The sequence below is a fragment of the Thunnus maccoyii genome, chromosome 10, assembly GCF_910596095.1.
Source record: "Thunnus maccoyii chromosome 10, fThuMac1.1, whole genome shotgun sequence".
Lineage (NCBI taxonomy): Eukaryota > Metazoa > Chordata > Actinopteri > Scombriformes > Scombridae > Thunnus > Thunnus maccoyii.
This window is the reverse complement of record NC_056542.1, coordinates 19,156,825-19,267,642: the sequence shown is the minus strand read 5'-3', so window position 1 is coordinate 19,267,642 and position 110,818 is coordinate 19,156,825. Positions and strand designations below refer to the sequence as shown.

At 41.1% G+C, this 110,818-nt stretch overlaps 3 protein-coding genes across 5 annotated transcripts; 1 reads left to right on the top strand and 2 right to left on the bottom strand.

Annotated features, from left to right (window-relative positions):
• Positions 1–2,804: 2,804 nt before the first annotated feature.
• On the bottom strand, positions 2,805–39,778 carry aplp1 (amyloid beta (A4) precursor-like protein 1). 2 transcript variants are annotated; one of them, XM_042423431.1, is made up of 17 exons: positions 39,462–39,778; positions 17,160–17,339; positions 15,990–16,119; positions 13,758–13,870; positions 13,081–13,274; positions 12,646–12,950; positions 10,009–10,136; positions 8,664–8,738; positions 8,344–8,502; positions 6,735–6,863; positions 6,222–6,321; positions 5,923–6,090; positions 5,755–5,775; positions 5,595–5,662; positions 5,343–5,408; positions 5,077–5,220; positions 2,805–3,064 (listed from the first exon to the last, which is right to left on the bottom strand). In XM_042423431.1, exons 1-17 carry the CDS (start codon positions 39,525–39,527, stop codon positions 2,963–2,965), a joined length of 2,148 nt encoding a protein of 715 aa, XP_042279365.1. In that variant the 5' UTR covers positions 39,528–39,778; the 3' UTR covers positions 2,805–2,962. The 2 variants fall into 2 exon arrangements, with proteins under 2 accessions (XP_042279365.1, XP_042279366.1); XM_042423432.1 differs by having other exon boundaries at positions 2,805–3,061.
• A 2,024-nt stretch (positions 39,779–41,802) lies between these two features.
• Positions 41,803–66,489, top strand: zmp:0000001114 (suppressor of tumorigenicity 14 protein homolog). Its single transcript, XM_042423427.1, has 19 exons — positions 41,803–42,076; positions 49,527–49,674; positions 50,321–50,481; positions 51,729–51,799; positions 52,284–52,456; positions 53,174–53,209; positions 53,711–53,939; positions 55,348–55,487; positions 55,646–55,749; positions 56,180–56,289; positions 56,944–57,074; positions 57,534–57,638; positions 58,476–58,583; positions 58,949–59,062; positions 59,593–59,712; positions 60,201–60,381; positions 63,449–63,717; positions 64,286–64,422; positions 64,560–66,489. Exons 1-19 carry the CDS (start codon positions 42,050–42,052, stop codon positions 64,719–64,721), a joined length of 2,526 nt encoding a protein of 841 aa, XP_042279361.1. The 5' UTR covers positions 41,803–42,049; the 3' UTR covers positions 64,722–66,489.
• Positions 66,490–67,003: 514 nt separating this feature from the next.
• On the bottom strand, positions 67,004–101,877 carry kirrel3l (kirre like nephrin family adhesion molecule 3, like). 2 transcript variants are annotated; one of them, XM_042424285.1, is made up of 15 exons: positions 101,222–101,877; positions 80,933–81,088; positions 80,141–80,290; positions 77,889–78,046; positions 75,105–75,255; positions 74,752–74,857; positions 74,266–74,414; positions 74,026–74,153; positions 72,744–72,870; positions 72,450–72,550; positions 71,534–71,732; positions 69,813–69,932; positions 69,580–69,689; positions 69,328–69,417; positions 67,004–69,201 (listed from the first exon to the last, which is right to left on the bottom strand). In XM_042424285.1, exons 1-15 carry the CDS (start codon positions 101,259–101,261, stop codon positions 68,710–68,712), a joined length of 2,277 nt encoding a protein of 758 aa, XP_042280219.1. In that variant the 5' UTR covers positions 101,262–101,877; the 3' UTR covers positions 67,004–68,709. The 2 variants fall into 2 exon arrangements, with proteins under 2 accessions (XP_042280219.1, XP_042280220.1); XM_042424286.1 differs by having other exon boundaries at positions 69,825–69,932.
• Between the last annotated feature and the right edge of the window lie 8,941 nt (positions 101,878–110,818).

Sequence of the window (110,818 nt, the reverse complement as noted above, 5' to 3'; positions counted from 1 at the left end):
TAAAATGTACAAGTGAGGGAGTAATTCAAAAAGCACAGACGCAGCATTTTATGGGTCATTCATTTTTATTACACTATTAATTAGCTTGACCAGTTTTAATTTCTCGGATTGCTTGCAAATACATTTATACGACAGAGAATTTTTTTTTTTTTTGCCAAATTAGAATATCTGTCTGCTTACTAGTGGAGCATGTCTTTGGTTAAAATGAAAATGAAGAACAGCTCTCAATGATGCAATCAACATCCCAAGAATCAATGCAGTAAAATTGAAATCAGACAGAATCAATGTCTTAACATTTTGCAACCTGTACACAAATGGAGTAATTTGGTTGTACTTGTGCTTAGTGCCACTCCTTGTCAATTAAGCAGAGGCCATATGCCTGTCTACATTTCACATTTCTGAACGTATTAAACTTGTCAGTGTTTTCTCATACAAGCTTCTAAAATTACAAGTGAAAAGCATGACCCTTGATCCAACTGATTATTACATACAAATAAAAAATACAGAATAATTACATCCAAAACACAGCATTGTAAAAGGCAATAATGCAGCAATTAAAATCTCAATAACATTGTTTATATTTCATCGGGAGGTAAGGGGACAGACCAACAAAGAAGTCTAGAATTCGACAGGAGGACGTACGTACAAATGTGATTTGAGTAACTACAGTATACACCATTCTAAGTCTGCTAAATGCTGGTAGGAAACCTTCAGTGGTTTGGGAAACACAGGCAAGCTTATTCTCATCTATGGTTTCAGTAGTATCATTACAAGATCAACTGACTTAAACTGTGAACATACAATGTTTTCATTCACTAACGTAGCTGTACAAATTATACAAGGGCTATGACTTCTCTTCACCCGTCATAACGCAACCACAACCTGCGATTTACCTGCCTAATGAGAGGAACAAATGATAAATGCTAAACTGTAACTCAAGATAGTCTTTTTGCTTATTTCAAAGCAAACTTCTCAAAAAAAATACAAGTACATGACTTTTCCTCTGAATGGACAAATGCAGGTTTATAAAGAAAACTACCATCATAAATAAATGATTTGGAACTGATTTTGGTATGGATTTCAGCATACAGTTACAGACTGATGAACAAAAAGCAACATCCTACTACATGACCCTCCTTAACAAGGGTGGACTGGTAGAATGACGTGGTTAAAGGAACCTGGCACACATAGCAGTTAACAATCAGCCAGAAAAAAGGGGCAATCCCTTTTTTACTTACCTATACAGGGTACTATGTTGATCATAAATATGACAAACTACAATGAGTCATTCAGTGAAAAGCTATTTATGAAGAGAGTAACTTAAATACAGCATCTATAGAGTACTAACATTCAATGTTTGTTGAGTCCAGAGATGTCAAACTGGCAGATTTAAAGACATACAGTATGTTTTACTACTATCATGCCAGAGTGTGGTGTTGTTTTTAGGACTTAATACACACACTGACACTTCACATTACTACAGCTGTGGCCTCTCTGCACTCCACCGGACTATATAGAATAACACACCTAAACTTGAAGTTCCTCTGTTCAAATACACACCTGCCAAATGTGACAATGAACAGGCTGCTACAGGAAGTGGCAAGAAGGGCATCAGCCATGTAGTCTGTCTGTTGCATGTGTCAAACCTCACTAACTCCTATTAAGGGCTACTAGGGGAATGATGCGTTACTGAAAAGAAGATGGAATCTCAACGTCTACCTTAAATACATTCAGAAAGAAGTTACTGTGTCGTTGTCTTGTGCTGGTTTTTACAACAGTCCGTTTTCAATCAGCCATGTTAGGAAAATGTTTCTCCTTCTCGTAACAGCACAATGTACTATTTTTATGTATTTATTCCATTACATCAATGCAAATTAATCATAGAAATGTCTACATCTAGTAGTATGTATTTCTTACGTTATTTACAGTGTCCATTTTGAACGGTGACATTTCCAACTTTTCAAAAGCAATGACGGGAACAACACAAATAAATACAGCATCATCATACACCAAGTTGTCATGCTTTCATTAAAATAATGGACTTCTGATTATTCTGTTTTACAGCTCTTTAGGTAGAAGTACAAAATAAACGTATTCACTGACTCAATGAATTAGCTAAACGGAATATTTGGTATATTTTGCCAAATAATTAATCATATTGAGGGCAGAACCTCAGAAGTGAAAAACATGATGTTTTTTTGTACCACCAGCACATATTCTGTAGTGTATTCTAGTGTGGTCTTTTTGGCCTTCTATGTTTTAAATTAAAGCCTAAATGTCTCACACATTCAAAGTAAACACCTCCACACCTTCACTTAATGTTCATGTCTCCATATTCCAAGTACTGTCCAATGTTACAGTAGCTCCTGGAGGTAACGTTAGTTTGACAATCAGCTTGGTAATTGCCCTTTTATAACTGAGTGGGTTTTAAATTGAGAGTTACACCATAATTCAACAAGGCTGTCACTCACACTCATCTACACAGATACATAATATCTAACTGTGGTACAATTTGAACAAAGAGACTACTACTGAAAAATAAATACTATAAAGCATTATGCACCGTTCAACTTCAGTTTCTAGTGAGAAGCAATAGGTCAAGTCATGCCACTGGGATGGTTTTCCTGTCTATGATGTGAATGTTTTCGGGATTATGAAACGCTGTGGCACCACTAATGGAAAGAACAATCCCCAGACTCTAACCCAGAGGAGTTTTAAGATTACGATAGGTGACATAAATTGGTATCATATCTCATTATTCACATTCTGGTAATGATGATAGGTTGTTGTTGGTCATTTACAATGGGTTTGGGATGTATCCCGTACTTATTCAGTTATTTTATATTTGCAACACATCATAAATCCGTCACAGGGAGTGTGGCTGGGAGACCACTGTAAGGAAGAGTAGAGGGACAAAACAAGTGGTTGGACTCGGGCATGACTTGTTGGCAGCCCCAGTGTCTCAGTTCATCTGTTCAAAGAATTTGTAAGTGGGGTTTTCATAGCCGTGGTTTTGCATTTTGTTGAGCTGTCGTTCTTCTGGAGTCAGCATGGGGTCGACCTGCTGCGAGACACACAAGAGCTCAAATTATTACACACTAAAGACATATACACAAGCAAAGACCACACCTTCAACTGAATAGATTATTTATTGAATATGAAACAAATGAGTGGTCACTTAGGGATGGAAAGGTAAAGCATCATGACAGCTGCATTGTGGGGGGCACCTTAGAATATTTGGACTTAATGTAATATGGTGAAAGATTGAAAGTACATAAGTCTGAGTTTAGTTTGAACCAAAGCTCAATGTAGATTGGCAATTTGGTGGAATTGCTTGTTTTAGCAAAAAAAAATACAAGGCGCTTTTCTGAAAGGAGATAAAGGTCTAAATTGCAGGGCTGGAGAGATGGATTGAATTTGCTGGATGTCGAGTTAAACCCAGAGTGCCAGAGGGAACCAAAAAAAGCCAGCAGAAACACTGATTACAGCATACAGGTGAAATGGAGAGAAAGGTTTCTAGAGCATAGATTGTTAATGCAGCAGAAAAAGAGCAAGCTAGAGATACAAGAAAGGGAGTCAACAGTTATGTTATGATGACAGGAAATGTGCGTTCGACACAGGGAGTTGAGATTATTGATGAATGCAAGGTCGTGGAAATAAGTGAGGATTAATCTGTGGAAATTGCTCTTGCTGGATAGGTGAATTGTCTTTTAGGTTTGGAAAGAACCAGGCAAGCTGTTTCCCCTTATTTCCAGTATTCTTCTAACCTAAAGGATCATACCAGTGGTTTTAACATGTTTTAGCACATAGAAATTTAAAATACCTTATATTTTTGCTGACAATTAAGCATACCACATTTAGACTGATATCCATTCCTCCAGGCAGCCACTTGTTTCGATATCTATTTCACAGTTGACAATCAACTTAGAATAAATGGAAACTTTGCTTGAGTTGCTGTAGTACTACTTCCACCACAATGTAACTAAAGAAAGTAAAGTTATAACATTATTGCAGTTGGAAGCAAGAACAATTTTTAAAATTCTCTTTTGTGGTGTGTTCAAGCACACTTTCACATCCAAAATTGCTGTCACCTGTCCAAAAGAACCACACGGTTGTTTTTACAAGTGAAATCCTGAAGGCAAACAAGCAAACATGGGTGGCACCGTGATGAGAATGTGGCTGTGTAGCTTCCTGTCGGTTGATTTTCATATTGTGGTGAGATAAGTGGAAGCCAAAGGCATGGCTCCATGGAGGTAGGAAATGACTCTAAAAACCACTGGTATGCGTAAAGCCCCTTTCACACATGCAGTCTATCCCTGAAGTGTTCAGGAACATTTCCTGCACGTAGTCATGTGTGAATGGGAGCAGGGATCAATATTCAGGGAAATCTGTGCCACCAATTTCCCACCTCAAGACCTAGTAACATTTCAGGGAAAATGCCGGTATGGCTGTGTTGTGAATGAAAGCAGTAACATTGCAGGGACAAAGCATGCAAAGGGTTACATCCATCTGACAAAAGGCACTTTCACACAGAGCGAGCAAACCGATCACAAGATTCCTCTGATGACGTATTTGAATCTACAACTCGTTTATGGTTGCCTCGCCGATGCTTTCGCGGTTGATTTGTCTTGCAAACTTGATGAATCTTAAATATATTACAAGAACATTGGCACTGGACTAAATGAGCTCCTCGCCCGCCATTTTCCTAAAAGTAATAAGAGATGTCTTGCGCCACGTACATGTACGTCTTCTTCTTCTGTTTAGTTTTAAGGCAGTTGGCATACATAAGTGTTGCATTACCGCCATCTGCTGGACTGTCCCTTGCCCCATCTATTCCGGCATTGCCATGGCATGTGTAAAAAGTTGCAAGATGGAATAGTTCCTGAATGTAGCCGCTTGTGTGAATAGTGAAAATCACTAGTGGTGCCTGAAAGATTATCCTAGTAATTTACAGGGAACTATGTATGAAAGAGGCTGTAGGCAACAATGTAATAGATACTTGTTTTTGGTTAAACTATAAAAGACAACTGGTGTGGTCCTTTAAGACTTAAATTGAAGGCCTATCTGGGGTCGTACCTCTACAATGCCATGACTGATAGTGCCGTACGGCTTCCTGCGCACCAGCAACAGGCTAATTACCATCACCATGGCAATCGCCACGGCCACCACCAGCAACCCCACCATGGCGCCACGGTTAAACGTCTCCAAGGCATCAGGTTGCTATGGAAAGAAAGATGTGAAGTGACACTTTAAACAAGGGAGAGATGTAGGGGCCAATCAGTCAATCAAACACACTTAAAATTTTACACAAGGACATCATAACGCTTATATTTAACCCTTACCAGTTCATCTCTCTCGATCTCAGCAGGCTTATAGACTACCTGCTTGAGCTCTGCAGAAGTGTTGATCTAAGAGGAAAGGGAATGTGTAAGAATAAGGGAAATATTGGGACAAGGAAACATTGAGAAGATAACCTATATACACAAAGCACATACAGTATTTCTGTGACTGAGCATACTGTCTACTGAACTTGGGTGGAGTCTTTTTTAAATATGAGCAGCCTTTTAGATTGTCCAAAATGATTATCATCTTACCTTTTCCTCATATTCATAAGTAGGGCCTCTCTCAGATGTGGTATAATCATATTCATCTACTGCAGACACTAAGGATGGAGACAAAAATGCTGTGAGCAGAAAATACACAACACTGCAATTACTGTTAAGAGTGAAATGTGATGCTTTAATACCAGCTCACCTTTCTTATTAGACTGCACTTCTTTAGAGGAGAAAAGAGAGAAAAAAGCAACATTAACTACAGCAGCCAGTAAAAAGTAGTTCATCATTTTACATGCCATTCACACAATTAGGATGGACTTAATGAACATTGAATTTGTGGGTGTAAGAATGATTTGTAGCTATGTACCAATGTGTGGAGGATAAGGCCTATTTTGGAAGGCTCTCTCCTCTTCTTCCTCATCATCCTTCTCCTCCTCGCTCTCAGCAGGCAAAAGCTCCTCAGTAGTGCGGGTCTCAGAGAAGGAAGTGGTCATGAGCTCACTGATGTCTCCTCGTTCTGCCTTGACCAGCTCTTCTAAAGGTGATACATATGAAAAACAAAACAAAGTCACCAAGACTTATATTTGCTCTTAATGTGATTGATATGATGTCTTCAGATTTGAAAACTGATAGAATGATGGGTCACAGTTCAGCAGTCCAGCTTACGGATATCATTGTGAAGCTCCTCTGCTAAGGTAGGATCCTTGTATAGCAGTCCAAGACTCTGGTTCATCCTCTCCTCGATCACATGGAGATGTGTGTACACCTGCAAAAAAACCCCCAAAAAACCCAAAAGAGTTTCTGCTTAGAGCTCTAACAACGAGTTGCTGTGTTGAACTGGTCTTACACAGAGAAGCAGTGGATTGGCTCCTGACATGAATCCACAATGAGAAATAGACTTTTTATGGAGTCATGTGTCTAAAGCTGCTTTTGAAGTCAGCAAAGACCCGCTTTGATCTTAGTTTAATGAAAAGAAGATTGATAGCTGCTTCACCTCTGTGAGCACCTCAGTATTTATTAACTCATTTATATTACATGCTAACTCTTCAGCACATGATGCTTTGTATGTTTTTTTAATGGTAAGCAGAAAGGAGCCTTGCATCTCAAAGGCACAGGCCTTTGAGGGAAAAAATTAAAGCATTTCAGAAGCAAATACCTCACATACATTCAGACACACACCTGGAATTTCATCTGCTCAGCCTTCTGGGGGTCGACAGCCACAATATGCTGGTAATGCCTGAGTGTGTGCCTGCGGTCCTTCTGCTCTGCAGCCATGTATCGCTTCAGAGCCTGCAGCACACGCTCCGGCTGGAAGACAAAGGTGAAGGGAGGACAGTCAGGAAATGCCAGACAGTGAGATAAAGGCACTGTCGGAACCTGTTCATTGCCTATCACAGAGAAAGGATCTAAAGCAGATCTGATCATTATCTCCGCCAGGCCTAAGCCTGGAGGGGATCATGCATTTGGTCGTGTGTGTGTGTGTGTGTCCGTGTATCTGTCCGCAGCTAATCTCGCATATTACTAGACTCATCAGCCTAATATTTTTTGTGCACATTTATGACTGTATGCTCAAGGACCTCTCGTGGTTGCAGTGATTAACAGTTTTTAAAAAAACATTTTACAATGCTATTGCTTATAAGCCTATTCATCTTTTATGCAGTCCATGCCATTTTACGATATGCATTATAACATAGCAAGATATTTTTGGCAATCTGCTAGACTAAAAACAAGGCTTACAGCCGGGACGCACAGAATGCTTGAGCAGTGCGTGTGTGTTGCGGAACTTCTTGCTTTTCACATTTTGGCGCCCATGTTAACAGATTGGAGTAGCCACACAGCCTGCCTGAGACGCGTGTGAGGTACGGTGGCGTGTCATCTAGAGATTTGGGATATCGCCTATTTTTTCCGGGTGACACGCGCGTGGTTCTTAGCAAAAATAGACAGTGAAAATGATCTGTTGATAGTCATATTGAAATCACACCAGCAACATTACACCTGCCACTTTAGTTTCAATGTCTGTATCTGTAGAATATGTCACAGATATGAAAAAATATCTGTGAAGTGTAACTGCTGTGGGCCTGTGCAGTGCAGGGCAGGGAGTCTCTCTGGCAGGGAGCTCCAGCGCAGAAAGTTGGTGACACACGGAGCTTCTTTTTTCAACTCCTGCTTGCTTTCTGTGATATTATTCAAACCAGGACTCCTGCTTGTTGTTTCACCTGCTTCCAGACAGACAGAGATTTGGTGTTCTTATTTTCCTTATTTGTTGTTAGTTTCCCCCGACAGTTAGTTTGGAGATTTATTTTCTGTCTAAACTAACTAAACTAACTAAATATAAATGAAATTTATAATGAAATGATATGAAACATTCTATTATTGATGGTCATTATCAAAGTCAAAGTCTATGTAGAAAGAGCTGGCAGTAGCAGCTGAGTGGACACCACAGGCCTGCGAGTAGCAGCGGTTCAGCAATGCACACACACTGCTCAGGTAGAGGTAGGCTGTGTGGCCCTGTAGTGTGTTGCAGGCCACATTTTCGCCTTTGTTGTGGCTCAAAAACTGAAAAAGTTTGGTCTCATCTTGAGCTGGACCATCTGCTAATTAATTTCATTCCCGATATGTTATGATCCACTAAAGTTAGGCATGATACGAGATGAATGAATCCCTGTTTCTGTTATCTTCACTGCCATCTTCACTATACACACCTGGCAGCAATCTGCACTCTACTGAGTGCACTCTCGTAATTTATGTTGTATTTTATCCCTTGCTCTGTGCTCCATGTTGGACTTACCTGAGGGGGATCAGACTGTACGGCAGTCAGGTAATTCTCCAGGGCCAGGCGACGATTGTTGTTGAGTATGGCCTCTACTCTGACAAGATGAGTCTCCACGAGCCTCTGCCTCTCACCAGCAACCTGCTCCTCCAGCGTCTGCAGCACAGACTGGAAGTGCTATCAGAGGAGTGATGAATGAGTAAAATCAAGGGTAAGTAAAGCAGCAATAGCATATAATCAAATGTTGATTCATTACATATATCCCACATGTCATTATATTTTGAAATGTTTAACAATTAAAGTAAGTACATAGAGTAGAATGACAATTGTCAGTTTACCTCGTTAAGGGCCTGTCGCTCTGACTTTGGCAGATTCTTTGACTGGTTGTCTGCCTCTGCCCATTCCTTCATGATCTAAGAAATGGAAAAATATTAATTTATCTTAAGAAAAGTATCACATACGCTAGCATAGTTTAAAATAGGGTACAGTGGTATAACCTATATAAATAGCACACTGACAGAGGAATGCAGCATTTCATGGATTTGGCTATACGGAACATTCTGTAACAGCTAACCTTTAACAAGGTTCCTGATTAAAGTTGGGGCATAATTTGGTTTTTAAAAAACAATGTTTGGCTTTAAAAAGTTGGACGCTGAGCAGAGTACAGTTATCTGGAGCCTGTGTGGGAGAACAGATTTTGCAACAACATCTTTCATCCTCTTAAAGTAAACCATGTTAGCAAGTATGAATAATTTTTGGCATAAAAAGAATAACCACAATGCATAAATCATTCTTAGCTTGTAGTACTTATTAGTTGTATTCTTTCTGATATGAAAAGCCAGTCGATGAAAAACATTTAACCCATTTTCACCGTGCATCTACAGTATAAGACATGTTGCCCAGCAAGAGAGAGATGGCTTGAGGCTAAAAATAGTGGTATGTGATGCATACCACAGCCAAAACCCAAATCAAAAAGAAAATCTTTGTATCATTGTACAGCAGCTGTTTTGACAATTTGAGCAATAACACACACATGCACACACAAACATTGTCAGATGTACAATGTGATTAACTTCCATCATATGTGAAACTCTGCCTCCACAACCACAGTATTAATCATTTATTAGTAACACTTCACTTTAAGTCACTCTATTTAGCCTTTTCTCAGCAATATGTAACATTTAATTCATTTTGTATTAATTCAAAATGCCTTCACAAGATACGTTATAATTGTTGACAAATATTGTACATAAACACCTAAAATTGTCCCTATATCTGCCTTTAACCATATTATAGTGTGTTACAAACCATTTACTAACTGTTTAATATACTGCTTATAAATACTTAATAGGGGTGTAAAGTGAAATGTTACCTGCATTTCAATCACATTCTATTGAAATTATAAGGGGATTAATATATACTGTACGGTGATACTGTATATACCATCCATACCATACATTTTAGGCCTAACTGCCCAGCCCTAGTTTGACACTTTTTAGGGACATATGTGGCATTTCTTGTCTTATTTTAATCTGCTCCCCTGAATGCAGATAAACCACGTTCAGGCCAGTGCCCCTGTCATTCTGAGAATTAGATTAGGGAATGAGAGCAAGGCTCAACTGTGAGAAGCCCGACCTGCCAGCCAACAAACAATTAGCCTTTTCTTAGCCCTGTGAAATTCACCTCATTGATGCTCTTCATTCTTCGCTCCTCCAGGTCTGTTTTGGCACGCAGAAAGTTGGCATGCTCAGTGTCATCCACTGGCTTCTCAAAATAAACATCAACACCATCTGTGGGGCGAGGTGTAGTCACTGGGTTGGAAAGACAGAAAATAGAAGTTATTACTATCATGCAGGCTGCAGGAGCCACAGAGCAATTATCCTGTAATTAAAAGGACAGTCCCAAGTCAAAATCTGACAAGTGACAAGAAAGTAGCCAAAGAAAGGGAGGGAAATTTTACACTACAGTGGGAAGAACGGGAAGAATCAAACAACTATCGATGGATAACAATGTCTGCTTTGTCTCGGAGAAAATCTGTTTGGTAAAATATGACAATGTCATGATTTTTTACTTTTTATAACTCCAGCACAAGTGCCAAGGAAGGATATATCACATTAAAGATCCTTAGTTAGTCAGTAAATCATGGCCGTGTATGGAAAAAATGAGGAAAATAAATATGACAATGGCCAAAGAGCAAAACCTCCTATCTGAAAAATGCACTTTTTTGAGAAAACTAAAAAAAACTTGTTACATTCTTGCAGAATGCTATTTGTTAAGGATACCCAATACATAATACACTGTTTTTGGACTATATTATTATATTATGTGTTAACAATACCGACTAGGTATTAATGCCTCGCAAAGTGCAGATAGGAGCTTTTGCACTTGGTGCAAGTTGGAAGAGGTTCTACAAAACAATGCTCTAAATTAAGTTAATAATCAAAATTAAATTAAAAAATAAAAATAAGTTTGTTTTCAGGTAAAAAGATGTAGTAAATGTAATAGTTACTACATTGTAGAATACGAGGGTCAGAATTCCTTAAATGGGACATTCCTTAAATTCAGTGTATTTGCTTCCTTGTCCACTGGAAATGAATGTTCAATGATTGTGTAACCCATTCGTGCTGTAGCCTCTCTACACACCCAGGGACTCTGCGTTGTGTTTTTGTTTTGTTGTGTGACTTTTCTGTCACAACGAAGGGCAGGATTATCTTGCAGACAGACTGAATATAAGCAGCCTTCCTTGTTCTCATCATCCAAAGTGAAATCCGCCAATCAGAAAATTCTGCAGATAGGAGGTTTTGCACTGTGGCCATCAATGAGAAAATTAGAAAAAAAGTACATCCTGCTTTGAGATATTGTATCTAGATATGAAATCTAGAGAGGATATGAAAGTAAACAGATTATGTTATTTGCAAGTATGACAACACTTGCTAGAAAATATAAAGGGAGTGAGAAGAGGTTGAGGATTGGTTCAGTGTGATTCATGATATTTTTGTGTAGGAGAAGTTGACATTTGCAGATCATTTGCTTGATCAGGACAAATTGAGCATGTGACAGTATTTATGATAGATTTTAAGTAAACTGGATTAGATGCATGAATTTCTCTTGGTGTTTTGCTACATAGCATTTACTAGTTGTTAAGATTATTATTTTCATGTATAACTTAGATGTGATAAGAAACATTGTACTGGGAGGTTAGTAAAATGGTACGATGGTGTTTACCTCTACTGCTGGACTTACTAATACTTTTGACAACAATAAACCATAACAACACCATAACATACCCAACTCATAACCACCTATCAAGTATCAAGTATTCTTTTAATTATATCTCTGTTACCCACACAGACAGTGAACACCACATTGGTTTACCATCCTGAGTTTGTTCTTATTCAAGTTGTATGGTGGTCAACTGCTCCATTTACCATGCACACGAGCACACATGCACTCTACTATGACCTGGTTGCTGTAGGTGTGGACGTGTGATATGCACCAGATTGCACTGACGCACCCACACACGCACACACAAAAACACACAAACAGGTTTTGACAGTGAATGTAGAAAACACGCTTTCGATTGACAGAGTTAGTGGTCAGTATAGACTAAATAGGGATTGAAATGGAACCAGGTAAAGTGCTAAATACTGCTGGGCACCAATATAGTATACAGTATATACTGTAATGCTGGAGTTGAGAATGTGCACTTACAACTTTTAAAATAAAACTAAAACTCATCTTTTCAAACTTGCGTTTACCTAGTAGCTTTGACTATATTTTAACATCACTCACGCTATTAATCATCATTTATTTACTGTTCATTTTATTTGTTTTTGAATCTCTTTAATTTGTCTCTATTAAGAATAATCTGTGCTGTTCTGTTTTTAATGTTCCTATTTCTGGCATCTTTCTTTATTTTGTTCATCTTTAGTGAAGCACATTGTATTGCATCTTTTTGTATGAAATGTGACACATAAGCTAAGTTTTATTATCTGTAATATTATTTTTCACGAGGAGACGCTTGCATGCACGTCTGTGTAGATGCATAAACCACATGCATGAGATATGCATTCAAAAAACAGACCTAACAGACCTATCTTCCAATTACTGACTGATAAGAGTACAGGAGATGTTCACTGAGCACTACACAGCTCCAGAGTCAGAGAAAGTGGAAGTGACACTGTGAGCAGTTAGTCAGTTCTTTGACTGTGTTGTTAACCGCAGGTACAAAACACTCATTGCTGGTAAAAAAAAAAAAAAAAAAAAAAAAAAGTGCAGAGAGGTCAAACACAAGCATTGGCAGAAAGTATGCACACTCACAGCTGTCTCCCCTCATCAGAGGTACCGAGGTGGTGGGTTTGTTGCTTTTCTCGTAGTAGGAGTCCAGATAGTCTGACATCTGGTAAGGACCTGAGTCAATCGGATACTCATACTCCTCTGGGTCTTTCACAGCTATTGCCACCTCCTCCTCCTCCTCCTCCTCTTCCACCTCCTCCTCATCAACTTCCTCCTCCTCCTCTTCCTCCTCCTCTTCCTCCACCACCTCATCATCTTCTTCTTCCATATCGGCTTCGTCCATGTCTGTGTCGGGAGAAGGGCTCGGAGTGGGGGCTGTCACTTTGACGCTGTTAGAAAGCAAGGCAGTCATTACTCTGATGACTTTTAACATATTAAACACACAACCTCCACTACAGCCTACAACCTACAACAGCTACTGTATATGAGGTCAAGCTGAATTCATTAGTGGTGTCTTACACAGAATTGAGTTTTCCACTGGTCTGGGATGTGAATGTTTGAGGACCAGCGGGGATTTCTCTTTCCTCTGTATCTCCTTTGCCACTGGAGCTCCCTCTGCCTGGGCAACACACATACTCGACACCCCGGAAATGGTCTCCACATGGCAAAAGCATCCCATAGCTGTGGAGCTCCAGACTGTCTGCAGTGCATGCCTGAGGAAAAGAGAGAGAATGATCCAAGTCAAGGGACAACTAGCTACAAAGTAAGTTGTATGATAAGAAATAAATTCTAAATATATCAAGACAAAATTATTTTTGAGAGTTTCTTCTCTTGGAGCAAAGTTGACATGAGGTGATATGAAAGAGTGTACAGCTTGTACACTGCAACCCCTCTGCTCTGTAATAAACACCTCAGGTAGGCGTACAGACAAAGTGTGACGTGATACACTTCTGTGTAGACTTATCTATTCTCAGTCTCCTACTGCTGTTAGCTGTGGCTGGCTGTGCAAAATGTTTTCAATCTGCACTGGAAAGTTCATCGCGAACACGAAGAGTTAAAAATATATGCATCAGTGGAAAGTCTAATGAAATCCCCCTTCTGATTTACATGCAACATGGTTGAACCTATGTTTTCTTAATCCATAGGCCTTCATTGTACAATTTTAAAACAAATCGCCATTTATCTGCCTTTCTCACCTCCTTGGCAATGTTGTGCCAGTACACGTAACTCTCACAGGCATCCATCTGCTCCTGGTGGAGGAAACGGCATCGGTCAGGAACCAGCAGGGCCTCGCTCACATACTCGCCCTCTGTAGCAAGAATGAAGGAAAGGTGAGGTTAGTGTCAGATGATTTTGAGCCGTAGGAGAATTGTAAGAGCGGAACTTGAGATTTAACTAGACCTCAGTGCTGCGTTTGAAAATGGAACATCAAACATGAATGTGCTTTAATGAGGACAGAAAGAGAGCGTGAGAATGAACTCAAGCTGTGATACATAGAATACATGAAACAGAAGTATGATAGTGAACTAGAGTAAAAGAGCTGGGGTGGGATGCATAAGTAGGACTGACAGAAAGCACAAAAAGCAACAACGGCAACCACTCTGAGCAGACAAACTGCAACTATCATGTCAAGGACAGGAAGTAAAAAGTGCTTAAAATGACTGTAAAGCATTTATTACAGAGATCATACATGCAGATAACTTTTGTTTTCTATAGTAAACTATACAGAAATGAAGATATGGTTTTACATTCATTTCATTAAATACATACAGTACATGCTACATATATACTATACAGTATTAACATTACATGCTATTCTCTCTCGCATACAGGTTAATGTACTGGAAGTAGAGTAGAAAGTCCTAAAGCAAATCAAAGTGCTTCATGAATCCAGAGTGACTCACTGCTCCTCACTCATTCATTCATTCACTCACCCATTGTTAGCCTATCTGCCCCTCTAGTGGCTTTTAGCAGGCATGACCTCTCTGAGATACTGTTGAGGTGTGTGTGGTGCTTCGTGTTTAATGAACTGCACATCCTGCTTTTTAAAATCCCTGCTCATCTATGATTCCGATAGTAACACATTTAGAAATTGATGGCACTGGGATGGGTGTAAAGGAGATTCTGGCACTTGAATGCCAAAAATAAAATGTATAGCTGTGTGAGGTATTAAAAGCATAACAGAGAACTGTAATACTCTTGTTAGATTGCACATAAGTTGCATGGGCATGAACAAATCTCTGTATTTTTCTGCTTTGATACAGAATCATGGTTTGTGTCAATCTACAATACAGTATGTTATGTAACTGGTAAGTTTTAATATGATGCATCAAAACACAATGCTACAGCTTTAAGTCCACGTAGGGTTTTAAGGGAATCTCTTACATCTCAATGAGGTATGTTGCTGAATACCATAAAATTCTTATTAAGAATAAACCAAAACAAATATAGTTGTTCATGCAATCTTACATTATTGTTTTGTACCATTTCCATATACAGTAAATATGTGGCCTAGCTGATTCTATCTTACGCAATAAACCAATTAAAGAAATAGTTTGACGTTTTGGGAAATAGGCTTATTGGGCTTTCTTGATGAGCGCTAGATAAGAAGATTACCAAACAAATGAGATATAATGGTTTATCATTTGTTTAATTTCTACAAAAACAGCAATTTGTGCTTTTAACTTGGAGTCTGGAGTCTCAGCCAAGTAAAACCCTGGTAAAACAACAATTGGACAAAGCCAGGCTAGCTGTTTCACTCTGTTTACAGTCATGCTAAGCTAAGTTAACCAGCTACATACAATTTACTGTACAGATGAGAGGGCAGTATTGATCTTCTTATCTAAATTTCAGTGAATAAGTATGAGATATTGTAGTATTTCCCAAATTGTTAATCTATTCATTTAAGCTATTCACCTTTTCAATTTCAACAGTTAATTTAGTTAAAACTGTGCAGGAGGACATTAAGGAGAGATTGGGACATATAGTGAGACAGGAAGTGTTTCTCAAATGTTTCAATATCCTACATGATACATTTGATATAATATCTAACTTTTTTGTTACAAAATAATAAGGGTTTCCTAGTGGGCTAGTTGTCAAAAATGCAACATTGTTGGTTTGTAAAGTATGTGACTGAGGACCTTTATTGCATTTCATCCCCCTCTCTCCCTTCAAATGCTTCTTTTCTGTTTCCAATGTACTATGAAATAAAGGCTAAATACCACCAACATATCTTAATCTTACAAAACAGATAACATGACCTCAAGCACACAGTCATCTAGAAATATAAAGGATGTTCATTTGTTCTTGTATCTTCTTTCCAATTTAACTTCAGGAAGTACTTTCTTCATATGGACACAGAGGGCATCTAAACCTAAACATTCTTGTTATTGCAATTATCTAATGACAGTGAGGTGTGTTGTTCTTACCTAGACAGCGGTAGGGCACGACTATGAAGGGGCGTGTCTGGCAGTGGCCCCAGCCTTTCTTACACCAGTAGGAGATGGTGACAGGACTTTTTGACTCTTCTACATGGGAGATTGGAAGAGCTGGGTACATCTGGTCGCACAGGCACATGCAGAGACGACAGAGACACAGAAACAGATAGATGGATGGACAGAACAGGGGGGAATGACGACAGGAGGAGCAGGGGGAGAGGGGAAAATTTGGTTAGAGAGGAGGTTCAGGGATTGGTTGTTAGGGGTAGAATAAAAGTAGCAGGATAAGGGAAGAAGAGGAGGGAGATCACAGTCAGTGGGGAGAAGACTAACAAAGGAAAGAGTCATGCAACACATTTTCTAACTACTTACAAGAGGCTGTGTAAGGCCTTTGTCTGACACCAAATTAGACATGCCATACTGAAGTTATTTCAATGAACTTTCTTGTCTTTCAATATTCCCAATTTCACATCTGACTACTTTCATTTAAAATCTAGGCCTATCATTTGGAGCACAAACTCATAATGAAGTTTAATAGTGAGAAAAATGTAGCTGGCTCAGAGTCTGAATGCAAACTAAAATGCTTTCTTCACAAATGTCAAGGAAAAAAGGAAGGCTTTTGTGTAAAAGCCAACACAGACGCATAATGTGCCAGCTAATCGCATTACAGTCCATTCAGGATCATGGCTGCTTCTCTCTGTAGCAGCTATGTCTACTTGAACCTCTAGATGGCGCTTGGTTGCCTTTACTCTTGCACTTCACATAGATATTTTTTTTAAGGAGGAGTGTGTATGTGTATCCCTGATTACCTCACAGTAGATGTTAAAGAGTACACATATAAGGTAACAAGAGGAGGAGAAGTGGATGATGGTACAATTGAAATATTGTAATATTCCAACAGACCAACATCACCCCACTATATATAGTTAAATATATAGATTTGATAGGACAGGTGTTAGACAAACCAAATTAGAGAAAAAGAATATGACATTTTACTTGATTTTCCTATTTCATCTGCAGTGTCTTGTTGATTTCAAAACCAGCTCTGGACTACTTTGCCATCATTCTGATTCTGATACTTCTGCTGTTAGTAATATTGATCCAGAATGGTTTCCATTACAGTAGTTCAGGTTATTTCCCTTACAAGCGTCAGGACCCTACCTCCTGACAGTAGGACAGGATTTCGCTGGGCTCTTTGAAGCAGTCCTTGCGGCCCTGAGGATCCGGCTCCCACTGGCCATTCTGTGGGTTCATGTGCAGGAGCTGGCGGCCACAGAACATGGCAATCTGTGGCTCTATCACCTGGGGGCCCGGCCCGTTCACCTCGGTCATGGCCAGAGCCTAGAAGGAATAGGGAGGGGAGGGAGGACAGAGATAGAGAGAAAAAAGAGGTGAGGAAGGGTCGATACAAACACAGTGGCAGATAATATTGTGTTTGAAGCCGATCCAGGGCGGGTAGACCACAGATAATTAATGCACTTACATGCACTCCAGCACTATCCAACATTAGACCAAGGGTGTAAGCCAAGGCGCAAAACTGAGAGTGAGTGAAAGATCAAAACAGATAAGTGAGAATGTAGAGGAAGGAAGAGGAAGCTAATGCACAGGAGAATTGAGTGTACACTGCAAGCTTTAAGAGAATATTGGCAACCTTAAAATTCAGGAAAGATCCATAGAAGTTGAAATAACCCTGAAGTGAATGACAAGAAGAGCCAAGAAAAAGCCTGACTTATTGACTATCCAATGCTCTGTTTCCTATTAGCACTGAGAGATGAGAAAAGAAGGAATGGGTGGATGAAGAGGAAGGAGTAAAGGAAAAAATATAGTATGTAAAAGATTGCCCCCGTCCTTCTTCTCCTACAGCAGCCCTCTAGGATGTTGTTATTGATCGAGGGATATGTTGCCTCTGCCTGGGGGAGGGCCCAGGGGACCCCACATAGAGGAACAAACAGCAGCTAGGGCTGGGAGTCAGGTGTTAATACAAGCTCATTGACCGATGGGCCACTTCACTACATTAACACACAGCACAGAGACAGAGAGAGCCCAGGGAGGAATAAGAGAGGGGAGGGGTTAGGTGGGGAGGAAAAAGCTCTGTAAACAGCACAAACAAGGACTTAATCTACCTCAACAGACAAAACAGATTTTTTTAGGTGATTTGACAGCAGTGAGCATTCAAGAATCATGAGAAAGTATATCAAGTTCCACTGGAGGTCTGAGTCATCTCTGGTGCAAAAACAAACTGTTTACCAGAGACAATAACAACCTCCTGCGGGTCAATGATGTGGATTTTTTTGATGTGCAGCATTTGACAGTAACATTCACAGTAGAGAACATGCCATAATATTTACTGTCCAACCCTGAAACCTCTCAAAAAGGCAATCCGCAACTCCCAAGCCTATGTATAGCTCATATCCTTTTATCTGTGCTGACAGACAGAGAGATAGACCTGCTGACGACAGACAAGACGAGCGACGCTGAGCCAATTAAAAGGAAGTTGCCCAAAGGGAAGAAACTGAGGAGAAAAAAATATGAGAGAGTGACGCCTGATCAAAGGGAAGCCCTGCTTTGGCCGACCGCAGCTCGAGTGTTTGAAGTCCTAATTAAAATTCATATGGAATAAAATAAATATATAAAACCCTTTGAGTAAATGTACAATAAATATAATAAGCCCTGAGCAGTCTGTGCATTTTAATAATGCTAAGAGGAGTTTGTGTTTTTGCATGTCTTAGCAGATTTCTTACAAATTACACATCTACTTTTCATTACTGCTGACCATTTCCCAAAGCATACTATGTTTTTTTAGATTTACAAATGCATTTTTCCTACCTTACAGGCCACCGTTTGTTCAATTCATACCGGTATTTTTTGAATATCAAATAACAGAGGGTTGCAAAGTTACTTGAGACAAGTAAGTAATCCATCCCAGTGAAGTAAACCATTATCATGGTCATGGGCTGTGGACAAAATGCTCAGTTATATACTTTAAAGTCATTATTACGTGATAGTTGTATTCTCTCTGCTTTGAACATAAAGTCATTTTTCAAATGCAAGAAGCTACAACATTGACTTTTTCCTTTTCTTGTTGTGAATAATTTCTCATTGTTTGTCTTCTGGGGTTTCCAACAATATTGCTTTATAAAACAATTCTGTTCTGCTGCTAATTGTAAAGTTTTTGGGTGCCAGCACTTGCTGACATCTTCACTGTGATGGATTGCCCACCTCAAGCAAGACCCTGCAAGTTAATGATCACCCCATAGTGAAATTAATGAATACAATGGCTGCTTAGAAGGTGGAGAAAAAGAATTTAAAAATGTAAAATAACTATAGTATAATTTGGAAAATGGTTTGCAATATTGCATACGTTATTTGCAAGTTCACAAGACAATAAATGTTTTAACATAAACTCTTTTCTCTCTCACTGTTAGATTCTTCTAGAAAATGAAATGACTGGTATTGACAATGCTGAACGGGATCTTTTTATTGGTTTTATTGGCACTGTGTGAAAAGCACAGGAAAACATTGCTGAAGCTGCTGAAACGGCCTGTCTGGTGTAGCTGCTGAGCTAATGTCTAAATAGATATCTCTCTTTGACTCAGGGAAGGTCAGTGCCACAAAGAAAAAGAGGAAAAAAAAACTTCCGGATATTTGAGAAGATAACCTGGCAGCTCCCTCTGGTCCAGCTCTCTCATTTTGCCTGCTCTCCACTACTGCACTTGCTGAAAATCAATGCTGAGCGACTGCAACTGTATCGCCACGTTCCCCCCAATCAATAGCAGTCCATCAGGAGCCCGAGGCCCTGACCTCCAGCACAGCAAGGCCGCACACCCAATCTCCAGCCTGATCTGCGACCAGATTAGATCTTCCTCTTGTGATAACCCCTAATAAGAAATACTGTTTTAAGATGAACACTTCTATTGGGCATCCTGCTAAGCGTGCCATGGAAGCAGAAACTCTCCTGCTTGTTTATGACCCAGTTTGGAGTATATTTACTCCATCTGCATATGCTGGTCCATCTCCACTTCAGACAACCATGGTGACAGCATCATATGAACATCACTCAGGGGCTGACGTCACTCAGACCCACTCTGCTCAGCTGTGTGAATGCCACAAAGTGCCTTTGTAGGTGTTTCATTGTATTCTCACAGCAAAAACAGAAACTGTCATCTGCTTGCGTCAGAACTTTTTTACTCTTACCCAAAATGGTAACATCAAGAATGCTTTTGCTGTATGAAGTGTTAGTTGCTGGATAGAAATTTATTTTGTGGTATTTGACATTTTTATTTACATAGTGCTTCATGTCAAATGGACAGATTGTGGATCTTGTTTTTGTAAAAAATAAACACTGACTTGTACAATTGGTTAATGCAACACAAAGGCTCTGCAACTGACAAGACTGTGCTTGAACTCAGGCATGATGACAGCAGCATTATTTCATTCCAGTGAATGCTGTGGTGTGTTGTAATGGATTCAATTGTATTAGGAACATACATTTTTTCATCCATGTTTAGTCACAAGAAACCGCTTTATAACCTCATTATTACTATAGTACACTAACCATAAAGCTTTTGTAATTAAGCCAGACAATTAATGCTACAATATATGCATATATACCTTTTAATGTACATTTTGCTCAAATGAATTGCATTATATTACCGATCATTTAAGCCCAAGATCACATATTATTGATATTTATGTAAAATCAACCACAATATCCAACCTGAAGCCTAGCCAAATATTTAGTGTGCTGTCGTCTGTGTGTGCATGCCACAGAACAGAGGAGAGGATCTGCCAAGTTGCTAATCTTGTTTAAATAGCAAATAAGTCAGTCAACCAAGTGTAAAGTCTACCTGATAAAGACGGCCCTTTGGAAAAGAAGGGAAGGTCTGCAAAGGTTGTGGATGAGAGACAGTGTCTGCACACTCATCTCTGGTGCATACATCTACTGTTTTTTCTAAGCTTTAGGTCATAGAGACCAAATATATACAGAACAAGTAGTCTCTAAATTATACATTATATATCATACTACTATATATTATACTTTTAAAGTGTTAATTTTACTAAAATGTTACCAAAACAGGTAGTTTGTTTACAAAAATTCTTTGTGTAAAAGCTTTTCTCACTATGCTTTAGGTTCTTTAGTAGACACATTGACAAGATGCAGATTAAATAGTGGCAGACAATACCTCTCTGTTATGAAGGATTAGGATTTCATTCACAGCTAAAAATAGCTTTTGCCTGAGTGAATGAATCATATTCTTGTGTCTTGAGTGAGCTGTTTTTTACATGTTTTACAGTTACAAATCATAGCTCTATTTCCCTGTGGACTGACAAACATGCAGTCAAAGGTTTTCAGTGTCTTGGTGGTATATACAATTTCCATTTTGATGCCAGTTACATTTTAGAGTGTTAAGACTGTTGTAGGTTGAGCACGGCAGTGTAAGCCTCTCTGAACACTACCAGTCTCCATCAGGAGCTGAGGCACACTGATCCAGTTGGCTTCACAACAATGCTTCACAATCTGTCAACAATTATGCTTCTTCTGCAGTAAAGGACAGGCAGTAGAGCTGCTCTTGATGTCTCAGTGAGAAAATACCATAGTGTACTGAAGTGTGTGTGCATCTCTGTACAATGTGTAGAGGGGGAAGGCGGTTCAGGGGTTGATAAAGCAGTGCTGTTCAACCATCCTGAGTCCCACATATCATGTCCTAGTGCTGATGAGGCTGAACAGGCGGACAGCCTAGAAGCCTGACAGCTCCCCACTGCAGAGAATGCTGCATCATTAATAACGACCTAGTGATATAAAGCTGGAGACATCGATTGACTTTCTGCCTTTTCATCAGGTTCTTTGCCTCTGTTTGCTCCCTTGATATTCTATTTTTCTATGCTCTGCTTCTCCGTATCTACTGCATACTGACTGTGTTGCTTCACTTTGTAATCACGTGTACCTCCATATTCTCCATGGCAGAAAGCGTCACAAGGAAACAAAGTGCTCCCACAAAGACGAACACAAACACACTGTGCACTGGACCAGAAGTTGTGGAACAGCTGGTGCAGATATAATAATGGTTAATAATATTTTCACAGATATCCCTCTAGTTGAGGGATTTATGCTGCAGTGTGAAGCTTCCAAAATGTTAGCAGAGAGAAGAATATGATCTTGCAGCATAAATACTTCTGCCACTCAGGGCTGAGTTTGGGGCCAGGGCAGTACATTTACATGTTCCTCCAGCATCATCCACCATGTTCTAATTAAAATTTCAGCACCTGTTCCACCCTTATGTTGCAGGATGACTTCATCCTCCGTAATGATGCAATCTCCTGGCCCTGGCAGGCAAGCCGGAGCAGTAGAGGAGGAGGGGAGGAGTCCACCCATCGTTTGTCACCTTTTACAAGTTGAAGCCAGATCGTACAATGGAGCACCATGCCAAAAATGCATCAGAGGCTTCATGTAGATACACAGTCCTTTAGTGCTGATGTGCTGGGAGCAACATGTCATGTTATGTATATTGCTGCAGTCACACAGGGCCTTTGATATCACTTAAAACATTCTTTATTACCTTGTATTTAATGTGATTGATTCTGGTTTCATTCTGCTTTATCCTTTCATGTTTCTCTGACTTTAATTTATCTACAATTCATTTGTTTCTGTGCTTCCTTTGTAATTTTACATGCTCTAAATCTGAACTACGAGCCCTGTGTATTAGAGATGCACCGATTGCAATTTTCTTGGCTGATTCTGATTCCTCAAACAAATATCAAAATAAAATGTGCACTGTGGTGATGGTTTTTTAAGTGTCTGATTAAGTTAGTTGTTCGAAATGTTTTCAAGGTTGTTCCTCTACGGCTTATTTTGGACTTACAGGTATCACAAATTGCAAGCTTTGTGTCTTCTTCACTCATGCTGAAGAAGAATCACACTGATGACATGTTGTGTGTGTGTGTAGCTGTGACATTACTGTCTGTGCCGCTGTGTGTGCGACATGAACCATCGTGCAGCACAAGTGTGTAAATATGACCAGCAAAAAATGGGATAAATGAGACTGATCGGCCAGTCACAGGTCATGGCCGATCAGCTGAAAAACGTCCGGTTTTGATTGGTGGCCTATTGATTGGTGCATCTCCACTGTGTATGTATTTGTGTTACTACAAGGAAGTGTGTATATGTGTGCATACTTGTTTTATTTTTTAGAGCTAAATCAATTAGTCAATCGACAGAAAATTAATAAGCAACAATTTTGATGACCGATGTTCATTTTTTAGCAGAAATGCCAAACATTTTCTGGTTTCTACTTCTCCAATATCAGGGTTTGATACTTTACTTTGTGTATGTATGATATGAATGAATATGAATATATGATAGTAAACTGAATATCTTCAGATATTGGACTATTGGTCGAATAAAACCAGACATTTGAAGATTTGAAAACTTTGGAATAGAATACACTAGTAACTACATAAATACAGACTCTCTGGTCAGAGATATATTGCAGGGAGCTTGCTTGACACCTAATGATTAACTTGAGACATCAGACCCCTGAAGAGCTAATCCTTACTTAGCAACAGGGATCTGGGATATCCCATCTAACCAAAATACACCATGTAGTGACAGCGTAATAAAACAACTGTACATCACAAGAACATAAACAACGTGTAAAATCCAGAGTTGGTTTCCTCTGTTTGTTCTGATCTGGGTTTTTGCTTTGACAACAGAAATCTAACTGAGCCTTAAACAGACGCCATAGAATAAGTCATCAACTGGAAGGCTGTGAAATTACAGCAGGGGTTTTTTGGCAAAACCTCCCCTACTGGGAGAAGTTGGAGAAAGGAAGCAGTCTTAAAGTATCAAAGCTCCAGGCAGCGACACTTTAATCTTGTATATATGTTTTCAAAACTACAAGTGCTGCTAGAGATTTTTTACGTCAAATCATGTAACTGTAATTGTAATATGAGCTTTGTCATGTCCTGTGTGAAAAGCCTGGCTAGCTATTCCTGATGAGTATAACATTGTGGACTGGCTAATTGCCATCACTAGCGTAGATAACACACCCACGTACAAATTGGCCTCACAGATGAATAACCCATGCCTGTATGAAACACGCACACACGCGCACAAACAAAGGTCTTCCTGAGTACGTCTTTGTGCTCCTCAGCAGCACAGATGGCTGAATAGTGGGTGTCTTCCTGCTCTCGTGAGCCCCTCCTTCAGTTTTTCTCTATTTTCCTCCCTCTCCTCCCCTTCAAGGCTGAGCTCAATCCACCCCAGCCACCCTATCCTTGATATCCCTGTTGTCTCCCTCTCCCTCCCTAATAGCTTTCACACAATGCCTGACAATCGGCTGTTTGGCCTCCCTCCCTAGGCCAGTGCTAAATGGCCAGATAAATGTGGGAGCATTCATCATTGTAATCATGTTAGTTAATTATTCATAGGCTCCATCAGGCCTCTTCCTGGTGTGGCACATAGTTATTAGAGAGAAGTAACATTAGTCAGCCAGACTCTCATGGTGCAGAGGGGACAAAGGGGGATAGAGCAGGTTAGCTCTGCACACTGACACTCATTATTATGATTACTATTATCTCTGACTAATGTCTAATTGAGGCCATTTTCTATTCAGGACACTGATGGACAGAGTAATTTATATTGCTTTGTGTTTTATGTATTGTGTATTAGCTGCAGACTGTAATGCATACACAGATGTAAAACAACTTACTGAATACTAAACTGAACACCTAATGTTAAAACTTAATCGCCAACCGTTATGATAGAGGCTTTGGGTTGCAAAGATGCAAACATCACGGTCTTCTCTAAGTCACGCTTCATCAGTCCAGATTACAGTCGTCCAGCCTCCAGCTCGGCACATGGGGAGCAGATGGCCCCATAATCACCAGGGTTCATCTCGGACTGAAACAGCAGCCAAAACCAGCTCCCGATATTTGATTTAATTTTAAGTATAGCTTAAAATACAGGACATGTCAGCTGGCATCATTGCAAGAGACTCCATAGATTTGTTGGCTGGCAGTGCCAACACAATTCATGGCTGTGGTTATTTAGAGCATGTTTACCCAGAGATGTGCCCAACATCAGAGTGGCAGATCCTTCCACAAGGTTTTAGCTTATAGCTTTGCAAGTAGCACTCTACAGGGTGCTGTAGCTGGGGGATAGGAAGGAATCATAGCTGATTTCTCTCTACTGTAAAGGTCGCTGTCTCCTCCTGGAATCATATGACCTCACTGGATACCAGACTTCCCTGATGTATGATAGCACCATGGGACTCAATTTAAGTTCCATGCCCACAGGACCAGAGACTTCACCTTTCCCAGCTGAGACTCTCTCTCTCTCTCTTCATAATACAATTAATAATGCACACACCTGAATTTGACATCCATATTGTTATGTTTCCTGTGAGCCTTTTTTAACAAACATCCTGCCTTTCAGCAGCATCTGTGGTAAGGCTTGTAAAAAAAAGTCCAATACAATCAACAGAGCAAAACAGGAAACTCCCACAGACTGATTTCATGCGTGGTGTTCCCTGTTTTATGGAAAGGCCGCACTGAGCAATATTTGGAATGAGACAAGTGATTGCGATACTTGTGTTGCGGAAAGTAGGTTGAACACACGCGCATGGCTGCCTCTCTGTTCCACCCACATTCCAACAAATGCTCCTTCTGAGTCACGCACCATAATGACACCACACTGTGCATGTTTTCAAGACGAAAAAACAGAGCATAGTTGGTCATTTTCACAATTCTCTGTATGCCGACGCCTCCTGCCGGGGATGTGGGAGACAAAAAAACAAAAAAAACCCAACAACAGCGTGTAATGATGTTTCATAAATCCAGCCAGAAGAACAGAGAGTCCGGAAAAATTAAATGCTTGCGTGATTCAGTTCTTCAATGCAGCCAAACTGAAATGATTTCGTCCTCTGGTTGCATTGTTGATGAATTTCTGCTGTTACATAACACAGCTGAACCTCCTTCACAGTTAAGCAACACAACATGGGAATGCCAACATGTTAATGCCAAACACTGTGAGCCTGCAGATGTGATTTCAAGCTGAAGAGCTACCTCGGGGGATTGAAGGAATCAAAGGCTTAGCAGAGATTTGAGCGGTGCAGGTCCATCTGAAACATCCTAATGTCAACACAATTGCCACTGAATCAGGGATTTTCTGCAGGCAGATAGAGATTGACACAATGCAAACAAGCTCTCCAAAATGTAGTTATACAGTAAATACATTCAGAGAGCTTGAGTCATATCTGGGAATCAAAGGTTCAAATTTCTATTAGCAAATATTTTCATGCATTAGTCACGCATTGTCACAAATTTGTACAGCTAAAATGTATTGAAAACAATTAATTTTCTCCCACGCAGTTAAAAACCATTTCACAATGAATAAAACAGCAAATTCCAATCATGAATAACTATATATAAATATATCAGAATGTCATTATCATGAGTGTTATGAATTAGCAACCCAAGCTGGATCCTATATCAATGTGATATTGATATTCCACCCTGGAGTCAAATACTGAATTTAGCAGGTTAACAGAGATTTCAGGGTGAGAAGGATGACAATATAAACAGATGGTAACTTTATTTTTTTACAGTTGAGTCAGGTATTTTACTCAAGTGTGTGTGTGTGTGTGTGTGTCTGTGTGTATATTTTGTGCAAGGGGACTCTGGTGCTCTTAAAGCAACAATATAATGCCCCTGAGCATGTTTTAAGTAGATTAAGTGAATCTTAAAGCCTAAATGAGGTCATTTTTATGTTAAAATACTGTAATAATTGATCCACTTAAGGACAGACTGTCTTCCTACGATCTCCTTGACAAACAGCAAGCAACCAGCATGAGCAAGATCTGACACTTCTTTTTGCCTCGTTCTTATCTCCCACTCTGGGCTTTTTCTGCCTCTCAAGCCCCACACTCTGCTTTTGACTTTGCTGTCTTTTGCAGCCAATCTGCACTGAAGTTTTTCTTCCTGGGTATTCTCCTTTGGAACCGTGCGTCATCTCTCTCTCTCTGTCAGTTCCACTTTTACTTTCCTGTCACTTCACGCACTTTCTGAGCATTGCACATAGTTGGTATGTGTATCCTTTAAAGATATGTGTACACTGCAACTTGTGCGTGTTAAAACAAGCACAGGAATCTGCCAATAGAGTGAAAAAATCTTTCATGATCAGTTTTAACAGATTGGAGAGTTTTCTTGAAACTAACATCTTGAAAGACAAATTACTCATTACCAAGATAAAGTTACATGATTAAAATACATTAGTGAAACACATGACACTGCAGTGAAACTGAAATCTGTAAGTGAAATATTATATTATATAAGTTCATATTCTTTTCAGGAAATCATGAGTACTTTGGGACATTAATGTTTTTTACCCATAGGACTTAAGAACACATTAATAGCATAAATACTGCACACAAATGTGCAACTATTAATCTGATAATCTCTCCTCTCTTGTCAATCTTGTACGTGAATTCTATATCTCTCTTTTTTATTTCTGTAATGAATCGTGTCTTTCAAATAGCAGCATATTCAAATAAATAAAGCTGTGATGAACTGAATGTATATAATGGCAGAGCAATAAAACAAGTCCAATGGCAAAGACTCCCAGCAGAAGATGAAATAATATCCTGCATGGGAAGAGAGGCAGCAACAGAGGAGGGGGAGGGGGGAGGGGGTTAGAGTGCATAGGGGAATAGGGGTTAAAACATTCATATATCTCTTTCTCTCTGTCTCATATTTATGCATGTATACAATTCTCATCACATCATGCCAGCTCCCATGGGAGCCTGTCTAGCATCTTATGGAAATGAAGCTTTGAGGTTATAGTATATATATGTTGTGAGAACCTCACAAAGAGAACGTGAGGTAGAGGCAGAGCAGTGTGTGGTTGTGTGTATTTATTAATGTTATTATTATGTGTATTTGTTGAGGTAGGCATGTGACAAGAATGCTGAATGCAATACTTGATGTATTTATTAGTGGCAGCGACTCCAGAGCCATACCACATACTGCACATTATACTCCAATGTTAATGGTGTGTATGTAACATTTAACTCAAATTCACAACATGTTTCTCACATTTGGGGGCATGTGGTATCACCACAGTGGGGACAAACTGGTCTTTAACTCCCAGTGAGAGGTCAAAGTGTACACCTTCACAGATGAAAGAGCCCAGCATGGCTAGTTTGACCCCAACAAACTGCAAAGACATATTGAGGGGATAACCTCTTCTCAGGTCTCTCAGCGAGTGTGTTGCCCTGCACAGCGTCTTTGGCTTATGGTAATGAGGTGCTCTGTCAATGAACAGCAGGGTAAACAGCTAACGCTGGGTCCACTGGGACCGGCTTGCCATCTACACAAAGCAAAGAAATCAAGGTTGAGCTGAGGACTATTCTTATGAAACAGTCTACAGCGTGCCTGATGTCACGCTCCCACGTTTCACGTCACTCGCCATCCTCTTCATCTGTCTCACTTGTTCCAATTGAACCTGTAAACACACATTTTTTTTAGCCCTCTCCTCTACATTCTCCCTCTCAGCATCACTTGGCCACTGAGGGTGGTTGCCATGGTTACACCACCCACAGGAGCCGGCTACCTTCCCTGTTACCGTAGCAACTGGTTCCCTACAGAATTTCAAGCATGTCACTCACTCTCTCTCTCTCTCTCTCTCTCACTCCGGCTTGTTATGAGTCTGCCTTGCTCTCTCTTTCTTTCTTTCTCAAATGAAAGAGTCCCCATATGTTTGGTTTGACTTTCTATCACCGGTAGATCAGTAGCTTAATGCTTGGTTAGCTTTCCTTATTACTGGCTGTTGGTTGTTTACACGCCACTTCAGTTACTTATGCAATCCAAGGCCCTGCTGAGTTGGGTTTCTTGTATCCTTCTGGTATACCAGAGAAACTGCTTTCTTCAATCTCTTACTCTTCAGAGAGAGCTAAAATATAATAAATAATTATATAATAGTTCCCATAAAAAGTTGTTGAATAATAATTTAATCTGAATATATATGATATAACATCAATTGCAACAGGAATTATTATTATTATTAGCCATTATTATAGACATTATATTCTAAAATAATAATTATGTACACAATATAATTATAATATAATAATTAATTAGTCAATTGCAAAATTGATAACCCACCTTTTTCTTATATCATTGACACTTTTATATGTTTTAGTTTTTTTTGTGTTATGTTTTTTTTCACTTTAATTTATTACATTTATTATAAGTAATTTATCATGCAAAATGGCCAAAATATTCAGGTTTTAGGTCTCAAATGTGAGAATTTGCTGCTTTTCGTCTATTTCATATCACTGTAAATCTTTGGATTGTATAAATCAAAATATTTTAAATCAATACCTTTTGCATTGGGAAATTGTGATGGGGATTTTCTGTATTTTATTTCATTTTTAACAATTCATAAATTAAATGAAAACAAATCAATTTATCATTGAAGAAAATGATTAGGTACAGACACAAATCTAAAGTAATATCTTATCATATTAACAATATAGTTAATATTGACTACTATTACTATCATTATTAGTGATAATAATACTATTAGTAGTAGTATAGTATTTATTTTTGATGATCCCATTCTTGCTCACTAGTTGCCAATGTGGTGAGTCAGTAGCTGACTTAATGATTGCTCACATGTTTCTCTGCTTCAGAGCCACACACCCAGCATGTTACAATACAACTGAATATCTTCTCATTTTGTTCAAATCAACTTGGCCAACTCTTTGTCCTTCCAACACTCCCTTTGCTCTGCTCACAACTTCTATAACTAATAATCTGATTATTATAGAATCAGTCAATCAAGACTGTATCTGATGTACCTTCCCCCAAGTTAACTAGCAAGGTGGTGCGACTGCTGTTCTGTCCACTGTTAGTAACACAACACAAGCACTGGACAATTCCAGTAGCAGCAGAGAGCACACTGACAAGAAAATAATACTGATAACTGAGATCATGTCAAGCTGACATGTCCTGTCTTGCTTTAGCCCTCTCAGTGTTATTTTAAACTGGGCCACTCTGGTAAGATAATGCGTGCTGTGTAGTCTGCCGGTCTGTGCTGCAGAATCACTCAGTAGATTAAATATTAGTGTTATCTCATTTCCTCAGGCCATAAAGTCTCCGTGGACTGTCCAACTCAAGAGAAAATGGCTTAAGCATTGAGATAATCAGTACAAAAGACCCCTTACTGTGCCCTCGTACCTCCATTTGTGCTTTGTACTTTTATTACATTCTTCTTCAAACCACAGCTAGACTAGTTCGAAGTATCCAATTTGTCAGCCGAGTCTGGGTGAGTATTAGCTGTTAACTGGCACAGTTTGGCCTTGGTGAGTGTGATGATGACCCAGAGCTGAGAAAAGAATGAAAAACTATCTGTCTCTCCCCATTGCTGGCTGAATCTTATTGTTGATGATTAACAGTAACCACAGCAGCACCTGAGTCTTGTTATCATCTATAGCATCTATAGTTATCATCAAGCTGCACCACCATCTGTGTATACTCTGTAAAATTTGGGCAGAGTCAACTGTAGGCAGCTTTTGTGGAATCTATGTTGAATTCTGAGTATTGAGTCGAATGTTGTGGGAACATTGTGTCTCAAGGGAAAGGAGGGTATGTTTGAGACTCCTTTGGTGGAAATGTACCCTCCTCTACAGGAAATTCCACCCTAAACAGCACATTAAACATTGGTAAATAAACAACTGCTGGCAAGTATTTGGCTCCCATATTTGGGAAAAAATACCAAACTTCACTAACAGATATGCTTTTTCTCTTTGAGTGATCATAAATTCATTCACTGATATGCTTAAATTTCCGTTGCCGTACAGTTTATTTAAGTTCAAATTCAGGTCTTGACTAAATATCCACTATCAAATATAAAGCTGACTTTACTGCTGCCACGTCCGTGTCACCTATCTGGTGATTTTCAGAAAATCACTCATTCCTCAGCTGATGACATAGATTCAGAGAAAATGGGTTTAACGAAAAGACAGATTACAAAACAAGCCTTGCAAAAAAAAAAAAAACTCACCACAGACAAGAGGTGTGGAAATTTCCCGATCCTAAGATGCATCGCGATGTGGACATGGATGATTCTGAATTGATTCATAGATGTCAGAAGTTGATTTTTTATAAAGATTTTCTGTGAACATGATGTTGACAGAACGACAAAGGTGGAACTCAGCTGCAAGGGCAGTGCAGCACCCGGACAGTCTACAGCGCACACACGCTAGACTTATCTTGCAGTTCATCTTCAAAAAAGTGGCTGCAAGCATTTTTTGATTTAATGACTAAATAATTACCTTTATAAGATGAACACTCAGAGAGTAACGTTAGTTGAGCGGAGCAGGGAACTCCAGCAGTAACAATCATGACTGGCTGACCAACACACACTGCAGCATTAAACAACTGAAACCAATTCTGTGTTGAGCTGACAAAGAATGGGGTAACCAAAAGATGCAAATAAAGACAGGCAGATTCAAATATCAAGAATGAAAGGAAAACAGCAGGAGTAGCAAAGAGAAGAAAAAATAATAAAACAAAGGGTGAGTTTGGAGCATGAATTATTCAAGGACAATCAAAGTATACATGAGGAAAGTGAAAAGATGTCACTGGCCACTGAAAGCTGCTGAGGCAGATGGAAGGAGCAGTGTCTAAGAGAGTGGGTATGAGAGGGGCAAGGAGTGCCTCTGGGATATGGCGGGGAGAATAGAGGAGGCTAGGGCAGAGACAGACGAAAGGGAGGGAGGGTTGAGAATGGATGAGCGGGGCAGAGGCAGGGAGGAGACAGGCGTGGGGATTTTCTTTTGTGTACGAAGCTGGGGAGTGGACCTGGAGGGCGGGGAAGGGGGTGGAAGGGTACATAAAAACCAGGTAGCATGAAGAGAGAGGGCTGATGTCGGAGCATTGAAAGGGTGCGTGACAAGTGCTAAAGCCTCACCAACAAGCAAGAGCCCGGACCTTCAATAATTGATGCAGCTTCTGCAGCGTGCCGTCTTTATAAAGCAGCGAGTGCGTGGTGCATGTGTGTGTGTGAGTCTGTGTACTAAGTTGTCTGTGAGTGGAGTGTGTGACCTAATTGTGCTGAGAAAACTGTGATTCCTACCCATCAGTACCACTGCACCTTTGGATTAATATGTTAGAAATGAGCTTTTAGTCTTTCTGAAGAAGCTGCGCAAAAATGATGGCGGAGCAGAAATGACCTGCCAAAAAGTACATCCATTTCCCTCTGTAACCGCTTCCACAATGCTCTTCTGCAGAATGTTCATACTGGCCTGATAAGTCTCAGTGGACCCAACAACCCCACACTCTCTCAAACCCTGCAGCTGGGGCCGTTAAGGAAATTAGATTTGCAGTTCTGCTTTCATACAACTCAGCGGACCACTCTGGCCACGGGCTTTTTCTTGCCTGTGTCCCTCCTCCCCGTTCCTTGTCTCGTTTCAAGGCCACCTGTGAATACATGTACATGACAGAGATGGATCTTTCTGCTCTCCCAGCTGCTCGGGCTGAGTAGCAATAAGGCTGGACTCCTCCATTAGCATGCACTCCACCCTGCAGCCCACATAACATTCTACATGCTCTGCATCACTCAGACTCTCTCTCTTCCTTCAACCCTCATGCTCTCCGTTTCTCAAATCATCCACTGTGCCAGGGCAATCCCCCGCCCCCACCCCCCTCCTCTCTCCAACCAGCCCTCAATCTCTTTCACTGTGCTCTAGCTTTTTCTCCCCCCCTCCCAGACACGACAGGACAAGTGTTATCACCACACTGCAGATGTTTTCGAGGGGGCTCCTCTGAAACCTCCCAGTGGCTGTGGCAGGACTAAACATCTCGCTTCGCCCTGGCGTTCAACTTTTTTTTAGGCTTACTGAGGCAGTAATGTTGGGTGTAAAGACCTTGCACTGCAGTGATATCTCTGCCTTGCAAGACTCCTGAGAGGGGTCAGAGCTGGATGCGATCAAGAAGGCTATACTAGTATCTCCATCCCTCCGGGTGACGCTGGACAAACCTATGACACACACACAAACACCGAAGACACTTGCATGCATTCAAACCACACAGTCCCATCTAGCTTTTACAGACACAGGTGCAAGGATTAATAACTGACCTACAAATTTTCAAAGCTAGGAAGGCTTGCCCCATCAATGAGTAGATGATGAAAAGTAAAGTAATCTTTGAGAAACTGAAAGTGGCTTTAATCTAATCTTCTTCCTTGATTATGTGTAACCTAGAAACAGCCATGCAGACTGAGAAAGTTGAAGAAATTAACTCATCAAATGCAGCAATCAGATCAGTTTATGCATGACAGGTTATAGAGACAACATAAAGTGATGAGCCTTGCAAGCAAACATTATTAAACTCTGAATTGGGAATTACTCCCCTTTCCAACTGGGACCCATAATTTGAAATATTTCAAAAAGGCCAGGAGACAAGATTAAGTAATCTAAACTAGGATTTGGCAGAGTTTCCTTAAATCTATCGGGAAGATGCTGTGTAAATGTGCAATTAATGTCAACTAATTTTCTGCCGAATAGCTGGATGAAGTCTACGCTTGGAGACACAAACACAAATGTATACTTTCTTTAGTTCCACCCCAGACTCGACTAGACGACAACAGAAATGAAAACCCCCAATAACCCTTCCGAACCAGATGAAACAAGGCACTGTTTCAGTGTTGTCGATTGCAAGCATGGCCAAAGGGTTCATTAATGGCATTCATTAATTTGTCACCTCTGGTAACAGCTAAACTGCTACGACACATTTACAGCGCTCCTTTCCTCCAGTATGGTGTTGCTCTCATTTCACAATGACTCTGCAGGATTTAATCAAGGTACTGTGTGTGCCGCACTTCAAAAACTTGGAAAGGAAGCCAGATACACAGAGAACAGGGGGAGAAAACATGTGATACAATAAAATGGTACATTTTATGCCCACTGGCACACGGATATAGTAGAGAATAGCGAGCACACGGGAATCCATTAGTGGAACCCGATTATCTCTTGGCTCTAAAATTAATTAAGTGAGTGTAGGGCAGAGTGTGCATGTATGTGTGTGTGTAAGAGAGAGAGGGAAAGAGAGAGGGAGAGAGAGATCTGGTCGTCCTTATCTTTTTTCCTTCTTTTTTTTAACAAATCCTCTTGTGTTACTGCATTGAATGGCAGATGGGGGTGGGAGGTGCATGAATCTGTGTGGCTGTATTCCAGCACAAAGCCTGAAATTGCTGCTTGTGGTGATGTGGTGGTAGAGGGGGTAGGGGTGGGTGGTGGGTGAGGGGTGGTGGCAGACTACACTTTAACTTTGTGACTCACTCATTTTTATTTAATCTGCAGCCATTCTACAATGTACTTCCTCTCCCTCTACTCTTCACTTCCCCTCATAAAAATCCCTGTTTTCTCCCTCTTTCCTCCCTTTATGTTTTAATGCTTTCCCAGGCTCCCTTTATTTCCTGAAACCTGTAGATAGGTTTGTTTCTGGGTTTTGGGTCTGCCACTACTGTTCCTCTGAGGTTCATACTGCAGTCATTTATCTTGATAAATACAGGCCTTGTTGACTAAAGCTGAGCATACCTGTAGTCCCTACGGTGATCATTAAAATGTTGTCTTTAAATCACATTTTCCTGTGTAAGGGTTTTGTTGTAGCAGAAACTGAGCTCACTGGATGCAGTCTGGCTTTGTGCTTGTTGATGAGCAGTGGCATACTGGTCATCGGGCATACAGGGACAAATCCCGGTGGGCTGGTGGACCGTCAAAACATCTATAAAGTTTTTAACTCACTGTGTGCCACTGTGTGTGAGAGCGTGCTGCGTGTGTGTTCCGGGACTGGCCAATCACAACCAACTAGCTCTAAACAAGTGAAATATTGTACATATGTGATCAACCCTCACTGACACCAGCACCACCACCACCACCACTATCACCACAATGGACTGATCCCAGCACATAAGTCCAGGGCTGAATTTCTTTCCCAGTACACCCCTGTTGAAGAGTGAGTATGAACAACACATTTGTAACTAGAAAATTCTGCAATTTCTAAAGAAATTGCGTGTGGGACCTGCAAACCGCCAGACGCAGCCACTGCCACTGCTGTTATTGCTACTGTTGCTGCAAATTTCTGCTTCAGCAGTTAACATTCAAATTTTGTTAGCGCCACCTACAGGTGAAATTGTATCAAATACCACACACTTGTTCAACATCCCTATCTGTATAATTTTGCTGAATTTGGTCACCATGGAATGTTGAATTTAAGAGCTATTTAAGTTAATAAGTAGTATAGTGGTATTTCACTAATGGCCACAAGGTGGAGCTATTGGCACCATGTCTCACTAGATCACGCACATTGACATGGAGAACTTGTGTACCAAGTTTAATTTCACTGAAGACAGCAGAACTGTAGAAATATCATGTTATAATATTACAGTAGCGCCCCCTGTGGGTAGAATTGTATCAAATTTTACATAATGGTGCACTGCCATTATATGTACAAGATTCTCAAATTTGGTGTCGATCTGAATCAGCATTGAAGCGTTATGGTTCGTTAAATGCATCCGGCCACGCCTTCAAAAGTTTGGTAACCAATTACAGACAAACGGTAAGTGATACCAAAAAATGAAGATAAAAGCTCTGTTCAGGATCATCTAAATATGGTATGTGCCAAGTTTGGTGAAGATTGGAAGAAAAATGTGCCAAAAGAAGCAAAAAATGTGTTTGTGAAAAAATTCAAAATGGCGGAAAGATTTTCAGGCGCAAATGGGCGTGGCCTATATCAGTCTACTTGGTACCATCCAAGGAATACACTGTGCCAAAATTGTTTGGATAGGCCTCATAGTTCATGAGTTATAAACCAAAACATAAAAACATAAAACACGTAATAACTGACCACATGGTGGTATAGGTCCCATTTTAAAATATGTTAAGCATTTCCACATAGGCCACCTGTCAGTCAAGTTTGAATACTTTAGCACTTTTAGTTTTTGAGATATGAGCTTTCAAACATTGCTCCCATTGACCTTCCATTACAAATTTTAATTTTATATAATTTTATATAAAATCAACAGAATATGCTAGAGATGAGAAAAGTAATAGCATACATCTCCTTATGGGGATGTACAATTTGACATTGAAATGAAGTTGATAAATCGTGTAGGACTAGTTAGACACCGAAAAACGGCGAAATAAATATATAATAATAATAATAAAGAGTGAAGATAACAGCGAAGATAACATAATTGTGTTTTGCTTTGCAGCTCCCACACAATTATAAGGAGGACAGTTGGGTAATACAACAATATGTCAACTGTAACAACTGTCTTTCTAGCTGTTGAGTTGACACGACTTGTCGATTAATCAATTAGTCAGTCGAAAGAAAAATCATTGGCATCTATTTTGACTATTAATCAATCTTTAAATGATTTTTCAAAAATGCCAAATATTCTCTGGTTGCAGCTTCTCCAATATGAGAGTTTGCTGCTTTTCTACATATTATATCATTGTAAACTGAATGTCTTAAGGTTTTAGACTGCTGTTCAGACAAAACAAGGCAATTTGAAGACGTCACATTAGGCTTTACAAAATTATGATTGTGATAAATTGTGAATGTTCTAACATTTTGTAGTTCAAACAATGGATACAGCAATCACATGAATGGAGAAAATATTCAGCAAAATGGTTAATAAAAACAAACTATAATCAGCCCTCCTTTGGTTGTATTGGACCATTGTAAGCAATGCTGCAAATGAATGATCAAGATTGTTTTATGGCAATATTTGATTTATATATATTAGTATAATTTGTGATAAAACCCCTTGATTTGTCAGGTTTTATTTCCTGGATAGAAATTTCTAGAAAATGTATTATATCATGATAGAGGTGGGCAATGTAGATTACATTATTTTCGCACAGAATATCTATCTATCTATCTAGAGAGAGAGAGAGAGAGAGAGAGAGAGAGAGAGAGAGAGAGAGAGAGAGAGAGAGAGATTGCTAATAGATAAAATAACCAGGAATGTCTGTTTTTGGCTAATTCAGCCAGTTCTAGGCGTCAAATCCAAGTAAATAATCAAATATCTGTAAAAATCATATCAATATCTAATACTGCCATAAATCAGTCCTGCTCATCGATGTGCAACATTGACCTACTATGTTCAAAGATGTTGAAGGGACAGCTACCATGGTATAAATGATATAAATGGTATGGCAAAATCTGACAAATTCAGCTGACAAATGTATACTGTCCCACAGTATATATGTACCATCATATCCCCCATCCTTATATCATGACCTGTATCACAATGACATATGTGATTTACTAAATGTTAACCATATCACTCACTGGTATTAAGAATGGGACTTCAAAGAGCACATCTAACCCACATAATGACTACTGACGACAAATTCAATTCAATGTTGGTTTCTTATATTTTTCATTACTGTCAGACTACTATACACGTTTACAGGCTGCCCAAGGTGGCTGATTTTGTCATCTTTTCATGTGTGACCTTTCATGTCAGGATGAGCACAGCTCAGCATGTCAATTAGCTAAATGCTTTGGATCCCGTGACAGATACTAGAAGTGCTATTACAGCTGACATACCTGGGAAGCCATTACTGAACTTGACATATATGACAGCTTGGCCACAAAGTGTTTGTCCAATCATAGTAACAACACACCATGATGTTGAATGTTTATTTCAGCAGGAACATTTTTAAAAGAACATGTATTTAGGCTTTACTATTCCTTTACTAATTTACTAATTAACACTGTCTGGAAATTTAATTTGCGAGTGTGATGATTAGACTTTATCCAGATGCACTAACAGATTAAAATATTACACTATAAAAGAGAGATCAAAACAAATTTGCCCAATTCACACATTTCAACTGAATTGCAGTTGAGTAAATTAAGGGAAGCTGACAGTTTTATTAGGACTAATACCACAGTGTAATCCAGCCAGCCAACCCTCTCACAGTGTCATAATCTTCAGCGTAAACCTTCATGGGCAGGTCTCCTTGTATGAAGCTAAAGTCTGCTCCTCAGCATAGCAGTAATCCCACTAAGGCTCTTACAGAAGTGAAATTATTTAAGAATGAAAGGAGAGGCTTTATGACTATTACAGACTCAGTGTGGAAGATGGCTAATAAATAAACATCTCACAAATCCTCTTAGGTAACTTGGGGAGACTCTGAACCAGCCAGCAATCTTTTTATTTTTTTCTATCAAACAGCGTTCAAGATTGGCTTCATTCACTCATCATTTCCAGGTGAAAAAAGAGGATTGACCTGAACCTCAGCTCCAGCTGGGACATCATGACTCATCCTTCTCCCCTCCTCCTCCCCCCCACCTTCACAGGCACCTCCAATACCACCCAGCTCCCGCACACGAGGGCAAACCTGAATGCACGTTTCAGTTCTATTACAGGGGGAGATGATGGGTGACTAAATCATTATTGAGAAATAAAGGTCGAGCCCATCAAACTGTGGGCCTGCTGTAATTTGTGATGATACAGGAGGGAGGTGGGAGCAGCTGGTGGCCCCATTGATCTGTAGTTCTGTACAAGAGACTTTCACTATCTCTTTGCTACGCATTGATGGAGACAGATGCCAATAGGATGACCCCAGATCTCTCATTACTATAATGTATCACACACACCGACTGTATGTCCAATGATACATCAAAGTCACCTCCCCCCCTCCCGGATGTGTCAGGCAGATTTAACAGTTTATTCACATGCATGTTGAAATTCATCAAGATGTTCCACTGAAAACCTGACAACGCTTCATGCGCCACACTGCCTTTACTTACTGCTCCTCGCTGTAAGATTCAACTGGGAGTTTTTTAATCTATTCAGAGTTCTTTCATGAAGACCAAATGTAACACAGAACAGTAATTGAATATGCATGAGTCCATCCTGCTCAAGAGCTGCACCACTCCTCTGAAGGATGGATTGGAGCTGATTTCTTTCTCTGACAAGGCCAGATGGGATGGAAGGAGATGGGATTTGATCTCCATCCTTCCACTCAGCAAAAGGCCTATATAACATTTTTTTTCCATGTCAGATACAGGCCCAGGCTTGACGCAGCCAACCACATATACTGCAAACCACCTATGTATGAAGCCAGTTATATTTATGTCCAGAGTGTGGACTTCCATTCATGTCTTATTACAGCATTTGCATTTCAAATCCTTTCACCATCACTGCATTTTTTGTGGACGTTGTGTGCCATTACTCTTGTTGACATAGGACGGTGCTCAGGGACGCATTTACAAATTAAACCTGCCCTAGATAAGGGTGCGTGTCAGCAATATGAAGATACGAGCAACTGCATGCGTGGCATGTATGTATAATGTCGACATTAAGAAAAATACAGCATTTAATCCAGCAAAACATACAAATTTTCAATGCGCCATCATATATGATTCAGATTGTCTTGTTCTTACCTCGACGTTCTCCCAAACGCAGTAGGACAATACAGCCATCAATATAGGTATTGCGGAATGTCCCATTTTCTCTCCTTCTTTTGTGTCTTTTTTTGACCAAGTTGCTATTGTAAAATAACTAACTCCAACATAAGCTGTCTGGTTACATCAGCTGAAGTGATGGACACTGCGTTTCGTCGGCGCCTTCCTGCGATATCTCCTGCGTCTGCGTCTTGTTCGCTCTTTCCAACGGACTCTCCAATGGCAGCCTGGGCTTTTATGTGGATGAAGTCTGACAGAACCAAGCCCTGTTTCTGCGGGTGTTTATCACGGGCTTTACTCATGGTGTCCTCACCTTGGCTTAGTAAAGAGAGACATCTGGTGGTGATGGGTTGGAAATACGACACGACAGGGCTCGCCCGCTGATTTTCATGCGTCAGTTTAAAGGGAGAATCCACCCCAAAAATAGAATTCACATTATTTATTCAGTTTTAACTTGGACATGTAAAGAGGCTGCTGAACAGTGAGCAGACTGACTGTATGATGGACAGTTTCTGACTCACAGCATTCAGATTACACATTTGGATGTAATATCTCAAATATTGAATCGCCATTGAATCACTCACAAATTCAGAGTATCACTTATGACATTATCAGTTAAAATCATTCTAAGTGTTTGTAAACTGGCGCATCCAAACCATTGGAATAGCAAAGTGGTTCCTAACCTGGGGGTCAATCCCCCACCATAAATCTAAAAGGGGACTTGGATTCTCTCTTCATGTAATCCCAGACTGACTTGTGATGTTGAGATCAGGGCTCTGTGAGGGCCAAACCATCTGTTGTAGGACTCCTTGTTCTTCTTGTTGCTGAAGATCGTTCTTTATGATTCTGGCTGTATTTTTGGGGTCTTTGTCATGCTTAAGAATGAATTTGGGACTGATCAGATCATCCCTTGTGGTATTGCATTATGGATAAAATCCCTCTTTGGTTTACCTGAGCAAAACACAAGTCCACACTAAGGCCATTGCCTGATGAGGAGATTATTTTATAAGCAGTAGATGAACTTTCTCTGTGCTTCTTTAAAAAGGTTTAGAACCACTGGAAAAGCAGATGAACTAATATACACATAGAGTGAATGATTTTTTTAAAAGCTCTTGTTCTCCTCCTCTTCCTCAAATACTGTCCCTCAATAAATACTACCTTAATAAAAATAGAGAAGCTCCCTGAATATAAAATAGAGAGGTGTTGACTCAACTCAAATTTTTAGTCTGTACTTTGGTATTGTTGTTACAGTAGGTTATATATAATGTGCAGTATAGAGACTAAACTAAACAAAATCACTGTGTAGCCTACATTTTATACTTAGAGCCTGGGGTTTGCAGTTCTTGCAAACCGTAGGCTATAATTTATATGGTTTCTAAACAATGAAGTCCACACAAATTAGGTCAATAATGACAAAAGACTTCATGAGAGGCTACAGCTAGCGCATTTTTTCTCCATTTAACTTGTTTGTTCACATTTCAAACTACATTTCACATGATAATATAAAGCTAGTTTTTCAGCATGTTTGGAAGCAACATCCACAAATAGTCAGCAGGGGGAACACATGGTATGAAAATGAAGAAATAAACTTCCTCATTAGTGCATGCTTGCAGTTAAACCCCAAACGGAAAGACAGAGGGGAAAGGCTTAGTGTGGAGAAAGGTAAATCAACAGTGGCAACAGCATTGGGACAACACAATGAAATGCAGACATTTACACTCAGCCAAAACAGAGTATGTTAAGAGGTAGGGGAACAAAGGAAAGAGGAAGAAATGATAAGCAGGCTGAGAATTGGGCAAAGCAACTTTAGGAGTATACAGCTTTCATCATAGGAAAACATCCAACTGGTCTTTGCGATCAACGCCATGAGACTGAGATGTTTGATCATATAACATACAGTAAATTTACGCATGAAGGACAAGAATTGATAACACAATTACGGAAAATAAGGCGGGTAGAGGAAAAGTATGTATAAAAGTATGTTAAAGCGTAGAGACAGCTTGAAGGGAGGAAATGGTTATTTAGTTTTTTGAGGACGATAGGACTGGAAAGAGCTAAACATAAAATGAATGGACACAGGGAGAATAAAATCTGACGGTGGCAATAATGTAACATCATGGATGGCAACTGCCGTAAAACCTCACAGAGGAAGAAGAATAACAACCCTGAGAAGGAGGAGTTGTTATAAAACGTTACCCTGTATGATACATGGACATTATTTTATGTGAGTGTTTGAGCTTAGAGTACAACAGTATATAATGAAGCAGCGTGGCGTTTACACACTAACAGCTACCATGCAGCTACTGCAGGTATTTGGGGGCGTGGTTTGCACCATAGGTGTGCCAGGAAGACGTCCGTTTCAGGTGGTTACGGCATTCCAAGCCCGCGAGGACACAGGAAGAGACACCTGGATCTAACCTCAACGACTGCAAATATTTTTTATTGCTTCCAAACACTAAGTTACAGATTGAGGGTTTGTAACTTTATAAAACTGTAAAGGGGAAGAAAGAAACAAGGTACAGAATTGTTTGGGATCCTGTTGGACTCCTGCTGGAGAGTTTCTGGAGATGTATTCCGCCAGATATGAATACGACGTAAGTTTGGTTAAATTTCACACAGCTGCTTTTATGTTAGTTATGTTATCACCCACAAACAGATAAAGTTTTTACTACAAATTCAAAGTTTGTTTTATAGCTGACAATTAGTCTGACTATTGTGCCTAACCTCTTTATTTGAGCATTAATCGGGCCTTTCTACATTAAAGAATATAGTTTTCCACAAGTGGAGGATGGAGGTTTCCCTAAAATCATATTGTTGTTAATTGATATTTGAATGAATGATTATTCTAAGATCTCTTGACTAGTGTTAGAAATGAGTCCTCTGTGGTGTTCTCATGTTGGTTGGGATGTCATGGATGTAAGTTCTTTAATTTCAACAAATAAGGCCTTTAAAAGTTTTTGAATTTGCTGTCACCATGAGTGAGGAAAGCGAACTTTGTTATGAAAAAGATAAGTGTCTCAAGCTGTGAGTGATATAATTACACATTGTACAAAATCTTTTTATCACACTCCATTCATTTATGTCATTCATTATTCTGTAAAACAAAGTCATTTCTTGCAATCACACCAGCTGTTATATGAAGACAGATAAAATAGAAAAGAAAAAACAAAAACTAGTCATGGACGCTTTTATTAGCTGACTTCATATTGATGTTTACTAAAGTAAATGGAAACAAACAAAACCAGGTGTAACAACACTAACTACTACTACTGACACAGAAAGCTTGTGTGAGGCTTTGTAGGCCTCGCCTCCTGCATGAGAGAACAACTATTAGTACAATATCTAACCAGATCCAAATCACAGGCTTTGAGATGATTAGAGATAAGATACAAAAATTAGTTAATACAGCTTTAATTTTTAAAAACACGGCTAAAAATTTAAATGCTTCCACCTCACCACAAAATATTTTTTTTAAAAAGTAAACTCTAAAATATAAAGTGTAAAGTTCCTTTTCATTCCACAGTTCAGCTGAGTCACGTTCAGAAACTATTTATGTATCAGTGGTTTCAATTGGCCCCATTCACAAAGTTTTGTTGTTGTATGAGTGCTACACCTGCTGGCAGGTAGTCACACTCAGGTCATTGAAATAGAAATAAAGGCCATAAGCAAGTTGCCACAGTGATTTATAGTGATTTTAACCAAGACAGCATTTCACCTGTTTCAAATCTACAATAAACCATGCCGTTGTGTAATGTAATATTTGAGCAGAATTGCATTTTAACTTATAACAGAATATGAAAACTGCCAAAACCTTATTTTGCATAAACTATAAGTCAAATTATCCTGGAGCATGCATAGATTATGTTAGTATCCATACATTTCTTATTATGACATAATTCAGTTTGAGACTTCAGTATTCTGGGTCTGTCTGATAGTAGAACAAAACTCGATGGAATACCAGATGTGGGCAGAAAATAGTGACAGTTGGCTAAAGGTGAACTTTTCTTTGCAAAGGGACTCATTAATTAATTAACAAGGCTTTGGCTACTGCTGCTCAAATCCACCAGCTCTCTAGAACCTTTATTTGACAGCTTCATGAAAACAGTCATGACCTCTGGGGAAATACACACTGTGGTGGACCAGTATGTGTACTGCTAAGAATGTGACCTAACAGTAACAGGATTCAGGCGAAAGAAATGTTTTTTCTCTCTTAATATAGTCTGACATTAACTCCTCGTTAATGTCAGACTGGGTGTTTGTGTGTGTGCAGCATATTATCAAAATATCCTTTCTTTAAGTGCCATTTCTTATCTCAGAGATGTGGGCTGCCCACACTGTGATGTTTTTTAGACACATGGATTGCAAAGCACGTTCTTACTCGACCACCATATTTCTGTTCTGTAGTAAAAGAAACAAACAAATTTTTTTTGAAGATGTGTGTCAGATTTCCCAAGGAAATGATGAACTGCGTATGAACATGATTTACAAAACTCTAAAAGTCCTGTCTCTTGTGCAAGAGAAGTTGATGTAGGTGAATGAATCAGTATGTGTCTGACTTCATGATGGTGAAGCAAAAAGGAGGCCTGTTAGTGCTGCAGTGTTGTTGTAGCTCAGTCTTGTGGCATGTATTGTAGCTTGACTGTGACTGTGTTAGCAAACTGTCTTACACAGTATGAAATCATGATTTATATATCTGTCTCTCAAATTAATTCATATCTGTGCAGCAGGTGCAACAGGTAACCTCCAAAATCTCTCTTACCTGCACTGAATTCATCACAGTTTATTACTGGAACAATTTCAATTTCTATTTAATGTGCTATAAAAGTTTAACTGCATATTTTCTGTGTGGTATACTGTGATAAACTACCTAACCTAAGTAACTTAATAGCTCAGTGACAACTGCACATACTCAAAGACAGCAAGATATGGATATATTAGTATATAGAGCTGCAACAATTAGTTGCTGACTGTTAAATTAATCGCCAACTATTCTGATAATTGAGTCATTTTTTTTTTTAAATGGTTCCATTTTCTAAAATGTGAATATGTTCTGGTTTCTTTAGTCCTCTATGATAGTAAACTGAATATCTTTGGGTTGTGGACAAACAAAGACATTTGAAGAGGTCACCTTGGGCTCTGGGAAACAATGATCGACATTTTTCACCATTTTCTGACATTTTATAGACCAAACAACTAATCAATTATTAGAGAAATAATCAACAGATCAATCAATAATGAAAATAATTGTTAGTTGCAGCCCTATTAGTATTTAACATAAAATATTTTCAATGTACACTGACACAACACAAAACTAATTTAAATGTAACTTAACAGTCATCAAATCACTTACCAAATGTTAATATAAACATACTTTCGGTACCAAACTTGTCATGCCACACTTTGACTTTTTTTGACTCTGAAGGCTGAGAAAGGTACTTGTTTTAAATTGCAAAAGTGGCACCAAGTGAAGCTCAATAAATGACCATGTTGTCCTTTTTTAATGTTTGATTACTCACAAACAATGAGGTCAGTCTTAGATATTAGATCAGATGTGAATATTGTGATTAATGTAGTCCGTCTGTTCTCTGTTTATGCGGTGACTCAGTGGAGTAGTCAGTAAATAATTCTTCAGTCAAGGCTATTTTTCTTTTCTCTTGCATTTCGGCCTACATTTCAAGGGCAGTCGTGTTAAAAATGAGCAGTAGAAGTGACGTGAATGTGGTGTTAATGTCACTTCTGTTATTATTGACTCTTTGGGATGATACATTAAAATGCACAATTGACAAAACAGGGGGACAAGTTTAATCTTTAACAGTGTGCAAACTGTGTTTAGTTGTGTTCTGTTCCACTCAGGCTTTGGTCTTTATCAGGGCTCTCCAGCTGTTAGCCACTGTCTGTGTCCATGGGTGCAGAATTTGCGTAAAATTATCCAATTTCAAGGAGTGTACTCAATCTGATGGAGGCCTCTGCCGTACAAGGGCAGCAGCAGTATTACTTCTCATTTCTGTAGCAAAAAAGACAGAGTAAGGGGTGATTTTGTCGACTGATTTGCTCCCAAATTTCTGCCTATGTCCTCTTGAGCAGCAAGGTGGTAGCAGGTCACAAGGCTATAGCACCACTCTTCATCATACACAACCACCTGGCTGATGCTGCAGTGTAAGAGACTAACTGTTAGATGTCTGCTTAAGGCTACTGTCAGGTAAGAGGTGTGTGTAAGTGTTAGGGCACACTGAAGCCTAAATGGCATGAACTGACCATCTTATGTGATTGGCCTTTTTAGAGAGTCTCTCATGGCCTGATCTGCCCCGATAGGACAGATCAGTGCTTGGGTGTGCAGAGAAGGCACAAGAGAGCTGATTGCTTTGCCTCTGATAGGTTCCTGTGTGTCACGGAAAAACAGTTACACTGCGACCGCAGTATGTGGCTACTTTTTGGCTCCTGGACAGTGCTCCAAGTATGTTGACAAACTACCTAGGTAGCTCCAAGGAATTCGATATATTGTGAAACTTAGTTAAATGGAAAACAAGCTAGCACCGAAGTTGCTCTCATAAACATTTATTTAGGTCTGCCATTACTACTGTACCTTGGCCTTGAATTGTTTTACAGTGTCAATTACATACATGCATATTTTTCAAACTGATAACAACATAGGTACCTATGTGTGAACAGACAAGGAGGTCTTGAAAAAATGGTTGCAGGTTAATATGCTGTTCACATTAGAGCTGCAACAATTATTTGATTAATCGACAGAAAATAAGTTGGCAACTGTTTAGATCGTCGAATAATTGTTTTACTTATTTTTTAAAGCAAAAATGCAAACAAAATGCTGGTTGCAGCTTCTTGAAATAGAGGATTTGAAGCTTTTCTGTGTCATACGTGATAGTAAACTGAATATCTTTAGATTTTGGACTGTGGATCAGATAAAACAAGACATTTGAAGACGGCACCATGAGCTCTAAAAAATTATGATGGACATTTTAAAGACAAAGTGATTAATTGATAATGAAAATAATTGTTAGTTGCAGCCCTAGTTTACATCCAGTTACGACTAGGTGTCAGGGAATCAATAGTGGTGTTGTTGTTGCCCTTAAATGGGGGAAATAAAAGCCTGAAAACCACATGGTCCTTTTTAATGCAGACATTTTGGTTTATCATAGTAGGGAGAGGTGTTACTAATGACATTGACAGCTCTGTTCTGTGCAAGTGTCCCAACAAGTCATGGCAGTGTGACAGTGAGTCAGCATGAACAATACCAACCTAATGCTTGAATGGAATTCATCATTCTTCCATCATTAATTTTTATTATTCACACCTGTGACACATGCCTTTTACTGCTGTGATATGTCAAAATGTCTTCTGTAAAAAAAGAAAAGTTCGCCCAGTCAGTTTGACTGCAGGTAAACTGTCAACTACCTCAGTCATGGTTAGGGGTAACATTTGGTGCATTAGAGAGATCAGTTATGGATGATCTCCTTCAAAGAATTTAGAAAAGAGAAGATAAAAAAATAGAGGGCTCACAGGTGGCTAAAATAAAACAAGACGCCCACAAGTCTTAAGAGGCACTTGTCTATAACCTCCCCAAGTCAACAGAAGCAGAGACAGTTTGGGAGATAATAAGGCAAAGATAAAGGAAAAAAAGTGTCACGTTTAGTCATACACAGAATAGTTTTGGGAATAGAAATGAACTGACTCACACTGACACTGTGTGTGGGATGTTTTGTCCTCTGTAGTATCTGTTGAGACAAATCTGGTTTGCAATCACCAGAGTAAGGACATTATTTAACTGCGACAGTTTAAGGACACTGTTACACAGCACATCATAACATGAAATGTTGCATTGCTAAATTACAGTGTATATAATAATATTTAACTGGTACTGAATGTTGGCCTAAAAACACACTTTACAATGTAATTTCATACACACTCATTTAATCTTTATTACTTCCTGTTTGTTATGTCTTCCTCTGACCCTCTAATGTGGGTAAACTGAAAACTGAAGCTGAAAATAATCCACATCAGGAATATTGTTTTGGCCCTGTAGCATTATATATTGATGATTGATTTATTGAGCATTGAAACTTGAGGTCAACATGGAGAATGTGTATGAATCATTGGCAGAAAAGGTACATCTATCCCTCACCTGAGTTAATGTAAAACTGAGACAATTTTTGAAGCTTTAACCTGAAAGAATGTTGTACCCTGTTGTCTGTTGTGCATGTACTAGTAAATTGAGTCACCAGACAAATATTACACAGTCAAGTAAACAGAAATAATCAAGTTAAGTGCCAGTACCTTAAAGTTATGCTTATGAACAGCACTTTATATTTCTGCTTTACCCAAGAAAGAGATCTGGATTAGCAAGAGAAATTGTTGTTAATAAAGTGTAGCACTAAATTAAACGGTAACTGCTAAGCTTGTGGGTGAGCTGCTTTTTTTTTTTTTTTTTTTTTTTTAAAACCACACCTCACAGCAGTGTCAACTTGTTTCCACCTGTCAGACTGGTTAGACTACTCAGAAATATAGTACTCTTAAGCAACCCACCACAGAATCATCACTCACTTTTATGTGACCACACCAAACTTGACGTCTATTTTGCAGAGTGTTTTCTTGTCAAACATTAATGCTTCTTTCAGTGTGCATCAGCATCTCGGGTTCAATGTTGAAATCCGCACTACCCCTTCCTGTTTAATAATGGCATAGTGCACTGAAATGGTGTTTTAAAAAAGTTCTACACATAGTTAAAAAATGGAACAGTATTTCTTTCTAGTAGTGAAGAGTGGGATATGATGAAGAGCATGTAATGGTTTTATTAGGCTGTGATCAGGGTGACTGATAGAGAGAAACCCCCGAGCGCTTGCTGACCCCATCTCTAATGATTCCCCTCATTCTGGCCCATGATTGCTGTTAGAGAGTCCAATTAGGAAGCATGTGTGGAAGCCCGAGCCGGGTAAGAATAGGCCTTAATTGCCGTGAGTTATCATCTAGACTCATGTAATTGAGCCCCCATCTTAAGGGGCAGCACATCTGACAAATTGATTTAATACCAAAGTGATTCTCCATCCCTAATGACACTCGGGCTTCTTCACTCATGGGCCACAGGCACTGAATTCATTGTATGTTGATTACTAACCGGCCTGAAACCTTTCTCTCAGTCCGCCCACTTGAGATAGCTCAACAACACACACACACACACATACAGCCTAAAGCATCCTGTCCATAATCTCTACAAGGTATCCCGTATTTATTATGCAACGTCTGAATACGAGTGTGGGATATCTAGCACATTACTAAACAGGTTTCTCCAGTTCTGCAAACATGCTTGTTTGAACTAGTCACTCTCGGAAAGCACTTTAAGGTGTTTCTCATGACGTTTTTCTTGATATTGTGTAGTCTTTAAATATTGAGAAGTAAAGCTATTCTTGTTTATGTTTGACTCTGTTTTACCCCACTTTCTTTTCCTCGAGTACAAACTTGCCTGTCTTCCTTGATTATGCTGAATTAGTTTCTTTGTTAGCCTGTTATTGGATTTTTCCCTACTAAACTTTAAACAAGCACACACATTGTGAGTGTGAGCAATAGTGATATATCATTTCTGTTAAGGGATCAGTGTATTTACAGGTTGTTAAAGGAAATCCCAACTCTCCTCCTACTCCAAAATTTCATATAAATGCTCAGTTAGGACCTCATGTAGTTCATTCATACATCATTATCCTGCCATTCACAGCTAATTTATTTATGTATAATGCATAGACTTATATAAGTAAACAACTAAACTACCCAGCAGCATTTATTTGCATGGAATGGGGATAAAATAGTTTGCACAGAAACAGTCAAACTGTTGTTGATAACCTAGATGACCCAGGATAATTTTGGGATCCAATCTTAAGGTTTTGGTAAAACTGCATTTGATATCCACATGCTAAGAAGCAATATGCCATGCAGGAAAACACCTCTACCTGTACCCGGCTAAATCAAAGTAAACGAAAATGAAATTAAAATGATTTTCACTATGTTTGTTGTTTATATGTGTTTTTTCTGCATCAGGGACGCAATGACAACCACGAACGGATCGACTTCTTAACCAGCAAAGAGAAAGTATCATCAAAGCGGAAGGTTGGCATCCTGATCGGGGTTCTAGTGGCGCTTCTCATCCTCGCGGCTGTTGCAGCGGTCCTCATCTGGCTGTTTGTCTGTGAGTGTGCTGTAGTTGAAAGCTTTCCTGCATTTTATCATCCAGTAGAGAGACTTGGAGTACAGTACCATGCTTTTATATGTTTGGGTAAATTAAAAAGTAAGAAAAAAAATCTCCTGCATAAATCAAAGTTATTCTTCATATAATTAAATGAGATATTTGGAGTGTTTACATTGCTAACATCAGTCACTGGCAAGACAGGCATAACATCAGAAACTGTAAAGTGGATCATTTACACTTGCTGTGAAGGCACAGTTCTTTGATATAAGCCTGTAAGAGTGGCTTGTTTGGACTTTTTAATTTCCCATTAGTGTTAGCCTACTTGACAGCTCTGACTTGCTCCTTTAATAATGCAAAGGAGGAAAAATGTCACAGAGTCCATGGCACAGCTTTCTTGTCATTTACACACACAGGGTCTGACAAAAAGGCCTCTGAAGTCTTGATAAACAGCCTCTTGATTCAACTGGCTGTTTTAATTGCTCTGAGAGCCAAACTGTCTTCTCAATATGTGATTGCGCTGTATGACTTCAAAATTGTGTTTCAAGGCTTTTTTAAAAACTTCAAGTCTCCGCTTTCATCAGAGGCAGCTATTTTATAGCTTTTCGTTGATCAAACACTTAACTCTCCTTTGCCTCTCTCCTCCAAGTTAAAGATGCAAATTCAGAAGCCACCATCAGTAAGAAGCTCCGCCCATCAGTACAGGTGTTCAGTGGGCATATGGAGCTGGTTGATGTGCCATATGACCAGAAGCTGGAGGACACCAACAGCAAGGAATTCAAGGATTTGGCAGAAAACCTGCAGGCAACAGTGAGTTTGACACCCAAAAAAGATGGCTTTTCTACTTGTGTTCCCTTTCTATGGTTTACATTGTTTATTGTGAACTATTTTGAGCAAAGCATTACAATCAATTCTCTTCTCTAAGGATTAGTTGCGGATGTTGTTTGGCATCGTGGAAATGCGCTTAAACTATGCCCCCTCCAGTGCATAGAAACTGCTGAAGGCATATTTGCCTGGGTGGAATAAAATTCCTTAGTAATTCCCTCAACAGTATCTCCTATTATTGGAGGCAGTGGAGATGTTTGTAGCACCACTTAGTCGAATGCTGATAGCAAAGAACCCCGCTCAAACCCATTCAAGTGCTCGCTTTCTCAGTGAAAAGCTCAGTGAAGTGAGGGTGTTGGGTGAGGATCGGAGTGTTAATGGTCGACTGCAATATAAGATGAATAGATGACTGGAGGAAAAGCTTTATGATGTTCTAGGTTTGCACTTACATACAACAAAAATGTCAACTTGTAAAGAATAATTTCAGATCTAGGTTGATGTTTACCATGATAGGTACAACTTGTGTTGATTCAAGTAAAGAATTTTGGGCCAAAGCTGTCAGTGAGCGCCTTAGAGTTCATCATGTTAAACCAGTTGTCCCACAGTTTTACACTAATACGTCTCTAGCACTACTTGTCTGTAGAGTCCTTGAAAATTGTATAACTGTATTTTATCTCCTTTAGATGGGGTAGGAAAATGGCAATGGGTTCATATCTGATGTTGCTGACTTAAACTGTAATTTTTTTTACCTAGTCTTGATATTTTATTTTACAATAATTTACCAATTTATCCTGTGAACAACCCTCTTTTCTTCCTCTGTATCACTCTCTGCTTTTATGAAACCTGGTTCTTTCTCCTTTGTGATGTTACCTTGAGGGACACAAGCAGCACTCAGATGCTCCCACTCTCTCTTAGCAGTCTACACACTACAGCCTTTGCAGTTTTTCTTTTCACAAAGAGGGCTTGCTCTGAGGTTAGCTAACGCTGTACATGCATAATATATAGTGGTGGCACGCATTTAAGACCTCAAAGAGTGGCTGCAGCCTTGCCTGACACAGTTTGCCACTCACTGCAGCTGAAGGCAAGACAGTTAATGAGAATCACATTGTTGTATGCTTTTCATGGAAGGCAGTTTTTATGTTAACATGCTAATTTGTACTTTGTCTTTAGGCAGACAAGCAAGAAATCCTGTACATGATCTGTTCAGTAAAAAATACATTTTCTCTACACAGCTGGGGGAAATCTTCAAGACAGATCCATTTCTTGGAGAATACTACGCTAAGTCTGTCATCACTGCATTCAGGTACCTTTAGGATCTTGACATCTGATTTTTTTGTACACTGCTCTAATGCTTGTGAAAACTTAAAACCCACACTACGTCTTGTATGAAGGAAAGACTTTGTTGCACTGACCTCTGTGGAGTTTCAAGTCTGTTGCATTTATGACAACAAACAAAATCAGGGTTTGGTGTGGTCTGTTGACTTGTTACCACACCCAGCTGTGATGTAGTAATAGTACAATACTACTGTCTACACTCTGTATAGTCATACTGTATTACACACACAGTGATCAGAGCATGCAGCCACTGCTAGATGGCAGCATCAGCAGGATTTCACTGATTGATTTCATTTTTGATTTAATTTGGCTTGCAATTTACAGTAGATATATATCATCCATGTTCCACTAATCTTTGTTTCTTCTTGAATGTTAAAGCATGTTACTGAATGGTCTCTCTTTACCCTTCCTTCCTACCCTCCCTCTCCATTCCTCATCTCTGCTTGCCCTAGTGAGGGTGTGATAGCCTACTATTGGTCTCAGTTTGATATTCCAGTTGATGACCTGGAGATCGTGCCGGAGTTCTCTGAAGAGCGGGTGTTAGAGACACTGGAGAATGGCATTAAGGGGCAGCGCAGCATGAGGAGCACCAAAAATATCAAGATCAGCAAAGTCACTGCCTCACGTAGGTACCACCAGGACCAGATGAAGGGGTCACACCAAGGGGCAAAAGAAAGGGGACTACTGGGTCTTTGCCGCTGCTGGCTCCAGATTATGACATTTAACAATCAGCAAAGAGAAAGTACTGTGAATGTAGATTTGAATAAGGTCATTGTCATCTCCTATCAGCATTGGTATTCTGTATGCTTTCTATTTGTATTATAGGAGCTCACTCTGAGTTGTGCTGATAAGATGATAACAGATAAGCCAGACCTCTCTGCTTGTGCTGCATCTGAGATTGCACATTTTATGCTGTTTGGATCCTCTAATGATATTAGCTGGGCCCTGGCCTGGCTTGAGACAGCCATTTTTCTTCCTTCTGTCTTCTCAGCATTCACATTGCATTTGTCCACAACCTGGCCATCAGCCAGGGGCTGGCCCTGTGACTCAGTGGTTTTTGGTCCTCTTTAAAATGATATCTGTGGGTATGATTTGATGTTGCTGTCCCAGATAGTTAGACAGAGATGTATGGGTTGCTGCTGTAGGGCAAGGTGAGATGGAGCAGAAAGAGCTACACACCATCACCAGTTCCCTTAACCGCAGGGAAATGGAACAGAAAATGTGCAACCCAAATATTTTAGGCTCATGCATCAAATTCTATCAGCCTCCCAACTTTGGTGACCCATTCTTACCTTGCCTCCTGTTTCTCTGCCACTCTCTCTTCCCCTCTCTCTGTCTCCAGTCACAGATCCTCGCATGGCCAGGGACCCCAGAGCCGGTGAGTACAGCGTGTCCCATTTCAATCACTCGCAGCTGTAATTTTCCAGCTGGCTAGATGCTCACCCTCCTGCCAGTCTGTAACGAATGGCTGGCCTGGCGTGTACTGTACATGTGCTGCTCTAGTCAGAGATTGAGAACCCTGCATCAGGCCAGAGCTAGTCAGTCACTATGTCCGACACTTCTTTTTGACACTGTCTGGTGATTTATATCTTTGAGATGATTAGACTACATTACATTCCATTAGTACAGCAGCTGTATCATCCTTACATTAATCTGTCTTTACGTACATCTTGTAACATAAAGGATGGAAGCACCTGTGATCACATAGTGTTCAAATTTGTTATTTGCATAATTGTAAATTGTTTCCAAGAAAAAACAAAAAAGATACAATATTTACTGTCAATATTTCTTAAGATATAGTGCATGATGATGATCAGATCTTAATTTACCAGCTATAAATTACTGTTGGATATGATATGACCAATGTTGTTATTCCCAGTGGGGTGTTTCCATCATCTGGAGGCTGGAGAAACGGCGAAAGAATTTTCATCTCCAGGTTACCCCATCAGCTACCCCCCAAGGTCCCGGTGTCAGTGGCAAATCCGAGCCTCAGAGAACCACGCCATTTCTGTCAGTTTCCCTTTCTTCCACATCGAGGATGACTGCTCTGATGACTTTGTCTTCATCTATGATTCTTTGAGTCCAGATGATTCTCAGGCCATCACAGAGTAAGTCACATAGCTGGGAATGTTCAAAGGGCTCAAGGGCACTGATGGGAAATGTGTTGGCTGTGGTACAAGGTCATACTGGTGCTCTTTTTAGAGTTATATCTTTGATGGATCAAGTTTTGCCATTATACTAGCTTCTAGTTTACTAGTGGTATGCAGTGCAGTATTGTGTGCAATAATGCCTCGTCCAAGAGGAATTTTATTTAAAAGAAAATGACTAAATTGACTCATTTTTGCTCTTACAGTACTTCAAATTGTGACACAAATCACATTCTCATTTTGCCTTAAACCTTGGTAGAAGGGTTTGTTTGATAGGGTCCAACCAACATTTGTCTCATTTATTTAGCCTTGAAGATCAGAGAGAGGGGAAATATATTTCTACATGATTCCCAGGGGACAACCACTAGGAATCACTTTGTATTTGACTGAAATGTTGCAGAGGGATTTAGGAGTAAAAACTGTTTTGATGTGGTGGAAAACATGTTCTACTCCGTTCCTTTCACTGGATTTGTGATTACAACTTTTTTTTCTTTTTGGCCCTGAAGCCTTTAGTGCCGCATGTCCCATTTTATTGTTAACTTTTGAGACCTCAGTGAGATTGAGTTGGCTCAAAAAGACCTCTCCTTTCAAATCTATCAAGGGTGCCAACCTGAATCCTGCTACACCACTGTGTGTAATTGCACTTTGTCTATGGAGGAAGGGTATGATTCTGAAACTGCAGGCTCCTGAATGCAACATCAGTTGTAGCTGCAGGCAATTTCAAACTCAGAAACCATTGCCAAACAAATATGTGTTACCAAGTGATGCATAAAATTTTTATAATGCTATTGAGCGATCAGCTTTATCCAAGGTGACATGGGGTTTATGAGAGCTATAATATAATACTCTATAATGACATTATTCTACTAGAGGTAGATGTATTGCTGCTCTCACAGTGTCATTCACACCTCTATGGCTGTGCTGCCAGCAGTGCTGAAACTTCTTGCTAATGTACCTAATGTTTGACTTTGAAACTCTGCCTAAGCAATTTCTATCTACTGTTGGCATATCTCTCCTTATTTATCTCCTTCCCTACCTCTCACTGCTTATCTATTGATTTCTTTTCAAATTATTTTTTTCCCAAAGCATTTTAAACTTGTTTGCTGCATTGATGTTTTAGTGATTTCGAGTAAAAAGCATTACAGCTGCATGTAAGTTTCCTAAGTGTTGCACATCCTAAAGTGTTTTGATTAGAAGAGTGAATACATCAGTAAATGCATCAGACATTCAGCTTATGCTTCATGGTTGTGTCTGCTACACATGCACACACACACACACACACACATATACACACAGACACAGATAGTTCTTTGAAACACCTTCTTCTGATTCAGTGAGCATGATCTTGCTACTACTTCTCCTCTCACAGGAAGTGTGGTCAGAGGCCCCCCTCCAACCCTCTGGAGGTGGTGTCATCTGGAAACATCATGCTCATCAACATGATTACTGACAGTGACGTCCAACGGCCTGGCTTTCAGGCCAAGTATAAAGCCATCCCAATATCTAAAGGTAATCAAGTTTACATTCACTGCACTTTATATCATCCATTTACCTGCAGCATTCTGGACTATATCTACACCAGTTTGCCTACATTTGTTCAGCAATATTTGTACTCAATCCCATTACAAATGTATTATGTTGTTGTTAATATGACACATTATTTTCAGTTAAAAGCTGCGGTGGCGTCCTCGCTGAAAGCACAGGAGTCTTCACTTCCCCACTTCACCCCAGCTTCTATCCCCCTGCCATGGACTGCAAGTGGACCATTAAGGTTTGCTACGCTGCTCCTCTCCCAGGCCCCCTCCTTTACCTGAACCCCCCCCCCCCCCCCCCCCCCCCCCGCCCTCCCCTCCCCCTCCACCACCCTTAGCCTGCCATGAGAGGAATGCTGAGGCAGCACTATCGAAGCCAAGCTGTTCAGTACCTCTTCTATCTTCATCTGTCAGATGGCTGTTGCTGCTGCAGCTATAGCTGAGCTGCAGTGTTTTGTGTGTTGGTTTTGTTTGCTGGTGCGTTGTATGGAGTGTATGTGTGTGTGCACACTGTCTTTTTTGGTGTGTTGCAGCTTGTATGCTTGCATTTACAAGGGATACATATTAAATGTCTTTGTGTGTATGTGCTTCTGTGTGTGTAGGTGGAGGAGTGACATGCATGGTAAATAAGGTTGTAATAAACCAATCACCTCTGCCTCTGCGCTGTAGGTCCCTGCTGGCAAAAAGGTGCGGGTGAAGTTCACCATGTTCCGCATGAAAGAGCCTCAGGTGGATATCCGTGTGTGTCACAAAGACTATGTGGAGGTTATGGGCGTCAAGTAAGATTTTAATTCATTTATATGACATGTTTTGTTTATTTTACTTGTCCGTGAATGTGAGCATTATGGGATAATTCCAGTTTCATACATCCTGGGACTGATTTTCCAAAGTTTTGGCATCATTCCTATCATCAGTAAATAATGCCACCGCTCTCAGCAGGTTACAAAGCTAAAAAGATGTCTGACTGGGCAAGAAACAGGAGCAGTTTGACAAGCAGTCACACAGTTTTAAAACAAAACCTCAGGCTGGCCAAAGTTATCTGGAAGAGAAACAAGGGAGAATGGTAAAATGATTCCTTAACTGTCTGTCATAAATATACAGTACATCACAGTTTACAAACCGACTTCCTAGTTCAACTTTCACTGACTGTACTGGCTATAGTTGTGCACACACAGTTTTCTTATGCAATGAGGGATTATGATACTGACTTTTTGGGTATGCTGATTTTCAGTTTACCTCCAGATACAGTGGATAAATTATCTGCCTAAGCTGTTGATCTGGTTCTCTGTCCTTTGCAATGTTTCCAGATCTCAGTAGTAACTTTATTGAGGAAATTGTTATTGTAACCCATAGTTGATGGCCAAAACTACAAAAATAAGACCCAAGTTGTAATAAACCAGAATTTTCCTTTAAACATTGGTTTTGTGTACCAGGTATTGTGGGGAGCTGTCCTCTTTGGCTTTGACCAGTCAGACCAATGTTCTAGATGTGACCTTCCACTCCGATGAGTCCTACACTGACAAAGGCTTCAGTGCTGAGTACAGCGCCTATGATCCCGCAAACCGTGAGTTAAACTCTGTCTTGCACCCCACATTTACACGACACTTGGCAAGATGGGTGAAATGTTGAGATGAGACAGTGACACTCATAGCCTCCCATTATAGAGTGGTGTTGAGAGATGGTGGCTGACTGACAGTTGAATAGACCTGTTTTGTGATAAAGGCTTAGAAACTGCAGCAGTGAAACTCAAGAGCTAGACTAATCACCAGAGAGCTTGTTTATTGGGTCCATTTTATTTGCCACTGTCACTCAGGAGCACTCCACTTTCAATACCCTCCGCTCTTTATATTGTCTCCCAGTTTGACAGAAATGGATTTATAATTGCTCTGATCAAGTGGGACAAGCACTGGCACCACGACGGATGTTGTGAATATACACTGTCAGTTGCTCTCGCTTAATTTATCATCATCGTCATTTTCTCTGTTTTTCTGCTCCTTCCCTCTTTTGTCTGTTCTGTAAGCAGCTTGTCCCAACATGTTTGCCTGCAACTCTGGCATCTGCATCGGGAAAGAACTGCAGTGTGATGGCTGGAATGACTGCGGTGACATGAGCGACGAGATGAAGTGTCGTAAGTTCCCCCTCGACCCAACCACACTTTTCCTGTCTCTCCTCATTTCTTTATCTCTTTCCTATATCCTCCATGCAGGCTTTTACAGAAATAATTAGACTTTTTTGGAATTGCGATAATTGTTTTCTTACTGATTGTTCAAAACCACTGATCGATATCTGCCTCTTAAATGTAAGGCTATGGCCAGCAGCTGGTTAGCTTCGTTTAGCATAAAGACTAGAAACAGAGGAGCTTGTCTGATTGTGTCCAAAGGTAACAAAATCCACCAACCATTATATCTTTGTCTAATTTGTACAAAAACCAAAATATAAAAATAAAAAGTTGTGGTTTTTGCAGGGAGTTATGTGGGGGACTATATCTTGTCTGGGTACAATAACTTCCTGGAGTCTGGGTGGGTGGTAATTTCATGGTGATGACACTGCACCCAGCCAAGAAATAGTCCAGTACATAACCCCTGTAAAACCACAACTTGTCATTTTTACCCCTTGGGTTTTGTACAAATCAAACAAATGAGATATATCATGTAATTAGTGAGCTTTAGAGGTGCTTGTAGGCAGATTTTGTTAAATTTGGACAGAGCCAGACAAGCTGTTTTCCAGCTGTTTCCAGTCTTGTGCTAAGATAAGCCAACTGGCTGTTGGCTGTAGCTTCATATTTATCATACAGACCTTAGAGTGGTGTTCTCATCTATTTCTCGACAGGAAAGTGAATAAGTGTATTTCCCAAAATGTTTCATTATTTCTTTAAGGCTTGAGCCATTACTTTTCCATCCCTTTTCATACCACTCATATTTACATCTTCAGTTACATTGTTAAATACATGCCATTTCTCTTTCAGATTGTGGGAAGGACCAGTTTTCTTGCGGGAATGGGTTGTGCAAACCGAAACTCTGGGTGTGTGATCGCGTCAATGACTGCGGAGATGGCAGCGATGAGAAACGGTGCAGTAAGTATGCCCCGCTCTTAAAGCCCTCTTTAGGGGATACAAACTCTATCTAGTGCTATGCTAATTGTGCTAACATTAGAGGCACATCACTGCTAATGCTGTGGCCACTGACTCCTGCGCTGTGTGCAGTCATTATTTTATCAGTAATGGAGGAGTTTGTTTGAAGCCTTGCCCAATTTGCTCAACAACCGTCCAAATGCTTAATCATGTGTAATACACGCACGAGAATGGAGACAGATGGTAATGTCCACCATGGCTGCACCACTAATGTCCCTCTGAAGCTTATTGGCCTGTCTGCACCTTACTCAACTTTTCATCTTTGTTTTCTTATTATTTCTTAATCTTTGTGTTCCTCTGTTTTCCAGATTGTGAGGAGAATGAGTGGCGCTGTGGGAACGGGGTTTGTCTGCCTCAGGATGTTGTGTGTAACAATAAGAAGGACTGCGAAGATGGAAGCGACGAGGCCTCTTGTAAAACCTGTAAGTGGCAGCGCTTATTCTCTTGCCAGTCAGTCATGCATTTGGTGCAAAATCCCCACCAGAATGATTTATAAGCATGTTACACAAACCATTAAGCAATTAACCTTCATCCACAGCAGAGTAGAGGTTTAGTCTTTACAAAGATGCTGCACTGAAGGCTCCATTCAACACATTTTTCATTGTGCACATTCTGTTTGTTCTTTCTTTTATTTCCTCCTACTCACTACTTCACTTTTTATCAATGTCCCTTTCACTTACTCAGTCACACACATACACACAGAAGGTACTCGTGCATTTCCTTTTGATTTTCACTTCTGTGAATAAAGAGGGATATTAGACCTCAACCCCAATCAATACACCCAATCAATGCAATCTGCTCCTCAATCACTATGTATTGTGCATTCAAGCCTCACTTTGAAGCCTTGCTGATTGCATAGTGTTTTACTGGTTAAACTTAGCAATGCTCTAATGCTTTGATTGAAATACGGTATATGTTTTGATTTTTGGGACCTGTCTCCACCCCACTGTAGCTCCGGGCATCTGCTCTGACTTCAGCTTCAAGTGTAACAACGGTGACTGTGTCAACAAGGTGAACGCCGAATGTGACCGCGTCAATGACTGCTCTGACAACTCAGATGAGGCCAACTGCAGTAAGAAATGTTTATCTCCTTTCCCCTTGTAAAATCCAGCTTTTTAAAAAATTTAAACCAGCTGAGAGTGGATCTAATCTCTTCAGTGCCATTCAAACTAGATTATAGAAGAGCTGGGTTGAGCTGTGTGTTGGTTTGTCTGTCAGAAAAAACCCCCAGGCCTTGACTGCTTTATTTATTTCACTCTTCTTTGAAAACAGCTCTTGTCATCTCTGAAGTTTTTGTTGTTAAGCCTCAGGGTGTGTCTGTGTTGTGTTTTTTTCTCCTTTTTTTGATCAGCTAATATGCCAGTGTGCTTTATTAGGATTCCAAATAGTCATTGTAGCATTCACAGCCAAGGCTGGCGCCATGCTGACTTAAAGTCAACTTAATCTAATTTTCAGATTTTTTTTTTTTTCCCTCTGATTGTTCATGCCAGTCTCACCTAGTATTTTGCACTTGCCATCTAACCCCCCTCTTCTCTCATTACATTCTTTGTTAAATGACAGATTGTGGCACCAGGCCCTATAAGCTGAACCGCATTGTAGGAGGGCAGAATGCTGAGCTCGGGGAATGGCCCTGGCAGGTCAGCCTTCACTTCCTGACATATGGACATGTTTGTGGTGCCTCAATCCTCTCGGAAAAGTGGCTCCTTTCGGCGTCCCACTGCTTTGTCACCCACGACCCAGCGTGAGTCTATCTTTACAGCATAAAGATGCATAGCACTCATACACATGTGCATAGCAGGGCTATATATGATATGGAACAGATACCCTCTCATGTATTTTGGTGTGTAAACTGTTATTGTCTCCCTTTTATTATTCATCATATTATTTAACATTTTATTAGATCTCGTTATGCAAGATTCACATTTTGCTGGAGAAAAAATAGAACTGTGCACAACAGGGGACCATCTACTGTATATACACATTTCAAAGTCATGATACAGTTAATTCAGAACAACCTTGGAGGGGGGGGCAAAATTTGCATCTCATCCATGAATGTGTAGAGCTGTATTTATCAGAGCGCCCTGTAGGTGGAGCACTAACCATGTTGTTTGACCTGAAACAATCCTATTGTGATTGAGCAGGAAGTGTGTTCATTTTTACAGATTCAGTCGGTGGTGATATTTGCTATATAAAATGCCATTATTTAATATGTAAGCTTTTTCCTGACTATAATGGAAGCAACTTTAAAATACATCATTATACCTAGTATGTAATTTTCTTATTCTTGTACAAGGGGCAGAGACAATATAATGAATGCAAATACTAGAAATTGCTGTTATTTTACAGCAAAATGTTAATAATATAATCTTGTTAACTTTAAATGCAGCACATTACTGTTAATTTGGGTTGATGAAATGGCTCAGACAAAAGATAATGATATGATACAGTATTGATTGCTTGGAGGTAAGAAAACAGTAAATTACAGGATTTTACATTGCATTTTGGGAACACAAACAACGGTAGAGAGTTGGCACATGTCTGCCTGGACATTGGAATATGATTTTTCATTCATCAACTTCTTCATCCAGCAAATCAATAGGTGAGTTCCTTTTTGCTTTTCTTGGTAGCATAGGCAAAATACATTTTTCCATTCAGTTTGAATTGTGCTATATGCCCTTACTTCTGTCATGACAATGATTTGGCACTTTGCCATCTGATCACAGCATCAAACAAAATAAGCTATTTTATGAGTATTTTCATCAAGCCTGAGATCTATTCTTTGATATTCTTTCTGGGTTATTAACCAAATTTGATGTTTTGGAGTTTTTGTTCAAATTGTTTTCTTGAAGTGAATTTTATTCTGATGAAATATGAAGAGCATTGGACTTTAATGAAGTTTTGAAATCAGGGTCTTGCTAACTAGATACATCTGTACTGTTGCTAAAATAATCTCTTGTCGCAGTGGTAAGTCAACATTTCTGAGAGTGGAGTTGGACTTGTGATTCTAATGCTGCTCCAAATTACATGTTGAGTTTCATTTTACTTTGTTTTATATGTTAATGTCTCCAAACAACTTAATTTTATTTAGATAATGTCCCCTTGCTGTCTGCATAGTAGCGTGTACCACTTTAACTGATGAATTGTTGTCTTTCATGCTTAAGTACTAGTGGATTTAATATATGAAACACATCAGCAATTTACAACAATATCCGTAACTTAGTCCTTCAGTGTAGCATCCCTGGATGGATGCAACACTGAAGAATGGATGTGAGTATTTATTATTATTATTATTATTATTATTATTATTATTATTATTATTATTATTATTATTACCACTATTATTATCATCTTAATAAATAAGACATTTTTTCACACCCTCTCTGAACACACTTTTTTTCTTTTAGGTGGTTCGTAAGGATAAACTAAGAGAGGCACCCAGGCAGGACGGGACAAAGTCCTGTCACAGAAGACAGAAAGTCACCCAGAAATAGACTATATCCATTAACCTTTGTGTGTTGAGTCTAATGAAGAAACCAATGGACTTTTGAGTGTACATATACTCATAGAAGTCAGTGAACCCTCTCATGCACCCACACAATCAGTCTCTTAGCCACACTTTTCAAGTACTCACTAAGTCATTTTTGACACTCACTCACTTCACTCACTCACTCACTCATTCACAGATATTCACTAACCAGCTCACTCACTCATTCAGTCAGTCACTTTCTCAGTCAGTCATTCACTCACTCACTCATTCACTCACTCACTCACTCACTCACTACAAACCCTTATAAATACACATTTAACTTGGACAGTTTGGTTACAGTTTGCATTAGAGGAGCATGTTAATATTTTCATTTATGTCTTTATATGTGTACAATGTTCAGACAGACTGCACTGCTTGTTTAAATATTTACCCTTTAAATGAAATTAAATTACCTGAGTGAGCTCCATGCTTATTTTTTTCTTTTAATTTCAATTTTTTTTTACAAATGTTTAGCATCTTCATTTAAAACATTAATTAAATGAGACATGGTTTGAAAAAAAACCTTGAAGTTGTATCATTTGTCAAACACTTTTAGCTAATTAACTGTTGTACATACTGTCAATGAGTAATTATCAATATCAAGTCACAAGGTTTGGAAAAAATATATTTTAAAAATTTAACAAAACTAGGTGTAGTCCTCACTGCTAGTAGTCAGTTACACAATGGTGTGTTGATATGTCATACATATTGCAGTTTACAGTAAAAATCTGTTGTAAACCTCTTGTGAAAAAGGTGCAAATGACCAGTGATAAACTGCAATCCTTTTGGCAATATTTTTCTGTAAAAGTAGAAAATAACAGTTTTATGCTATATTTATAAAATCAACAACAAACTGTTAATTTCAGCAACAGCAAGACACTGTTAATTTTACAGTAAATTAATGGCAATTTTGCTGCCAGTTCTGTTTTCTGACGGAAAAATCTTCAACAGTGTAGCTACCTTTGTGATTATAATGTTCAGTTTTTTCGAGACTGTTAAAAAGGTGTAGTATTTTTGAGGATGTACTTTGTAGTGTTTTTTTTTTTTTTTTTAAATTAAATTCCTTTATATTGAGATGTGTTTCTTTGTTGAATCAACACCTTTCTGACACAGTTTCAACAAAAATATTAACGTTATGGCCTTGAAAGAAGCAAATGTTGCAGGGCTATTGTGTTTGGATTATATTAGCATAAGTGTTTATGATATTTCATCCCTCCATTGTGGTTCATGCATGTAAAAAAAACTTAACCTTCACCCCCTGATGCTATATATGCTACCACAGGAACCACATTGCATCCAACTGGCAAACATACAGTGGCATGCAGGACCAGTACAAGCAGGATGGCGTACAGCGCCGCCCAGTAAAGAGGATCATCAGCCACCCGGATTACAACCAGATGACCTTTGACTATGACATTGCACTGCTGGAGCTCACCGAGCCGTTAAAGTTCGAGAATACCATCCAACCCATCTGCCTACCCTCTTCCTCCCACGTCTTCCCTGCAGGCATGTCCTGCTGGGTCACGGGCTGGGGCGCGCTCCGAGAAGGAGGTATTATGCATGAATTCATGATTCTGGTAGAACTGTAGTCATTTTTTGTTGTTATTGTAACTGATTATTACACTAATTCTGAATATTTATACTGTTATTCCTCAATTATGGTTGACCCACTCTATAATCGTGTTTTTCCTCTTTGCATATCCAACTTGCATCAAAATTAAGACGTCCCACTCCTCCCCCATCCTCCTCACAATGAGCTGTTCATCTCTGTCCTTCATCTTCATTCCCTGCCTGCTTCCTTCTTCTTCCCTTCATCTTTCTCATTTCATCCTGTCTTCTTCCTTTCCTTTAATGTCCCTCCCATTTCTTTATCTCTACCATCATGACATACTTCTCTTCCGCTCAACCCTCCATCCCTTTTCTTTCATCTTTTTCTAATCTGCTCTATTCCATTAAGCCTTTTTCCATATCCGTATATCAAGACAGACGTCGGCTCTCCTGGGAAGCCTTTTAAACCTTCATTAGTGAACACTAATCCAGCCCATTAACACCTTTGATGTTAGTGACGAACACAGAGGTCACGTGGCAGAGCGCTGACCCCTTTGTCTTGTTCCTTCAGGTCAAAAGGCACAACTTCTGCAGAAGGCTTCGGTGAAAATCATCAATGACACGGTGTGTAATGTGGTCACGGAGGGCCAAGTCACCTCAAGGATGCTCTGCAGCGGATTCTTGGCTGGAGGAGTTGACGCATGCCAGGTGAGAACATGCAACATATTCTCAATAGAAGAATAAAAGGACAAAGGGTTTATAGATAGATTTTCACACCCATATAATTATCACACTCTCACATCCAAACCCAATCTAATAACCATTTCCCTGACCGTGTTCACCAGGGAGACTCCGGTGGTCCCCTGGTGTGTTTCGAGGAGAGTGGGAAGTGGTTCCAGGCCGGCATAGTGAGCTGGGGTGAGGGCTGTGCTCGTCGGAACAAGCCCGGTGTCTACTCCCGCGTCACCAAACTCAGAGAGTGGATCAAGAAGGAGACAGGGATTTGAGGATGTTGTGAGGAACAGGGAGGGATGCAGAGCGGAGAACAACATCATAGTGCTAAAAAAAAATATGAAGATGGAACATTTGAGTCTGATTAAGGACAAGTCTCTCCAAGATGTATTCATTTAGCAGCAGACTCACACTGAGGAGACTGTTGCACGGACCTTGATGAATGACTTAAAGCACTTTATGTGGTTGCCAAACCCCTTTTTCCCCTGTCCTCCCTCTCACACACTCACTGTACACACACATACATATAAACCACATCGACTTACATTTTGTATAGTTTTTAAGGGCGTAAATCAGTGCAGTGTCTTTTACCCACATCAATCATGTCATGTTTCACTTGTTAAGAGTAATTATATATATATATATATATATATATACTTTTTAAGTTGGAGGCAGAATATGAACTTTTTTGGATTTGTTTTTTTTTACAGTGTTTCTAAATACAATATCTCTCCAAGAAAAAGTAAAATTCTTCAAGACCAAGTGTTATGTATTTCTAAAAAGGTAAAATGTCTTCATCTTTTTGGGCGGCAGTTAATTTTGCACTTTGTCAGTAGCTCATGCTGTAGATAGCTTTAAATTTGGGGTTTTATTTATCAAGTATCTTAAAGGAACATAATGCTAGTTTTAGTCGTTTGCTACAAGGCACTCACACATTACTGCCAACCATTTTCCAAAGCATAGCATAGGTTTTTAGGTTGATTAAAGCTTTTTTATCTACTTATCTGCTAGGCAGCCATTAGTTTCAGTTTTTATCAGTAAAGTATAAATTTCAACTTGCCGAGACAACCGCATTACCATGTGATGATAATGCAAGTTTGACAAAAAACAAAAATGCTTAAAACTCTGAAGGTGCATTTTCATATTATACTTAAATGAATGAAAAGCAGTAGCTGCCTGTAAGGTATAAAATGCATTAATCAATCTAAAAGCCCATGGTTTGCTTTGGAAAATTGCCAGCAGTGATGTTAAGTATACCAGACTTGTAGTTAGTGGGCTAAAAAAAACAGCAAAAACAGCAGCATGATCCTTGAAGAATGCTGATCTGAGACCGGAGGGATGCTTAAGTTGTTTTAAGTTATTGTTGATCTTAACAGGGGTTCTGAGTATTTCTGTTTTATATTTACAAATGCTTACTGGCCTTGCCAGGTCTGTGAATGATTTGCCAAAATGTTATATTCAAAAGCGGGGCGGAGGATGAGGATTAGATCCAGTTGGCTTTTGCACAGGTCTCCAGTTAAGCTCAGGGTGATTGGGGTCTTCAGTCACACACACCTGAGAGCTGAAGCAAATCCAAGGGGTTTTCACTGGTTGCCAGAGCAATGCAATGAGCTCTTATCCCAGTGAGTGTCTCTTCTCTTCGGCCATGATCACCTCAATCAACTTTTTAATCTAAGATTTGACTGGATGGCTTCTTTTACACCATTTGCCTTCATCTCTGACTTATCCTGGAAATATTATATCCCGGATAAGCAAACCAAAGATTAGTATTATTTATTGAAGGGGAAAAAAATTAATGAGGATATTGCTCTGTGGGCCTTTTATATTAATTCCATAGAGCCTTACAGTTAAACATTGCAAGTCTAAATGTGTATTTTTCAGAAAGTATAGGCCAAGTTTTAGATAGATTTCATTGTACACTGTGACTCTGATTTGAATTATTGACACACTTTATATCCTTTCTTTGTTTGTTTGTGTATGTTTTTATATGAAAGAATCATGGTAATAAACATCTTTTATCTGATTCCTCAGTACCTAATTACATTACCTGTTTTATTTGTCTTTGAGTGGATCTTGTCTCGTTTTATGTTGTGCATAACAAATGTGTGTCTTGTGAGACCTTGTCCCTTCTCACTGTAGAATTGTAATGAGCATGTACCTCTCCTCCCCGTCGCGAGCAGCGTACCTACCTGGGGAACAGAGGTGACAAGATTAACTCATATTGTCAAATAATGCCTACCTTTGTCACAGCTCTATCTTATTACCCTCCAAGATGGGCACGTCGGCTCTGGGAGGCAGTTACGCATACAGTGGGGGTTCTACTATCTCATCTGTCTTCATTAAAAGCAGCACACCACTGGGGGAATAGGAAAATCAACATAGACAGTGCCGCTAATTTATGTATTCATCATTGTTGCTACATGGGAAGCTTTGTTTGTCACTGCTCCCCATGCCCAATGAAGCTACTCACTGGGCTGATTAACTCTCAGGATTCACACCAGCCAGTTCTTTATCGGAAATGGTTTTATTTAAATATAAATATGTGTACAAAGGTACGATAGCTCATTTTTAGCAAATAAAATTCTTAATACATTATTAAAAGAATGAACAAACAAATGGCAATTAGTTGTGTTCCAAAAAGCATAAAAAGCATTCAGTGATTGATGAACAACTTAGAGAAGAAAATCTGTGGATCCAAATAAATCAACCAAGATAGATACATATGTATATAAAGTACTTTACAATAGAGCAGCTTACAAGCTGTACATTAAGGCTTATATAAAATATAAAAATAAAGACAAGCGATGATGTTTGCTTCCTCACTTTAAGGGTCATTTGTTCTCTCATCAGGCTGCCTGGAAACAGCTTTTTAGACAAATGGCAGTACAGGCGTCCATACTGAAACATCCAGGAAGTGGAATGCAACTGGGCCAGGTGCAGAAACCAATGTCTCAAACATGAAATGGACATGAATATAAACGCTGAAGATTTTCACTAGACACATCATTTGCATGCAACAGAGAGAAAGTATGGGCTCAGCCATTTGTACAGATATTTAGTGTTTCAGGGTAGTACTGTTTCTTGTAAACATATTGAGACAATTTGATTGAGTTGCAAAACTTGAGAGCATATGGTCCAATGTAGGACTGCCTTACACGTCTTAGCCCAACTGAGCCTGCTGAAGTTGACGTTGCATTCAAGTTTATTTCAAGTTCAAGATTGCCACCATTTTCCAAACCACCACATTTGATTGTTCTGGTAATACCCTACTCTTCATTCCACGATCAGTAAACACAGTAGAGAACAGTACCAGGGGTAGGAATGCAGTATTCAGTCTCCACCTCTGCCCCCCCTTTACCCTATACAATTATCACCATCTTTGGGTTTTCATGGCCTTTCCTTGTCCATCTTGGTACAACACACAGTTAACACATAGTCTTCCATTAAAATGAAGGCTAAAATACACATTCTCTTCATATCTCCTTCTTTTATCCACCGGAAAGCAACACCGCTAAGTCCAACATGTTAGGGTTGTTATCAGACGAAGCTCCAGGAATACGGCTCAGGCCAAAAGTATTCCACCGCTGAATTAACTCTTCATACAGTAGCCTACAACTAGCCTGTTGTGCAGAATAGTTTATGTCTGTCTCTGTGGATAGCTCAGTCTTTTGTTGATGATAGAGACACAAATGTGCTTAGAATTCCTTTCGCATGCCAACAAAACACCAAATGACAGACAACAATAGGTTGTTCATATCTGTTTTTTTCGTCAAATGTGTCTTAACTTTTAATATCTTCTTTCAGAGTTGTTTGATATTTAGTGTTGACACAAAGTAAACTCTGGAATGCAGGTAAACAGCTAACCCAGTTGTTTTGGCCACCCAAATTCAGGAGATGCATTTTGTTTGTTTTCTAGTTGGCCCTTGTTTGGGTGGTCATCATGTAGAGATAACCCGGTGAGGTATCACACTGTAATTATAAGTTTGACTTGAACATCACAATCAGCTGAATTCTCCAGCTCAGGAGCTCTACAGTTAGCATTTTTGTAGATCCCGCCATTCGCCACAACAAACAAAGGTTGGTTATCCCATAACCTAAATCACATGACTCCCTCCAAATACTGTCCAAACATGCCCTTGAAGGACCGTCCAAGTAAAGAAAGTCTCTGTTCATGTTAGTCCAGCCACACATGTATGTGGAGGTGACAATGGTTATCTACTCACTGCTCCCATACTCATCTTTTCTCCAATATTTTTTGTCCAATCAGACATGAGTCTGCATACGTTGTGAGGGCCGGCCATAGTCAGACTGCTGGGAGGACACTTGTGAAGAGGCATAAGAGAAGCGGGATGAGCTGGACACCTTGCTGGCCTGATCCGATTGGTCATATGCATCCACCTTCTCATAAGAGGCGGGCTTAACGTAGCTAGTGAAGGCGCGGCTATAGGTAGCCGGCAGATAAGCAGAGCCACTGTAGAGGGGGTCAGTGGGATAAATGCTGACTGACTGTGCGGGCTGCTGCTGGGCAGCTTGCTGCTGTTCATATGAGGATGGGGTCACTGTGGTGGTTGCGTATCGGTGGGAGAAGTCGTAGATACGCTGCTGGGTGCCATGCTGACCATACACAGGGCTGGGGGAAGGCAGCTGCGATGGTGTGTAAACAGGCCGAGAGTTGGGCACATATTCAGAGAATCCACTGCTGCGGATATGGCGGTCTTCATGGCCACGGACATTATAGTACCCATTGGTGGGGTCCTACGATGGACACAGAGAATAGTACATCATTAACATTTTGCATAGCTCAGAAATTTGTATTGTGGATGAAAATGATGCATACTTGCTATTCTGTGTGTTTCTTCAAATGAGTATTTTCAGTTTTACCTTGATGTCCGATCTTTCATCCTCCTCCTCTTCTAGGAGGTCGCTGTGTTCTGTGCGAGATGTCCCAGGAGACTCGCTGCTGTTCGGAGCCTGAGGGAAGACCGAGCATTTTTGAAGAATTACTAGGATGAACAAGACCTCACTCGGAATAAGAACAAAAGTCTCCGCATTACATTACACTGTTAATGTGAATTTTCTCTAACCATTAACAGATGTATCTGGCATACATAGGCGGTTCAAATAAGAATTTACCATGGGCTCTTTGACATCCTCCTCGTCATCGTTGCCACGTGTAGCGTTGTGATCACTATGAACAATCTGAACTCTGATGTCACTCTTGGACAGGCGGGTGCACCTCTTACCTAAGGGGATTTAAAAGAAGTGTTTTACTTGACACAAAATTGAATTTTCAGCTCACAAATGAAGAAAGACTTCTGTGTGTTTGATTTGAAAAATTGGCTGTTGACCCTCTTGCCCATACTAACCGTTGAGCTCACCTTTGCCTGTGTGCCTGCAGCAGAGGGAGACCAGAGTAATGACACAGATGAGCAGCACACAGCCTCCACCAACTGCTCCACCAACAATTATCAACATAGGCAGGGCTTCTGTAACAAGAACAGTAATAGAAGAAAAGTGTGGCATAGGGGGCGGGGGTAGATGGTTGTCGAGAGAAGGGGAGGGATGAAATGAGAGATGGTAGAGCATAACTGTCAGTGTCAAGAACGTGCAGATCAGAGCAAAAGAAAGAAAGAGATCCATTAATTTGTCTTGCTAATCCGAGAAACGTCATCGTCTATAAAAATTCATCTGCAGTAAGCCCTGGCCTTCTCACAGCTAGCGTATGCTCATGCGGGCAATCTGGCATCCCACAGCCTGCCTATTGTCTCTAATCTCTCTGAAAGAAGGGTAACAAGGCCTGACATGCAATGAAGCAATAGACAGTAATCTAATTAGAGATTCCAGGAGATACCGCTGCCCATTTCTCTGGAGACCCCACTCTGCTACGTTGATGTAAATTACTGGCGAGGACCTTATTTTTGGTGTCTGCTGCAACAAAGGCTTCCACTAGCACCAGTGTAGTAGTACTAGTGTCTAAATTTAAGATCACTTAAAGGCCTGTAGGTCTGAAACAGTGATAGAACTTATGAGCCCAACCGCAAAAACATGGGGCTTCCTGTCATTGAGCCTCATTCACTAATATGTGTGTAGAAATGTTCTTATTTTGCACACAAAATAAGTGTGCATGCAAAATAACTGTCGGATTCATGACACGTGCACACCGGCCATTTTTTGTTCTTACCACCGTGTATATCTTAGTCAATCAGAATCATTCTAGATTGACAGGCGCATGCCTGCTATCGGAAATTAGCATACTAACACGCCCCTGTTTTTCTATATAAGGAAAGTTGTGTTGGAGTGGTGCAGCAGTGGTGAGAGCTGTCATTCACTGCAAAGAGGGCCATGATGGTAAAAATGTAAAAAAAAAAACCTTTACTGCAAGTGAAATGCAAACAATAGTTTCAAAGGTAGAAGCCAGACAGATTGTATATCCTTAACAAAATAAAAGGTTGGTAAACGTGTAGATCTGTGGAACTGATCTAAATAAATCTCTACTGCTATTGTCATCTAAAAGTGGGAACAGAACAATTTTAATAAATTAATAATTTTATTACATTTATAATGATGATTTATGGATTACAACATCTTGGCTATTGATTCTATAATTAGTAAATAAATTGTGTATTATTAGCAATTTCACACTTTTAAATGTTGTATATTTAGGCCCAATATTTCTTTTTAAATAATTGTGGTTCTGATATACTGTTTACATTGAATAAATATTGACTATATCATTTTTTTTGTTTGCAGAACAAATTCAGGTAAGAGCATATTGATGAATCGCGGATTTGTGCTTAAAACGTTCATATGCACAGTTTAAGCACAGATTTGTGCATACACACTGTTTGTGAATGAGGCCCATTGACTTTTGTCCCCAATCAATATCTATGTTATGGGGGCAAACATATTCATTAAGGGAACCATCTGCTGATTAAATCATATTGATTAGAAGAGTATAATTAAGATAAGCACACGACAGGAGCACTGCTTTCACCTAAACTGTTCCTCCTCCCAACAAGGATTGAGAGTATCACTACAACTTCTGAAGAGGGCTCTGGCGGGGATTATTACTACTGTCAGTTTGTACCTTGCTCCTTCAGTGTGACCAGGGCGGTGCCAGTGCCGAAGCGGTTCCAAGCAGTGCAGTTGTAGCGCAGCTGGAAATCCTGTGCCAGAGTCTCAGACAGCACCAGAGAAGACACGACACCATGGTCGCTGGTTACTGTCTGCACTGAGTAACGGCCGGAAGAACCAGAGGAAAGACTCATGTCTCCAAAAGTCCACACCTGTGAAAAGGAGCAAGGGAAACAAGAGAGTAAGAAACATTTCTATGTAGAATTCCTCACTGGCGAGCAAAGCAGAGGCCTGAATGGCTGTTTATCCTTAGATCCCTGCCAGCCGCTGACTGAACACTGGTTTTTCTCTCTTGTTCCGCTTTCTCTCCGTCGACCTCTAAGGTGCTCCGAGGCTGACACAGCTCACAGGCTCATGTTTAAGCTGCCTCCTACGTCTGCCCTGCAGGTGAAGCCTAAGGAGGTTAGGTAGCTGCACTATGAAATAAGGCTCCTCTCTACTGTCTCTAGCAGAGGGCTAGCAGGGCACCTGTCTCTCACTCCTCCTCACACCCTAATTATCTTCTCTCAGCCCAGCGTACCTTCAGCAGTTCAACAGGGTCAGCCGAGTGATGCCTCTTGGGCCGCTAATTGAATGCAGTTTGGCTGAAACCTGCAGGAAGCCAGTCTCCCGCAGTTCCCCCAACTCTACTATCTCTCCAGTCAATGTCTATGCAATTACAGTTGTGAATATGTGTGTGTGTGTGTGTGTGTATGTATCTATTAGCAAGTGAGGTGGAAATGTGCTGGTGCATAGGTGTGAAGGCGAGGTCAGGGGTAAAGCCACACTGAGTGATCGCTCTCATGTGGGTGTGACTAGGAGGAACACGGTGAAAGTAAGCTCCCCAACATAAGTGAGTGACGCAAAGCAAAAACAAGAGGTTCACTTACAATTTTATCAGGCGAAGGGCTGCTTCCCACCCGGCACTCCAGCTTGCCCTTGGAGTGCTTGACAGCATGCTGTGTGGCCTCCGCTGTGATGATAGGTGGGCCTGGTGTGAAGAAGAAAGAAAGACAGCAAAGCAGAGAAATGAAAAAAAAGAAAAATCAATATAATTATAATATAAAATAATTTGAAATATTGACCAACACCAAATCATCAGATATAAATTTGATGCTACTTATTTAACAAATCAGTCTAAACATTACAAGCAACCGTGCAACCTCTGAAAGGAAGGCACTCACCATTTACAGTAAGAGTGACATCCCTTTCTGCAACTCCAATCCGAGGTACAATGGCCTTGCAGGTGTATGTTCCAGCATCCTCCTGGGTAACAGCCTTAAGCTGCAAGGTGTTACCATTACTGAGCACCTAGCGAGATATCCAGAGAGACAAGTGAAAAGTGTGTTAGAGCAAGAAAGAGTGAGGTGGTGGGGAAAGGAGGCAGACAAAAGGAGACTGCAGGACCTTTATCAGTGGCACGCTCATTGTGGAGGCAGCACAGAGGTGGGCTGGCCATTGTAACAAATGCTGGTGGTTTGAGTTTAATTTCATTGTGAAGAGCTTTAATCACAGCATTAAACACTCCAGCCACCGCTGAGTGACCGTGCTGCTGGGGACATTGTTGTAATTAAACAGTAGGGACAGAACGGAGCGTACTATGGTGTGAGTGGGCTTTAGCCTTTGGAGCTGCTACACTCCCTCACTCCTTAGCTCATTGATCCTGTCATTCCATCAAGCTGTGATTAATCCATTTACCCCTGCTCCGTCGTACACGCTCCCTCCCTTTCCACACCCCCTCTTCTTGCTCTCTCCAATTTTTTATTTCAACACACTTATGGAGTAACCCAATTAATCCATTACTCGTGGCTGTGTGAGGGACAGTGGCAGTGGGTGGATTAGAAAAATGCCTACGCTTTTCCCTCAGAGGGGCTGAAAGCATTCACTCTTTGAGATAAGAGCATTGCTTACGCCAAACCTGGAGCATTCTTTACTAGGGGTGTTTTCTCCAGCATCACCTCAGAAATTATATTAGTTGCCAGGAGAGAAGCTCCTATGGGATGTCCCCACTGATGGTGTGTGCTGAAAGACTTTTACCAGGATGATGTAAAGTGAAGGTGGAGATGTCCCATTTTTTCCACCTAAGTGCAGTTGGGCTTTTTTTTAATGCTGCTGTAGATGATGTAATTCTGTTAGTTTGAACCCTGCCTTAGCTGACTGGTTGACTGATCGGTTGATTGATCGATTGATTGAGTTAGTGTTAAGACAGCATGTCATGTGCCCTGATGATGCTGTATGAATTTGTCAGTGGACAGACAGTTTTCTGCCAGAGGCTTTAGCCCTCAGGGAGCATAGTGAGAGCAGGTGTTGAAGATTAAGCCTGAAAAATAATGTGTGGGGGAAAAGTGTGAAGGATTCGTGCCTCAAGGCCATGTGTGAATGTTTCTCCCTGGAGGGATGGTGTTGAGGGGAGGTGCTGAAGCTTTATCACCAAGATAAGGTGGTGACTAGTGTTTGTTGCCTTACCACGCTCGAGCCCTGCTTGGTCCAGGCCAGGGTCAAAGGAGGGTTTCCAGTCCATGCGCAAGTAAAGGCAGCATCCATCCCAATATCCACTGTCATTGGCTTAGGCTCTGACAGCAGTCTGGGGCCAACTAGGGTGAAGCAACACAGAAAGCCAGTTAAAATCAATAAGAGACTGTTTCTAGAATAACACATACCTCTAAAAAAGCTCAAAATACAAAGTTTTCCTGCAGTTAAACTCACATTGGACATCAACCAGTGTGCTGACATTAGTGCTGCCCACAGAGTTGGACACCTCGCAGGAGACGGGGTCTGTGAAGTAGGAGTAGTCCACTGTCACCTCAAGGCTGTCCCCATTTGCTTCGGAGATGGGAACTCCTCCTTTCGACCACCTGGGACAGAAGAATAATCACATTATACAGTCGCATTAGTTCAGGGAAGGTACTTAGCCATGCGTATCAAAGTGGCTATTAGCTGATTCATGGCTTGTGCCAATCACAATCAAACGCTGCCAATCAAGCAGCCCATTTAACCTGATGAATCTACTAAACACTTGACATCCTTGCGCTGTTTTTCTTGCTGTTTGCTCTGGGTGGCTTGTTTGCAGCATACCCTATGCTGGAATATGATTGTACTGTATCACAATCATAGACATTAATGTGCACTGGCTCTCTGTACAGGGAAGGAGGAACAAAGTAAACAACTGAGATTAAAAAGAAGGATGGATACCTGTATCCAGTGATTTCTGGGTGGGCTGAAGCAGAGCAGATGAATAGAACCTTGGCACCCTCGGTCACAGTCTGTGGTTGGACTGATAGAGTCACTGAAGGAGGGTCTGTGAGACGGAAAACCTTTATGTTACTTATATGAATGTAATAGGCACCATTTTTATTAAACTAAAGCTCTTAAATTGCACCAGTGGACTGAAAACATCAGTGGACTTAGCAATATAATTGGCACCATTCCAACAGAATTATGGGCAAAATTGAATGTACTTTACAATTTTATATAGTTGAACTCTGCTACAGTACTGATAGGTATTTTGGTGGTCTTTAGAGACAAGCTGATGCTGGGATACTCACGCTGGACATTGATAGTGATGGATGTCTGTCGTCCAGCAGGGGCAGCTGGGTTAAGAACCCTGCAGGTGTAGGTGCGTCCAGAGTCACTGTCCTCTGGGACGATTGGAAGCATACTGACAGCCGTCTCTCTCTTCCCATCCTCCATCGGTGTCTACAGAATTCAGAGTAACTGTTAGATGTTGCTGAAAGTCCAAGCAACAATTTATACGTTATACTTTAGAGAGAGAGACTCCATTACATTCGAATAAAACTGAAAATCTGCTCAGTGTGGCACCAGCAAGTCACTTGCCATTTCTGTGGGCATATTCTTAGGAATATCTCTATGACACCCAGAAAGTCTTATTTCTCATGTCTGAGGCATTAAAATTGCCATCCTGTTCTTTGGCATGGCAGTTAAATCATATATTTTATGATGCAGCAGGGGATATTGTGCTGTTCACACATTTCTGAGAGTGTTCCCCGTCAGCGCTCCTTGTTTGTCATCATCTTCTAAATCTATTTACTGCTCACAGAAATCAATACGCCTAAGTGAGGAAAGGTGTAGATTCTGAGGATAAGGCTGACTGCTCTCTCCTGCATACACACACACACACACACACACACACACATACACAAACACAAGGAAAATACTGTATTGGCCAAGGTGTATGGACAGAAATATGTGTCACTAGAAACTGAATTTGAATTTTTATTGAATTTGAATCATTTATATTTGAATTTCAATTGCTCCACTTGAATAATTGCATTCAAAAACTGAATTTGAATCACATAATTTAAATTTGTATTGTTTAACTCGAATAATTGCATTGAAAAACGGAATCTGAACAGCATAATTTGAAATTGAATTAATTAGTTTGGAACTGAAATGCAATAAACTTGAATTCAGTTGCTCTGAAACTATATTTGAACCTCACTGAAAATTCAACTCTATATACATCCACATTCAGTTCTCAACATTTTTAGTTCAGTTCTCGCAGTTCAAATTTAGTTCTTGCAATTCAATTTCAGTTCACTGAGACGCATATCTGGTCATTGAGGAAAAGCAATTGAATGCATATTCACAGATTCATATACATAATACCTTTATAAAAACCTGTGAATCGAGCCTTTGATCATGCATCATGCTTTCAAAAATGAACTTGATCCATTTATGATACAATAACAGAAGCCCATTCAGGCCAAAATGTTTCCATGGCGACAGATCCGGCAAAAAATTAAAAGAAAGGCAAGACATAAAACTACAGTTTTTACATATAATAGAGAAAACACTTTAAAAGGCTTTTAAAACACTTTCAGGCTTTAAAAATATCTAGCTCTCATTGGTTGTCGATATCGTTGAGAGAAAATAGTCATTATAGTACGTGAAAAGGAGCTCTGTGAATCTGCACTCAATTGCGCTTCCTCAACGACTGGATGTGTGTCTCAGTAAACTCAAATTGAATTGCAAGAACTGAATTTGAATTGTGAGAACTGAATGTAGAAGTATATAGAGTTGAATTTCCAGTGGGATCAACTTTCAGAGCAACTGAATTAAATTTCATAATATTCAGTTTCAAGTTTCTTGGAATTCAGCTCCAAACTAATAAATTCAACTTCAAATTATACTATTCAGATTCCGTTTTTCAATGCAATTATTCAAGTTAATCAACACAAATTCAAATTATGTGATTCAAATTCAGTTTTTTAATGTAATCATTCAAGTTGAACGATTCATATTCATATATAAATGATTCAAATTCAGTTTCTAGTGACACATATTTCTACACATAAAGGTGCCTGTGTGTGTGTGTGTGTTTTTTGGGTGGTGACAGTGAAGAAAAAGTGTCACACATTTTTGGAAAAGAGCAAGGGCAAGCTGAGCCTTTTCCCTGGACAGCCAAATCAATGGACCAGGCCCAGCCAGACACACAAAAAGCATTTTTCTGCTAGATCAAATCATATCACCTGTCACCACAACTCACTCAGACAAAGCATTCTCTACCCCCAGCATCACTTCTTAATGTTAGGAAATTCTCTCTGTTTTTCCACAAAGTAATCTCACCAGTTCACTATATTGTTTCTTTCCCCGGTGTTCCTCCTCTCCTCTCCTCTCCTCTCCTCTCCTCTCCTCTCCTCTCCTCTTCTCTCCTCCCCTTTCCTCTCCTCTCCTCTCATCCCTTCCCCTCCCCTCTCCTCTCCTCTCCTCTTCCCTCCCTTCTCACTGCAGGCTCTCGCCTCCTTAAATGTGGCGTTTAGCGTCGTTTAGCGTGGTCAGAGAGCATGAAAAATGTGACACTTTCCCAGCCGTGGCTGGCTTACGCTCCGGCGCATCCCCATTGTGTTTCTGCATTGTTGTGGGTGATTTCTTCTCTGCAGAAACTCTACTGTATGAAACACTCATGCCTGTCTGAGCTTTGGCATGCTCCAGTTATGCTGTAGTGTCGCTGCATTAGCGAGCAAAGGGGGGTGGAGGGGGTTAGGCAGTGTGGGGGAGGCAGAGGAGGAGAGGTGGGAGAGGGGGGTCAGGCATGAGTGAAAATGGGAGGGGGACTGCAGAGAGTGAGCGAACAAATCTTGTGAGAGAAGGGTGGTGATAGAAAAAAAACAGTGAGAGACCATGGAAGAAAGATGAGAAAAATAAAAAGAGAAATGGAATAAAAAGGGAGGGAGTATTATACCCTAAGAGAAAATATTTCTGTTTTGAATAGCTTTGCATTTATTCCTGCCTGCTGTTACGTTTTGTAATATTGTGTGGGTGTTAGTGATTGAATGATAATGCTAGGCATAGATCTGTTCTCACTGTACCTTGGAATAAATTGCAGTCTCCATGACCTCTCCATCTCTGTACCAAGTGATCTCAGCAGCAGGTTTGGCTCCTGAGGCTCTGCAGGTGAGGTTGTGTGGTGTGTGGGCCTTAAGACGTACAACAGGGCCGCCCTCCACCACGGGGTCTGAAGGAGGAACTGTAAAGCAGAACAAACATAGCACTCAAAACAGCAACAACAACAACAACAACAACAAAAAAAACTCATTACAGCTCCAGGCCAGGCACAGAGCCACATAGAAGTCATACTGATATTGAGCTCGCTGTTGCTCTTAGCGCAGCGTCAATATATCGCAACAGCAAACGAGACAAACGATATCTTCTTATGGCCATGTGTCTGTTTAACAAGGTGTAGTTTCAGACAGGGGAAAAGACCAAGAACAGTTGTCATTTGGAGAAAAAACAGACTCAACCTTATTTATTTCCTTTCTGGGGACTATCATTATTACTCTATTTGCTCTTACTGTTGCAGAGTGATGTTTCAACTGAATTGCTTATTTGTTCATTTATTTGCATGGTTTCGCACGCACCACTGGCAAGCCAAGCGTGCCACCCCTGATGAAGGCGTCTATCTCCCCAACCAATAAGAGAAGGCGTAAACATGGGGTTTGTGCTGGCCTTTCTCGCTCCCTCCACCGAACCAATTTCACTGTGTGTATCTGAATTGTCAGAGGTCCTTCCGCTGCCGCGGCACGGACACTAATGGAATCCGAGTGCTAGGTGATTTTAATTTCCATGCCGATTCCCCTGACTGCACTCCCACCGTTGACTCCTTTGACTGTGCAGGATTGCTTTGGTCTCATCTGGCCACATTGATTTGCACACACACACACACACACACACACACACACACACACACACACACAGTCTTGTGCATACGAATATACAAACACAAAAAAGCCCCCTTCTCTCTTTAACACCCCTTATGTCCACACATACATGTAAACATAAATCCCAGGTTCCTGAGTGATGCATTTATATGTTTATGAAATGCATATAATGCTCATGAACCACCAGCTTTGGTCTTTCAGAGTAAATATGATGTAGAAGTGGCATTTTTATCAACTTCCTTTTCTGCCTCCACATGGGCATCTTTATGGCTGTGTGTGGGCATGTGATGAGATGACCACACTGCTTTGTGCTGCTCTGTACAGCTTTGACAGTGACACTAGATGAGAGAAACAGACAGAAATGTAGGCTGATGAGCATGGGCGAACTTTCTGAATCTATTCATTTAGACAAAATGAAAAGATTCTATATACTGCTTGTGATCTCACTCCGCTTGCCTTTCCATGGCAACCTTGTCTGTACTGCTCATCACCCAGCTTCAATGGACTCTAAAAACACACCTTAATGGCAACAGATAGATTCAAGGACAACAGGCTCTGTGGTGAAAGCTTAGCATTGTGTTGTGGCTTAAGCTGCAGGATCACATCTGTATAATTGTTCCCTCTGAGTTTTCCCCTCTTTCTGTATAATATCTGCTTTTAGGTGAAAATATGGACAAAGGACTAATTAATAGAGTGATATTCCTTTGCATGCCACCAGATGCCAGCAGTGCTTTGCTTATTCCAATTCCCACAAGACCTGGCCTCCTCCTCTTCCCCCACCTCAACCTCACCCCACCACCCCCACCAACCCCCTCCACCTCTGAACGTCTGTGTGAAGAAGTAGATCACTCACATCATGTTAATGTAAAAAACGCCTTGCGGTTGACAAATGTTGTGGCTCACTGTAAAATGTGCTAACTGTGCAGACCCTGACTTTCAAGCGACTACGCAAGTCATTTGTGACTGCAGCAATCACATTATCCAAGACGTCCACAGTCTTGATTATCGCTACTGAGAGCAGAGGGGTTTCCTTTTTTTTTCTAGCTTTCTATCTCTCTTGGCTGAGCCTTCCCTGGTTGAATAACACTTTCAGGACATGATTTCCATCAAGAAACTAGATTTACAACAGGGTTATCTTTAAGTGGTGATAAGAGATTATTTTATTAATGGCAAAGCACTTGAAGAGTGCTGTCATGTTTTTTTTTTTTTAATTTTTCTATGTCTAGCTGTGTTATGGATATGATTATTTTTTGTGTATTGTACATGTGTTATTTGTATATTTGTCTATGTACTTCTGTGTTTTGTGATGAAGACACTCCCCTGATTGTTCCCAAGCGCTGCCAGCCTACAGGCCTTGGCACAAGGGCTGCCTGTGAGGCTCATGCATGAGCTGTGTATCTTACCTAGTACAGTGAGCTTGGCACGGTGGGAGCGCAGTGCCGCCTGTGTAGCCTGACACTCATACACTGCGTCATCCGCCAACTCTGCCGAATCGATCAGCAAGCTGTGTTCGCCTGATAGCGGGTCGCCCATTAAGGAATAGCGCGTCCAGCCTGCGTGAAGCCAGCACAGAGAATAGAGTCAGAGACAAACAAACCAACCAACAACAAACACATAATGAAAGGACTATAAAATGAACAGACTTGTGCCTCAAACAAAGGCGAGAGAAACGTGGCAAGGCTCTTTAAGACAGAAATGAAAGCAAGCAGCACCTCACTGGGCCAAGGATTGAGCCGTTGTGTTAGCAGAGCAGCGTGAGGCTGGAAATGCAACACGTGAGAAAGCTGCTGCATGAGGAGTCTGTCCTTTAAACACAGACACAATAAAGATGTGGTGGCTAAGGTCAAGAGGAAGCCTCTCCACCTTCTCTCCGCCTAGTCCGCCACACATTTAAATGTCAGTGCGTGACAAAAGCCAATTGATTATCCACCTTCCTACAAGACCCTTAAATGCTAAACAACAAATTAAAGTTCGGTGTGTGCAGCAGAAGCTGACATATCTGCAGTACATTCTTCTCTCACCATTCATTTGTGTAAAACCCCAACGGTTGACAGAGAGAGACTTGGTTTCTAATGAGACCTGGCATTGATCTCAGCAAGACAGACAGAGACAGAGAGAGCAATAAACACACCGAAAGCAGTAGAGGAAAGGAAGAGAGAGACAGACAGACATAAATAAGAGGTCAGTGATAATACCTGGTAGGTCTCTCTCTCCGCCCAATGCCAGGCCATCTTTGGTCCACTGCACCATTCCCCGGTAACCCACAATGACACAGGGTAGAGTCACTGACTGGCCCGCTACAACCACCTGGTCCTGGGGCTGCTGGGAGAAGTAGGCTGCTTTTGTGGCTGCTGGAAGAAAAGAGAGAAAGCCTGATGTGAATATAATATCCCTTAGAATCCACATTTTAATGAAGGTAGTTGGACAAATTCATACTGAAAGTCACCAAATGGATATTAAATATATAGGTGCGCAGAATACTGCTAATGGCATTTCAGAGAATGGAAGTACGTTTCTGCAGTGCCAGCAGAGATGTAGCATGAGAAAAAGTGAAACTTGCATTGTAAAGGCTGTGAAAGAGGTAAGCATTAAGAGACCAGGCTCCAGTGAACTGGTCTTCTCGCTCTCTTGTTTTCATGGCATTTGCTGAGAGAGTGGACAAGGCTGGTATGTGTGAAAGTATTATTTTTTTCCCTATAAATGTGGCTTCTAAGAGGAAGAGTCAGCTGCGCCTCATAACTTATTTAACTCTTTCCCAAGACCATATGGTTATGTGCTTGCTGACATGAAGCAAACACACTTCTGGGAAGAAAAATATGCCACTCTTTCAGTGTGCTTTTTGTAAAAATGGATGTTAAACAATCAAAATTCCATTAAAGTTCCCTAGGGACCCATCCGTTTGAGCCTGCTGAAAGTCAACGGAGACACCTGCCGCCGTTCCGCTGCTGTGTTTAAGTATGGCACACAGTCTCGCTGGATTGGCTGGCCTGCCTTCAGATGCATACAGAAACACAGCATGAATACGGATCCACGGTTCCAACTGTTTGTGCCACTATGCTAAAGATTGAGTATTACAAACCCTACTGGCAGAAGAAGATGGCAACACTCCAGAGGTAACTAATCCGTAGGGGAAGGTAGGAGAGGGAGAGAGGCAGTTGGTTGGTTATCTAAGTGGGGTGTCTGTGTGAGTTGGGAGGACTTAAAAAAAAAAAAAAACCTTCCCTCATTCTTCTTCTCTCTTTGTTGCTCAGTAGAGAATGGAAGGGAAGGGGGACAGAGGAAGATAAAGAGGGCTCTATTCAGGCAGTGCTAAGCCCCCCCTGAACTGCTTCTCTTGGTGGGAGCGCTTAAACAGACAGGGTTGCCCCCCCCCCTCCCGGCGAAGAAAGCTGCTGAAAGGAGGGCAACATACGGCGGCCAGAGACGCGCTATTGTCCCCTTGTCCCTCTCTTTTAATAGGCCTCTTCATTTCCAATCAATCCTGCTAAATGCAAGTTTAATAGCTTTTCAATAGCAGCTTTCCCCCCAGAGGGTAGCTGGGATTTTCTCTCTCCCTCACCCTTTTCTCTTCCCCCTCTCTCTCACTCCATTCTCTCTAGTTTTTCTTTCTTTTTGAAAGGGGGACTTCCGAGGTTGTTGGCAGTGTTTATTCCGCACTCAATTATCCACTTCATCTCAGGGTGCACCATGGACTGAACCGTGCCCCTCGCCTCCCCTCTCCCTTTGCACCCTCCTGTCTCTGTCACCCAACAGCACAATTAAAGCCGCCAAACAGAGAGTTCATCAGGAACGTGAGTTCTCCACGGCTCAGACCATTGTGGTTCTCGACAACTGCCCATAAAACCCGTTTTCACATGTCCCCGTTCTCTCTTGCTCTCCATCTGGGCCAAAAGAGATGATAATAGATAGTTGAACAGAGAAAAAGATCAGAGAACAATGCATGTTAACGCACCAATAACGTCTCCCTGTACATCATTTTACCAAAGAGTTTGAAAAGCTTATTGAGCTGTGGCTACAAACAGGTAGACTGTATGTGTGTCACGCACTGTGGATCAAAAGAGGCCAATTTGAGAGCGTCAATGAGAAGTGAAACATCTTCTAGCTCAGGCTATTAGGCATTTAGCGAAGGCTGGCATTTTCCCGACATACCTTCAAAAATGCTGTTTTTACAGTCTGCCTGCCTGTCCCTAACATTCTGCCTTTATGAGCTATTGAACGTTTTCATATGCCTCCCCTTGCAGAGCGGGTTAGGGATTTTCCTCTTTGTACTTGCAACAGAACAAACATTGATTGCAATTAAGTATCTTGCCCAGAGTATCTAAATGTTTACAATGGGTAATAATTCACTGCACTGGTTGATTGTTTAGATGGATTACATGCATTGAATTGTTTCTCTTTACGTCACCCACATACAATTTCACATGCTCACATATGGCAATTAACGGCACACGCACACACGTACATATGCAGCCATACAAATATAGAGTACAGAGTATGTGCTGTGGCGAATGTCTTCACACCATATGAGTGATTCATTGCTCTCCGGATCCCTTATTGAAAATGCTCAACAGAACATCTCGACTGGCTAATGACTCATGCCAGATTCCTTTAATTCCTCCTTGCTGAATTAGACAATTCTTTGACGGTGTATTAGCAGCTTAATTACATGAATACATTTCTGACGGGAGAGAGAGGGAGGAACAGAACCAGACAAAGAAACAGTGGAGGAGAGGCAGTCAGAAGAAGTAGGGAGCTGTGGGTGTGAAGAGGCTTGTTCTTGGTGTGCTGCAGTGTCACGTACACACATGCATGTACACAAATGCACACACACACACACCGTTGCTTTCAGTGTTTACAACAGACTCAAAATGAGGAGCTTGTCTATTGGCTGCAATTGAATCACATTCGAAAAGAAAGATTTTGAATCCCCTTGAAATCCCAACATCTCAGCAGTGGATGCAAGTTTATTTACCATGTCGTCTTGAATGTACGTAGGTAAATATGTACAGTATAGATTAGTTGTACCGGTTGGTGTGCTTAATGTTATTTTAAAAGCAGATAAAATTTACATTTACAAGTCCTCATCACAAAAAATGCAACATTTACTCTATTTCTTACCTTGCTCTCTCTGTGTGGATATGTGTGTGTATGTAGGAGCATGTGTGTGTGTGTGTGTGTGTGTGTGTGTGTGTGTGTGTATGTGTGTGCTTTTCCATCGCCGAGTAACAAGGTCAAAACACATTTGGCCTGATACATTTTAATCCGGATTTCTCAAAATGGAATATCATTTCACGCCGCTGGATGCACATGGGGCTGAGTTTATATGTGTGTGCATTTCTTGCCGACTATGTGAGCTCAGTGTGTGTGCCTGTCTGAAAATGTGCCATGTGTGTTTACGCCTGTGTGTATGTGTGTGTGTGCATCTGAATGTGTGAACGGGGGTGGAGGGTGGGGCAGTGTTAATAGGGAAAGCAACTTGTCAGGCACCGGAGGGCACATTTAGCAGTTACTTTGACACAGTGACTTTGCTGTTGCTGTCACATGGTCGGAGTTAAGTGCAAAACAGCCTTTCCGGCTTGGACACAACCTATTAAAGAGCTTTGCGTCGACCCTGGCACCGCCTGCACTCTCTCTCCTTCATCTGAACTGATAGGGGTACATTCACATCAGGAAGGATCAGGAAGAGATGGACAGATGTCAGCAATGATCCGTCCACCACTGGACATCTGCCTTGATAGAATTAGATTGAACCAGTCACTCTGTGCATGTATGTGTATGTGTATGTGTGTGTGTGTGTGTGTGTGTGTGTGTGTGTGTGTGTGTGTGTGCGTGTGTAAGAGCTGGCCATGAAGCTAAAGACTGTGAAAGATAATGGCACTGCAGATGACCTTTAGATAAAATATGGATCTAACAAACACAGTAGAGCACATTTACTACCAAGTTCTCACAATCATAATCTGTTACACCATTTTGGTAATCTAACAAAACGAAAAACAGCATTTCAGACCGTAAATCCATTTAACCCAGCATTCAAAAAGTCAGGTCCTTCAAATAAAACATCAGACCCTCTTGTTTGTAACAGCACAGGCAATGCACTCTGTCCATTTTGCCGTGTTTTTATAATGACACTTAACCATATATGTTCATTCACTCTAAGAGGCTCTGAGCTGCGTTCGCAGAGAGTCCCTATTTTAGTCCTGATTTCATTCCATGTCCTCATTCCCATCCACTGCAAAGAGTGCAACATCCAGTCCTGTGGGGTCTATAAATATAAGTGCTCTCAACTTGACTGGACAATTTGCTCAGTGCAGTAATAATTCAAAATGTTAAAAAATAGCACCTATATCTACTTGCATTTTTGCCCCAATGGTGGAGACACAATCCTGCACCCAGCTGGTGTGAGTTTTCCACAATAAGAGCCAGAGCAGAGAAAATGAGGAGGAAAAACAGACAAAAAACCCCAACACAAAACAAGGCAATTGGCAAAAAAGTGTCAAGCTTGGAATAAACAACCCCTTTCCCCAAATGCCATCCATTGTGCCTTGTCTAGATAAGGCTTCTAAATCGGGCTGGAAAATGCAAGCTCCATTTCTCTCTGTATGGAATTATTATCCCTTTGTTTTGAGTCAGGCTCTTTTGTCTTCCTCTTGCTGTGTGTGTGCTTGGGTGTATGTGTGTATACAAACAGAAAGTGGTGCTGAGGTAGCTGAACCAAAGAGTATGTCCCAAAGGGGACCCTGCACCCATCTCATGTTTGATCTGGCTACTAAGCTCATTACCATGACTCCTACAGCACTTCTAAGGGCTTGAAGGGGGCTAACAACAGATACCACCCACCAACTCGTGGTGGTGTGGTACCCAACACATGCTCTACATGTGTGAGCACCTCTGTGTTTTCCTTTGACTTGGACCGTTGCAAACAGCTCCAGCTTGTGTCTCTGCAGATGGCCTCCTCTCTCATACCTTAATGCGGCCCGGCCTGTCTGAATCCTTTCTCTCCCACCATGCATTACAGCTGCACTCCCACCCACCCACTCTCACTATCTTTTCTCCCATTCTGCATTTTTGTGCCCAAATTGCAGTTTAACCGCTTTTTAAGAGCTGTTTTGCTGGAGTTTAATCCTCCTAGCATCCCCTTTCAGCCTTTATTCCATTGTGAAAATCTTGGCTCAGACCTAGACCCTTTTTAGAGAGTGGACCCGCTCATCCACCCAGCCTCCCCCTCCCCCTGCTGCTGCTCTGCTGATACCCCCACCCGGGGCATTCTCTGCCATTCCAACATCCTTCCACAATCAAGCCCTGTCCTGTTGTTTGTCTGTTTATCGCTGGTACGTCTACAGTCATGATCCCTGAAATCAATGCCATCTAGGTCACCTTTGAGAGTTACATAAGGTGTTACTAATTGTTGATTTGCTTTCTCCATGGCTCTTTTTGCCATCACTCTGTTTTTCCAGACTCTGTGTCAGCTGTCATCTCTTTCCAGCCTCTCCCTTGCTCTTTCGCTCCCCTTCTCTTCATCTCCTCTATCCTGTATCCCCTGTCCCTTTCTCTCGCTCTCTGCATCCCCGGTGTGAAAATCACAGGGGTTTGTGTCAGCTTGTCAACGCAACACTCAAGAAAGCGGGGCAGAAGGAACAACAGGAAAAAAAAAAAAAGAACCACTACATGTTAGAAAGGCTGGGAAAACTGAGGTAAGGTAAAAATGGAAAAGGTGGGCTTCTGTCAGCATCCGATTGCAAAGGAGTGGGCCTGAGAAGGGATTGATGGAACGCTGTAATCAGTGTGTCTCCAAGGTTGTCACCACGAGATTTTCTCTGCTGGAATAGGGCGCTGCATACATCAGGGCAGCGGTGAGGCTGATCGCATGGGCGAGCAGCAGCAGTTTCTCCCTTGGTACCTGCTACAATAGATGCAGTGGATAGAGTAATAGAGTGGTATGCATACAAGGAGAGGAAGAAGGGAAGGAAAAAGAGGGGGAGGCCAGGGGAGAGACCAAGAGTGCTGATGTGACATAGTCAATGTGTAAGCGTATGTGAATGGTTCATGCAGTCACTGTGCTGCAGTGCTCAACAATGTGCCATAAATACACTCATTCATATACTGTCCTCTCACTCTTTCTGCACACACACACACACACACACACACACGCACATACTGTAGATGCACACTCACTGTCACAGTCCCATATCTTTAGGGTTTCCAGTGGGCAGAAACATCTCTCTGAGTATAATTCTAGCACAGCTTTTAAACAGCTCCCCCACTCTGAAGCCAAGAGCCAAAGAGCTGAGAACTGACTCCATGTAGACAGATAGCAAGTGACTGGCTGGCTGGCAGGAGGACAGGAAATAAAAAGCCATGTAAAAAAGAGAGAAAAGGGGAGGGAGTCAGTGGTGGCGGTATGAAATTGTCTGTACACATCAGCCAGTAGTGTTGACAAGATGTTGATTGAGCTAGTCTTGTCATTTCGTTCCTGCTTACCCCCTGGTGTTTTCACTGCAAGACAGCTGCTGGCTGGATCTGTGTCACAGTTCCAGCCCTTTTCTGTCCACCCTGTTTCTCTCTTTCTGTCTCTGTATCCCAATTTTCCTCTCTGACTAACCCACCTCTTTCACTACTGTTTAGATGGAAGGGCTTTCAGTATAATTTACTGTGCTTTTAACTCATTAACTTCTTGTGCTGTTTGCAAAAGCGGTGGTGTGTGTGTAACAGCTGACATTGTGGATAAAACAGCAATGGTATGCAACATGTGATGGAAAGGCTGCTCAAAGATGAGACAGGAATAAAAAATAAAAAAAAGCAAACCTTTTTATTGCTGGCTACAGACATGACAACTGTATAAACAAAACAAATAAAATATATAAATAAATAATAGATCAAAAATCCATAAAACACTGAAGCGATAATGTTAAAATTGCCTCAGTCTCTTGCTTTTTCTAAAAGGCGGTGGAAATGAAAACAAAGGAATTCTCTACATAGATTCTGTACTGGGACTCTGGGCCTAATGCCCTGGGGTGTCAATTAATTTAGTCTAGGGATTTGCGGCCTACTCTTCCTAATTGAGCCCAACGGAGACCCCCTTGGCTCTTCACGATAGGAAGTAGTGCGTTTCATAATTAATACTTTTTTTTCCCTTTATTATTATTATTTTTTAATGAGGGTGGTAATGTTGTAAATGTATGCATCTCATTAGAGTAAAAGGGCCATCTATGCTATTGTTCACGTCTGCAGTGTTTGCTGCTGGTGAGATGAATAAGAGAGACAACCTCATTCAGAAGCTGCAATGGCACATTGAAGTCAAAGCTGAGCTTTTGTGTGTGTTTGAATATAAAACACAGCTAGCTCAATGAGAGTCTCATTAGTGTTGCTTAATATGTGTGCTTTTTAAAGCTTAGAGGTTAATGCCCGACTTGCCTCCATTTCACTGGAGCTCTCTTTAATTTGATGCATAATTCTTTTTTGTCAGCAGCTGACAAGAGCCTCTTCAGAGAAAGCAGCTGAGCTGTGTGGTGAACTCTGCATCCAACAGGAATACAAAAGCACAAAAACACTTCTAATTAAACCTGTTTCAAATATTTCTCCTCCCTTTCCACCTCATGCTCACTCCACATTATAGAAGATATTTCTGAACTACCGTATCTTCCCATCTCTCCATCCAAAGAACATAACTCAAAGCGATTAAACAAATTACCTCCTTTCCCAGGGCAGCCATGGATCCAGTGAAAACAATAAGTGTGTGATTCGCAATGCTGCCACCTCTCTGTTCTTACAAACGGCCTTCAAATTGCCATTTATTAATCAATGTCTGTGGTTAGTCTGTGACCAGAATTTCTGTTCCCTTTTCATCAAGAGGCGGAGGAAAGGCGAGTTTTAATTTAACATCAAATTTTCATTCTGTTCATCAGATTTCCTGTAACTTGAAACATTCCTTTAAAATTACTGATGACTAAGAGCTTCCAGAACACAAGAAAGGGAGGGAAGAAAAAGTTACCTGCCGACCTCAATACATCCTGCTTTGTGCTGAGAAAAAGAAGGGAAGGGGAAAACTAATTTCCTGAAACTCCATTTCTTAAGCGTTGATTAGTAAAGGAGCATAATTAGAGTGAAATGTGAAGTCAGGGTTTTTTCAGATTGCGCCGCTTCCTCTAGAAAAATCAGGCCATGATTAATGAATAAATGATTAATGAGCGAACTAATTAATCAATTAATTATTAAGCAAGCACTCTGAACAAGAAATGGGTAGGATGACGGTGAACAGTGGATATAAGAGATGGTTACGTTGTGTGTTCGAGAAAAAAGGATTTAGGATAATCTGCCTGTTTGTTCTGTCAGTTTGTTTTGTCTTCCGTTACAGGGAAGGATGAGGAAGAGGGCGGATGGGAGGAGATGGAAGGCTCAGCCCTTGTCTTGAGCTTCCTGAGTCAGCCAGCACCGTCTTGAGTGAGAGCACTGACCTCAAAATGCTGCATTTGCAAGTTCCCCTGTATATCTCGGGGTCAGGTCTCCGGGTTACGCAGGAATGAAGCCCGGTATGACATTTGCCAGCCACGGTGATGATGTTTGCACTGAGCTGTAAGAGGCCACGCGACCTGCAGTCAACACCTCTGAAAAGGGTGAGGGGTAATGCAAAGTTCCCTTCTCCGACCAGTCCTCTCTCCTCCCCCTGTCTTTAACTAGGACATCCCATCAATCTTTGATAATGTGCAGTGTGGGTCTCTCCTGTGTGACCAGGCTGATGAGACATCACAGCAGGGATTGATGTATTAAATGTAGGCTCCGAATTTAACTGTGATATACTGGACCGTTTCAAGTCAAGTTTGACCTTTTTTTCCCGGATATTAATCGCTGCAGTGAAAGAATATATGTGTGATATATCCCTCCCCCAGGAACTCCACACACTTTATTCTCTGGCATGGGCTCCCTCTATACCTTTAGCTTAATAGAGGTGGGGGGCTTTTTAATGTCTGCCAAAAAGTCCCTAGAGCTACTCCACAACAGGAAATGGGACGCAAAATATTATTTTATAAGCGGATGGGTTTATTGTTTCTATTAAAATGCGGCATTACTCTATAAAGCTGCATTTTCCCCACCTCCCCCCTGACACCCGGAAACACATCCTCAAAGCGAGAACATGAGGGAAGTATCTTTCATCCCTGCATATCTTTCCTGGCGTTTACTGCTGGCCTTATTAACAGAGTTGTGAGTGACGGAGGCAGAGTGTGCTGGGAGAGTCTCAGGGGGCTTTGATGGAGGCAAGTGACGGAGCTGCAGCAAGCTGATGGCAAGATCGTGCTTACGTTTACCCGTTCAAAGTAGTTTGTGAAGTTCTTTGTCTATGGACGCCTTTCCCTCATACCCCTTTTTACTTCTCCGTACCTTCTCGCCTATTGTTTTTCTCAAATGGCCACTGGCTGGACTACTGCTGCATTCTGTCCTAATCATACCATGGCATTGCAGATTTCCTCAGAGTCAACTGGGTGTGAATAGGTCTTTGTCACGCTGGGTGGGTTGGCTCATTGACTGTGAAACCCTGGACATATGGTGGCTGTGTGTTGGGATGTATCATGCCAGAGAATGCCGTGGGTGGGGCTCTTGACCCTCGCATGGCCTTTAACACCTTGCCGGCTGCACCAAAGTCTGTGGGTTGATGAACTTAAACACTTCATTGTGCGCTCTGTTTTGGGGAGCGTTTTCTTTGGGGTTTACTTTGGATGAAGAATGTACGGTTTTCAGTAGGGGCAGATGTGTGCTATGTGACTGTTTTACCAAACACAGAGTACACGCCTTTTGTCAGGCTGCGGCGACACACACAGATGGACACGCATTTTATCTGTGTCACACGCTATGTTTGTACGGTAGAAGTAAAGAAACACTAGATGGTAACGGTGCCTATATCTTCGATGGCCAGACTTCTTCACAGAAATCGCCTTTTGTCCTGGTGCGATAAGCCTGTTAATTAAGTGTCTACCAGAGTGTCCACTACGGTGACATTGCCACCCAAACAAGGAAATGAGTTCACTTTCTACCCGCATTGTCTAGCCTCACTACAAAGACAAGCAAACTTTTAACTTTAAACATGTCTCTTAGGTCTTTTCTCTCTTTCATGCGTTCTCTGTCTGCAAAGCAAGACTTTCTTTGCAGGTCACATCTACTGAGAGGCCTCAGGTTTGGGGCTCTGATAAACAAGTGGAGCGTTACAGGCTCTTAAACCCATCTGGCGAGATGATCGATCATTAGACAGAGTGTGGCGATAACTCCCTCAGCTTGCCTGGTGGCTACCACTGATCCCATATCACCCTCGCAGGATATGGTATGAATCACAGGAAGTTGAGATCAATCTATATAGATTGTGCCGCTTGATTACAAATGAAAAAAAAATCCCATTTGGCTTAGCCACTCGAATGCCTCAGAGTCTGGCTGTGTTTGTGTGAATGTGTGGGTGTATGCAATGTGTGCCTGCATGTGTGTTAAATAATAGTCTTTTAACTTTCTCCTTTTTACTGATTTCTGATATTTGTTGAGCCCTCTCAACAATCTGTCCTACCTTCACTCATTTACTTTGCTACGTCCATCCTGCTCTTAAATCTCCCTTCTTGAGGGAGTCGTCTTTTAAATCTTAATTAAAACAGACTCCAAAACCCCTCACCCTCCCAGGGGCTGGCTGAAAGCAGCTTAGAACAATCAAGAGGACGGATTAGAAGTGAGAAGAAAAGAAGAGGAGAGGAGAAGCAAGAGGGAGGGGGGGGGGGGGGGGGACAACAACGAGAATGGAACGGCAGAGAAAAATATTGAGAGGAGAGAGAGAAATGACCCCTTTCCTTCATCCCCCCTGATCCTCTCTCCTTTCCCCTTCGCTCTGTCTCTCCCTCTCTCTCAAGGCTCTGGAGTCTTGGCCTGACCTATTGACATTCAGCTTCTCGGCAGATTAAGCAGCGAATGGAGCCTTTGGAAAGGGTAAACACACTGGAGGAACAATGACCAACAGGCGGCAACCTTATTGGATTCTAATTAACTGCCAGGAGAGATGGCTAGGGGCATGTTAAGTGCTGTGGGACACAAGTTAGAGCCCCAGACCTCAAGTACCACAACTCACATCACCTACACTCCCCTCCTTTCTTGTAGATCGTCTTTATCTCCTTCTGTATCTCTCTATCCTTTACTATTCTTCTCTCTTGCAATCTATTTGCCCGCTGTTTCACATATGGCCCATGAGAATGGCAAACAGAGGCTTTTAAAAGCACTCCTCAGAGAGCTATTTGCCATCCCTCTTTCTAGGGCTACCTCTCCCTTTCTTTCTCCCCCTCTTTTTTTAACAGGGTGGAACAAGACTCATCCCCCAGAGGTAGCTGTTTGAGCGATAAGGTTAGAATAGGCTGAAAAATTGGGAGAGATTATTTGATATTGAACAGATTGAATTATCTGGAGTGAGGGAGAGGGATGAAGGAGAGCAAAATCATTTTTCTGCATCGCCCCCGGGAGAAGCACTACTGGAGGGAGTGAGGGAGCTAAACGGGAAAGAGCGAGGAGCCTGAACCTCAGTGGCCACAAATCTGAAAATACGACCAGTTCTTTTCTTTCTTCTTCTTTTTTTTTTGTTCTCTTATCCCAATTAACCAGTGCACTAATTTGAGTGTGAGTCCAAGCAGGTCTCTCTATATGTGTGAACTTTCTCACTGGTGCAGTGGGTCCTCTATCTTTGAGTGGTCCCCTGATTAGGCCCTCTCACAATGGTCCTGAGTCCCCTGTATAGAACCACAAGCACTAATTAGACTGGTCTCATTAATGTGTTAGTGTGAGAGAGGGCCCCGGCCATCATGGGTTGAGGCTGACACAGAAGGGAAAAAAACCAACGCCCCGCTAGAGACAGGCCATCGTCACCTCAGCAGGCATATAAAGCAATTCATTAATTGGTGTGAAAACACACACACATAAAACCACACACACACTCTCACACCTCAACGCAAATACACATACTAATGTTATGGGTATTCCATGAACCCGTTGCTTGTTAACACATTACCTGGGATCAAAGAGGCAAAGGCTGGAAGGAGAGAGGACTAGAGGAGTCATTATTTGTCGAGGAAAATTGCAGCTCAGTGTTATGTTTGTCCTTTGGCAAACCTGGCAGAATGGAGGTTTCATCTGTTTCACAAAACAGAAGGATCTCTTTTCTCGTCATCATCATGTGAGAGTCTTTGAAATCCTCAGAGTGCTTCTCTTTTTTTTTTAATCAAAGCTGGGTAGAAATGAATCGTAGCTTCAGTTGTGATCCAAGCCTGAAGGTATAAAAGAGATCCACATGACCACTGTCCATTTCCACACCATTACAGCAACAGTCATGGCTGTAATAGGTTGAATTGGGCCATTGATTTCTCTCATGCACACTCTCTTTCACCCAAAATAACTAGTCTGTGCCAGTTCCGAGATACACCCAGTTCTTTTAACAAAACCTCACACACTCAAAGAAAGCTCACACAAACCCTAAACACACACACACACACAACCAATACAATATGTCCCAGCTTGAGTTCCAGGGGAGTTAAACAAAGGACTGAGTTTAAATTGGCTTTTAAAGAACTCCCCAGCACAATCAGGGAGTTGACTTGAGCTACTGTGTCAGAGGGCTGTTTAGAGAAAGAAGGGTAGTTAGGCCGAGGTCTATAGTGCAGTGAATGGCTAATCTAAAGTGTGACGGCTCAAGAGCTTCCCCTGACCGGCTTCAATAGGTCTCCAATCAGGCCTGACTGCCCCTCAATCTTTGGTCAGCTGTTTTAACTGGCTAGTGATTGAGTGGCTTCATTAAGGGCCTATTTATCTTTCCCTGTATCACAGTCCTGAAAGACTAGTGACAAGCTCAACACACCCACACATCGCCTACATATGAACCTGAGCAGATGCACAACTGCATTAGCACACGCAGAACATTCAGCAGCACAGCATCGACAAGCTAAGAACAGGGTCCTTTTCACTTGGTTGAAAAGATATTACATTTTTTGGTTTTAACAAACTTCTGTTTTTTCCTTCACCAGACAACCTACATCTCCTCGTCAGCCCTCCTGCGGCCTCAACACCTCTGAATATTGCCAGAGAAAAAAACGTCCTGAGCTTGTAGCCTGTGATTCCTTCGAGGGTTTGCCATGTGGCTGTGCTGAAATGTAATACCACCTGAACAAAATAGCAGGCCGGGTCAGCCCATGACCTCACACAAACAGAGACCCTCCCAAACAAGCCACAACAAACAGCTTTCTGTAGCCACTCTCTGCCTTTGATGTGAAGAAGCAGAAATGAGCTCTGTCTCCCTTTTCCTCTCCTCTTCTTTGCCCTTTCTCTCTTTTTCTTTATGACATCTCCTTATATCTCTCTTTCCCCTCCTGCTGAGCAGGTGTATTAAATGAGGTGACTATTCCGGCAGCGTTGGGCTGCACCTCAAAGTGCAGTCTGTGAAGAGGGCTTTTCTCTCATTCCCTCTTTTATCCCTTCCATCGCCCCATCTTCTTTACTCTCCCTTTTCCTTTCCATTTATCCTTTTCCATCCCCTTTACTCCTTTTAACATGTTCCCTCGCACTTTTGAATGTGAAATGGAGCGGGCCATCCCTCTTATCTATTTGAATTCATCTACACCTCCCTGTCTATCTCCCTCTGTGCATCTCTCTCTCAGCCTATTGTCTATTTAGCTATACGTCTAATTATGCTGTCTCACTTATGTAATTAGCACAAAAATAAATGGCTGCCGTAGCTTTGTCTCTCCCCTTTACCCCTCCTGTTGCAGGCTCTGAGAAAACAAATTATGGAGAACAATAGGTACAAATGGCTTCTGCACCAAACCACATGATGGATGCAGCCTGAGTTCCCTGCATCTCATCCCTTCCCTTTTCCCTTCCTCGCTTACTCTTTTTACTCTCCCTCCCTTCTCCATTATCTCCAGCTCTATATGTCTCTGTTTGGAAACAGGGGAGGACTTGAGCACTCTCTCGCCCAACTACCCTATCATTGTATGGCTGTATCATCTGTCTTCCCTTCTTGGCACTGACACTATATTCACACTGACATCACAGGCAAGGTCCTTTTTCTACCCCTTTCTTTCTCTTTCCCCTCTCTGCTCTACTCTCTCTTACCCTTCCCCTGCTGTTGTCTCCACTGGCACTCTCTTCTCCTGTATCCCCCTGAGCATTCTATACACCACGGCTGCAAAGCAAACGCCTGGGACTTTCTAAAGCAAACAGCCAGCATCCTGTGCTGTAGCCCCATCTGTGGATAGTCTGAGCAGGGAACAATCAGTCCCTCTCCTCCTCTGCCTCGTTCTCTTTCCAGCCCCCTGGGATCAAGCACAGCACTAGGATGCCTCAGTCAGACGGGTGCAATGTGCTGGAACAATGGTTGGACTGCCTCCTCCAGGAGGGGTGTTAGGTTCACCTCAGCCAGCTTGGGAAGCACTTAGCCATGTGTTCTTGCCCTCCTTGGTGCAGCTTCACAGGAATGTGGCAGAGGCAAAAATGCCTCCCACAATGCACCTTCCCTCAATCAACCTCATGCATGCATCCACACTGACACATACACGCATGCGTGCACACAACTGCTTTCTGCATGTCCATGTGTACACCTGAGACCTAGTTTAGCCCGAGGTGTTGCAATATCAACTTTCTATTAATCCCCCTCAGACTTGCAGTCAGTTACACCTTTGTTGTTTTTTCACCTCTGCCATGCTGGAAGAAAAACAGCAGGTTTGGTTTACACCAATACAAGCATATCCATTACCTGAAATGCTAGGCTCCTGGCAGTAAATCCCTTTGACCCCTCTGCCTTCCCTTTCTTCCTTTCTTTCTTTCTCTCCCTCTCCCACCCCCTTGTTCTCATGCTGAGCCCATTGCCATCTCTGTATTGGCTTTCTTTGGCCAAACAGACAGCAGGAGAGAGACACACCTTACCCTCCTACCGGTTCAACCACCACCCACCTACATCACCCACATGCTTCACCGTTCCTCAAGTCTCCATGCAGCTCAATAACATTAACATGTTTTGCCATTGAGGGAGATGCAGTTATAAGCTCGATCAATAAGCTTTGATTGACATCCCTCAGTTGATAGCAAATTGGCTTCCTCCACTCACAGACCTCCCAAGGCGGGTTTCTCAGCCCTGTCCAAAATTCCCCGTAGGAAAAATGTGAAATAAAAGACATTGCTACACTTTCTCCAACCTCTCACACAGCCTCCTACAACAACACAAGAGCAGTTTTTCATTGTGCAGAGGAAGAAGAGACTGAGCCGCAGCCAAGCCACTATTTTGGTTAATTGTTGAGTCACTAACACAATATTAGCCCTGGCTTTTCCAGGCAGTTTGAACTGATAGGAAGGATAGAAAAAAAGAAGAAGAAGAAGTAGGGGGGCTGGAGTATTTAGTCCCTCAAGGGTATGTACTGTTTCCATCACTAATAAAGTGAGCAGCAGGCAAGCAATCTCTTGTTTCCTTCAATGTGTTTTTACCTCTGGTTGGTTAAGGAGATGACATGTCCTGAGAGCTGGAGCATCATTAATTAGACAGTTGGACTTTGACTAACCGCTCCAGAAAGGGCAAACAGCCCTGAAGATGCCAAACACTCATCTCAGCTTATCATCCTCTGCCCCAGTGTGTGCCCTTGACCTCTGTGAGTGCGCATTAAGGGTGTTGCTTCTGTGAGCTCATCATGAGTCATTTCTGCATATGCCATAAGCCCAGAACACCCTGCTAAATATTTCAGATCTTCTATTAAGTAAGTGCCACACAGTGACAATCAAAATTTAATACAGGATGAGTAAACTAAATCAGAATCTATGGTTAAATAAATGTTGTCTGGTAGTATTCCTAACTGAACTTTTCTGTTTCCCGAGCCCCTTCTCAGCTGCCAGAATCCTTCTCCAACAGAGCTATCTTTAATACAAGGTTAAGGAACACGGCTGGTGAAGATAACACAGGAACAGATATTGCTGCTACGCAGAAGATAAATTTCAATTTGCTGTTGGTTTCTGTGTCTCGGCAGGAGATATGAAATTCTTGTCTTGCAGGGCAAGAATTGATTGGAAAATAGAAATGAATGTGTGGTCTAGTATGTCTGCGATTTTTCTGTTGTATGTTGGTGTCTGGGCTTAGGGACTTGGGAAATGGTGATACATCTCTCAAGAAGGAAGTGACACTTGCGGTTTTAGGGGGAGATAAATGCAATCCAAGTCTTTCTTAAAATAGCTGCTACTGTATAAATGTGACTGTTTCCCTTGGGGGGCTGTTTTAATGACATACACAGAATTAATCCCGGTTTCTCCCTCTCTCTATTCTTTCCATTACCATGTTTGCAAAGAAGAATAAAAGAGTAAACAAGTTTGCGCTGTCCCCACCAGTCTGTATGCTGATGATACAGCCTGAGGTGCCGTAGCTGGGGAAGAAGACTCCAGGCAAAGGCAGGAAGCTGACACGGCCCCTCTATTGTCCTATTCCCTGTCATTTCCTCCCCGGATCCTCCGACTGCCCCAGAGGAAGACAAGGTGAGGATGTGCACACAAGGAGAAAGCGTAGACAAAAAGAGGATGGGCAGGCAGAAGTAAAAATAAAACTGGAAGAGGTCAAGTGCCATCAACAGTTTGCTACCTGGCTACTTTGGCTTCCTGTGCTGAGCCATACCAGCGTACATATCCAGTTAAGTTGCTAACAGCAGATAACAAAGCCTCAGGACATACTGCCAAGTTCTTTATCTGTGTTTACCCGCATGGCAAAGCTGATTAGAGACAGGCAACATTATGAAGCCCCATTGTTTCCTTTCTCCTTCCAGTTTCTCCTTCCATACACGTAGCAAGCGTGTGTGCGGGAAGAGGGGGTGGGAGGATATCTGTTTATGAAGAAGGGCAGTAAGACAATGGCATGTGTGCATGACATGTCTTCAGGATGAGAAGAAACAGCAGGCCATTGTTTAAGATCTTGATCATTCATTACTGTCTGTTTGCGTGTGTGCCTGAATGAGCAAATGATTTATGAAAGTGAACATTTAGAAGCTTTCAACATTCAAACATTTTCAGGTTAGAGTTCTTGGGAGAATAAAAACACATATCTGGGGGCTCTTGGATATAGATTAAAATATAGCTATAGCTACATCAAATGTATAGATCTTTACATTTAATTTGTAGCCACAAGTGAATCTAGAAAATTTAAATCCAATGTTCACACCATCAGCAAAACCATTACACAGACCTCACATAGACAGGAAATCAAAGTAGGCCAAAATTCATCTATATCTTTGCTATGACTATGTCTCCTAAATAATGCAAGACACTTCTGTTCAAGAGTCAGCTGTGTTCAGATTCTGCTGTGTCTGCACTATTGTGCACCTCGTACACTCCTCACCAGCTGGCTGAGATTCTTGTCTCCAAACTTTCTACCACTTACTTACTTTATCCTCAATCTCTTTGTATCACAGAGGCATTCAAATGGAATGAAATTGAGAGAGGGAGAGAAAATGGATAAATAAGAGGAGAGATGAGAGAGCATGGGTTTGTTTGTGTGACAGAGTGAGAGTGACATGAGTAACAGGTTAACGATGCTCAGTGTTTTCCCGATGCTTGTGAGCTTAATCATCAGGACGCTGGTGACATGAGTCTTATCCCTGCAACGAGATTGCCCTCCCTCTACAAGAATTCAAGAATGACCCCCTCCACAAGAATTCAAAGAGCTGCAGAATGGCAGCTCATGAAATATGCACACTTCCCTAAAACCAACCTCTGGGGCCACACTGCCACAGCGTCCAGAAACATAACTGCGCTGCATGAGGAAAAGACAAATCTCTGGTAATGGGGAAGGGAAGGGATGATGAGGTGGGGAGCAGAAGGCTTGGCCAAGGCTTATCGCTTCCTGGGCTAGATTTCTGTTCTTATTTTGGTATATATGCGCATGTATGAGGCATGTGTGTATGCGTGTGAACAGGCTTTCTATCTATGTTGAAAGCCTGCCAGCAACCTCTGGCCCATTAAGCAGATATGCTATCATGTCCCCATGTCCCATAGTCACACATTCTGCAACCAGGAAAAAAAAGAGTTGTGAGAAGGAGCAAGGTGGAAAATTTCCACAGCGTTACACTATAGTGAGACATGAGTGGCGACACGACTTAAGAGGAAGGGAGAGAAACTTGTAATCTCAGCTCACAGCCTTTGAACTTGGCCCGATGAGACGCAAGCGACCCAAAGCAAAAAGGTTCCAAAGAAGAGCTCACTGAAGATTACTCAGAATACTGATGCAGTGTGGAATCCAATTCCCCTGGGAGCCAAGGGGACTTTCCGAGAAAGTAAATTATCAGTGTTGTGCAAGACTACATACATGCAAAAATGCATGCTATATATGCCATGCACAAATTTCAAAGTAAAGTCATGTGCTGTGGTTAAATTTTGATACCACAAATACATTTGAGTGTAACCAATTTTGAGCATCGGTGACTCTGTGTAAGACTGGCACAATAAATGAGGTCTAGGGTCTCTTAGGTTCTAATTAGGGCAGCTGTTACCATTTTCATTATTTGTGCGTGCGTGTGTGTGCGTGTGTGTGTGTGTGTGTGTGTGTGAGGGAGAGAGGGAGAGTGAGTGAGTAAAGGAGAGAGGAGATTTGTGTGTGAATGTGTATTGGTGTTGGGGGGGTTAGGGAAAATATGCCACTGTCTGGCTACCTCCCCTTCTCATCCAGCTGTTGCTAGTCTGTCAGAGAGCGGAGGTCTAACTGGTGTCATATCCCTCCCCCGAGCTCTGAATAATGACAAAACCATGTGGAATGGGGGCTGAAAGGTAAAGATGTACTCACAACAAATGGCTATTAAGCATGCTTTGCCATTGGTGATCTTGAAAGCATTTATCAAACCGCATGTGATTCAGGCTGGAAGCTTTAGTCAAGCATTGCTTCTGGTCGAGGCAAAGAGCTAAAAGGATATAAAAGAATATTTAATTATTCTATCTTTCTTCCCTCCCAAAGAAGATCTATGTCAGTGTGGGGATGTTGTGCATTCTCTTACATTTAAATTTCATTATTTTTTCTCAAAGTGAATACAATTACACTAGTTTATCAACGACTCTGAAAAACGCTGATAAGTCAACAGTTTCTCAGTGTTAATTGCTGAAAGCTTTTTTTTTTTTGCATCAGGACCTTTGCAGCACTAAATTATTAGAGTAAATTATACCAGCTGCTCAGAGAGTCTGCCTGTTCTCGATGATTATATTTATACTGAAGAAACATAGATGTTTTTTTTTCTCTGTCTCTATTAATTCTATTTTTGGATGACTTTCATAATTAGTTCGATATGATGCACAGCTTCTACATAAATGTGGATATAATATCTCTCTAAGGCAGACAAGCATCAATTTAAACACAAATGAATTTGTTTTTCGAAAAGCTAATTTGAGTCACTTTTTTTTCTTAAAACACGCTTCTAATCTGGTTTACATTGATACTGGGTAGTTTGAGTATAAGCATTTTGTCATAATGAGTCAAAAACAACAGGGCAACTCTATTCAGCAAACAAAAAGCAGCAGGAGGTGAGGGTGTGTGTGGGGGGGAGACAGGTGCGTTATGTCTCTGCCTGTCTGGAAAAAAACAAATGCTCTCTCTCTTTTTTTTCTCACTCACACACATTCACTCTCTCTTTCTCTATCCCTCTATCTATCTGCCTTGCTCCATCACAAACGCATATACCCGCCAGACTGTGCTCCCCCATGATAGCCCACGCAGTATACGCACCCCTTTATCTGTTCACGCACTGTGCACAGCGACCACGAATATGTTAGATTACGACTCAAAGAGAAAAACTTTTGACCCGACCATAACAGTAGAGAGTAGAAAACCCCCAATTCCCACGTCATTTCATCAAGCTTAACCTCTCGCTTTTTCCTGTTTTATTGTTTAATGGAAATCAATCTGGGGACCATTGACTAACTTCGGGGGAAAAAGGAGATGCGGTGCTCTGCACGGCGCTGCCACATTTCTCAGCTCTATTATCTCCACCTGCTTAGATTTCATTCTCATTTTCAAACACTAGAGATGTTATTGTGGATGGACACAGCCTCGACCATACGCTCACACAGCGTGCACACACACACATTGCAGTCCGAGTCCCCCGGGTTTAAAAATCAACTAATAAACTTTCCGTCCGTGCGCCCTGCATCAGTAACCTAATGCTCATCATAAGAACGTCTCCCTCACTCACACGAAATCTGAACAAGAACAGAGACAATCACTGCAAGCCCGAGTTACGCAGTGCCATTATTCACCGGTGCTCCAGGTCGGCTTTCAGACAGGGAAACCTCCTGATGTGATCACTCTTTCAAAACTAATTAAACATTTACTGGCAATTAACAGCCTTGAATTGTAGCACTGCAGCATATCAGAAGCCCCTACACCAGCGCGCTGGATGACTTGACGCAGCGCGGTCCATCCTCTCCATCACTAAAGACCTACATGCCAAATAATACCAAACAAAAGCATGTCTTACCTGTGACCATAAGGCAAAAGATAAGGTATAGCGCAGACATTTTAGTTGTTCTGGCCGCTGATTGTGTTGCGTGGAAGGATTACTCGCTCCGTCTATGCGACTGAGCTGGTTAAGGTCCACCGCGGCACCGGAATATCACCGGACAGACAAGCGTACTGGGATTCGTCTATAATATCATCCACTTTAAATAAATGACTCTGAATGGTCCGGACACTTTGTAAAGTCTCAGTCAACAATGCATCTCCATAGTTGGTAACTTTCTCCACTGCATCAGCTTCTTCTTTTTTTCCCAGTGTCCGCTCCGTGTCACGCTGGCACAGCTTTTACCTCTCACTGTGCTCCCTAACAGTCCATTAGTGAATCAGGCGTTTCAGTCTGTATGTTGATCCACAGTCCACTTTTTAATCTGCCTGTGCATGCTGCGCTCGAAAGCGATCTCTCCTCCTCGACAGTGCGCAGTGATAAACCCCGGTAAAGTTGCCTTGCGCCCCCTCCGCGAGAGTGTCTTACTCTGCTCTCACTGTAACACACTCACTCCTTCTCTCTCTCTCTCTATCTCTCCCTTTCTCTCTCATACACACACTCTTCCCCTGTCGGTCTCCTCTGTTTACTTCTCACTCGCTCTTGCCAATGGGAAATGCGCATTGACAGTCATCTGGTGGGGGGTACACCAAATCTGGCAAGAGCTGAGTCGGAGGAGCCCCTCTGCCTCAGATGCCTGCCAGGGGGGGCCCAGCGGCCCCCGCCCCCAGGGGCCCGCTATTGGCTTAGCGGGCGTCACGGGGAGGGTAAAACACTTATTCCGAGTTAAATGTGTGCCCTACCAAGCATTTTTGGGTGGAGTAGCCCAGACTTGAATTATATTCATCTGTAGGATGAAATGTGCAGTCAATGCGGTTTATGTTTTGTACAGGAAAATGTAGCTCACTGTTGGAATCCAAAGATTGTTTTTAGAAGAATTACCTATAATGTCTTATATGAATAGTACAGTATAGTGACAGGTGACACACCACCATCCTTGTGAAAAGCTCAAGATAAAACCTTAACTTCCATGTGTCTTAATTTCACCATATCATCACAGCTTCACGATTTAGTCATGAATCCATGTTGTGACTCATATATAAGTTGAAGTGATGTTTTCGAAATCAGGCACTAACCTGATCGTCCTGAGATTTAAGAAATTATATTATTAACAGACTTAGCAGCATTGATTTCTCTGTAACGCTACAAAAACTTCTCCTGAATGAAGATACAGAACACTCTTCTTCTTTGGTGAATCATGGGTCAATTTCTGATTAAAGAGAAAATGAACTATTGAAATTCGTATCCGGTTCAATCCATGCCCTCCATTAGTCCACAGATTTCACAAATTAATTAAGGTGAATTATGTGTAGGCAGTTGCATTAGTGCATAATCAGCTGCAGATGTTTTGCCAAATGGTGTAACAATCACTTGACTCAACGGTTGTTAAAAAATAAATAATCAATAACTAGATCAAAATAGTAACACTGTCAACATTACTGGACATCTATTGATGACCACATTGTCTTTTGTTCATCCAGTTTTAAATAACTAATGTTATTTGACCTAACAATGTATTTTTAATGCAGTCTTTAAACTGAAATATCTCTGCAATGTATGCAGTGCAAGTTCATATAGGTTTATTTAGAATTATTGCAAATTATTTCCTTTGAAGTTGACTGAAAACACACTATTTTTTTTTTTTTTTACAGTGGGTGCTAAAATGAACCAAAGAGAACAAAATCATTATCTTTCAACAAAAGCTAAGACTTTTATAAAGAGATGAAAACAGTGCAGTCTATCACTTGCCTGTGGCTGTTTAAAGGCTTGTTCTTTGATGTTGTTCATTAGTTATTCAAGGATCTATTGATTAACCAAAATAATAGGCCTTGCAGTCATCTGGTTAATCAGTCTTTCACTTGTATATTGTACCAAGCAACAACTTAATTTAATGTTAACAGCCCTCCCCCCTCCCCCCCTTCACACACACACACAACCACACAAAGATATGCACACATGCGCCCTGTTAACTCAACCAGGTGGTTAGTGCTCCATAAGACTGTGAAAAATTCTTTTAAGTGCGTAGATTTGGACACTGAGGACTACAGCATGTGTGGATTCCAGAAAACACCATCCACAAAAACAAGGGTCTTTCTTTTTGACATTTCGCGCTGCCTTTAATTAAAAGGCTGAACAACACAATGATTAGGACTTACTCCTCATGAGGGTTCCCCCCAAACAGTAGTTTTCAAACCCCAGGGCTGGCCTTCCTGTTTATTGCCTCCCTGTAATGCAAACATAAGGGTCCCCTGCCAGTAAACACATGTTGATGGAAGAAACAGCTTGCACAGCTGGGAAGCCAACCCAGGTTAGTGTGAGTGAGCACATGGGTAAATGAGTGTGTCTGCATGTGTGTGTGTGTGTGTGCATGCAGGAATACATTCCTGTTTGTTGTTTATTTTTTACATATGTCAGAGTGTGATCTAGGTTATGTGTAGGTTCTTGAATGTAAGAGATAGAGGGTAATCAAAAGAAACTGTTTTCTTTTAGTGTGTGTGTGTGTTTGCAGACCTGAGTGTGCATGTGTGAAACCATCAATGACTGAAGGCAGGGGCTTGGGTGAGCAGTAAAACAGCAGGGTGCCTCCACCAGTTGTGCTGTGATAATAAAATCAACATCCATTGTGCAAAGTCTGTCACCGGGCATGATGCTGTGATTGAAATGTATGATCTCCTATGGCTCGCACAGATGGATAGATAGATGAGAGCAAAACAGATGATACACGCACTTGCATCAGTTTCAGCCAATAGTCTTAATTATGCTGGCCTCCATGGCATCAAATGGAGGGCGCCCATACTCCCCAAGCTTTTGAGTGTTTGAATAATTTATAAATAAAAAGGGGGTTTTCAGTTGTGGGTTTATTAATAATAAATATGGTTTGATATTTACTAAACTGTTCAGAGGGAGAAAGGGGTGACAGTTAAGACGTCGTTTGCATGGTAATTGTAAGGAGGTAATAAATAAGGCATGAAGTGGAGATATATGGAAATGTGATTCACAGGGAAATGAGAATAATTTAACAAAATATTATCCCAGTCCCTATTTGACCTGGGGTCAATTAAAAAAGAGATGTCTGTCGTGGTGAGTGGCATGCTGGGTCTTAAAATTACAATTGCTTGCGTTCTCTTTTGTATGGCTGGAAAGCAGATCTAACATTCAAGTGGAGGGAAATGTATTCATACTGACACAAACCATGTGTTTAGTTTGAATGAATATTAAACTGAATAAAATCAACCTCATTATCCACCACGAGAAAAGAAGACATTTTTCTCTCAAAAGTAAACTTATGTATAACATGGGCCAGAAGTTGAGGAATGTGACTTTTGTTTAGTTTCAAAACTACCTAATGTTATGGGAAAACTCTATGTTGTTTTGAATGAAAATACACATTGTACATACATGATATAACATTTACATACAGGAAGCATATGAAATAATCCTCTTTTGTTGTGGAAACACACACTAATCATTTTCCCCTAATTGAATCTGTATCATAATTAATAAGCTTAGTCTTGGGATATGAATTACAGCCTGCTAGATTGATGAATATTAACATCCTGCTCTATATACTGTTGTGTATGTCCATTTTGCAGTGTCTGGGTTCCTCTAGGGGTCTAAGGTTTATGCTGCTATCCATATGAGAAACATTACACCAGCTTTTACTGTAATTGTGATATTGAATGTTGAGCTGATCTGTGTCAACCATAACTCTAAATGCCGCTACAAGCTCATAACTCATAAGGACATATACCTTTGCTAGGCAGTGGTATCCATCTGCCCAACTCGCAAGCAATTCAAAACCTGTCTCCTCTCTCCCATTCCAATAATATGACGTCAGTCTGCTGCACTGGTTAGAAATCTGCAATTAAGCATTTTCTTTATGTGTGATTGACGAGCAGGAGGAGGACCATTAAAGCTCAACAAGGACTCGGGGCTCACTCTGCAGTCTATAGAACTATTTCCAGGCTCATATCAAATCCATGTCCTCTGCCCTAATATCAGAATATGACTCTGGCCACCCATGGATTCTGTTTTTGTCTGTAATGAAAGTCTCTCAGGGGATCTGTTTTGAGGGATTCTTTTCCTCAGGGGTCAAGGAGAGGTTGAGGCTTATGGTTCAAGCTGCGCTTCGAAAAGAGTGTGGATTACAGGAATGTGTGTTGAACTCGGTTTCTAGAGATATATGGAAAAGATCTGCAGTCTGACATTACAGTAGTCATGATGGCTATAGTGACTATAAGGTATAGGCTCACATGGTAGAGTCATTAAGAGGAAAAAAGAGGTGAAGCTGCACTGCTTCAACTTCGGTGCATATTTATTAGGATAAAGGCCATAGTTTGGGCAAAATTGCCAGGATTTGAACCCTGTCGTCATCTAATAAATATGCATGACAGCTAGGAGAGTGCACAGCTTCCCCTTCTTTTTGCAAGCAAGCACTTCATCAACTTCGGTATGCGTTTTCACCCCACTTGCTCAATAAAGTGATTACAACATCCCCAAAATTTAAGATCAGATTGACTGGGTCCTTGGCCAGCCAGGCTGTGTCTTCACTGATAAGTACAGCAGTAAGCTGTCTAAAATATTCATGCACTGATGCAGAGTTGTTGTCCCTTGATGGGCCTCACCATGTGCAACATCTGTTCCTGATGTCATGCGCGTTCCTGTGTGCCAGAAATGCCCTGATGCCGTCCATGGCATCTCGGCTGTGCGAAGCCATGTCCAGACTCACTGCGATAAAACTCAGCTGCGATAAATATCTGAGACAACGATAGCGATCCAGTCGCCTGGACAGAACTATTGAACACTTCTGCTAATCCATACACATAGATTAGCCACTGCAGTCTCACACTGAGATCAGCATTTCTGCCACTCACTGATGAATGTGTCAGTTGATTGTTGGCTCTATCAACAGTTCATGATTATTTAGTGAATATTCCACCATGGCTCCTTACATAATGTGTTGTGATACAAAATACTAAGTAAGCTACCAACACATTAAACTGCTAGTTCATTAATTCTGTAAGCTAAATAACAATGTGATGATTATAATTGCATTTCAACACTGTATTTTTGTTATTGCGGCAGTAAGAGCCTCATCATGCTATTAAATGTGAGCAGCCACATAGCTTTGACCATTGGTGGATGAAGTACTCAGATCCTTTACTTAAGTAAAAGTAGAAATACTGTCATATAAAAATACTTAATTACACGAAAATGTTACTTAAGAAAAAGTACAGAAGTATTATCAGCAAGATGTACTTAAAGTATCAAAAGTAAGAGTACTCGTTATGCAGACTGTTATATTATTATAGTATATTATATTGTTTGTTTCTATCACTAACAAATGCATGTGAGATCATTTTAATGTTGTTGTTTATCAATGTGGGGGCAATTTTAGATACTCTGGGTAGATTAATAGTAATAGTAGCCTACTGCATCGTATGACATTATATATAAGCGTGCACTTTATATAGCACTTTTCACACAAAGCACATAACACATTTTTTAAAAAGGAAATAAAAGAGCAACAATTTAAACAACAGTTATAACAGTTAGAATATTAAAATATTAAACATAAAACATAACATGAAATATTATTTTATGTAAAATCTCCATCTGGAAAGTAACTAAAGCGGACAAATAAATGTAGTGGAGTAGAAAGTACAATATTTTCCTCATAAATGTTGTGGAGTTGAAGTATAAAATAGATCAAATGAAAGTACTCAAGTAAAGTACAAGTACCTCAAAGGTGTACTTAACTACAGTACTTGAATAAATGTACTTAGTTACTTTCCACCGCTGGCTTTGACCAATCCACAGTTGACAATGACCCCGCATGTCTGTGACATGAGAGAGAGACAACCAGAGGGACAGAGACAGAGTCAGCAAAGTCAAGGTGAATCCTGTCCTGGATGCAGCGTCTATACCAGGCCACAACTACAGTCACAGCTTCCTCCACCACTGGGCTCGCCCCGCTGTCTGCTGACAATCACATGAATAGGCCACGACTGGCTGCTTGTTTTGTGCCATGATCCCTTGCTGCTCATGCTGCTGAAAAAATAAATAACCCAGCTCTGCACTGCTATAAATAATGGATGACTCATCCACTGTCACTTTTCATAGCATGTCAAGCCACGGCCTGGCCATTATTAGGGTCTGTCCTCTTCCCCTTTCTGCCTCTGACTCCAGTTTTGTTATTGTTCTGGTCGACTTGCCTGCACACCTCCTCGGCGGGTCGGCTGTCAGTCTTTCTCTGGGTTGGTGCAGTTGATGGTTGCCACAGAGAAGAAAGAGATGCTTTGGGGGCATGGAACAAGATGGGTGATACAGCAAGCCTCTACTAGAATGGCAATAGTGGGAAATCTGCCTTGACCTGGCACAGGTAGCTAAGCACTTTTAGCTAAGACGTCATCCGTCTGCTTGCGTTAGATAACCTGTGCTAAGGTGCTGCAAGTGCTGGCGTTAGGGATTGACCTCATCATCTTGAGACAGACTTTCTGTCGCCCATGGACCCAATAGAAAAAACTAACAACGTTGCTCTAAAGTTGAAAACAGGTCTGCTTACTTAAACAGACACACAATATGCCCTGATCCACCCATCCAGCAGGAGAAATCATGGATTATTTACATATGCAGCTGCGCCTGAGAAATATGAATGAAGAACATCTGGCTGAAGGGGGGATATGAGAGAAAGATATGAAAAAGATTTAGTCATTTGGCCTCTGCAACACAAACACGAGGGGTGTGTTGAGGGATCAGAGTGGGATGTTGTCTTAGGGGGAGTCTCCAAGAAAGTAAAAACAATTTTTACCCCCTTATCGGTTTCAGCTCAGTGTTTGTTCAAAATGTGCTTCGGTGCCGCCAGGCCAGGCCTGAGGCGAGTGTTGTCCACCAGTAGCTCTCGACTCCTGCACACTGAGCCAGTCTCTCCATCTGCAGAGTAATAGCATCAAATCAAGGCCTGCAGCAAACAAACCCTGACAGATCCTCTCATTTGGGATTCACTTTGGGACAGCTGTGGTGCCATCCAAAAGGGGGGACGGAGAGGGGGAAGCCAGCAGTCAGTAATGTATGCAGAGTGTCTGCACGTCCTGGATGACAGCAACACGAGCGCTTGTCACAGGAGACATCAGTTCTACTTAGCCACAGCGCTGCGGGGCAATCCATATGACTGCAGAGCTGTGCGAACTCTATTAATAGTTATCTACCTTTCATGAGTTATTATGCTGAGTAGGGGATGACAGAGGAATATAATGGAAGAGGTCCCAAATGAGGGAAGGAAACAGGGTCTGTGGAGCATCTTTTGTGCCACTTGGCCTGATACAACTTAAGAGTCCTCCTGCAATCCCCTCTCTCAACCTATTCCTGTTAGCCTATGTGGCTGGGCAGCCTGGTGCCAGACCCACAGTTTATGTGAGAGGCATAATAAGGATTAGTTATGGGGCAGGAAAGGGAGGGGGAAAAGAGGGGAGGAGAGGGGAAATGGAGGAAAAGATCAGCAGAGGTGGGGTGCAGAGGAGGGACTGAGAGCAAGCAAAGGAGATAGATGGTAAAGAGAAGAAAAAAAGTGGTGGGAAGGGTGGAGACTTGTTTAAAAATCAAGGTCTTGAGTTGGCCACGCTTAATTTTTCATCATACTCCTAAATTAAAAATGTGAAGGGTCATCACTTATTTGTCAAATTGTCTTAGCTCAAAAGGTGGATGTCACATTGGGTTTGCAAAAGGTCAGGGGAGCCAACAGTCAGGGAGGAAGAGAGTGGATCAAAGGCTGCTGATCCCACCAAATACCCTGCAAAACTACCTTGTTTAAGGGGCATTTACTCCAAATGGAGTTCCTGGACTGTTACACTAAGTGGAGATGACATGATTTAAAAGGTAACATCTGGAATGGCTTTGGCATACTTATTCAAAATATCTCCATGGTCCGACATGAATATAGCAAGGATACAAACAAAATATACCACAGCATACTTATATCCCCCACTTAAGTCTAAAAAGCCTGTCACTTAATACCCATATGCTCTAAATCAATATCACATTCCTTTCAGTGTAAGCATAAATACGTACCTTACTTTTCCCATGATTATCAAAACCACTCACATTTGCAGTAATCATCTCATGGTGCCTCTCCATAAGCATGAATATTTAGACATACTGTAATGTAAAGTGATTCCATTAGATTTCTGCAGATTATTTGACTGTCTGTTACTGTCCGTCTTTCCTCTACACTCTGTCCTCTTGTTATTTTGGCGTTCTTTGGAAAGTCAAAGCATCATGTCTGAAGGAAACATGCAAATACATGGCTAGAATAATCAACCTCCCCTGGCGGTGCTTAGTGGGTCTCATTTCCAAGTTTTCCAAGATTAGAAAGAAGGAGAGGGAAGAAATGATAGACTTGTGTTGCTCCCACCTCTTCAAAATTGCAAATGTGTAGACCTATGGATGAGTGCTTAGCCCACAGCTGCCAGCCAAAGGAGAGAGAGACACAAAGGTCCCTTGTGTTCGGGGCTAAATACTGGCCAAGAAAGGGAGCTAAAGATCTACTAGTGTACCTCAGCTGTCTCAGGGGTCAATAGATCCTTTCCATCCCATTAAATGAGCCTATAGCTCCCACTGTTCTGCCATAGACAGGTCAGCATTGGTAAATCAATGTTATGAAAGACAACACCAAGTAAAAATTTGATTCCAGCTTCGTTTCTTTGAAAATATCTATTATGACTTCAGCTTTTCAACAACAGATAACAGCTCAGATTCGGTTGTTTCCTGTCTGAATAGGAAACAGCAGCACCCAAAAAGATGACAGGGTGGGGGAAAGAACCCCCTGCCATTGAAAACATGGCCCTTGTTTTGTTTTTACACATCTGGAGAACTGGTTCTTTTAGCCCCATTCCCTCATCTCTTCTCAATAGGCTTAGGATAAGCATCTGTTACTGGGGACATCTTGGGAGATAGGGCAGACTAACAGATTGTGTTTGAGGATGAGGAAAAGGTTGTTTTGATTCAAAAAGGAGGTGTGATTTACCACATAGGCCTCCTGTTAGTCCCCTGACCTCGCCTAGTGGAGGAGATAACAAATTATGATTTTCAGCGAAGATTGCGTTGGAGGATTGTAGTCAGGATGGGTAAACTGAAAACGGTTGTATTTTTTTCTGCCAAACATTTTGCAGAGTCAAAATCAACAGGCATTAAATGTGTTTCTCATAACTATAATGATGTAAAACTGTAATTACATACTCGTTATGTGACTCTTTCACTGTTGTTGTGGGCTATTTAAATTTTAAAAGTCAAAATGTAATAATATTGGTAATATTTCATCCGCATCTGCACATGCAGCTCATGGGGACTGCAAATGATGGACTCATTTTCCTTCGAGACCAGATTTAAAGCAGTTAGTCTGTGTATTGTTTGGGTTACACTGCTCTCTTATCAGCTCTATTATTAGCCGGCCACTCGCTCCCTGCAGTTGCCTTCCTTCCAGTATTTCCTGATTGCATTTTTCATCCCTGTCTCAACCAC

Excerpts from the sequence above, each read along its gene's own strand:
- kirrel3l (XM_042424285.1), bottom strand. The coding sequence starts at position 101,261 with ATGTCTGCGCTATACCTTATCTTTTGCCTTATGGTCACAG. Across the intron at positions 74,858-75,104 it reads CATCACTATCAATGTCCAGC|ACCCTCCTTCAGTGACTCTA; the intron begins GTGAGTATCCCA and ends TCCGTCTCACAG. Across the intron at positions 72,551-72,743 it reads TGTCACTCTTACTGTAAATG|GCCCACCTATCATCACAGCG; the intron begins GTGAGTGCCTTC and ends TCTTCACACCAG.
- zmp:0000001114 (XM_042423427.1), top strand. The coding sequence starts at position 42,050 with ATGTATTCCGCCAGATATGAATACGAC. Across the intron at positions 52,457-53,173 it reads CAGCAAAGTCACTGCCTCAC|TCACAGATCCTCGCATGGCC; the intron begins GTAGGTACCACC and ends CTCTGTCTCCAG. Across the intron at positions 55,488-55,645 it reads AGCCATCCCAATATCTAAAG|TTAAAAGCTGCGGTGGCGTC; the intron begins GTAATCAAGTTT and ends CATTATTTTCAG.
- aplp1 (XM_042423431.1), bottom strand. The coding sequence starts at position 39,527 with ATGGGACATTCCGCAATACCTATATTGATGGCTGTATTGTCCTACTGC. Across the intron at positions 5,776-5,922 it reads GCCTTATCCTCCACACATTG|AAGTGCAGTCTAATAAGAAA; the intron begins GTACATAGCTAC and ends TCTCCTCTAAAG. Across the intron at positions 5,663-5,754 it reads AGTGCAGTCTAATAAGAAAG|TGTCTGCAGTAGATGAATAT; the intron begins GTGAGCTGGTAT and ends CTCCATCCTTAG.